The sequence below is a fragment of the Sminthopsis crassicaudata genome, chromosome 3 (genome assembly GCF_048593235.1).
Source record: "Sminthopsis crassicaudata isolate SCR6 chromosome 3, ASM4859323v1, whole genome shotgun sequence".
Lineage (NCBI taxonomy): Eukaryota > Metazoa > Chordata > Mammalia > Dasyuromorphia > Dasyuridae > Sminthopsis > Sminthopsis crassicaudata.
Window position 1 is genome coordinate 447,113,214 of NC_133619.1, and position 134,330 is coordinate 447,247,543.

Here is a 134,330-nt window from a genome sequence, read left to right on the forward strand (position 1 = left end):
AGAAAGTCAGCTAGAGAGTATGGGATTTCCATACTAAGTTCTCCATACCTGAATTATCATTAGACTACTTAACTCAGATGGTTAAGTACAATGGAAAATTAATGGTAGTGAAATCATGATATGATCATATTGAGATAAAGAGAACTCAAAAGTTCTCTTTTCATTCCCAAGGGAAATATGAATGTCAGGTCATAAGAGTAAGGAAGAGCAATAAAAATTTTTGAGAAATAATGGTAAACTAAAAGGTAAACAAAAGAAGTAAACATGAGGAGAAAAACTAGCAAAACACCAGATGTAAAAGAAAATATAATTCAGGGACAAAAGGCAATCTTAAAACATGGATGAACAGTAATAATAAAGCAGTGTCTTATAGAGCTAGACAAATACTGTAACAACAAAATTCATTTTGAAGAACATAGTAAGAAACTCACAAAGGAAAAAAAAGTGAATGTGTCATGTAAATATCAGGTTTTAAATTAGATTACAAAGCAACAGTCATCAACAATTGCTTAGCACTGAACAAAACAGAAAAACAATAAGCAGACAAGACCTACAAGTAAATAAACACAGTAGGGTTCGGTAAATTCAAGAGCACAATCTACATCTGCTTTAAAGAAATCTTGTTCAGAAATCTAGAAAGTGATTCAATAGAAAGCAGCTTTGGAGAAGTATCTGAAATCATTTACAACAATAGTGTCAAATAACAAGCATTTTCAACTTCAAATGGATATGTAAAATGTAAATAAAATAGCTAAAATAATTCAAAATAAGAAGTTGGAAATGAAAATAAGAGGAAAATCACAATGTTCAAGGATAAAAAAAATCAGCTGACTTAATCCTAGATGCCACATTTTAAGAGAATTTAGATGATCAACCTCTTTGTAGTTAATTATGGAGTCTAAAAGCAGTAGAACAAATTGAAAATATTTTCCACATTATATGGTCGTTTTTTACCCTTGCTTTTGTCCATCCCTTCTCCATCAGAGGAATGAAATTGAATTCCTTGTCTATTGGGAACAATGCATCTTCAACTTTAATAGTTTCATGACCTCAGATAGTTTTTATTTCTCCTAGAACTAATTTAATTACTTCATGTGGCCTGCAACTAAGTGGTTAGAGGACTGACTCAGGGAAGAGAGAACCGAGGACAAATAAAGAATTGGATAAATGTTAATGGAATAAATTTCTTCATTAAAAGAAATTATCTTTATAGTTAGGTCTTTTTAATCCTTTTGAGAAGCTGGAGTGCATGGACCAGTTGGGATGCTAAAAAGATAAGATGAATCTAAAGATCCTGAGACCATCCCAGTTCACTTTATGTAAAAACCAGGAAAAATCAAAGCAAATCAGCAACAACAAAAACCAATGTCTGATTATTGTTTAATAATATTTATTGGCTGATCAGTCTCACAAACATTCTATACTAGGTGTCCCCATCATCTGAATGAAATAGATTCTGACAGTAAAGGTGTCTCATGCTGCTTTTGAAGCCACAGTTCCTCTAAATGGGGTGCCCTCCCAGCCTTCCACAACTATTTAGAGGGTCTTGAGTATTACCAAGAACTATTAAGAAGTATTACTATCCTCTTTACAGCCACTCTCCTGAAGACAGGAATGGGAAAAAGATCTTGAAATTCAGGGACTATTTGAAAGGTGGACAAGGAATTAGAAAAGTTGCTGCCCACAGGAGGGCGGGGCTCTATTAGAAAGGCTAAGCTCTCAGGCTGCTGAGCAGCCTGCACCAGCTGTTGTTTCATACTCAGCAAAGCAGAGTTGGCTTCTTTTGATTACCAGCTGGATGGCTGCATCTCTCAGCCCCCAGACCCAAGCGCCTGCCAAGCAATCACAGCAGAGAGAAAGAAAGAGAGGGAACAGTGGGGAAAGAGACCCAAAAGGAGGAAGAATCTAACCCAGTGTCTTCCCAAACTACATTTATTCATTTGGAAGTAGCTAACTGTTATGCAGAGCATTATAGCAAGTAAGTGCTTTATCTCTTACTCTTTTAGTTCTGAATGGGAAGAATTTTCAGGATTGAATGTGGATAAAAATGAATAAGATGAATCTCGAGAGGCATAAATATTAGCATTTTTTTGTAGAAAGAATTTAGCAAATTTAGCTGATTACAAGTCTAATGTAAATAAATAGTTTGATGGGCCAGGAAAAAACACTAATTCAATAGAATAGAAAAGAACAGAATAATGTAAAAAACACAACAATTCAATATTAGGCTACATCAAGAGAAGTAGAGTTTGAATTCATTTGAGGTTTTGTCTTCAGTCCTGGCATCGCTATATTTTAAGATGCCATTGATAAGTTGAATCCATGTAATGAAATAAACCTTTTCCAGTTTTAGTTGAATTTGACTCTATTATTGGTACCCATTAAAGATACTGCAATAAAGTAATGTTATCAAATAGTATTCTAGGGGAAACCTACTTCCTTTATGGGATGGAAACACAAATCATAGTAATGAGATTATGGGCAAAATTCCAAGAGAGGGAACCATTATCATCCAGAGAGAGGACTTATGGGGACTGAATATGGATCACAATGCAGTATTTTCACCTTTTATTGTTGTTGTTTGCTTGGGTTTTTTTTCTTATTTTTTCACTTTTAATCTGATTTTGATTTTTCAGAATGATAAATAGGTAAATATGCTTAGAAGAATTGTACATGTTTAACTTATGTTGAATTACTTATTGTCTAGGGGAGGGGGAGGAGAAGGGAATGAGAAAAATTTAGAACAGAAGTTTTTGCAAGAATGAATGATGAGGGGCAGCTAGGTGGTGCAGTGGATAGAGCACCAGCCCTGAGGTCAGGAGAACCTGAGTTCAAATGTGACCTCAAATACTTAACACTTCCTAACTGTACAATCCTGGACAAGTCACTTAACCCCAATAGTCTCAGCAAAAAAAAAAAAAAAAAAAAAAAAAAAAAAGAAAAGAAAAGAAAAAGAAAAAGAAAAGAGAATGATGAAAATTATCTTTGCATGTATTTTGAAAAATAAAAAGCTATTATAAAAAAGAGACTATGAGCAGACAGAAAAACCCAAACATAGAAAAAAATGAAATGCTGATTTAATAGGTTTAGAGAAAGTATTGGGATCATTCTAAACTTTTTCATGTTCCATGTGCTACCAGAACTAATGACTTCAGGACAGTCTCATTTCTAGAAAGAACTTTATAGATATCCTAAATTGCATCAATAGCAACTTCATTTGGACTGAATTTGAAATAATTTTGCATACAGACCTTTAAAGAGAATTTTCTGAAGTGAGCTAGGAAACACAGTCTGATTCCTTGGTAAGAGTTTTGGGGGGGGTGGGGGGGAACAGAACACTAAAGCTAGAAAATAAAATTAGCCCCAAAACAACATGAGTGGGAGTCTAAGCCACAGCATCATTATAAACTAATCATTAAGATTAATTGATGAGTCCTAGATAAGGCATAGGTGTAAGCCAGAAATAGAAAAGATGAAGAAATAATGATCTAGAAAGAGTTCCAAGCTACTGGTCCAGAAATAGAAATGGGTCAAAAATTAGAGGAAAGTTTCTAGAGTGAGAAAGCTTAAAAAATTTCTCTGGTGAAAATCCCCATGCCTTTTTAAACTTCACTGGTTTTGAAGAATCCTAAACTTAGAACTAAATGAGACTATACATTTCAATCCCTTCATTTTACAGATGTGAGAAATTGAGACTCAGGGAGAATAAGTGACTAACTCAATGGGTTATTTGGTATAACTTATATAATGTACCATATGCATTGGTATAAGTGGAAATGATATAAGTGGAAAATGGTATAAGTGGGAAACATCAGAAGCAGAATCTTTTGATGACAGAGTCAGAACCCTTTTCACTGTACCACTTGCCTCCTTTATCCTATTAATGAATCAGCAAGCATTTATTATGTGTTTAGTACTGAAATAGACAATATGCTAGTTGATGAGAAGACAAAAACAAAGAATGAAAAAATACTCTCATTCATTTTGATGTTAAAACTTTTCTCCCTGTCTGTGGTTTTCCTAGTTTTTTGTTTTTGTTTTGTTTTGTTTTTTTTGTTAAGTAATCCAGGAATGTGTTTGTGTGTGTGAATCATGTTTAGAGCAGGAGTTTTCTAGGAGACTTCTGGGGGGAGACTAAAAGTAGAAATATCCTTTAGGGTTAGAATGTGGAAGTTCATTGATAGAAGCTGTTTTCAGTTCCCTAGAGTGTGTCTAGAAAAGCTAGGTGGCTGCTGGACAGTGTTGCCTGGAGTCAGGAAAACTCATCTTCCCGAATTCAAATCTGACTTAAGTCAATTCTTTCAGATTCTTTCATCTGTTCTATCTCTAGATAGAGAGTTGTGCCTGACTTAGGGGTTATTCATTTGGAACTTAATGACTAGCTTACATTGAAACTATGAATGACCCTTCCACTCATGTTGTTCTTGGACTAAATTTTTTTTTCTAGTTTCAGTGTTCTGATCTTTTTGGAGTAGGTGTGTGGGGGCAAATCTCAACAAGCAATCATACTGATGATTGTCCAGATAGTCCTCTGTCATTTACTAACTGTGTGACCCTGGATTGGTCACTTAATCTGCCTCAATTCCTTATCTGAAATGTGAACTGAAGAAAGAAGTGGCAAATCACTCCAGTATCTTTAGCTATAAAAAGATCATGAAGAGTCAGATATAACTATAAAATAAGAAAAGGATAATCATGGTGGGAAAACTTTATATAGATCCATATGAGAATTTGATGAAGTCATTATCTATGTTTAGTGGAGAGAAATTAATATTTGGAAATAAGTCAGCTATCTTAAAATATATGACGATATATAGTCAGACAGAAATGTGAGATTAAATAAGTGTCTTTCCAAAAGACAGAACTATGTTAGTGGAAATCATCTGGAGCTAAGTGTTAACTTGGGAGAAATAGCATGGTGCTGTTTTTCAATCATGTTGGATTCTTCATGTTATCTTTTTGTGCTTTTGGTTTGCTATTTCCTTCTCTACTTCAATTTACAAATGAGGAAACTGAGGCAAAAAGTATTAAATGACTTTTCCAGGGACACACAATTAATATGCTCTGTTGCCATATTTGAACTCATGAAAATGAGCCTAACTTCACACCTGCCACACTATCCATCCAGACAACTGTCCCATAGTGTGGTGGTTAAAAAAAAAAATTGGGTTGTGAGTCAGAAAAACCTGATTTCAAGTTCTGATATCTCTCCTGGCTTTGTGACTATATAAATTATGTACCCTCTTAACTCTCTAGGCTATTCTCTAAACCTTTTGGTTTTATGTGAAATCCTAAGCACCAACAACTCTTATAGAGAAGAAAAGCTCCAATAAAAAAGAACCATCTAAGAGAATTCTCTCAAAAGGGATTGTCTTATAAGATGTGAATCCTTTATCAGTGGAGGTGTTCAAACAGATATTGGTGAATCGCCCATTCAGATTTATGTGAGTGGTTGGAGAAAATGGCTTCAAAGAGCCCTTCCAAATTTCTTTTTGATATTATCATTTCTAAATGGTAAGAACAAAAGATCTAAGTTAGAAGGGGTCTTAGAGATCACTTAGTTCAGTGACCTCATTTTGTAATTGAGGAACTATGCACATAAGATTTGGTGACCTGTTAGAGGTTACATATGCAATACATGTCAGAGATTAGAATTTTAACCAAAGCTTCAGTGCCTCCAATTACAATTTTGCTTTGTTACAATATGAAGAACTAGAAAGATCTTATTTCAGTCTGAAAAACTTTTCCATATTTCCATATTCTGATTGATGGAAAAAATTTTGGCCATTGATTTGAGTATCCTTTTATGTATCAGCCCTGTTCTCATTCTGTACACAATGGTGTTAATATCTGTGGGAAAACATGGAGAAGTCCAAGTCACCAAGCACAAAAACACAAGTAATCCCTCCCCCCCCCCAAAAAAAAAGCTATTATGATCCACATTACTCAGCCAACAAGCATTTATTAATTACTTAAAGTTTAGCAAGCACCATACTACCAAATCAAAAATTAACCCACAAGGAATTTATATTCTGAAATGTTGAACAAATACATGAGGACATATATGCAGAAAAAAAAATATTGGTTATTTTGGAAGGAAAGAACTAATGATCAGGAGGATCAGGAATGGTCTAGGTGGTAATGTTTGAGCTAGACTTTGAAGAAAATTATTGATTTTAAGAAGTGGAGGTGTGGGGAGTTAAGGGATAAGGAGAAGAGACTATATTCCAGAAAAACTTGACAGTTTGTACAAAAGCATGGAGACAGAAAATGAAGAATTTTGTGGGAGTTACAATAAGAAAACCAGGTTTGCCTGACCTATTATAAACAAGAAGGTTAGTAATATATAATAAAACTATTAAATAGTTTGGAGAGAGAATGTGAAGGGCTTTGAATATCTAAAGAGTAGTTTATGCTTGATTCCTGAAGGAATAGATACACACTAACATTGGAAAAAGGGAATGAAATGATAAAATCTAAATCTAAGAAATACTCCTATAGCAGCTGAGCAGAGGATAGATTAAGGAGGGGAGAGTCTGGAGGCAAGGAAGCAGACTGGACAGTCTTAATTTTATGAATTAAGAGAAGGAAACTCATGCAAGAGATATTGTGGAGCAGAACTGGTAATTGATTGAATATGTGAGATGAGGAAGAGTAAGGAATCAATGATGAAGGATTTAAAATCTGGGCAACTAGAAGGGTGATACTTTCCTTAAGGGAGATAGAGAAATTTAGGAAAAAAAGTAATCTGGAAGAAAACATGAATTATGTTTTATATATAGTGAATTTGAGATTACTAGATATCCAGTTTAAAAAGTCTAATCACTGACATTAGACTGAAACTCAGAAAAAAGACCAGGAAGGAAAATGTGTCATCTTCATAGAAATGATAAGTAAATCCATGGAGTCCATGAGCGTGATAAGAGAGTTTAAATGTAGAAATGAGAATCCATAGGAGTACTTTGGAGTACACCCACAGTGTAGGGACATGATATGGATGATGAACCAGCAAAGAAGACTTAAAAGGATTAGTACAACAGGTATCAGGAGAACCAATAGAAACTAGCAAAGAGCAGATATAGCTAGTAGAGATATATAGAATATATAGCAGAGAATATAGAATAAAACTGAAGATTGAGAAAAAAATGGCTTTGGAAATTTAGGATCTCAATTTAAGAGAGAGCAGATTTAATTAAATGATGAAGTCCAAACTCAGAGTCCAAAAACTTGAAGAGAAAAGAAGTGAAAGATATGAGAAGAGAAAATAAGAGTCAGATTTTTCTAATTGTTTGACTTAAAAAAAATGAGGAAAGATATGGAAAATAGCTTGTAGTAATCATAGCATCAATTGAGGTTTGTTTTTGTTTATTTTAAGAATGGGAAAGAATTGATATGCTTATGTAGACAGAAGAGATTAAGTTAGAAAGACAAAAGGTTAGAAAGAGAAATCTAGGAAGATTTGCCAAATGAAATGGGAGAGAACAAGACCCAGGATATAATTATAGAGTTTAGCTTTTGCAAAACAAGTCAAAAAAAAAAAAAACTGAAGTAAAAGAGGAGAGAAAAGGGATGGCATTAAAAATTTTTGAGATGAAAAGTTCAAGAGAAGTATCTCATAGTAAATATTTTCTCAGTAAAGAAAAGGCAAGATCTTTTGAATGAGAATACGGGAAAATCTTAGGGTATGCTATATGAGAGGAACTATTGAACAGCTTCTATATGGCGTTCTAAAGAACAATGATTAAGGAGGAGTAAAATGATTGTCTTGAAGCAATGAAGACCCTTTAGAAATTTTGAGAGTCAGTGTGGTACAGTAGAACTAGCACTGGCTTGAATCTAGGTTCAAATACTATTTTAGATAATGCCTAACAAATCTTCAGTAAGGTTTTTAATTTTCAGAAGCGGCATTGAAAGGATTGAAGTAGATGGTCTCTGGTATCCTTTCAATCTCAAAATCTGTGATACTATGATCATAATATTATTTGGCTTACTTCAGAATCTCGGAGGGAAAACATTGTCTGGAGAAATATATTTTCAGATGTGGTTGTTCACAGAATAAACTTCATAGCCTAGAAATATATATATATATGTATGTATGTATGTAATACATATGAACATGTATAGAGGCACATACGTATACATATGTATATACACATCACTGAATCATATTTATATATATGTAGTATATTTATCTTTACATATATATACACACATACATACATACAAAAATACACACAATCTAATGTATGTAATATATAATTTAAAATCTAATACCTATATTTGTTTTTATCTATCTAGAATGTGAGGAGAATTTAGAGACAATCCAGTCGAAACTCTATTCATTTTATAGTTGAGGAAGTAGCTCCCAAGAGATTAAGTGATTTTCCCTGTGTTATACAGAGATAATGAACAACTTGATATTTGATTTCAAATACCCTTACTCCCTCACTTTTTATCTTAGATTCATTGCAATTGAGCCTATATGTTTGGACTTCTAAGTCAAAGATGTTTTACATCTTTTGTTATTTGTCTCAAGATAATTTTGTCACAGAAATAGAAGAAAATTATCTCATTTCAGAGAGTTCTGCTATAACTTTCATTCATTGTAGTAAGACAGTTTACATGATTAAAGAAAATTTAACAGAAAATGTGTTTCTCTGATGAAGAAACAATGCATTGTGTATATCATTCATATTCATATTAGTGATTTTAATATATGAAATCTAAAAAATAAACATGGTGGACTATTTATTTGTTTTTCAGGATGATGAGACTGATCTTATTAAATTTACTTGAAAACAAGAGACCAAACCTGAGATTTTATATGGGAAAAAGAGAGAATTTCTGACATCTACCATGGAATATTGGCAGTCATTAAATATTTATTGAAATTTTACTATGTGAAAGACATGCAAGGATATTCAAGGAAAAATAAGTTACATAGTAAACACTATTTTAAAACACCCTTTTATTTCCACTACCAATTAATATCTTCCTTGAATGAACTTAAAAGTTTTAAATGAGCTTTATATTTGACTCTTAAAGAAAATATTTCCTCAAACAGTCTAAAAGTTGAGATAGTTTTTCCATTTAAAGGACCCTTACAGACATGGATTAAAAGTGTCTGATATAGATTTTTGTCAATTCCTCCAAATCCAAATCTGGTGCTCTTTTCGTAATATCTACTCTTTGATGACCTTTGGATGATAGCTATACCATCATCTTTTTTTTTTCTTCCAAGCACCCCAGGAAGACTATGTTTTTGTTTTTATTTTAGTCATTTTTCAGTCATAATCAATTTTTGTGACCTCATTTGAAGTTTTCCTGACAGGGATACTGAAATGATTTGCCATTTCTCTCTCCAGTTCATTTTACCAATGAGGAAAGTGAGGCAAACATGTTTAAGTAACTTGTCTAGGGTCTGAGTAAGTGTCTGAGGTTGAAATCTGACCTCAAGATGAATCTTTTTGACTCCACTTAAGACATTCTAACCACTGTGCCACATAACAGCCCTAATAAACTTAGCTTGGAATAAACTGGCTGATTTTCTATGCATTGTCACTACCTATTGACTCAAATCAGAGTTTTTTTTAATCTTCTCTGGCCCACTACGAAACTGAAAACCATATTTATTTTTTCAGTCTCCCAGATCCATGAAGAAGTGTTATCTTTAGGTAAAGGAATAATGAGATATAACCAAAGAGTTAAAAATCTTTTACAATGCTGCTTCTCATAACAATTATTCTCTCTCTCTTGCTTTTTTTCTTTTTTTCTTCCCCCCCCCATTACATAGACTCCATGAAGTTGTCCATAGATGCTAAATGGGGCCTTTGGGAAAGATTTATCTATGTTTCTAAGAAAAAGGAGAATGAGGGTCAGAACATATTGTGAAATCTGCAGCACCCCCCCCTTAACTCCCATAGGATGTGGTAGGGATTCTGGGAGAAAAATTAGAGGTTGGAGAAGGAGATACCAGACTAGGGTCATAACCAGAAGAGAACAAATCTGTGTCTGAAAGGAAGGGGAACTATAAGAAGTAGCCCTGGGGATTTGACCCAACCTCCTCCCTCTGAGATACAAGTTTATATGTACCTTACAGTACCCCAGATGTAATACAGTGAGATGGGAAAAAAGGAGTGGTAGACAGTTCAAGGCAGCAGTTCAGGAATAGGAGGAGAAGGAAATTCCAAGATGATAGGGTCTCAAGAGAGCTCTTTTGGTCCCTGGCTGTGTGACAGTTGTTTTGTAAGAAGCAAAAGAAACATTCTTTTCTCTCTTTCTTCATTTCCCAGCCTGTCTGTTTCTAGAATCTGTCTCCTTGACCTGCTTTGAATGCCATTCTACTGAGGCCATTTGTTTTGCAGCTGGTGTTTACATGATGGATCTGGTTTGTCCAGAGCCTGCTGGAATCCAGCATGTAAGCAATCAGAAGTATGTTTAATACTATTAAATTCTGCATTTTAATGTCTGAATTATAATTTCTGTTGCTATCATAAATCTTACTAGATGTTAAGTTAGATAAGGATAGGGAGTGATTGCCATAGATAGATAGATAGATAGATAGATATAGATATAGATAGATAGATAGATTCTATACCTTCCAAACATTCATACAACACTCCTCTGAGGGAACTGAAGAGATTAGAGAAGACAGTGGTACTGGGATTTGCTTGAACCATAAGGACTCCTTCTTGTGATTCAATTCTGAGTTAGTTGCTCTTTTTATTCAATTATGGGTCAAATCCAATATCTGTCCTGTAAGACAACTATTCAATTATGAGAATTGTGAGAAAACTTTATTGTATTCTTTGACTAATACCTGCATGTCTGGAAATCTGGACCTCCTCTATCTCTTGCTTAGACACCCTTAACTAAGGACCTAGGTTGTACTGGCCAAAAATCCAGTCACAACTGAAAATTAATGAAAGGTGTTTTCTCACAATCAAACATTATCACAAATAAGCCATAGGTATCATTTGAAGACCAGCCCCAAGTGGTCTAATCACATGTAGTTCCCAATGCTCCTTTATTTACAGATGCATGGGGGGAGTGGGACACCTCTTATTCTGATTCCAGAGAATTGTACCTGTTCATGCTTCTCTTCCCAACTTGGAAAGTCCTTAATCTTTCCTCCTATTAGAAGTAAGATTACCTAAAATTGTATACTAGTTAATTGTTTGCTTTAATTAATTGGTCTTATTTGAAAAGTGATTTTGATGCGTAAAAGTGTCACCCCAGTATTCTGCATCCAACATCAAAGCTGTCCCAGTATTCTATATCCAATGTCAAAGCTGAGAAAGATTACTGGTCCCCGTTTGTTAGCATTAATTAATATGCTTGAAGTTCAATTTTTTTCTTTCCTCAGTCATTTCATCTTTCTCCTACCACACCACTCCAAAGATACTTAATAGTTTGTCATGAGTCTGTTTTAGTTATCCTGTGTTCCTTGGACTGTGATATATTTTACCTGAAATTATCTTCTATCCTCTCTATGTATATTGTGTAGGTGTAATTGTCTCCTCCATTAGATTGTGCATTTGACACTATTTGTATCAGAGATTGGCACATTGCCTGGTTTGTAGAAAACATTTATTAAATGCTGACAATTACTGTGCAGAGTTGGTATATGTGTGTGTATGTATATATATATATATATATATATATATAATAAAAAGATTTGCTTCAACCTGTTATCTAACTTTCATTACCAATAAGTAGCATTTATGCCATGTCTATTGTGTGTCAGTCATTGTGCTAAGCATTTTGCAAATATTATTTTATTTTGTATTATAGCTTTTTATTGACAGAACATATACATGGGTAATTTTTCAACACTGACCCTTGCAAATACTTCTGTTCCAACTTTTCCCTTCCCTCCCTCCATCCCCTCCCCTATATGGCATGCAGTCTCATACATATAAACATGTTAAAGTATATCTTAAATACAATATATGTGTGGTCTACCTGCCATCTGGAGGAGGGAGTGGGGGGAAGGAGGGGAAAAATTGGAACAAAAGGTTTTGCAATTGTCAATGCTGAAAAATTACCCATGCATATATCTTGTAAATAAAAAGCTATTAAAAAATACAATATATGTGTATAGATCCGTACAGTTCTCTTTTTATACAAGAAAAATTAGATTCAGAAGGTAAAAATAATCTGGGAAGAAAAACAAAAATGCAAGTAGTCTACATTCATTTCCCAGTGTTTTTCTCTGGGTGTAGCTGTATCAATTGGAACTGAATTAGATCTTCTCGTTGTTGAAGATATCCATTTCCATCAGAATATATCCTCATATAGTATTGTTGTTGAAGTGTATAATGATCTCCTGGTTCTGCTCATTTCACTCAGCATCAGTTCATGTAAGTCTCTCCAAGCCTCTCTGTATTCCTCCTGCTGGTCATTTCTTACAGAACAAGAATATTCCATAACATTCATATACCACAATTTACCCAACCATTCTCCAATTGATGGACATCCATTCAATTTCTAGCCACTACCAAAAGGGCTGCCACAAACATTTTGGCACATACAGGTTCCTTTCCCTTCTTTAATATCTATTTGGGATATAAGCCCTGTAGTAACACTACTGGATCAAAGAGTATGCACAGTTTGATAAATATTATTTCATTTAATCCTCACAATAACCCTTGAAAATAAGTGCTATTATTATCTTCATTTAATTATTGAGTAAAACTGTATGTTGGAAATGAAAGTTCAGTAACTCATACAGCCAACCAGCAAAGCATAATATTCCGACCAGTCTCCCAAACACTATTCTGAATCCTTACCACCAACCTTATCACACTCACCTGAATCGGCAGCCAACCAGTAGAACCACCATTCAATATTATTGGCCAACTAATCACAGTATCTGAGGCCAGAGTAAAAATAAGATATTCTTGACAAAATTTTAAATTCTTTGTTTAAAATGCTTATAATTCTCCCATAACTAACCCTATCTATGGCTTCTGCTTCCCTTCCTTCCTTCCTTCCTTCCTTCCTTCCTTCCTTCCTTCCTTCCTTCCTTTATTCCTTCCTTCCTTCCTTCCTTCCTTCCTTCCTTCCTTCCTTTTTTTCTGTCTTTTTTTGCTTTACTTTTGCTTCTTTGCTTTATTTTTCTCTATTTTTCTCTCTATCTCTTTGTTACTTCTTTTTTTTCTTTCTCTCTTTTTCTTCAAAACAAGGATTCATTAACATGTGAGCTACCTTTCATTTCACAGATGAAAACTCTTTTATGCTTCAATAGGTAAAAAACAATCTTCCAATGATCTAAGCTAGGCAGACATCAAAATAGACATCAAATCCTTTTAGCTTAGTAGTATATGTCACAACAATAGCATTCTATGCCTTGAGTATTGAGCACCTATTTATCTCAATGCCAGAGACATTGGCATCAAACTAGAATGGTTAATACTCTCCTGTTAATTGGAAAACTATTTTAGATGATTAATATATCAATATATCTCTCAGATTGGCTAAGATGACAGGAAAAGATAAAGATGAATGTTGGAAAAACTGGGACACTAATACATTGTTGGTGGAGTTGTAAACTGATTTAACCATTCTGGAGAACAATTTAGAACTATGCCCAAAGGGCTATCAAACTGTGCATATCCTTTTATCCAGGAGTGTCTATACTGGGCCTGTAAAAAGAGATCATAAAAAAGGGAAAGAGGCCCACCCATGCAAAAATGTTTATAGCAGCCCTTTTTGTAGTGGCAAGGAACTGGAAAACTGAGTGGATGTCCATAGTTGGTAAGTGGCTTAATAAGTTATGGTATATGAATATTATGGAACATCATTGTTCTGTAAGAAATGATCAGTGTGATGATTTTAGAGAGGCTAGAGGAGACCTAGAGGAACTGACTGAGTAAAGTGAGTAGAACCTGAAGAACATTGTACACAGCAGCAGCAAGATTATATGATGATCAATTGTGACAGATGTGGCTCTTTTAACAGTAGAGGTGATTCAGGCCAGTTCCAATGGTCTTATGATGGAGAGAGCCATCTGTATCCAGAAAGAGGACTGTGGGAATTGAGTGTGGATCACAACATATTATTTTCACTTTTTTGTTTTACTTTGCTTGCAATTTGTTTTCTTTCTCATTTTCTTTCTCTTTTTGATCTGATTTTTCTTGAGCAGAATGATATGTTTAACATATATGGAATTACTTGCCATCAAGAGGAGGAGTGTAAGGGAGGGAGGGAAAAAAATAGAAACACAAAGATTTGCAAGGGTGAATATTGAAAATTATCTATGAATATGTTTTGAAAATAAAAAAGCTTTTAAAAAGGAAAAAAAGTTTATTTTGTGAACAAATGTAAATATTCTTTGTCTCTCCCCACCTTATCAAATTGGCCAGAAAACAGAAACATAAAAATAATCCACATGTAAAGTCTTAGTGGGATTCATTGGGGAAAAAATTTATTTTATCTAATTATGGTTACAAAGCACAAACATGCAAGTTACTTCAGTTTTTCCTAGTGCTTCTGCAATGTTTGCATGCTATCCTAGGCCTATAATAAGGTCTCATCCCTCATAAGTGTGTTAAATAAGTGATCTCCAAAGTATCTATCCAAATTATCTATTTCTATCAAAAGTATTTTGGCAGCTAGGTGGCATAGAAGCTAGAACATTCAGCTTGTAGTCAAGAAAACAAAAATTCCTGAAATCAAATCACTCTTAAGACTAGTGATAATTATGTGACTCTGGGCAAGTTACTTAACCTATTGGTCCTAGTTTCCTCATCTATAAAATGATCTGGAGAAGGAAATGGTAAACCACTTCAATATCTTTGCCAAGGAAACCCCAAATGGGATCACAAAGAGGTGGATGTGACTGAAGAAATGAATAAACAACAATTTCTATCAGAAAAAAAGTTTGAAATTTTCCCTTCAATATCAATATGCTTACTTATAAATAACATATAGTACAATATTAATATTTTCCTCATTACAAAATGAATGTAAATAGACTTATAAATAATATATATTTTTTGTTTTTTCTAAACAGATTTATTTTTGCAGTGAGAACAATGTTTTTGAGTAGGCCTCATTATTTTTGCAACACTTGCATCAACACTTTGTAACTCAATAATTCAAAAGATTGGTCCCAGATTCATTGCTGATAAACCAGATGTCTGACGGGAATGGACTTTTAGTCAGCCAAATTTGCCCATGAGGTGGATAGAATCACTCTGTCAGCATGTTGATGACATTTCCATCCTACTGAGATCCAGGTGTCTCTTATATTACTTGGGCTTGGCAAAAAACTAGTGAAATAAATATATAAACAGATATCCGGAGAAAGATATTCTTTATTTAAATTATATATACTTATAAATATATGGTACGTGTGTATATTTGTTTATGTATACACATACACTCTTCTATTCTTGATACAGCTGAGATAATAGAGGAAGACCTTAGATCAATGCTGTTGACTATGCTTAGCCAACTTCACTGTGGGGGCTGAATCATTCTGTCACTGCTATTTACATATTTCTGAACATGTCCACTCCATACATCCTCTTCATGGGGTTCTAATGGCAGTCTGATAGTTGTGCAAATCTCCTTTTGGTCAGAGGCACAGGTTTTTTGTGAAAGAATTCACAAACTTGAAGAGTTTTAGGTGCTAAAAATGGAAGTTTATTGTTGGATGAGAAGTCAGCTTTGCTAGAAAAACTGACTTCTTCAGTGGCAAAGTTCTACTAGGGAAATGAGAAGAGAATGTCTTCTCATTGGGCAGGGTCCTTGTAGCTATACCGGTACTTTTGACCTTCTGCAAAGAAGTGAGTTTAGAAATATCCTTTAATAGGGACTCTTGAGGCTCCAGTTTCAGGTTGAAAAGAAAGCCAAAGTCCCCATGTCTAGATTTCCAATTGAATGGAAATCATTTTTTGAAGGCTTCTGGAATTTTGAATTTCCTGAAAAGGGTCTGCATCCCCAAAAGATCAATGGAGTGATTTGCCTTAGAAAAGGCCAGCTTGAGAAACACAGACTCCATGGAGCCTGGGAGACCCTGATCTCTCAGATCAAAAGGGGACACAATTTCAGAGTCATCATTTTACAGATTAAAGAGAATACAATTTCACACCCCTGTCACTCTCACTCACCTGTCTTATTATTACTATTACTTTAAATTTTTTTTACTCTGCCTTATTGGCTCAGGACTGAAACAGCTGTCTTTGGGGATTTACTTATTCCTAGTATTTTCTGAAACACACTGCCCAAGGAAGGAATTGTAACTTTGGGCAATTCATTTCAAACTGCATTTGCATTCAATTGAATTGAATTGAAATGATTTCCTGTAATCATCCCTTCATTCCTAACCCTTAGGTCTGAGACCAGAATAGAGCTTTGTTCTTTCTCTAGATTTTTTTTTTAATGGTTCCTGCTTCCCGGAAAAAACAGTAGAGCCTTTGATAAGTGGATTGTAGCCTCTTTTAAAGTTTTTGCCCACTAGTATAGTTTGTATTTGAAGACAGACTTCAGAAACATAAATATTGGAAGAGAAAGCTGTACAAATTGAAATACTGTACAAACATTCTAAAGTTGGGGACATGGCTATATTTATTTATCTGTTTGTTTGTTTTGTTTATTTATTTATTTTCATATATAGTTATATACATTTTCTAATAGCAACATGTTAATATTTTCCCATTCAAAAAGGATGCAGAGCATTTTCACATATAAAAAATATTAATTAGCAAACACATCTTTACATGTAGTAGGTCCCAAAAGTCTTAGTTCAGTTTTATGCTCAGAGATTAAAGCTGTCTTGAAAGTTATAAGACACATTCTACATGAAGGAATATGTTATGGGAACCAGAAACCAATATTAAGTGTTAAATTGTGCAAACTAAACAGGAAAAACATTCTACTGAAGTGATGACCATTATTATTATCAGTACTAGTAGTAGTAGCAGTAGTTGTTGTAGCAGTAGCAGCAGCAACAGCAGCAGCAATAGCAGCAGTTGGAGTAAGAGTTGATATAATAGCAGTAGCAGTAGCAGCAACATTTTTACTAGGAGTGGTGATACTATGAATTCCCTATGTGGAAATTCTCTCCACTAATGATGAGTTGATTATCAATTCTTGTGTCATAGCCTTTTTTTTTAATTATAAGTAGTATTTATTTAAAACCATCAACAAGCATTATCAATAATGGAGATAACATTGAAGTTTTCCCAGTATGATCAGGGATGAAGCACTATTATTCAATATAGTACTAGAAATGTTACCTTTAGCAATAAGAGAAGAAAAAAATTAAATGATTAGAATACCAGATCTCAATCATATTATAGAGTAGTACTCATTAAAATTATTTGCTACTGGTTAAGAAATAGAATGCTAGATCAGTGGCTAGATCAGTGGAATAAACTTGATACTTAAATTGTGTCATAGCCTTAGTGAGTTGCCTGAGGACAGTTTAATAAGTTGCCATTTTCCTGATTTAACTAATGTGTTTAGGTTTTGAAAAGAGACAGGACTTGAACCCACATTATTCCAAATTTCTAGGACATTATGTGCTACTGGTCAATTATTATTCACATGTTTGAATAGAATTAATGGTCACTTAAAAAGGGGAAGAATTAACTGATGAAGAATATATTTCAGCTCCATTACTTTCTGTACTATACTGTACTATATCAAGCAAACAGGACTTCTTCCTTAGTGTTGCTTCTTTATTGCAAATTTACGGGAGCACATCAAAAGGAGAGTTGGGGAAAACACAGTGATACATAACACCAAAGGCACCTAATCTGATTGTAGCTTCATTGTTTTAGAACTGGAAGGATCTTTAGAAGGCATTAAATTTAACTCACTTCATTTTACAAAATGAGTTGAGACACAGAGAATATTCAGGATGCATTTTAGCAAATTTCTGAAATAGGTTTCAAATCTAAGTCTTCAAAGCTCTAGTTCTAATGTTTTCTCTATTGTCCCATACTATTCCATATTCTACAAATTATAGAGCTTTTCAATATGGGATCTTGTTATCTTTTATATATTGATTCTTTTTGACCTTCAGTTTGGAGGACAGAATGTGCTAACTTTCATTGAAAAGCCAGAAAAACTAAGGCAAGATAGAGATGAGAAAGTATTTAATAATTTATTTAAAAGGGAGAGATTTACTGGGACCAAATGGATCCATGGTTTGGTCCCAGGGCTGAATGAGACAATAGTCTTCAAGAATCCAGCAAACAATGTGAGTTCTCAATGACATATACAAGTAGCTCAGACTCAGGGGGTAGACTGAAGCAGGGATGCAGTCAGAATACTGAGAGGAGGAAAGTGACTCTCACAAGGTGAGGGAATGACTTAATGGGGGGAGGCATCCCACAGATGGGGAGAGGCATCTTGATAAGATTGTATCTGACATTATGGTAGCTTGGGATGGGGAGAGACATTCTGATATTCCAAAATATAAGATTTTTTATCCTTATCAAGTATTCTGATAAAGAGGGAGGGATGATTTTGCAGGAATGAGCAGAACAATTATAAACTGAGGCAGAACAATTAGAGAAACTTAGTCAGGATAATTAGGGAAATTAAATCAGGACAATAAAAGAAAGTGTGCCATAACATCATAAGCTTTTTGGTAACCCTATTCCTAAACTTATTCATTGAGAGGGGAGAAAAGGATAATGAATCTAATGGATATACTTGAACTATAAATCTAAAAAATGTGATCCCTATCTCTGAGCTCCAATTTGCATAAAAATTATCTGATCAAATATGATTTGATATAGTTTATCTGTTTATTAAGGACAGCTGCTGTATCATTGATGCCAATAATTGGAGTTTGTTGCTATTTATTATTTTGTCTGTATCATTGTATTGTTTATGTGACCAAAGTATAAGATTTGTGCTTAGAAAACTTTTGCTCCATAGATACATTGAATCCACTCAATTTTCAAAATTCTATTTCTTCAAGTAATATTATGTAAATCAAATTTAATTTCCACGAGTTACAACTGGTAAAAATAACTTAACATTTTAATTCATACTTCTTCAGACTTATATTTCTTACTTTGAGTGTGAAGTCCAAGTTAGCCCCCTGGAGGCCCTAGCATCAGACGGAGTCAGGATAAACAAATGTCTTTGGTCTTTAGGGGAAGAAGTGAAGGGGATCGCTCACGTTCTCCATTGATCAACCTCTCTTCTCGTTGTCCTCCTCCAAAGTGACTCTGGCCTGTCTTACTCCACCACCTAATCCCTCCTACAATTATCTATAGACACCAAAAGATTCAGCCAGCACAGAATAGTGGGAATGGCCATTTTTCCAAGCATACCCCAATAGAGTATTGTCCAATAAGTAATTAGCCTTAAGTGCTCAGTTGTCTAATTGCAGTGTACCTATTCAGAGTTTCAGCCCTTTACATTTGAGATAGAAAGATCTAATGTCAATTTAAGATCCTTTAGAATTTTTAATGTATTCAAAAATAGGTAGCTTCACAATATTTTCAAATGATCATATAAATGCATGTATTGTTTTAAATGGACTAAATAAGCTAAGAACACCATATAATAAAATTATAGTTTGCTATTGTGACTAGGTCACCAAGCAAGATTTGTGATTTGCTTGATACTTAAATAATAACAACAAATTTATATAGTGCTTACTATGTACCAGATGCTCTACTAAGTGCTTTATAAATATAATATTTAAATGTGAAAATAAATCATGGAGGGAAATTTTATTATTATCTCCATTTTATAGTCAGGAAACAGATGAACAACATTAGTGCTTGTCAAAGATCACACATCTAGTAAATGTTTCAAGCTAGATTTGAACTTAGATCTTCCTACAGCCACATCAGTGCTCTATCTGCTAAACTATCTAGCTGCCTTAGGTTTAAAATAATTATTCAAATAAATGTTTCTGTGTTCCATGTATGTCTAAAAATATGCATTAATACACTTGAAACTGTTCTCATCCAAGAGGCTTTTTTGATGGAATATTTATTATTTAAATGAATTTCAAAATATTTTCACACATCTTATACAATAATTTAATTCATCAATTAGTATTCTCCTATACAGAGTTCTGCTTTGATGGCTATAACTATAAACTGCAAAGGCTTTAGATACATGACTCACAACATACAAGTCTATGTTCAACTTAGTTAAATTTAAAGATAAGAATCATCATCATCACCAATTATATTGGCTGTGATGTGACAAATTTTCTTAGTCATAGCAAGTCATAAATGCTCATGCATGCATTGGTGGAGAGACTAAAAGCTTAAATTGAACCAAAACATTTATGAAGCCCTGAAGAAAAGAGGAAATTAACAAAGACAGGTTTGTTTGGAGGTTTTTTTTGTTTATTTGTTTGTTTTCCAAATCTTGCCTGTTTACCCAAGTAATAGATGTTTCCCAAATAGTTACTTTTAAAATATAGAGTTGAAGAAAGAGTCCTTAAATTTTGTGTCATGGAGCCAGTTGGCAGGAAGGCAAAACTGATGGATCCTTTCTTAGAATAATGTTTTTAAAAGCCAAAAGTAAAATGTATATCATGTCAACAGAACTCAGTGATTAATGAAATTAAATATCTATAATTTTACCTTGTGCAAGTTCGTAGCCTCTTAAAATCTTATCCATCGGCTCCAGGTAAAGAATCACTACATAGAGACTGGAAGGAGAGTAAAATAAATCACGGTCAGAAGATCTATGTTCAAATGCTGTTTTTTGATGCTTACTACCTATATAACCTTAGACAAGATACTTAATGTACTAATTTTCCTATTTATGCATTGAGTTGGAGTAGATCAGGGATTGTTAGTAAACTTATTTTAAAATAATTGGATTCCTATATATTTTACTTTATATATTTTTAAAATTGATTCTGAGAAGAGGTCAATAGAGTTCACTAGATTGCCTAAAGACATTTTTTAAAAATTGGTTATTAACAATTGGCCATGATAAACTTTTAGATATCTTCAGCTTTAATCTGGAAATCTTTGTCCTAAAATTCGTATGATATCACCATCTTGTGGTGAATATGGATAACACACCTTTCCTAACCAACTAATCAAAAAGAAAGCCCCCCCCCAAAATAATAATTACTACTTTTCTCTCATAACTGAAGTTGTGCTGTTTGGGGAATCCTCAATTTGATTTTTGGAAGTTCAAACTTCTCAGATCTTGCAAGTAAATTATAAAATAACAGGTTGCATGCAAATAAGCATACTAAAATATGTAAAAAGTTATTTTAGAGAACTTAAACTTGTATGCAATATATTTAAACCATGTTCTCACTCCTACAGTGATAAAAAGTCAAATGCTTTTGCCACTGAATTTAAACTGCAAAGAAGGAGTACTTAAAAAGATTAAGATATGCTATAGTTTGGTTGTCAATGATACATGATTTGAAGTGAAACATGATTTCTTTGAGGTCAAAGAAGTTAAGAATACTGTCATGGTATTGTGTTATATTGGAAATAATAGGGTTCCATTTAGAACCAGTGAGACTTTGATTGAATACTGCTGTACATTTTTGATCATAGTGTAAAATGTTGGGTTCTATGCCCTTAATGGATCTTTCCAGTCTAAATCTCTGACTCATTTATAAGATTTTGGACAAATAAATTTTTTTGCTCAACCTTTGCCTTCTTAATTGCAAAATAATGGTGTTACTCTAAGTGATCATTAAAGATTGCTCCAACTCTAAATCTATAAGATGGTTTAAAAAATAGGTGAAAAAAAGGAAAATGGTGAAGAGAATAACAATAATAGCAGTGAAGAGATATAAAAAGGCATGCAAAGAAAATAACCTCAAGAATTGTGACTGAAAAGAGAATTTTGTATTTAATTTTTTAAAGGAGGAAATATGATAAAAATCAAGGTCTCAACTTTCAAGTTAATATAGTTGTTCAAAGGTGGGAATAGGGACTTTCTAAAAAACACAAAAAAGACTTCATCTGATTAATACCCAGCTGCCTGGGTGACCTAACAGTGGTACCCTTTGTTACTTTTAACTATTAGGAAAAGGAAAAGGAAAAGAGGAAAGGAAAAGTTTGAGCTACTTAGTGCTTTGGGATATTTGCTTCCAAAACCATTTTATTGCTTTGAACTTTGAACATCTCCTTCAACTTTGCTTTGGAGAGTTTAGCTAACATTTTGAAAAGCAGTTTGTTTCCCCAATAAAAAAATTTTCTTTCAAATTAAAACATTTGTCAATGTTTCCGTGTGACTGCTATCAGCTTGATAAAATAGTTGGTTCATGTTGATACATTTCTGAACATCATGAAATAAGTTACTTTTTTATTAAGACAAAATGCTATACATTAGGTCCAAGATAAGCATATCACCCTCCTACTTTTTGAAGTTAGAATGATATGAGTGAAGAAAAAAAACATGAACATTTGTACATTAGAATGCACAAAATTGGTTAGCAAGCATTTATTTGAATGGTTACAAGGTTATGTTTGCTTTGTCAGGCTTACTTTATGAACTTAAAAAGAAGAAAGGGAAAAAAATTAAATTTTGTTCCCTGATTTAAATCTGTAATATGGTCAGAATGAAGTAACAAAATTTCACCCTCTCCATGAACATGAAATGTTTTCTTCCTAAAGTAAGTAAGTGCAATTTTCTCTCCTCAATTTATGACAGCCTTGTTACTTTCTTTGCCCTTAGAAAATTTCACCTTGTGCCAACCATCTACTACAGTGTTTAGAATGGAACAGACACTTAAATATGAATTATTTAAAAATGAATTATTTCATTTTAATTTACAGTTTGGCATAATGTATAAATATATGACCTAGCTGTTCAATTAACATTCCTAAAATTTAGGTTTAACCTTGGAAATGCTCTCTTTAAAAAGTTCCCTATTAAGTGGGATAAAATAGACACTCTTCTATTTGACTTTTCAAGCCCTTGGCATTCTGGCCCCAACCTTTCTTTCCAAGTTCTATGTTTTAACCAAATTATATGTGTTGGTGTTCCTCTAAAATAACTTACCATCTCCCACTTCCATACCTTTGCACAGGCCCACATCTACCATGCCATTATTATGATTCATTGTCTTTTTTCCTCTGCCTCTTGAAATCCTAAGTAGAGCTTATTTTACTTCCTACATTAAACCTATCTAAGTATTCAGTTAATAGTAGTAACACTATAGTATTATTAGTAATAGTAGTAATTCAGTAATTTAGCTCAGTGCCAATGTAGTTAACCTTGCATTGGCTATGTATACCTATTTTTTTCTATTTCATAAAATAAATCATTTGAAGGTAGAAGCAGTATTAGTTTGATTTTTGATGCCTAGTGACTAACACGTAGTAAGTACTTAACAAATGCTTACTAATAGATTTTTAAAAATATTATAATGATTATTTGAAGATTATGCAACATAAGAAACATTTATGTTATAATTATTCCACTATTAAAAAATTAGATTACTTCTATGGATTTCACTTTGATAGCCTTCCCTTGTCTGGTGCTGATCATAGCTTACACGTGTGTTAACTCTGTGTCTTTCTTGAGTCTTTTTTGTTTATTTTTTTCTTTCATTCTTTTCATGAGGAAATTCAAATATTTCTACTATAGACAATGGTTTATTTTTAAGATCCCAACTAATCTCCGAGAGTAGTTTAAACTGGAAAATTAATCAGTCTTTCAACATATGATATGGAGAAATTTTCCATCAATTTGCAAATTTGTGCTTTTTTCTGAATACCAACTTTCCCCAGCAAACTAGCTTGACAGTGAATTTGGGTATTCTCCCACTGTTTCTATTAGAGATCTTCTCAGCTGAACCTATCATTAGTTGAGAGGATTTCCTGAGGTCTGAGCTGAATGATTTAAAAGTTACGAGTATATTTACCTTCTCCATTCTGAGATTCCAAAGCATAAGCTGTCAATAAATTTGGGTCCAATTCAAAAATCAATAACAATAGTGTATTACTTAAGCATCATTTTTGGTGGATTGTCAGCTAAATTCTGATATACGATATGTTAATGTATGATATGTCAATATATATTATGATTTTATAATGTGTATTGAGGTATGAGTTCTTAACATGTTCCTTAGTGTGCAATTAACATGTTTGAGTTGTGTTTCTTTAGGGATAGAAATATATAATTCATAATTCTTTTATATTCTTATATTTCCCTAAGTAACTTATTGTCAATTTCTGCCTTTATCAGAATAATATTTATTATGGAATTTATACACTGAGAATTACTTCTGCCACTGTACTTTAACAATAATGGTTGGTTTTTGGTTGAATATACTTGTACATACTTAGTGAAATAATCAATTGCCACTAAGATATAATTGATATTTTTCTTATCTTCTTCAGTTATTAAAATCCAATCAATGTAGATAAATTACAGAGTTTTACTAGCTTTTGTATTCTCTAAATAAGTATTATGAGATATCACTTTTCCATGAATACCTCATAAACAAATTGTATATGCAAGAATGACATATGGTATCACATTAGGCTCATTATCAGCTCCAGTCGACTCTTTCCATATACCTATATCCTTTCTTTCATCTTCCAGCCTGTATATCTGGAAATCACAAATCAAAATGAGCTTCACTATATGTCTTCCAAGACCTCAATTCTTCAATTCTAGAATGATGCTCCATAATCTCTATAATCCATAGAGATCTTCCTAATCCTTCTTGGAACTCACCAACCTAGGACACCTTGTTATATAGAACTTATATATAAATACTGGCTTAAAACTTTTGGAACTTGGGTTTCTAAAATTAAGCTGAAGTATTACATTTTTTGCTACTTTATTTTTGGGAAGCCATTAAAAGAGACATATACAGAGGAAAACTCATATATTTGCTTATGATATATTTGGTAATTTCACATAAGGATATTAATGCCATTATATTTATCTATTGCTATATTTAACTTTTGAAGAATAAGAATAACCAATGAAGAAAATTTAGCAGAAGTCGTACCATGGTACAATGAACAGCATGTTGAATTATTAGGATCAGGATTAAGTTCCTAAATTTCACATTTTTTACCTAGGTGACCCTGGTTGACAACAACCTGGATCTCAATTTACTCTTTAATCTAATGAGGTGATGGTACTCCATGATCTCTAAGGTCCCTTCTAGCAATATGTATGTATATGTGTTTGTAATCCTGTGACACATTGATGAGTTTATCAGGATTGAGGAAATTTATGTGTATATTTTCCCACGGATCCAGATATGTGCCACTTTGTTTTTCTATGTATCCAGATGTTACAGTTTACTTTCTTACTAGGTAAATTATTCAAGTTTTGTAGAGAATTGTTACCAAGTTACATCATGATAGCTTTCATTTGGCTTTGTTTTGCTGTGTGATAATATGGTAAACCCACATGATACAACATAAGATCTACAAAAGATACTTTGACCTTCTGTGACATAACATTTTCCTACATGAATGTTTCCCACTTTACCCCATCAAATACCAAAGGCTATTTAATAATGTTACCCATTGATGGCTAATCTTTTAATTGTGGGAAGAAAACTGTGCTAATAATATTGGAATGTTGTTTTGATTCATTCAAAAAGAATGAAATAAAGAAAGGGGGGAAAGGCAGCTATTCAGAAATGTGAAAAGAACCAGACTTGGGAAAAACTGCAAAAATCAAATAGACATTTTTGCTTGCCTTGACATAAGGAGCTTAGTTGTAAAGGAGGCAGATGGGAGTGGATGGGAATATCAGAAGAAAAATTCTGAATGCACATAAATCACAAATGCATTTTTTAAATTATTATTATTAAAGCTTTTTATTTATAAAGTATATGCATGGATAATTTTTCAAACATTGACTGTTACATAACCTTTTGTTCCAAATTTCCCTCTCCTTCCCTCCACTCCCTCCCCTAGCTGGCAGGTAGTTCAATACATGTTAAATATGTTGAAATGCATGTTAGATCCAATGTATGTATATATTATATATATATATGTGTGTGTATATATATGTGCATATATATATATATATATATACACACACACATCTATAGTTATCTTGTTGCACAAGAAAAATCAGATCAAGAAGAAAGAAAAAAAAAACTGAGAAAGAAAACAAAATGCAAACAAATAAGAGAGAGAGTTAGAATGCTATGTTGTATTCCATACTCTTCCCATGGTTCTTTCTCTGGATGTAGATTACTCTCTTCATCACTGCACAAGTGGAACTGGCTTGAATCATCTCAGTATTGAAGAGAGCCGCATCCATCAGAATTGATCATCGTATAGTCTTATTATTGCCATGTACAATGATTTCCTTGTTCTGTTCATTTCACTTAGCATCAGTTCATGTAGTCTATGATTTGCTGTTTCCCCATTCATTCTTTAGGATGAGATTATTTAGTTTCCAATTTCTGTTTGGCTTATTTCCCCCTAGCCCTTTATTGAATGTAATTTTTATTTCATCGTTATCTGGAAATATGCATTTCCTATTTCTGCCTTTCTGCATTTGATTTTTAAGTCTTTATTCCTAATATGTGGTCAATTTTTGTATAGGTTCCATGAACTGCCAAGAAGAAAGTATATTCCTTTAGTGAATCCTAAAAGTCTCCATTCAATTTTCTCCAAAAATCTATCATTTCTAGCTTTTCTAGCACTCTACTTATCTCTTTAACTTCTTTCTTATTTATTTTGTGGTTTGATTTATCTAGTTCTGAGAGAGCAAGATTGCAATCTCCCACTATTATAGTTTTGCTGTCTATTTCTTCTTGCAACTCTCTTAATTTCTCGTTTAGGAATTTAGATGCTACACTATTTGGTGCTTATATGTTTAATATTAATATTGCTTCTTTATCTATAGTACCCTTTAGCAAGATATAGTTTCTTTCCTTATCTCTTTTAATTAGATCAATTTTTGCTTTTGCTTTATCTGAGATCAGGATGGCTATACCTGTTTGTTTGGTTTTTTTTAACTTCACCTGAAGCATATTAGATTCTGCTCCAGTCTTTTACCTTTACTCTGAGTGTATTACTCTGCTTTAAATGTGTTTCTCATTAAAAAAAAAATATATATATATATATACATATATATATATATATATATATATATATATATATATATATATAGAGATATATATATATATATATATATATATATATATATATATATATATATATATATATATGTATGTATATAGTAGGAATCAAGTCTGCTATCCGCTTACATTTTATGGGAGACTTCACCCGATTCACATTTATAGTTAAAACTACTAAATCTGTATTTCCTGCCATATTATTAACCCCAAATTATACTTTTCTCTTTCCTTTTCCCCTTTCTCCCCTCCCCAGTATTTTACTTATGAGCACAATTGCCTCAAGCAGTCCTTCCCCTTTAGAGACCCTCCCCCTTTCTTATAGCTTTTCCCTACTATTTCTATTCTCCCTTCTATTTAGCCTATCCCTTCCCTTTTCCCCTTTCCCCTCCCACTTTTCTATAAGAGGCCAAATCTGAAGAGAGTAACATTCACCCAATATTCATCACTCTCCCTTCTTTCCCTCAATTATAATGTTTTCTTTGCCTCTTCCTGAAATACAATTTCCCTCATTTTATCTTCACTTTCCCCTTTTTTTCTGTTACAATTCTCTTTCTACCTCGTTTCTTTTTTAAATTATAATAGTAAAATCAGAGTACATGTACTCTCAATGTATACCTATAACAGAAATACAGTTCTCAATAGTTTTTTTTTTCTTTTTACCTTTTTATGCTTGAGTTCTATATTTAGAAGTCAATTTTTTTTTTTTTTTTTTTTTTTTTTTTTTGTTTAGCTCTGGTTTTTTCATCAAAAATAAATGGAATTCAGGGCAGCTAGGTGGCGCAGTGGATAGAGCACTAGCCATGAATTCAAGAGGACTGGAGTGCAAATCTGATCTCAGACACTTAACACTTCCTAGCTGTGTGACCCTGGGCAAGTCACTTAACCCCAGCCTCAGGGAAAAAATAAATAAATAAATAAATAAATAAATAAATGGAATTCACCAGTTTCAGTGAATGTCCATCTTCTTCCCCAATAGAAAATGCTCAGTTTAACAGAGTAACTTATTATTGGCTTCATTCCAAGTTCCTTTGCCTTTTGGAATATCAGATTCAGAATATCAGATTGCCCTTAGATCCTTTAAAGTGGAAGCTGGGGACAGCTAGGTGGCACAGTGGATAGAGCACCAGCCCTGAATTCAGGAGGACATGAGTTCAAATCTGGTCTCAGACACTTAACACTTCCTAGCTGTGTGACCCTGGGCAAGTCACTTAACCCCAGCCTAAAAAAAATATATATAAATTAAAATTTAAAAAAATTTAAAAATTAAAAAAATAAAATAAAATAAAATACAGTGGAAGCTGTTAGGTCCTGAGTAATCCTTATTGTGGCTCCTCAGTATTTGATTTTTCTTTCTGGCTGCTTGTAATATTTTTCCTTGGTCTGATAGTTCTGAAATTTACCTATGATATTCCTTGGGGTTTTAATTCTGGAATCTCTTTCAGGAGATGTTCAGGGAATTCTTTCAATGGTTATTTTACCTTCTGATTCTATGATATCCAGGAAGTTCTATTTAATGATTTCCTGAAAGATAGTGTCTAAGTTCTTTTTCTCATACGTATTTCAGGCAGTCTAATAATCTTTAGAATGTCTCTTCTAGATCTATTTTTCAGGTTGGTTGTTTTCCAATTAGGCATTTTACATTTTTTTTTTCTTTTTTTTGGTTTTGCTTGACTGATTCTTTTGCCTCATTGAGTTGTTCATTTCCATTTGTTCAGTTCGTTCTGAATTTTAGTGAATTATTTTCTTCATTTGCTTTTTTAACTTCTTTTTTATTTGTCCAACTGAATTTTTAAATGAGTTGTTTTGTTCTGTGGAATTTATTTTCCATTTCACAAATTCTGATTTTTAAGGAGCTATTTTCTTTTTCTGTTTCACAGATTCTGTTTTTTGAGGAGTTGTTTTCTTTTTTCCATTTCATCAAATCTATCTTTTAATGAGTTATATGCTTTTTCCATTTCACTAAGTAGTCTATTTTGTAGTGAATTTTCTTCAGATAGTTTCTGTTACCTTTTGCAAACACTCTTATAAGTTTTTCATTTCCTTTCCCCATTTTTCTTCTAGCTCTCTTTTAAGATCCTTTTTAATTTCTTCTAGAAGAGCCTTGAGTGATAGGGACCAAGTTATATCACCTTTTGGGGCTTTATCTCGAGACCATCTGCCTCTAGTCTCCTCAGGGTTTGAAACCTGTTCTTCTCTTTTGCCATAAAAACTATCTTCAGAGTTCTCTTTACTTTTTTACTCATTTTTTTTAAAGTTAAGGCCTGCCTTTGGTTTCCAAGTGGCCACAGCTGTTCTGGGTTAGTGCTGATTCACTCCCCATGCTTGGTGGGCCTGGCCAGGTCCCAGGAGATTCTAGCATTTCAGGGTTCACTATTGATCTTTTGTGTTTATGTTGGATATTTTATAACTTCTCTGCTGATCTACTGGCTTGCAACCAGGGCAGAGTGGCCAACACTGCTGCAGATTCCTGTAGCTTCTTCCCTGTAGATTTTCTGCCATGCGGAGTCTGCACCACTTGGGGGAACCAACAACAATGTGGACTCAGCAATGCCCTGGGACTCAGTGCTGTCTGCACTAGTGTTTGTATTCAGCTATTTGTGCTTTGCTACCTCCCTCCCATTTTTGATTGAAACATACCTTTTATGATCTGTTTCGTCCCCAGAGAGTCTCCACCACATGGAATCTGCACTGTCTGCAGAGACTGCACCACCCCAGGACTTAGTGCTGTTTGCGCTGGTATTTGTACTCAACTGCTCGAACTGGCTGCCTCCCTCCCATTTCCAATTGAGATGGCCTTTTCTGGCAATCTTCAAAATTATTTTAAGCTGATAATTTGTTGCATTCCCAATATTTGTGGGTTCTGCTGGTCCAGAGCTAATTCAGAGGCTGGATTTTGTAATTAGTATGAGAGTTGTAGAGTGTGCAGTCCAGGCTAGCTCCCTGAAGTGCCCAGAATCAGCCAGAGTCAGGATAAGCAAAAGTCCTTGCCCCATGTTGGGTGCCAAGCTGTAATGTTCTGTTGTCTCTAAATTGTGATCATTCTCTGGTGTCCTTCAAAGTCTTGAATCTTTTCCTGTCAGAATGTCTCCAGCCAGCTTCAGTCTCTAGCTCCCTCTGAATCCAAACCCTCCAGCCAGCATACAGGTAGATGTGGGAATGAAATCTTGACTCTGAATCTCCTAAAGTGTGGGAATCAGACTCTGCCTCCAAGAATGTGGGATTGTTGGTTTTCCAGAATTCAATCCTAGTTTTAAATCTCCCAGAAGTCCATGAGCAGGCTTTTCCTTTAGACTTGTGAATCTTCTGGACTTGCAAATCCACTGAACCCTAGTTCTGAATCTCCTCAAGCTTCCCTGAAGTTCTCTCTGTGACTCAATCCAGACTCTCAGAGAGTGGGCTTTTATATCCTCCCAAAGAATGGACTTGTGGGTACTCCCTGGGCTTGTGGGAGTTCCTTTAAAAGTATGCTCTCTTAAAGGTGTGAAGTCTGATGTGTGAACCAATGAGTGAGCTTCTTGAAAGGTGTATAAGTACCTTGTAAGTTATAAGTACCTAACAGCAGAGATCAGAAAAACTTGTGTTGTCTCCACCATCTTGGCTCCATCCCTGAAGTCCATCACAAATGCATTTGATTAAATGATGAAAGTGCTTTTCAACTAATAGAAGAGTACAGATATAATCTGTATCCATTGGCTAAACTGAGCACAGTGCTTACTTTAAAAATGCAATGAGGAATATTCTAAATTATAGTAGCAGACTATTTTGCAATTATTATGATGACATACATATACATAAAACAGTCTATGGCCCTTTTATAAGTTTTTGGTTGGCAGGAAGGTAAACAGGTTACCTAGAGATCGAGACTGAAAGAAAATGGGGCATCTTACAAATATAACACATTGATTAAGAGAAAGACTTTAGGAGAGAGTCTTTTTCCCATTAAGATTTAAAGTCTTTGAAGGTAGGTTTGTTTCTCCATCACCTAGTACAATTCTAGCACAGAACAGGTCATTAATAAGTGTTTTTGAAAACTCTGGGAAGATACTCAATGAAAGTAAACATGGGAAAATAATAGAGTATCAATAAAAATTTATGATACATCACATATATGTGTATATATGTACATGTTTATATGTATGTATATATTATCAGAAAAAGCTAGATTTTCAGATAAATTATCAGTATTATTTTTGAAAATATTTTATTTTTTATGCAAGAAAGACTTGAGATCTATGATAGTGGATATTCCCACCTGTTGAATATAGAGTAAGAGATTAATAGAAATAATGGTATTTTGAATGTCTATAAATTAAAGGACATAAAATTTTACAATCTTAATCTTACTCTACAAATTAACATGATACACTGAAAATAATAGGACCTTTATAGTTAGTGAGTTTATAGTAGTATAGTAATCAGAGTTTCATAAGATTCTCTGATAAGTGAAAAGATCTCTTGTTTATTTACTTATTTATATTATTTCTTTTTAAAATTTATTTATTTATTTGTTGATTTCAAGTCCAAGAATGTTACAAAGCTAATAAATGAACTCTATCACTCAATAGACTGCCATATCTATCTGATAACCACAGTCAAGTAGAGCAAACATGTCTGTTTTCTTGTTTGCTAAGCAGATGAGTAGCCAACCTATAGAGCTCATTAATGTTTATACATATCTTGCACAGAAAACTCAGATCAACAGTATTCTAGGGCCAAGAATTGAACAGGAGAACTAGAAGACTATGAATTTAGAAGAACTAATTTATCTTTGGAGAATTGCACACTGACCTCAAATGTTTTCCTGAAACAAAGCTCCATTTTTAACACTATTATACTTCCAGTAATGATATTTGGCTGTGAGGCATGGAATACTTCAGTCCCAAAATAGTGAAGGGTTGAGAGTCACCCAAAAGGCAATGAGGAGCTGTGCACATTTCAGGCACAAACACACTATAGCATATAAAAAACACAGAATTTCATGGAAAAAAAACATTGCATTGAACCTATTTCAAACAACATATGAAGCAATTTAAATACTTTTCTTGCTTACTTCTCGCAGAAGTAAATTAGAATACATTCATCTCCCTGGAAGTTGATGAATTTTTGTCAACAATGACAACATAAGGAGGAGCCTTATGAAGCTCATGTAGCAGATGAGTCTGTTAGCTAATTGTGTTGTTTAATATCTTATTAATACCTTTTGTTTTTTTTTATCTATGAAATAAAACAAACATTTCCATAACATAGTATAATGAAAACATGATTTCACATGAAACTATATATCTACATCTTGCTAATTATTTTAAACATGCAACAAAATAATTATATAAATTTCTTTTTTCCCATTTTCCTTTCTGATGCTCCCCTACCATATGCCCGAGATGACCATCATTAGACAAAAATAGACATATAAATATGCATGTGAAATCATTTTAAAAATACTTCTATTTATCAGTTCTTTCTTTGGTTTCAGATGGCAACTTTCTTCATATGTCCTTAGATTTAATATGGGTATTTATAATAGTCAAAATAACTTTTTCATTCAAAGTTCTCCTTAAAATAATATTGATATTATTGTGTGCAATTCTTGGTTCTGCTCATTTTATTCTTCATTATTCTGTGAAAATCTTTCCATGTTTTTCTAAGACCACTGAACTCTTAATTTCTTATAAGACAGTAGTATTCCATCACAATCATATACTACAAGTTGTTCAGCCATTCCCTAATTGATGAACATCCCTGAAATTCCTAGTTCATTATCACTAAGAAAAGAGGTATAAAGATAATTGAAAACAAGGTTATTTTCCTTTTCCCCTAATTATCTTTGAAAGTTGATCTAGTAATCTTATTCCTGGATCAAAAAGTATAGATAATTTAGTAACTGTCTTTTGGTGTAATTCCCATTGTTCTCCAAAATGGTTGGATTCATTCACAGTTAACCCAGGAACTATATGAACAAAATCATAATAAATCATTTTATGCAAATAATTTCAGATTTCAATAATTGGCCATTCATAGGCAGGGCCAGTATAATTTTAAAAATCACAACTTTGCCCAAACTAATTTATGTATTCATTGTCATACCAATTAAATTATTAAAAAATACTGAATTGCAAAATTTAATAATAATCGAATTCATTGGAAGAACAAAAAGTAAAAAACATTAAAGCAAATAATGGGGGGAAATGTAAAAGAAAGTCAATTACTAGTACCAGATCTTAAATTATAAGGTAATGTCAAAACTATCTATTACTGGCTAAGAAATGTAAAGGCATATCAGTGAAATAGACTATACATAAAATTTATGGCAGAAAATAAGTACAATAATTTTGTATTAAATAAATGTAAAGATTTAAGATTTGAGGAAAAGAATTATTATTTGGGAAAAAATGTTGGGAAAACTGGAAAGGAATATGGCAGAATTTGATACAGACCAAAATGCTATGCCATTTACCTGGATAAAGTCAAAATAAATATTACAAGAAAATTAGAAAGATAAAAACATGTTACTTATCAGATTTATGAGTAATTTGTAAATAAACAAGAGCTAGAGATTTAAGTTAAGTGTAAAATGGATAGTTTTTTATTACATCAAATTAAAAAGTTTTTGTACACTCTCCCTCAAAATAATAACACAAATATAGTCAACATTAGAAGGAAAACACAAAATTGAGTGGGGGAAGATTTTATAGACAGTTTCTCAGAAAAATGTCTCATTTGAAATACTTAAAGAACTTTGGCAAATCTACTAAATTATAAATGGTCAAAGGATATGAATAGACGGTTTTACAATAAAAAAAACAAAATAATGTATAATCATATGAAAATTTATCTAAATTATTTATTGGAGAAAAGCAAATTAATAATTTTGTTTTATATATTATAATCATATCCTGAAATAATAATCTTCCTTCACTGAACTTGTCTTAGTAACAAAAACATCAGTGTAAAAGTGACCCATCAAATCTCAATTTCTGACAATTTGTGCAATAATCTATATATCATCATCCCCTTTCTTTCTGCAAAAAAGGGAAATGCATTTCATTGCCTATCCTCTGATAACAAAACTGATCAATGGGCCATTTATTCTTTAAGAAGTATTTAAGTATTGCTAAGTGAAATGAACAGAATCAGGACATTATTGTACATGGCAACAATAAGATTATTCAATGATCAATTCTGATGGATGTGGCTCTCTTCAACAATGACATGATTCATACCAGTTCCAATGATCTTGTGATGAAGAGAGCCATCTACAACCAGAGAGAGGAATGTAGGAACTGAGTGTAGCATTTTCACTCTTTTTGTTGTTATTTGCTTGCATTTTATTTTCTTTCTCATTTTTTCCTATTTGATCTAATTTTTCTTGTACAGCAAGATAATTGTGTAAATATGTATGCACATATTGGATTTAGCATATACTTCTACCATGTGTAACATATATTAGATTACTTGTCATCTAGGGAAGAGGGGAGAAGGTGAGGGAAAACAGAACACAAAGTTTTGCAAGAGTTAATGTTGAAAAATTATCCATGCATATGTTTTAAAAACAAAAGGCTTTAATAACAAAAAAGCCTTAATAAAAATTATTTTAAAAATAATAATAGTTATTTAATAAAATACTAAATTTAATAAAAATAATAATAATTTTAATTTAAAAAAATTTAAAGCAGCATTTAAGTATAAGCAATTTTAACAGAGCTAAAATAGTTGTATTTAGGAGGAACACGCCATAAATGATAAAACTTAAGTATTTAAAGTTAGCAAAATATTTAAGCTCAGATTTTAAGTAATCTTTTGTTGGCATGTTAGAAAGGGAAGTTTTGTTCAAACAAGAAACTAGATGGAAGATATCATCTTAACCTTATAGGAGACTGTGATTTGAGAGTATACTTTAGAACTAACTTACCTAAATGATTTCATCAAGATACACTTCTGCTTATAATGAGATGTTCTAAGTGAAATAACATATATAAATTGCCTGACCCTAATAAATGCTTATTCACATGCCCCACAGGGAGCATTTTAAGCATCCTTTTATGAACAAAGTGATTTGTTAATATTATCTGCCCTGATTTTTCTTTTCAGGAGGAGTTCCCTCTTATTTTCTGTAACAAAGAGACTTGACATTGCAAAACAATATTGTACAACAATTTAATGGGAATCCTAGAATATGTTTGAAGAATTTTTTTTGTAAAATATTATGGGATGCAGCAGATAAGAATACTGATTTCATCTTAAATATCTATTAGCTCTATAACTTTGGAAAATTCACTTAACCTTTCTAAGTTTCATTTTTCCTCATTTTAAAAATGGGGATAATTAACAGCATCTACCTCACAGAGTTGTTGTGAAGATCAAATAAGGTAACATTGAGCAACGTGCAAAACATAAAAATCTAATAAAAGGCAGTTAGGATGATGATAATGACAACTAGGTGATGTCTTTGTCTTGCCTTGTTGCCTGTGTTGGTAGTGAAATAGATTGATTCTGTCTGGGAGATACTCTTTAGCTTAATACAGAATTACCAGTTTGGTACCCCCACATTTGAGGATTCCAAAAAAAAATAGTGTTGTTTTTTCAGTCAACAACATAGAATATTGTATCATGGATCTGCTTAATTCTGGAAGTTGTTCTAAATCCCTTTCATGTATATACATTTAAAATAAAGCCTTTTATTTTGCCTATATTAATTATTGCCATTATATATAGGTAAAAGTCTCCATTCTGTTTCTTATGGATTCAATATTTAGGAAATTACATTATATATCTCTTGCTACTTTGGATCTAGAGTAATGAATTGAGGGCTACTCAGTGATTCAAATGCTTAGAATTCTATCTTATTCATATCTTTGTTATGGAATTAATCATTTTATTTTTTTAATCCTCTTTTTGTTGAACAATAAGAGGCAATGTAAATAACTGATAGAAAAAAAATTGTGAATCTTGATGGGGTTCAAGTCCCTCCTTTCTCATATTCTGGTTTTATGGCCATGCCCAAATCATTTAACTTCTTAGGGCCTTAAGCAATTTTCTACTGTTATACCTTTAAAAGACAGTGTGCCTTGCACAGGTTGAAGGAGTTTCCTCCTCAAGGAGTTCCCTACACCACTCAAGTCACAGGTTCAGTATCCTGTTGTATTTTAGAATAGCTTTTCCATGTCCATCCTCTCCTTTCTCTCTAAATACCCCCCCACCAACCACAAACACTTTTTATAATTCCTAATATGATTTTGTAAAGTGTACATTCAATTTAATCTGGACTGGCATAAAGAAAGTAATATTGAATGGTGTCTTACCATCCATGTTTTGAAGTATTAATAAATAAAACAGAGCCAAGTACAAAATCCTAAGGCACATAACTAAAGACTTCTTATCAAGTTGACATTTAACCACTATTTCTGAAAGTAGTCATTCAACTAAGCCTAAAAATTGAACAAAAATAATTCCATAAGACATGAATTAAAATGAAAGAAAATAATGAAAAAGTAGATCCTTACACATCCTTTGATCTGATTATTCAACTAATTTCTTGTCAATAGCTTTCAATTTTATTAGACTAAATGACAATTTACACAATTAATTGAAAGTAAGATTTATCACCAGTGATAATCTTGTTGTTTTGCTTAACTTTTTTCAGGGAATATATGTTTATTTATGTATTTAGTTTTGTAAAATAAATCAACTTTAATTACCAAAAAAAATAGCAATATAAAACACAATAATGAGACAAGGAGATAACAAGACAATCTGGTTACAATCTGAGAAGACTTTCTGGAAGTAATTAATTGAAATGAATTTTAAAGGGAACTGGATCCATGGATATGTATTAATAGAAGTGAGTAGAAAGGAATGAGTAAAAGAATACATTTTCTGTGAAATCTCACTGGTACCTCATAAGACTATTAATTTCAAAAGTAAAAGGGATCCCAAATGTCCAATCTTTTCACAGTCCTGGTAAGAAAATAAAGATCTATGGAAGCTAAGAGACTTCCTCAGGAGGTTTAAGGCTCTTACTCAAGGTCTCATAATTTGCAACAGAAATAAGAGGTGAACCATTAGACTGTAAGCTCCCTGAGAGCAAAAACTGCCTTTTGTCCTTTGCATGTTAGGTGCTTAACACAATGCTTGCTGTTTAATAAATGTTTATTGATTGACTAGTTATTGAATCCAGGTCCAGGCTCCTCTAGAACCAGTGTTAATTGTTTGAGAATGATTATTCTCACAGCTTTTGAAACATTGAACAACTTTGGTCCTGGTCCTCTCTCTCATTCTTTCATTCCATCAATGGCCATTTGACACAGAAGTCAAGGTATCCTTTGCCAGCACAGCGAATTTAAAACTAATTATATATGGATAGAGAAATATTCCTTTATTGAAGCATTAAAGAACACTGAATGATCACTGATTCTGACAAAGTTTGTACCTAATTGGAGAGATAAGAATCTGAATCAACAATTATATAGCAATTGCTAAATAAGAGGGGAAATGAGGACTCTAAATATGCATATATAGAGAGATATAGATATAGATATATGTAAAATATATTTCTGTACAATTAAGAAGATGTACAAGAAAGACAAGATTGAAGAGGTAATCCTGGGAAAAAGTGAGTGCTATGCTTCTAGAATGCTTGGCTGACCATTTAATATTATTTTCTGTAAAGGTTTTTAGATATGTATCAAATATACAAGTATATGCAAATAAAAATTCTGATTAAATATTTGATAATTTGAGTTCTGTGGTCACAACTGAAAACATATTAAGTTCTTGATATATTCCCTTCATCTCACAAGTGATTTTGTTTCCACTGTTTTTCTTGTATGTGTGTGTGTGATTTTTTTTTTTTTACTTCAGGGCTCTTTAACAATCTAAAAGAGATTTAAAACTGACCAAATAAAAAGATGGCGAGACCCAACAATTTCACCTACTTCACCAGAAAATCTCTTATTTTTGCTGAAGAATGCACTGCTACCAAGAAAAGGGAGGATGAGGAAGGAGTAGAGCCAAATAATGACTTGGAAGCTGGTAAACAGCTACCATTTTTTTATGGCAACATTCCTACAGGCATGATGTCAGAGCCCCTGGAAGACCTGGACCCATACTACCTGGATAAAAATGTGAGCATTTCTTATAAGCAATGGGAGAATGTTTCTATTTTACCCTCTACGGATGAAAAGATTTTCATCATCAGGACATAAAAAGGCTTGATGAATATAAAAAAACAGTAAAATTTTAAATGTTGAACTCTCAAGGTTATCTTCTTAGATTTAATTCAAGTTGATTCTGTCACTGACATCTTGGTTACTTTACTTTTTGAGTAATAAATAAATATGATGCAATTCCCAACAGAATGCAGATTTCAGGGGGCTGGGACTGTTTATTTTTTGGCTTTTTGTCCCTAGTCCATAACATAATACCCAATATATATCATACTTGTGCATATTCAGTAATTATATGATGTGTTGATCCAATACCAATGACCTACCATTTATCAATCAACCAATTAGCATGAATGTATTGAGTGTCTACTCTGTCTAAACAAATATTCTAAGGCATTTTTTTTAAAAAGTGGACATGACTTCTTCCATTAAGGAACTTTGTGAATTAGTTAAAACTGTGCTAAGAAAGAGGATTAGAATACAAGTTAGTATTCCATGATATGACAATATGAAATTTTGACATTTATATAGTGTTTTAAATTTTGACAGAACATTTTATGTACACTATTTAGGTGTACTGAAGTTCATGAAAATTCTTTGAGGTAGATACACTATTATGATTTGGTTACACCAAAATATTTAATCGTTGAGGCTTCAAAAAAAGCAAACATTGTATGCACAGATATTTGCATGAAAAAAAACTTCATTTATAATTTGAGCTTTAATTTTTTTGAACCCTTAATGCAAAACTTAGATTTATTCCTACGGGATTTTGTCATATTTGATTTAGTTCACTATTTAATCTTACTGAGATGTTTCTTGGATCAGGATATTATCATCTGATGAATTAACTCATTTAGTTTTACATCATCTGATAATTTTAGAAAACACAGACCCTTCACTTCAAGTATTTAGGTATGGCATGTTTAGATCAGAGCTTTCTTCTAGGCCCTATAAAATTTTTATCTGTCAATCTCACTTTCCTTATCTATTGACATGATTAAATGTTCTCTACTACTTCTAATTTTTTATAATGCTATATTTGCACAGTCATAAAATTAACAGAAATGCATATATAACTAGAAGACATATATTAAACATACTCTGTATAAACATAAGTGCAACACATATATAATATATGATTACTGTATGACATTTATAAATATGTAAGCCATAATATATGTGTATATATGTAATAGGTGTAATATATGTAATATTATTTACATATGAAATATCTATATATATATTTGTGTATATCTAAATATATATTATTTATCCTGAATAAGGAGTAATGTGAATCAATAACAACGAAAGTAAATTAAATAGCTGTTACATAAGAATGCTATCTTTTCACTGTATTCTTATTTCCTCTTGCAGACTTTCATTGTATTGAATAAAAGAAAAACCATTTTTCGATTCAATGCCTCTCCTGCTTTGTACATTTTAACTCCTTTCCATATGATTAGAAGAATATCCATAAAGATTTTGGTAAACTGATATCCTTTTCCAGTGATTCACTAAATGTTATATTCTTAAAAGCAAAGTGAAGCCAAAGGAATGCATTTGTATCAGCCTTCATATCTGACTTTTATTCCTTTCTCCACTTGAAAAGAATCTCTGATATTAGTCCATTGATTTCCTTTAAATTATGAAAAAAGCATACTTATTTGGAGAATAATCGTGATAGTAGTCTTCATTTGAAGATGGCATTTCAAATATTTGTTTCATTTTGCAAAACTATGCAAAGTAGAGGAACTAGCTTTGTGAAAGTAATTTGATAATCATTGTATAGTGAGAAGTTGTATATTGTCAACATTTTGATAACTGTCTTGATCACATACATAGAAAATTCCTAACATGATTTATCATCTTATATTCCTTGACTCTCACGTACTTTATTCAACATGATCCTTATGGGCACTTTCCTGTTCAACTGTGTTTTTCTGACAAACCTTAACCCTCCAAACTGGATATTTTATTTCGAGTAAGTTAACAAAATAACTTTAAAATAGATTTTAATGAGAATGTGTATTTTTCCATATTGAATCAAAAGCCCACTGATTTCTGTATCCATTTTGTGTAGTTTTCTTTCTCTGGGGGATATAGCTATAGTCATCCTCTCTTGGCCAATTTTAGCATTGGGACTATATTGGGTCTATGTTTTTAAAAAATATAGTCAGCTATTAAGAAAGCATTAGACTCTCCTACAGCTTTTTAGAAAAGGGAATTCCTAAGAAGCTTCTCTTTGCCCCTTGTTCTTAAATTATTGGTGACAGCTAGCCAATATTTGACTGGCTTAGCAGGTATTTCATCTTAGAAACTGTTTGGTTATTGAATGTTATGCATCTTTGCCAACTATTTTTTTTCAAGTCATGATTTTGGAAACCATTATGATAGCATCCAAGGCATTTTTTGTCTTTAAAAACCCTAACCCTGAAGTTCCATGACCTTTTTCTTGGGTTACAAGGTGGATTTATTCTAATGTTTGCTTTGGAGCAAGAATATGGCTAATATCTAGAAGAGTCATTTAAAAATTCTGCCTCTGATCTTATCTGGTATACAGATTTACAACAATTTTCAGATTTCTTTCATGATTATTCATGTGTCATTCTTCCATCTAATATACTTGTGGATACTTGTCTTCAGGTTATCTTTCATTGGATTATATACTTTTGAGATCTTTATAAAAATCCTCGCAAGAGGCTTCTGCATAGGACCATTTACACTGCTTCGTGATCCCTGGAACTGGTTTTATATCCATATTCTTGCGTATGCGTAAGTATTTTCATGTATTTTCCAGTAACATTTTTGCAAACAAATATTTTGCTGAGACAATTTAAACATAAAGGATATTTTGGGAATTACATCCATTGGTATTTGGATCTGGAATTGTACATATTGTAGATTTCTTTTAATGAACAACAAGTATGCATATTTGTTATGTCCTTTTCATCCTCAAAATTTGGTTAACAATTAGAAGTGTTTGATTTTATTTCCATTTTAAAGCTAGGGGAATTCATGTACAAATGACGTTGTGCTTTGTTCAAGTTGACTTAAAAATGGATAGAAATTAATTTAGGATCAACTGTGAAAGACTTGCTTCTTCTCAATGGTTCCGTGTTCAAAAGCAATTCCAATAATTAAATTCCAATAGTTAAATTTGTACAGAAAATGCCATCTGTAGTCAGAAAAAGAAAGAACTAAGGAGATTAAATGTAAATCAAAACATGCTATATTCACTTCATTTTTCTGTTTTTTTAATCTTTTTTCCATATTTTCCCTTTTGCTTTGATTTTTCCCTCCCAATATCATTCATAAAGCAATGTGTGTTAAAAATAAATTTTTAAAAAAGTAAAAAGAAATTAATAGAAGAATTGGAACAGAGCCCTTGATTATTAGACAAATGTTCCTTTTACTAGCTTACATTACTTTCAAATGTCTTAAAATAGGGACTAAGTCCTATAACAAAAAGTCTTATTTACTTCTATAACAAAATCTCTTAATGTGTCATTTGATACAAAAAAATTAAATAGAGGGTGTCCATTTTTTCTAAATATATTTATCCAAGCTAAAGCATGAAATGTAGACTCTCCTAGTTCTGAGTATATTTTCACAGACAATATTGCTTCCCCTAGATTATAACATCTCATAATTAATTTTATTAGTTTATAGAATTTGTAGTTGTAAGGAACTTTAAAGTTCATCAGGTTCATCCCTCTCATTTCAAATATGAGGAAAGTAAACTTCAGAGAATCAGTTACTTGTCCAAAATCATATAGATATTAAATGAGAGAAAGAGAATTTGAGCCTGGTGTATAACTAGAAATCCAGTTTTTTGCACTATCACATGATCATTTGAAAATGCCAAATTAATCTTAATTGTGTACTATGTGATTTAATTACTAAACTAAATTATGCCTAAAGATAGTGGAAGATGAGAGGAAAACATTGGTAAATGGAAAGAAAAATAGAGAAATGTGATAGTTGTCCACAAGTATTTGATGGATTCTCAAAGAAAAAAAAAGAATAAGACGGATTAAATTTATATATTTGATAACAAATTTGATTCATGCCAGAAAGAACAAGGGAAACACTAATAGTCATATGAAGGCATGTGTATCACTGTTCCAGTGATTTCCCCCTAAGACTTTATCAGTACTAATCAGAGATGGCATCAGGAATTCTTGTTTCATTGAACAAGATGATCTCTGAAATCCTTTCTAATTTTCATATTTTTGAATTTTTTCTCTTAAAATCATTTTCTTATTGATAAAAGGTAGAAAGTAATACCTGACTATCATTTTTCCTAAGTTAAAAAAGCATTAAAAACTGATAATGTCCTTAGATTTCTTTGGAATCTGTCTAAATTTTTAATAATTCTAATTTAATTCTACAGGTATCTGAGAATATTTGTAAACCTAGAAAGTATCCCAGCTCTTGGAATTTTCTCATTGTTAAGAATTTTGAAAGCTATTTCTCTAACCACAGGTAAACATGATTTGCATAATCTTTAGAATCATTGTCCTTCCATTCTTGTGGATATTTGGGATGGAGGTGGGAGTTGGAAAGAATTTAGTACGGTTGTATATGAACTTTCTGATTATAGTTATCTAATAGTACATATGTAAGGTGAAACAATGTTTCAATGTTGAGAAATTTTAGAATTGTTTCACTCCTAGGATCCCAGATTTAGATTTAGAAGAGACAAGTGTTCAAGAGAATATTTTTCTATGTGTATTGTGACCCAGCATCTTTTATACTAGCACCACTACATACATGTTAATATTGAGCTCTTGGCAACTTTAGCCTTTTAATGAAAACTACTTATCTTATGGACATCTAAATGGGGCAGTTGAAAAAGCACTAGGCCTGGTGACAAGAAGATTCATCTTCTTTAGCTCAAATATGTACTCAAGCACTTAACCAGCTCTGTGATTCTGAACAAGTCATTGAACCCTCTTTGCCTATTTCCTTATGGTTAAAGTGAATTGGAGAAAGAAATAGCAAACCACTCCAGCATCCTTGCCAAGAAAACCCCAAATGTAGTCACAAAGAGATGGCACGATTAAACAACAACAAAAACAGGGTCACTTTTGGCATATGATCCTTGGTTCAATGTATTACATATGTTTTGCAACAACAAAAAATGTAATAATGTATTGTCAGATGTTTCATTTCATTGTTATGATGCCGCTTCCCCCCTCCTTCTTTTCAGGTACAAGAATTATCATTGGAACCCTGACTCGTTCAGCAAAGATGTTTTGTCATACGGTGATCCTAACTATGTTTTGTTTGAGTGTTTTTGCTGTCATGGGAATGCAGCTATTCATGGGCAGCTTGAAACATAAATGTTTACCATGGCCTCAAGAAGAAGGAAATATGACTGAAATTATGTTGGACAATGAAAGTAAGCATCATAACTCCAAAAGTGTGCTCCAAAAATGGGCTTTAAATCACTCAATCAACAAACATGCATTAGTATGTCAATCAACAAGCATGTTTTGGTGTCTATTCTGTTCCACAAATTCTACACACTGAGATTACAAAGACAAAAACAAAATAGTAACTATACTAAAGGAGCTTACATTCTTCATTCTATCCAGGGATATTTAGCAAGCTCTTCTCTTTTTGCCTATTAAATGAAATATTTTAAGGCTATTTTTGGAAAGATATTTCTATTAAAATCATTTTATTGATGAGATTTTTGTTATATATAAAACATATTATCATTGGTCTTAGCTTTGCTATCTTGGACAAATCCAAATAAGGATAATTTTACTTTTACTCAATCTGTAATTATTTTCTTATTAAGGAAATTCATTAAGTTATCAAATATTTATAGATGACAGTGAACATGTCTGAAAGTGGGAGACAATGCGTGGCTGATCATGTCACTTTTTCTGCTCATTAAAATCAAGTGGTTCCCAATTACCTCCAAGATCAAATAAAAAATACTCTGTTTGGCATTCAAAGCCCTTCATCACCTGCCTCCCCACCTATTTAGTCTTCTTCCTTCCACCTTTCCATGTACTCCACCATGGAGTCACATTGACCTCTTTGCTATTTCTAAAACCCAACACTCAATCTCCTGACTCTGAGTATTTCCACAGATTATCTTCCATGTATGGGTTTCCCTTCTCATCTCTTCCTCCTACTTTTTATGTTATTGTGAATCCTCTAAGAGATTATCTCCAATTTTCATATATATATATACATATGTATATATATATATATGTATATATGTATATATACATACATATATATGTATATACATATACATAAACATATATATATAGCTTGTTTTGACACAACTCTTCATAACATGTTGTCTATCCCCTTAAAGTATACACTTCTTGAGAGCAAGGTTGACTTTTTTCCCTTTTTGTGTCTCTAGCACTTAATATAGTTACTAGCACAAAGTAGGTACTTAATAAATGTTTATTAGCTGTGAAGTAGTCACTATGAAATAGTGGAAAGAGAAGTGGATTTTGGGGTCTTAAACTGATGTCACACTTGTGACCTTGAACCTGTCCCATAAACTATCTAGGCTTCATTTTTTTTTCATCTGTACAATGTGAAATTTGGACTAGGTGATCTCTTATGTTTGTTCCATATTTAAATCTATGGTTTTACAAAATATAAGAAGTATAGACAAAGGCAAATATCACCCATTGTACAATTTTGCATGATACATGATATAGCTATCCTGGTCTTGTAAAATCTGGAGTTATAGTGAAAGTTTAATAAATTTTCTCATTCACATTTTCAGGATTTGACAGTTTTCTTCTGGAAAGAGGAATGAATGCTTTCCTTTGTGGCAACAGTACATTTGCTGGGTAAGAAGTCTTGGGTTGTATTGTATTGTGTTTTTCTTGATAGGTTGTATCAGATAAGATACTAATCTACCAACAAATATTCAGTGAGAATTTATCATATGCAAGGAATTTAGAGATACAAAGGGATTTAAAATAATATCCCTGTGACTCAAGTTTATATAATCCTTTGCAGTTTGTAAAGCTCTGTCTTCAGAATGAATATTGTATTTCACATAGTTCAAATATTCTTATTCCCATATTATAGATAAATGAGGCTGAAAGGATAAATCCTCCTTTACAAGTAGTAGCAAAATCTGAAAGGATGAAGGGTCCTTTCAGCCCATTAAGTTCATTCTGTATAAACAAGAACCTATTTTAGTCTCCTCAACTTACTCAAATAACCCTAGTTTTTACTTAAAGAAGGGGTGTCTATTACACATCTTGGAGGAGCTGAGTCAACTTTCAGATATCTGAGTGTGAATAAAAGACATAAAATTCATCTTAATGAAAGGATATTCTTGAAATTTTTTCCAGAAATTACTTGAAATATGATGTAAATTAGCCTTCTTCCTACCATTTAGTTGGGAAATATTCAATTCAGCAAGTGTCTACCACGCACCATACACTATATTAAGTTTTGTAGGTTATAAAAAGATGAATATGATGTATCTGTACACATAAGGAATTTATCCAATGGTAAGAAGTAGAGCAGAATTTTGTTACCCAAGTTTATTATAGAAGAAGGAGGAGAAGGAGCAAAAGGAGGAGGAAAAAAGGAAGAGAAAGAGCAAGAAGGAAGAGGAGAAGGAGGAGAGGAAAGAGGTGGAGAAAGAGGAAGAAGAAGATGATGATGATGGTATGATGACTGTTAGGCCCTCATAAAAGACATAGGCTGATTCTAACTTGCTATATAAGGGAAAGTAGAATATTTGGCATTCTGTTTCATATTTGGATGAGAGTAAATTAGTTTATAACTTGGTATTCATTACTTGTTCCCTAAACAGATAAAAAATTAACTGAAATTAATTAATTCTTTCTCTTTTTATGTATAGTCAATGTCCAGAAGGATACCTATGTGTGAAAACTGGTATAAATCCTGATTATGGCTACACGAATTTTGATAATTTTGGCTGGGCTTTCTTGTCTCTATTCAGATTAATGACCTTGGATTTTTGGGAAAGCCTTTACCAACAGGTGAGAATGAGCAATGTAAATTTAGATGGTAAAACTAGTTAAACACAAATGAATCGTTGCTTCGAAGAAAGACTGAGAAATATATAACCAGAGAACTAATGAAATCTCCAAACTTACTTTGTCAATAGGATTTATTTTATAGTAAATGATGTCAACTCACATTTACTTTGAATTACACAAATTATAAAGCATTTTCCTCAAAACTCTATGAGTTAGATTATACCACATTGCTGGATCCATTTTGCAAAAAAAAAGAAACTAAGGCTGAAAGGACCTTACTCACCGTCACTTTCTTGTAGGTATACCAGGATTTCTAATCTTCATAACCCTCCTGCTTCCCCTTCAACACCACTTTTGTTTCAATACTATTAATTTAAGACAGGGATGAAACCCTATAGGGCAATGGCAGGGTGAGAGTTTGCTCCTAGGTGCCAACTTTGGTCTGTCACTTGTATTATTTTCTGCAGGGTTTCTCAGAAAAAAGATACTTAGTCTTGCAATTCATTCAACTCCTTCCACTCTGCTGATGGGATAACTTGTTTGCCCATTGCAGCTTGAGTCTGGCATAGTCTAGGATAAATCATGTAGAGCTATGATGACTATATTGGAACAAGCCAACAGGAAATAGAATTTGTTGTAGGAAACAGACCATCAACCAAAATTAGATTAAACTGGAAAGTAAGATGAAATCACCCTATTATAATGAGAATAAAGAGATTTGGTTCCACTCCCAGACAACTTTGTACATGTTTTCTTTGAGTGGCCGCTTGCTAGAATATCTTGGTAAATTATATTCATTCAACTGCTTCCCTTGAACTTTTTCCTCATGAGCAATAATGTTGACCAGTGTGAGAATAAGAATGAATTTAAATGGAAAAAATAATTTCCTTGTAGTTTTGCTATTTGGAAGCTTCTTTACATCTAATTTACTAGATCTTAATAAACTATGTGGATATTTAAATTGCCTGTAAATACCTTTTTATTAATTCAAATTAAAAAGTTTCCCAAAGTCTAGGTGGGAGATCAGGCTAGGAGGCAGCTCAGGAACATAAAAAAAACCCTTTTTCTGGTCCTTGAACCTGATCAGTTTAAACCAGTTTCTAGCCTTGACATCTTTATCAAAAGTTTGGAATGAAGTGAGTTTCTTCTGAAGGCTCACTGGTCAAAGATACTTATTATCTTACATTATCTTGAAGCTTACAACATTCTGTTTGTCTTTTCAATTTCTCATTGTCTGCAAAAGGTTTCTGAAGAAATTGAATTTTAATTGTTCTGTGGAAACTTAAGCCTAGTTCGTCTCTCACATAGGTTCATAGCTTTTGAGATAGAAAGGTCCTTTGGCACTATCTAGTATAATCATCTCATTTCCCAAATAGGGAAACTAAGGCTTAGAGGGGTGACATGACCTGCCCAAGAAGACCAGATAGAAATTTGACCCCAGGTGCTCTAAATCCAAGTCCCTCACTGCATATGACATTTTAAAAATATATAACTCAGGTTTTCAAAGGTCATATTACATGAGATTAATTAAACTCTGTTTACTCTAGTGAATTCTTAACCAGGAAATTAAAATAATGAAAGAATAAAAGTAATAGTAATAGTCAGTCTTTATGTAGCACTTTTAGTTTGAAAAAACTTTACAACACTTAAAAAATATGATTTATTTGATCTTCACTCACAGTAACCCTGGAAATTGGGCATTGTTATTTCTGTTTTGCACATGCAAAGTAATTGACAGAGATTAAATGGCTTGCTCAGGGTCACACAAATAGTAAGAATCTCAGGACACACTTGACCTGAGGTCTCCCTAATCCCAGGATCAGGGATTTCCCCACTGGAGCATATAACTGCATAATGACAGCTTTCATAACTTTTTTGGTCTTAAAACATTAAAAAAATGTTTTTCTTTGTTTCTCTTTCTATCCCATTTAGACCCTACGAGCCGTTGGAAAGACCTATATAATATTTTTTGTAATTGTCATTTTCTTTTGCTCCTTTTATCTGGTAACCTTGAAACTGGCTGTAGTTGCCATGGGTTATGAAAAACAGAATCGGGCAACCATTAGAGCAGCAAAGCGGAGACAGGTGAAATATCAAGCTATGTTGTACCAACGTGAAAGAGAACAAGAAGCAACTGAGGTATTGTCGTTGTGACTTTAAAATACTTAATAGAAATAAAGGAATCAAATGCAACTCCAGACACCTGACTGTTTAACATCCTGATTCCAATTTAATGTTCTCTCATCAAGTCTTTCTAAGTTAACTTATACCTATTTTTTTTATTTGAAATATACTAAAAGGAGTTTAATAGTTTTGCAACAATAGTACAACTAATTATTTGTATTAGGGAACAGGATAGATTAAAATGTCCAGGAGCTTTAGTCTCAATATAAAGTCCTTTGCCATTCAGTGTCACATCTAGCTATACTAGTTCTACTCTAAGCTTAGAACCTTATTACTGAGGATGACCACTTCTACTTTAGTTTGAGAAATCTTTTAAATTTCTATAATATACTATAATACATAGACACCATTGCTCTGAAAAACCAAATTTCTTTAGTCAGAAAATTCATTTGCATTATATTGATCAAACTTAATAATGAGATATTTTGAAAATGTATAGTTAATTTTCAACTAGTTATGTGTGTATATTATATATATACATGTACATGTATATATATATAATTTGAAGCTTTATTTCTTATTTTTATGTGATAGCTAAGGAAAGACACTTTTCTGTCTTACAAATTAGACTTAAAATTAAAGTGATAATGTTTTTATAAGTAACACAACAGTTACATACTAAAATACAATAAAAATCTAAAACATTTCCAGAGTTTGGGATAAGAGCAATATCTACTTCATGGTCTTTCTTAGTGAAGAAAGAAAAAAAAAAACCAAACAATAGTTCTCTTTGTATATACAGCTTGAATTTGAGCTACAAATTAAGTATGTATTGAATTGACTTACAACATATTACCTTGCTGATTGTGAGGTTTTTTTAGAGGAAATTTCTTGATGTTGTGACTAAAGGCATAATTAAACTCTGATCTAACAGGCAACATCAGCTTTTGGAGAAGATGAAAAGAAAAAGGTTGCCAAAGATCAAAGTTATTCTGAAACATCCAATGGGATTTCAGATCTTACTGATGAGAGGATAGAACAAAGGAAGAAAGGGAACCAGAAGAAGCAGGCTGATGGAGAAGAAAAGGAAATTGATGCAAAATTGCATCAATTTGAATCAGAAGACTACATCAGGAAAAAAATTTCTCATCATATTAAAAATTCTCAGAAAAAATTGCATGAAAAAAAGTCATTTACACAGGAGGTAACAATTTTTTTAAATGACCAATGATCAGATAAGCAAATGTTTAAGGACAACCAGTCCTAATTACACAGTCTTTTTGTTTAATGTGAATGGGGATATAGTAATATGTGGGAGAGGGAAAGGAGGGGTAACTTTGTGAAGAAAAGATAAATATATGTCTTTCTCCTTAGATCCGGTGTTTTTGCAATGATTTTGTGATTTTAAAAAGTCCAGACTCTGCATTGTGCTTTGAAAGTGACAAATATTTTAAAGCAAATTTACTTTTTGAATATATATAAAAATGAATCATGTTGAAGTTATTGAATATTGTTTTAAACTATGTTAATTTGCGAAATGTGATGAAATGACAGGAAACATGATGAATGGATAATTGTTATTCTTTTATGAATTAATATTTTATTATCATGTTATTTGACTACAAAAGAGGAATCAGAGGGATTCGTGTAACATCTAAATGAATGGTTAAAAGAATGCAAATAATGTCATTGTTAGAATTAAATCTCCATGCTTTCATCATGTCTTCTCTCAAATCCAAATTTCACGGCATTGTCAAACTAATGTTTAATATAATCCAATATCAACAACTAGTTATCATTTTCATAGTGCTTAAAAGTTTGCAAAATCCTTTTCAAATATTATGTTATCTTCACAACAAACATAGGAAAGAGATATTATTATTATCCCCATTTTACCTTTGAATAAACTGAGATAAACAGAGGCTTTGACTGGCTCAGAGTCACATAGCTAACAAGAATCTTAGACCACATTTAAACTCAGAGTTTCCTATATCCGGATCCAATATGTTATCTAATTGTCTACTAGTGAAAAGAATACTAGATTTGGGAGTATAGGGACCTGAGTTAATATACTTAACCCATCAATTTCCACTGTCTGTATATTCTTATTTAAGTCTCTTCACTTGTTTCTGGTTGTTTCCTCCTTTTATAACAAGTTGGACTATGCTATATAGTATGTGAGCAGCAAATTATATATCTCTGTACCAGCAAAAAAACAACAAAAACACTTTTGTTCTACCATTACACTGTACCCTTTTTATTTGTTTTCTTTTTAAGTCTAGACATGACTTTTTAATAGTGTAAAGGCAAAATTTAATCATCTGTTCAGTGGCTCTCACATAATTTGTGCTATTAATAGAAGAAACTCACATTTTATATGAACTTAGGATGTACACGTAAATTCATCCAATGCCTGTGAGGTAGGCAGTTTGTTATCTCTATTGTATAAATTGGATAGAAAAATATAGAGAGGATTAATTGATTTGCTTTTTGTAAGATATATATCTAGCAAAAGACAGAGCTGGAATTTAAAAGAGATCTTTCTGTTTGACATTAGGTCCTTTTCATCATGAAACCCTGATGTTTTTCTTAATCACTCAGGCATGAATATTAAATTATTTTCTGATTATACATGAAGCTATGAATAATTTTCTACATAAATTAGAAATATATGAATCATATATTAAGTACTAACTGTATATCAACCACTATACTAATTACAGTGAATTTGTCAATACAAATAAAAGATAAATCAAAGAGTATCACCACTTGGCCTCAAAGAGCTGAAATTCAAATAAAGAAAGATAGCACAGAAAGGGAAACCAAAGGTGTAAGTGAAGGTGAGGACATAAGAAAGCATGGAGCAAAGCCAGGAAACAGTGAAGAGGTTCAGGAGCTGAACCGGGTAAGAGATAAGTATGGTTGTCATGAATGATAACTCAAATGGAGAGTCCAAAAAGGGATCACCAATGAGAAAGAGAATATAGGAACAAAAGCAGTTTTATCTTGTGAAGAGGAGTGATTTGGAGGTAGAAAAATAATACAAGGAATCAGGAACTGAATTGGGTGAGGATCATTAACAGTGCCTTTGCACAGACTATGTCATATGCCTAAAATGATCTCCCTCCTTAACTTGCCTGTTGGAATCTCTGGCTTACTTCAAGATTCACGACAATTGATACCTCAAACATTAGGTTTTTTTCCTGATTTTCCTCCTTCAATGTTAGTACTTTCCCTCTTGGTTTACTTTTTCTATATTTTGTATTGACTTCATCTGTGCACATAGTCCTAGTAAAATGTAAGTGTTGACATTTTTAAAGAAAGATTGTCATTTCATTGATATGGGAAACATTCCATGAGGAAGTTACTTTTGTCAATACAAGCAAATCACATAATAAAGCATTTGTCATTTTAGAGAGTCATCTATGGATTTTAGAAGGTTAAATAATTTGCCAAAAGTTTCATAGTCAATGTGTTAAAGATGGAATTTAAATCTAAGGCCTCCTGGAGATTCTGAGACCAGCTGTCTTTCCACAATGCCGCTGGTCACCTACCATTAATGCATTTCTAAACTAAAACTATTATTTGTTTGGGTTTTTTGACCATCTCCCCAGCAGCTAGCATTATTCAGAACAATGGTATAAGGGCATAAGTTTAATGATTTGGAGCTATATTATATTCTGTTCATATTCTAAACAGAAATGAAGTCTCCAACTTTGGTGGAATCCCATCTAAGATTCAGGATCATGTTCCTAGAGGATTTGGGCAATCTTATCTATCAGTCTTGTCCTTCAGATACTGACTTTCAGGGGATGATCCCTGATTGGGAAAATAAGAAAAACCTGCATCCCAATTTAAAAACTGGATATTAACATAGTAGAAAAAAGATTACTTCTCTCAGTTCTGTTTAAACATATTGAGTTTGATATGACTACTGGATCACCAACTGAAATACCTAATAAACAGTTGGTAGAAATAAAATTTAGGAGAGAGACAAGGTATATAGAACTGTAAGCCATTTCCATAGAAATGATCATTGCACTGGTGGAAACTGAGGAAAAATGAAATAAGAAAAAGAGAGAAAATAGAATATGGGCTAAATAGAGCTCAGATACACTCTTTTTTATTGTAATAAGTTTATTTATTTTTAATACACATTGCTTTATGAATCATGGTGGGAGAGAAAAATCAGAGTAAAAGGGAAAACCCAAGGAGAGATTAAAAAATAGAAAAAAGAGTTGAACATAGCATATGTTGATTTACAATCTACTTAGTTCTTTTTCAAGATATAAATGACATTTTCTGTCCAAAGCCTATTTGGGATTGTTTTGAATCACTGAACTATTGAGAAGAACCAAGCCTTTCACAGTTGATCATCACACATCCTAGCTGTAATTGTGTACAATATATTCCTTTTTGTTTCACTCAGCATCAGTTCATATAAATCTTTCTAGGCTTTTCTTATAGAAAGGCTTGCTCATCATGTTTATAAAAGAATAATATCCCATTACCTTCATGTACCATATCCTGTTCAGTCATTTCCCAATAGATGGGCATCCATTCCTTTTCCAATTCTTTGCTACCACCAAAATTAAATAAATAAATAAGTAAATAAATAAATAAATAAATAAATAAATAAATAAATAAATAAACAAGCAAACAAACAAACAAATAAATAAATAAATAAGCAGATAAATAAATAAATAAGCTGCAGCAAACATTTTTTCACAGGTGGATCCTTTTCCCTCTTTTATGATTTCCTTGGGATACAGACCCAGTATTTACACTGCAAAGTGTAAGTCAAAGGGTATGCATAGTTTTATAACATATATATTGGGCATAATTACAGATTATGCCTGGACCATTTCATAATACTACCAACATTGCATTAGTGTCCTAGTTTTTCCACATCCTCTCCAACATTTATCATTATTTTTCCTGTCATTTTAGCCAATCTGAGAGGTGTAAAGTGAAACTCCAGAGTTGCTTTAAATTGCATTTTTTTAATCAATAGTGATTTAGAGTATTTTTCATATAACTATAAATGGCTTTAATTTCTTCATCCTAACATTGCTTATTCTTATACTTTACCCATTTATCATTGGGGGAATGATTTGTATTCTTATAAATTTGATACAGTTTTTTATATATTTTAGAAATGAGACCTTTATCAGATATGTTGCTATAAAGATTTTTTTCCCCAGCTTTGTACTTCCATTTTAATCTTGTTTATGTTAATTTTGTCTGTGCACAATTCATTTATTCCTATTGGCCCCAGTTTCATCTATTTTTTTTCCCTCATCTCATTTCTCAATCTGGAGAAGGAAATGGCAAACATTTATGGTATCTTCATCAAGAAAACCCCAAATAGGATCATAAAGAATCACAACTGAAATGACTCAACATTAGGAAGACTCAAACCTTTTTTAATGTAATCAAAGTTGTCCATTTTGCCTTTCATAATATTCTCTAGCTTTACATTGGTCATAAATTCCTCCTTTCTCCAAAGATCTGATAGGTAAATTATCCCTTTTTCTCTTAATTTATGATATCATCCTTTATACCCAAATCATCTATCTATTTTGACCTTATTTTGGTACAAAATGTAGGTATATGCTGTTTCTCACATATTATTTTCCAATTTTCTCAGCATTTTTTGTCAAATACTGAGCTTTTATTCCAGAAGCTGGAGTTTGGGGGTTTATCAAATATTAGATTGCTATAGGCCTTGATTATTTTGTCATGTGTATCTCATCTAATCCACTGATCCACCACTCTATTTCTTAGCCAGTACCAAATGATTTTGATGACTGCTGCTTTAGAATTTAGGTTTAATACTGTTTACCTACCATCCTTTATACTTTTTTCATTAATTCCCTTAATATTCTTGACCTTTTGTTCTTTCAGATGTATTTTGTTATTCTTTTTTCTAGTTCTATAAAATAATGTTTTGGCAGTTTGATTGGTTTGCCACAATTAATTTAGACAGAATTGAAATTATTATATCAGTTCAGTCCACCCATCACACAATTGATATTTTTACAATTGTTTATATCTGATTTTATTTGTGTGAGAAGTGTTTTGTAATTGTGTTCATAGAAGTGGGTAGACCCTCAAGTAATTCATTTTGTGTACAGTAATTTTAAATGGAATTTCTCTTTCTATTTCTTGGTGATGGGCTTTGTCAGTGATATATAGAAATGCTGATAAAATTTGAGGGTTTGTTTTATATTGTGCAATTTTGCTAAAGCTATGAATAACTTTCTGTAGGTTTTTGGATGATTTTCTAGGATTCTCTAAGTATATCATATCATCTGCAAAAAGTGATAGTTTATTTCTTCATTGCCTAGTTTAATTCCTTTATTTATTTTTCTTTTCTCACCTTTTAATGTCTTTGTCTTTGATGTTATCCTATCAGGGACCAATCACAACCACACCCTCAGTCCATGTGATGGCTCCCTCTGTCTGCCCCAGTAACAGATACAGTTTTCAAGAATTACAGATGCTGTTTTCCTATTTAGGGATGTAAATAGTTTAACCTTTAAATATATATTTTCCCATTTACCTTTTTATGGTTCTCTTGCATCCTGTGTTTGTTGATTAAATTTTATGTTTAGTTCTGTTTTGTTTTTTTCAATAGAAATGATTGAAAATCTCTTTCCTCATTGAAGCTCCTCTTCTGAAAGATGATGCTGAATTAACCAAGTTAATTCTTGGTTGTAACTCCAGGTCCAATACTTTCTGGAATATGGTGTTCCAGGCCCTCTGAACCCTTTTTGTAGAAGCTGCCATATCCTTTGTAATTCTGACTGTTGCTCCTTGATATCTGAATTGTTTTTGGTTGCTAGCTTGTAGTAGTTTTTCCTTTAAATTATAGTTCTGGAGTCTTGCAACAGTGTTTCTTAGGATTTTCCATGTTGGATCTCTTTCCAGAGGTGATAGAGGAATTCCTTCAATGAATATTTTCCCCTCTGTTTCTAGAATATTGAATATTATGGCAGTTTTCCTTAATGACCTCTTGTAAAATGCTATCTAGGCTCTTTTTTTAGTCATGGCTTTCAGGTAAAACAATAATTTTTAAATTGTCTCTTCTGGATCTATTTTCCAGGTTGGCTCTTTTGCTAATGAGGCATTTCATATTTTCTTCCACTTTTTCATATTTTTAGTTTTGCTGTCTCACAAAGTTATTAGCTTCCAATTGCCCTGTTCCAGTCTTTACTTCGTGACTTTCTTCAGTTATCTTTTGTATCTCTTTTTGCATTTGGTTTAATCTACTGTTTAAGGAGTTGTTTTCTTCAAACATTTTTTTTTCCTTCTTCTAAACTGTTGACTTTCTCATGCATATCTTTCATTTCCTTTCTCATTTTCTACCTCTCTTACTTGTCTTTTGGAGTCTTTTAGAAGCATTTCCAGGAAACCTCTTTGGGCTTAAGACCAATTTATATCACTCTTAGAGATTTCTTCTGTGGACATTCTGTCCTCATCTGAGATTGTGTTTTGATCTGCCCTGTCACCATGGTAGCTTTCTATGTTCAAGATTCTTTTCTGTTTCTTGTTCATTTTCTTTCCTTTTCATATGTCGTCTTTTTATATTTTTTTTTATTTTTAAGGTTGAAATCTGCTCCTAGGGTAAAGGGGGCATTGTCCCAAGCTTCCTGTGCAACTCTGAGACTTGGCTTTGGGAACAAAAGCCCTTGTGTTTATAGGAGGTAGCTTTGCCTGCTCTGTTCAGGAAACAGCCTGGTTTCTTAGAATTTACCTTCTGAGCTGGGATTAAAAACTGTTTTACTGATTTATTCTTCTACTGAAACAGAACTGAGGGCCTTAGTTGCTGATTTGCTGTGATTAAGACCCTCTCACTGGCTTTCCCAAGTCTATCTGACCTACCTCAACACTCTTTTCACCCCAAGGAGACTGATCTTTCTTGAAGTTTGTCCAGTCTATCTTGAACTGGAGAGAGGTTTCATTCCATCAGACTCTGTTCAGAGGCTTGATTTCATGTACTTTTTGAGTGAAACTGGGAGAACTCAAGCAGCTTTCTGGTTTACTCTGCTATCTTAGCTCCACACCTGGAACTATTCTTGGGTATACCCTTACAGTTAAAGGGGAAGATTTAAATCATAACCTAGGAAGGGAGAATGAGAAAATTTGGTTAGACTGGTAAGAGGAAAACCAAGAAATTTCAGTGTCAGCAAAACCTAGAGAAAAGAGAATGTCCAGAAGGAAGAGGTTTTTAATAGTGCCAAATACAACAAACGAAGCTGAGAAAAAAGAGTTTAGGAATGGCTATTAGGTTTGATAATTAAGAGAACATGAATAACTTTGAGAGAACAGTTTCAGTTGGCCATTGAGATTGAAAGACAAATTGGAGGAGGGGAAGAATAGTGATAGGAGAGGAAGTGAAGTAATGGAGTATAAATTGCTTTGACTGGAAGAAAAGAGGAGAGTTACAGAATAAGTTTAAAATGGTAGTAATATATTTTTAAATATGGTGAAAATTTTGTAATGTTTGTGTTACACAAGAGGAAGAAATATAGATTGTGAAAATTGGAAGATTAGAAAAAAGAGATGAGGATCAATGCCCCAAACTGATTTTAAGATTTCACTCCATGTTAATTTCTGTGTGAAGGTTTCAACTTCATGTTTTTTTTAATAGAGAAACACTATGCAAGTTGACAAGAAGGAAAGACAAATAAAAACTTGCCAGGTTTCCGTAGATATTCTGGAAGATCCCACGGTTAGAAAAAGAACAATAAGCAGAACTATGAAAGGTATGTTATACTTTTTCCCTCTGAATTCCAACTGAATTATGACCTAATTAAAAAATAATAGTAATAATAATAATAACATGAGTGACTTAGGATGGCTTGAGAAAAATAATTTGTTTCATGACAATTTTATCTTTAGAAAGTATCACCAAAGAAGGTCATGGAACCATCTACTCTACTTATATCTATACTTTGGGGATTTAAAGACAAAGACTGGATGAGAAAATCTCTCCAAGGTGTTATAAAATTTTCACATATAAGCCACCAGTTTTATCATAAGAGAATAAAATGCTATTATCTCATAAAGTTGAAAACTCTAATAAAATTTTCTTTTTAAAGAAATCATTAATTCTAATGTCTGCTGTCAATTGTTTTCAGTTTAATCTTTCTCACATTTACCTTCCTCAGTATTTAGTCTCCTTAGATTGAAAATATATGTATTTTCTTGTGTTTTAATCTTGTATTCTATGTATGTATATGTGTGGAATATATTGTATTTTTATCTGTAGTTTTGCATTCCATTTGCAAAATTTAAAGCCCCAAACTGACTTATAGTTATCTTAGAAAAACTAAGAAGTTTAAGTTTTATTCCTTCATTTGGAATTAAAAAGAAATAAAATAACTGAATTTCTTTATATTTTACATTATTTCCCCCTAGAATTTAATAAGTGCAGACCAAGAAGTTGGTGGAAGAGATTTGCTAAAATGTTTCTGATCTGGAATTGCTGTCCATTTTGGATAAAATGCAAAGATTTTGTCCATAACATTGTCATGGATCCATTTTTTGACTTGGGCATTGTTATTTGTGTCATTATAAACCTAATATTTTTAGCCATGGATCACTACCCTATGACTGAAGAATTTCTTTATGTTCTCTTTGTGGGACACCAGGTAAGTTTGATACTTAATGCTTTATGACTTTTACCTAAAGTGTTATTCTCTATAGTATCAAATAATCCAATAAACAACCCTTCATATAGAGCCATAGTTCATGATAGTTTCCATGCAAAATAATAAAATATGTGTCAAAACCACTTAAGAAATCATTTTAATTTCTTTATATTTCACTTGGTCTTTTTTTTTCAAATTACTTGAAAATGGATGTAATTTCATAGATTGTCTGGAACAATAAAAATAAATTTGTGACAAAATAGGAAAGCATAATTTGGAAAGGTTCAGATTGGAATTAATGTATTCCCCACTTTTAACAGTCAACTCTCTATTACTTAAATGAGCCATCTTTAGAGTTATAGCTAAAGAAATGTAAGATAAATGTATGATGCCATGACTTTTTACAGTAGGTGTATTGGAATCATGTTTACAATTATCTTTAATTAGTATTGACTTTTAAGCACCTTTATAAGAACACTTGTGAGTAAATTGTTAATCCTGTGCAAATTTAAATGTTTGTTTAAGGTACAAAGGAAAAAAAAAAAAACCTATGGGGCATCTAGTTGGTATAGTGGACAGAGCACCAGCCCTGAAGTCAGGAGGACTTAAATTCAAATCTGATCTCAGACACTTACCACTTAACACTTGGCTGTGTGATCCTCAGCAAGTCAATTAATTCCTATTGCCTGAGCAAAAAAAAATTCCAGATTTCTTTTTAAAATGCCAACTACTAAACTGTTCAGAGACTAAATCTTGTCAGGAAAGGAAAGTGCTATTTTGGTCACTTTTCAACTCTCTTATCTTTATTAAGCATACAATGTTGATGCATATTTGGCAATCACAATGAAAATACAAAATTTTCAAAATCCCATTTCAAAATTTGGAAAAATAAATAAACAATTTTTCAGAAGTCAGGGTTATACTACAAAATAGTCTTTTACATTGGCCATGTAAAAAAAAAATAGATATCATTTTACACCCTTTATCAGGAGTTGGGTAGCATGTTTCATTACCAATCCTATGTAAATGTAATTGAATGTTAGAATAAACAGAATTCCTAATTCTTTCAAAAGTTGTTTGTCTTTACTATATTATCTTTGTATGAATTGTTCTCTGTTCAATTACTTCACATTAATTTATATAAATCTTCCCAAGTATTTTTCTAAAAACATCCAATTCATTGTATCTTATTATCTTATATCAGAGTAGTATACTGTTACAATTATATGCCATAATTGATGTGCATTCCCTTAGTTTCCAATTCTTTGCCACCACAAAAAGAGCTGCTATAAATAATTTTGTGCATTTGAATCTTTTTCTTTTTTCTTCAATCTCTTTGTGATGTAGATATAGTAATTATTTTCTGAGTCAAAGGGTATGCCTTTGTGAATGGTTCCAAAATGATCTCTAGATCAATGGTTAGATTAATTCACAATTCCACCAGCCATACATTAGTATATTGGCTTAACCTACCCATAAGCAATTACTATTTCTACAGTTATTTAAATCTAATTATTTGTAGGGGAAATGTTTTCAATTGTGTTTATATAGTTCCTATGTGTGTCTTGACAGATGCTTCCCCTAGTATTTTATACTTTCAGAGATTATTTGAAATGAAATTCCTCTTTCTATCTCTTCCTGCATGGTTTTGTTGGTAATATATTAAAGAGTTGATGAATTTTGTGGGTTTATTTTACATCCAGAATTTTTTCTGAAGTTATTCATTGTTTCCACTATTTTTTAAAATTCTCTATGATTTTCTAAGTATACCATTATATCACCTACAAAGAGTGATAATTTTGATTCCTTGTTACCTTTTCTTATTCCTTCAATGTCTTTTTCTTGTCATTGCTGTAGCTAGCATTTAGGATATAATTATGAATAATAATAGCCCTAAAGGACATTCTGACTTTGCCATTGACCCTATTGGAAAGGCTTCTAATTAATCCTCATTATAGATAACTCTTCCTCTTGGTTTTAGATAGACTGTATCTTAACAAAATTTCTCTTTCTTCTTATGTTTCTAATATGTTAACAAGAATTCTTTGTGGTTTGTCCATAACTTTTTCCACATCTATTTAAATAATCATGAATTTGTGCTTTTGTATTAATATGGTTTATTATGCTAAGAGTTTTCCTAATATTTTTTTTTAATTTTGTTGTTGTTGTTGTTATTGTTATGGTTGTAATAAGGCATTTGGGATTAAGTGATTTACCCAGGGCACAGCTAAGAATTAAGTGTCTGAGGTCAGATTTAAATCTGAATCCTCCTGACTTCAGGGCTGGTGGTCTATCCACTGCATCATCTAGCTGCCCTAATTTAACTAATTTTAAGTCAACCCTGCATTCTTACTACAAAGCCAGCTGATCCTATTCTATGATCTTTGTGACATATTACTTTCATCTCTTTGCTAATATTTTATTTAAAACTTTTGCTTCAATATTTTTGAGGGAAATTGATCTGCAGTTTTCCTTCCGTTTTTTTTTTCTCTTCTTGATTTAGGTATTTAAAATCATGTATATTAGACTAGTTGATCAGTTGAATAGGTTAGTTTCACAGAACAAAATAGTCAATAACTATAGCAATCTAGTGTTTGACAAACCCAAAGACCCAGCTTTTGAGTTAAGAATTCACTGTTTGACAAAAACTTTTGGGAAAATTGGAAACTAGTATGGCAGAAACTAGGTATTGACCCACACTTAACACTGTATACCAAGATAAAGTCATAATAGGTTCAGGATCTAGATATAAAGAATGATATAAATAATGAAGAGAGTCATCTACTCCCAGAGAGAGAACTATGGGAAATGAGTGTGGACCACAACATCTTATTTTCACTCTTTCTGTTATTGTTTGCTTTTCATTTTTATTTTCTTCTCAGGTTTTTCTTTCTAGATCTGATTTTTCTTCAGCAGCAAACAATTCTATAAATATGTATACATATATTGGATTTAACATATATTTCAACATATTTAACATGCATAGGACTACCTGCCATCTAGGGTGGGGGGGGGGAGGAAAAAATTTAGAACAATAAGTTTTGCAGTGGTCAATGTTGAAAAATTACCCATGCATATATTCTGTAAATAAAAAGCTATAATAATAATAAAAAAAAACAATCATATTGGTGTTGTAAAAGGATTTGGTAAGATTTTTTCTTTCATAATTTTTCAAGTTTTGTTATATCATTTTTAGTCATGAACGATTTTTCTTGACTCCATTTGGGATTTCTTGGTAAATATATTGGAGTAGTTGTTATTTCCTTCTCCAGTTCATTCCATAGACAAGGAGACTGAAACAAATATGTCAAGTGACTTTCTCAGGGTCACACATCTAGTAAGTGTCTGAAGCTGGATTTGAACTCCAGGAGTTATTTTTGGTCATTTTCTTCTTTTTCCAGCCTACTTCTTGACTTTGAACTCTATGTCAGAGTTGAGCTCTGTTCACCTAAGTTGAAGGTGGAGAGGTCCCTGTCCCAAGTTTCATAATTTTCTGGAGGCCCATAAATTGTCCATGCTTCCAAAGTGGTATGATCCCAGAAGAGGTGTAATCAGTCCTCTCCTGTTCTGCACTTTGGTCCTTGCAGTTAGTGGCTGAAAAAATGCCTTGTCCCAACCTTTAGTTGATTATCTTATGTGCTACTTTAAAGTTTAAAATTGGGAGTATTCAGCTATAAATTCTCCCTTTACTCACTTATCTTGGCTCCTGAGCTTCAATTTTTGTAGCTTGATGTGAAAGTCCTGAATTAATCATGTATTTCATGTCAGAATTTCAGTAGTCTTACCTTGACTCCCACTATGTTACTCATCTAATCATCCTTTTTCCCTTCTAATAAATCATTAGGCAGCTTGTCAACTGATTCTTTGTTGCTCATAGAATATTCAGACTAGGAGAGACAAATGTCTTAAAATGTCATGACTTATTCCTATAGTTCTTATTTTATTCTCAGCCAGAATGACTTTTACCTGTATATTTTAAAATCTATCATTCAATGTGAGCTCATTGCAGAAAAATATGTCATCAGATGTTATGATCTATTTCTTCTAAATTAATAAATGACGATAATAAGTCATATTTGCAAAGTACTTTACAGTTTGTAACTTGCTTTATATACATCATCTTACTTGATCCAGGTAAGATTCCTATAAGGCAAGTGGGACCTGGAGTATTATTCCCCATTTTATAGAAGAAATCAAGGCTCAGAATGATTGTAATTCAACCAGTTACAATGTATGTGAAAAAAATTAAAACTTAAGTTGTTTTGACTCATTCTTAATGAGAAATGACTACAATTTTAAATTCACCTTACATAATTTGTAGTATTTTTCAATCATTTTTCAATTGTATCCAACTCTTTATGACATCTTTTAGGATTTTCTTAGCAAAAATACTAGATAGTTTTGCCATATCCTTCTCCAGCTCATTTTATAGATAAGGAACTGAGTCAGACGGGGTTTGGTGACTTGAGACATCTAAAAAGATATAGTTCAATTGCTTTTTAACTTGATATATACATATATATGCATAATCTCACTGGATATGGTACCAGTATGAAGTTTAGAAGAACTAACTTTAAATCTAACTCAGATATTTACTATCTCTGTAATTCTAGGCATATCAATTAATCTCGTTTACCTCACTTTCCACTTTTGTCAAATGATCTGGCAAAGGAAATGGCAAACCACTCCAGTATCTTTGCCCAAAAACAAACCAAATGGGGGTGGCAAAGAGGCAGACATGACTGAAACAATTGAATTAACAAAAAAAACTTATTTGTAAGTCTTTTATTCTAAAATATTTTTCTTTACTTAGGTATTCACTGGAATTTATGTATTGGAAATGATTTTGAAAATTATTGCATTGCATCCATATAATTATTTCCAAGAGAAGTGGAATATATTTGATACTTTTATTGTGATTCTTGCTTTAGGGGAACTTGTAATTAGTTCCTTTTGGATAACAGATACAGTACACATTTCCCTTTTACAATTTCTCTTCTTACTCAGAGGGGTAAGTATACTTCTAGCACTATTATGGGCAATGATAAGTCATAGACATAGGAAGAAGAACTGGAATATAGTTAGTTTCAAACATCAGAGGGGAAAATAAATAGAGATAGAATCAGGAAAGGCCCACTTGCCTTTCAAAAGAAATGTTCAAGGTGGGCCAAAGAGCTGGAATAAAATAAAACATCTGGAGATTATAGATATGTAGAAATTAAAATAAACAATTATATATGTCATAACTAAGAGATGAATCATAATGTAATACTTAATCCCTAAAAATGCCAAAAACCATGATGATCCCTGAGAATATATAAAATAGTCATAAAAAATAAGAAGTCATAAATGATTTATGATATGTAAGTTGAAGGGAATATTCACAATGATCAGATAATATCTTTTGAAACCTCAAAAAGAATATTAAGAAAGCATAAAAGATCAAGGACTATATAATTTCCTATTTCTCAGCATCTTTAATCAGAAAAGTAAGGTCATTGAAGAACTAATGTTCATTAATTTCCAAATTTATGTTTGATGAATATTAATTCTTCAATGACCTTACTTTTCTGCCTATGTTTGAGTTTTCATAATTAATATAATAACAATTTCAGTCTAAATCAAGTTACGCAAAGCACTAAGAAAAGTAAGAGAGTTTTTTTGGTTTTTTTTTTTACACAAATAGCAAGCAAAAAAAGAAGATAGAGATCCAGGTTTTTTTTGTTGTTGTTGGGTTTTTTTTGTTGTTGTTTTTTTTAAACAATCATTGTAAAGAGCTCCTTTTAAGTAGGTTGTATTCATCAACCAAGATCTTAATTTTACCTAAGCTTTAACATTTTCATAAATAACTATTCTGAAGACCATTGCCTATTATTATGAAACTATAATCATAGCTAGCATAAAAAATATAGTTTCTTCTTTATTTTTAGCTCCGTGTTTTCAAATTGACAAAGTATTGGCCAATGATGAAAATGATGATCAAGATCATTGGGTACTCTGTGAAAACCCTTAGAAGCTTGACATTAGTGTTGGTCATCACAATTTTTATTTTTGCGGTGGTTGGCTTGCAATTCTTTGGTCACAGTTACAAAAACAATGCCTGCAAGATTGATACTGACTGTTTACTTCCACGTTGGCATATGCATCATATCTTCAACTCCTTTCTTATTGTGATCCGGGCACTATATGGAGAATGGATAGAGACCATGTGGGACTGTATGGAAGTGGCAGGGCAATCCATGTGCCTTGTTTTTTATATGGGGATTATTGTCATTGGAAATCTTCTAGTAAGTACTCTGAAGATTTAAAATATTAATTAAGAATACAGTTATTGTCTGAAATTAATTATAATAAATTAGTGTTAATGAGATTTAGATGAACTGTGAAGTGTGATCTTAATGTTGAGATATAGTTATTATTTTTAATTCTAGTATTAGAGTCACACTCAATTCAAGATAATTTTCATTACTTTCATTGAAGGTAATGAGGGAGAACATATTCCTGCGACAAGGAATAGATTGTGAAAAGAAATGGATTAAAAGATAAACTGTCTAGTTTGAAGAGCAAATATTGGGACAGATTTTCTTGGACATAGGAAAAAATATGGATAAGGCAAGTATAGGCCAGAATACAGAGTATTTTAAAGGCCAACTAGTTTGTATTTCACCCTAGAAACAATAGAGGAAAAAATGAGTATTTTCCAAGTATGGGAGTGATCTGTCTCATAGAATGACTTAGGCAGCTTCATGATGAGACCACAGAATTATGATCATATGAGTGGAGAAATACGATGAAAATGCCAGAGATATTGGAGAATAACATCTATAACTTGGGAACTCATTTGATTTGAAAAGTGAGGTAAAGAATCAATAATGACTTATGTGGATGATTTGGGTGAATAAAAAATTGGTAATGATCCAAAAATAAATAATGAAATATGGAAGAGAAATATATTTGCCATGAAAAACAAGTTTTGGTTTTTTTTCCACTCATGTTGAGCTTAGAATGCCAATAGGAGGTCCAGGTAGCAGTGTCTAGTAGGCAGTGGGTAATGCAAGCTTTAATTTGGCATTTGAACTCATAGTGAGTATGAGATAACTAAGAAACAAAATATCCAAAATGAGAGTCCAGATCAAAACTTTGAGTGAAACTAAAATTTAATTGGTTGATGAACCTCAAAATAGACTCAAAAAAAATTTAGAATAGAAAACCATGAAAGAACACTTTCATAGAAACCATAAGGTGAATGAGGATCTTGGAAGATAAGAATAGAGTAGGTGATTGCAGTGTTAAGACTTTCAGAGAGTCCCACAATAAGGAGTAGGAAGGATAGGGAGAGGGGGGGAGTCATTAAATTTAGTAGTGTAGTAGTAGTTCATTTAGTAGTAGTAGTTCATTTCAGTCAAGAGAGAAGATTGTCAGGTGATGATGTTAAAATATAGATTTCAATGAATTTACAAGTGAGATAATAAGTAGAGGTAACTTTTCCTAGGAATGTAGCCTCAGAAGGCAGGTTATATACAAGATAGCTATGAAGCTGATACTGTGGTAATGTCTCACTGGTGTGTAAGACTACCATTGATAGAAAAGTTGTCATGAGACTTCCAGAGAGAAAATTATTCAACCTCTGTTCACTAATAAGGAGATTCTAATTTTACTTGCTCTTTGAATTTCTTTTTTTTTTAACTAGTGATTTTGAACTAAAATTAAAAGTTGTATTTTTACCCTCTCCTTATTTTTTCTTTTCCTATTTAGGTACTTATTTTGTTTGTAGCTTTATTGAGCTCATTTATTTCAGAAAATTCTGCAGTGAGTGATGTGAAAGCAGATTCACAAAATCTCTATCTTGCAATGACAAGGATTAAAAAGAGGGTCCAATATGTGAAACGAACCTTATTTGACCTCATTGCAGAAACTTTTACTAAGAACCAAACTACTTCAAAAGAGACCAAAAGAATAGAAAATCTAAGTATGGAGAAAAAGAATGATACATCCAGTCAGTCAGTTAATAAAATAAGCAACGATCAAGATTTCCAGAATGGAAAACAGGGAACCATAGCCTCTGGTAGCAGCATGGAGAAATATATGAAGGATAATAGTTCTTCTCAGTCATCAATTTGCAATCCTAATCTTCCAATGACTGCACCTATTGCTCTTACAGAATTTGATTCTGATAATGTAAACACCAAAGAGTTTAGCAATGAATTCAATGTTGATGACAGTAATGAGGTAAGCTATTTTATATATTTATAATAATAATATATGCTATATATGATATAATATAGAATATGTATAATATATTTATATGATTATAATATTATATATAGATTATATTATTGTGGCATTTAATATAGAAGCAATGGATTAGTTTGGTAGTTCCCAACCTTGTTTAGGATGAGATCTTCAACATCAGAAAATTTCGTGGAATCCCCTTCTATTTGATAGCAGTGGCATTGTGTTTTTATTATCTATGTGTTGAAAAGCACATGACAACATGCTAATATACATTCAGCAAAACTTCAAATGTATTATTATTTTGTTAATAATTTGTCAATAATCATTTCCTGAATTACCACTTCTATACTAAGGACTACCTCTCTCTCATATTGTTATGTTCTAGGAGGAAATACTTTTTGGTTTTTTTCTTCTCTAATTTTTCATCCAATAAGTGTTCTTTATCTATAATTTATGTCCATAGGGGTGTTCTGAGCTTCCTGACCACTCTTTTCTCCTTTCTTATTCTGCTACCCCAGGGCTTAGGTCTAAATTTGAGTTCCATTTGCTCTTAGTTTATTCTTATTCTCTCAAAATACTCAAAAGATAAAAGGGAAAAGTTAGCATTATCTTATTTTAAAGTCTCTTAGAGGTCATGACTTCATAGTTTCTTAGTTTATTTTAATCTTATGATTACTGGATGACAACTATGGAAGAAGGGACATTATTCTCATCTACTATAGAATGAACATCTTCCTGGATATAGTCAGAATCCTAGAAATGCAAAATCATAAAAATGTATGCTGAGCAACTTTAGAGATCAACACATTTAATTCAATTTCTATGCAGAGTGTGAATTCAGTCTTAGAATAAGCATGTTATATATTTCATTGAAAGTCTCAACCAATTTCCAAATTAACAGGACTTTCCCCATGAAAATCCAAAATATTTGTTTAATAAAAGACATAGAAAGACAAGAAAATATTATCCAAAAATCAAACACAATACATAGACTAAGACATATGAATGAAATTATTTTAAAAGGGAATGAAAATATGGCTTTTCTAGTAAAATAAGAATATCAGTACAAACTTCCCTTATTTTTGTCTCTCTTCCTATTGTAATCCTTTCATCTGCCTGCAATCTAACTCCCTCAGGATGACATTTGATGGTTGGTAATATTCTCTAGAACAGATTTTTCCCTTTGTTATACTCACATGAACATTGGTCTCATTTTGGGAATCTGAATCCTCTTAGCTCCCTACTATTTATTACAGCATCTTCTTTTTCTGCTATCATTCAATCATCTTCTTTGAAGCCAAGTCTAATAAAAATGTTCATCTTATTTAAATCATGGTGGTCAATTTCAATTAGTCAACCAATATTTTTAAAATACTTGCTATGTACTGGGTGTACATGGTTCTCAAATTATTCACCTTTCTTTGTCAAGGAATTCAGTACCTAGATTACTTTTTTCCTCTCCTCACTAATTTACAACTTTATTGTAAATTACTACAACCTCCATGTTTTTGAAACTTTAAACACCCTAGATCGTCTCAAATCCTATGACTTATTCTTTTATTCTACCTCAACTATGCAAAAGGATAATGATGTCCTGCATTTTGCCATGGGCACAGCATATTACATTCAAAATTTAAGTAAAAAGCCTCTTATATTCATCTATCTTACCAAAACTTCCTATCATTCCATCTCTCTCTCTCTCTCTCTCTCTCTCTCTCTCTCTCTCTCTCTCTCTCTCTCTCTCTCTCTCTCTCTCTCTCTCTCAGCTCTGCAGAGCTATTCTTTGATGTCATCATATCCTCTCATTCTACTATCCCTTTATGTTTTGTTAGGCAATTATCTTTATTCTATTTTCTTTCTTTTTCAGTTTCAACTATGGAATTAAGCATTTCAACTTAATATCTCAAATCTTTTGTCTCCTTGCACTATTCCAATTTGTTCTTTGTTAAGCAGTAGAGCTTGTATTGCTCCAACCATTTTCTACTCATATACAACTTTTTTGAGCCAAGATAGAAGAAATCATATGACCCAGTTAATTGAGTCCAGTAAAAATTTATATTAATTTCAACTGAAATCACCTTAGCAAGGTTCCTCAATTAATAGATTCAGAAGCTATTCTAAATCTCTCCTCAAATCTTTCATGCTTTCCTGTCCTTCCATCTTTCTCATCTCAAACTCCTTTCTTTCACTCTCCAATTCTCTCTTCCTCTCCTCCGGTTTCTAATAATGAGGCAGGGCAGTATTCTACTTTTCCAAGATTAGCTTGTGTATATTTACTCTTGATCTCAACTTTCCTTCTCCAACAGATTTCCTACTTTCCCAATTGTTTTTATCCTCTAATTTTCATTTTACAACATTTACTGGTTACTTCCTTACTGTGTTAAAACATGTAGTCTCCTCTATCCTTAAAAATGATCATTAAACCCAACCATCTCTTAATCCCTTGTCCTATATCTCTCCTCCACACTGCTGCCAAAGTGATTTCCTAATATATAGATCTAACCATATCAATCTACTACTCAGTATATATTCTGGGATTATCTGATTGTTTCTAAGATAAAATATAAAGACTTAACTAGCTTGTAAAAGCCCTTCACAGACTGACCCTACTTATCTTTCCAGATTGACTATACCATACTGCCTTTCCCTCTGATTCTCACACACCATACTCTTATCTACTATCTCTGTGTTTTTGCAGTGGTCATTCACCATGCCTGGAATTCACTCCATTCTTGACTCTACCTTAGGGAATCCTTCCCTTCCTTCAAAAAATAACTTAAGTACTACTTTCATTGTGAAGACTTTCCCAATTCCCATCACCCCCAATGATACTGCCCCCCTCCAATACTACTTTATATTTAACTATTTTAATTTGTAAGTATTTTCATTATGTATGTACTTTTCTCTTCATTAAAAAATAAGTTCCTTAAAAGGAGAAGCATCCCCATTCTTTGTATTTATATCTCTCATGTCTATCCTCCTGACAGGCACATAGTAGGGATTTAATAAATTTTCTAACTATAGGATATCCCTGTTCCCTAGCTCTGAAAGATACATTATGACATTAATCTTAAGCCTCCATGATGAATTCCAATTATTCCTTACCCTGCCCCGGATTGAGGATGAACTGAGTACTAAAACATTCTTTGTTTAGTTTATTTATGGGACTACATTTTCCAACTTTATTGAGAATTGTCATTTTTTTTCAACTTATAGGACTTACTTCCAAAATAGTCAGACAATGGATACTTCTTGCACTAGAAGCAAACAAACTTAGCTGAATGGGTCCTCCTGGATTGTGTATCTAAGAGTAATCAGGAAGCTATCAGTGTATCTCTTTATCCTTCCTCAAAAATGAATCTTGAAAAGCTGCTACAATCTCAGCTCCCATGTATATTTGCTAGTTTCAACCATAATTTTTCTGAGGCCTTGTCTAAAACTTATGCACTGATATCAGAATTTTACTTCCTCCCAACATGCATATTTATGTGAGGTTCAAACCTTTGGTCATTTAATCCTGGCAAAGCTACCTTATTTACATATTTACTCATTTTCTTAAATATTTATTTATAATCTTTGTTTCTATATCATCTTTATTTCTAAATGTATTTCCCCTTACCCTTCAAGAAACCCCTTTTCTTATTGTTTTTAATCGCCATGTTTCCTCTTTTATTAAATTGCATAAAAAATACTTAATTATATTTCCATTTGGTGGGATCAGACATTTATGTAACCTGTAAAGACAAGTTAATATCCAGGTTACAAAAATACTTGTCACCTTTTATTGTAAGCACTCAAAAGTTTTAAAGCCCAAACCCATTTTTTAAATTATCATATTCAGAGGGCCTCTAAATGTTCATTCAGCTTTTAAAATTCAATTTCATTTTATTTTCAGTTCCAACTTCCACTATCTTTTCCTCACCCATTGAAAAGGGAAGGAAAATAAAGGCCGTTAAATATGTAATGTGTTGCTACATTTTCTCACACAAAATAAATTTCCATATTAACCATGTCCAACAAAAACATTTTCTTCCAATTCAATAATATGAAAAGCACCTAACCTGCATTTCTTAGAGTTATTTCATCAAATAAACTTTATTATTCAGGTCATCCACATTTTAAAGTTATTGCAGGTACAATATAGAATACTGATTCAAATTTAATTTCTGCCAAGACACTTCTCAATTTTTGCAGCAATTCAAATAAAATAGGGAGAATTTCCTCAAGTAATGTTCTAATGTTTATTTTTTTAATTGAAATGTTGATTGCAATTAACTGTTTCCTTATTTAGACAATTCCAATAATCTACTTAAGTATTTATAAACATTACCAAATACTTTTAATAATTATGAGTTTATAGTATAAACGGAGGTTTATAAATGCTATTCATTTCTATTCTTTATTTTTTATAACTGCTCTTGGGATCCTTGTTTTTTGTTCCTCCAAATAAATATTTCTTTTAATATTTTTCTGCCTCTATAATGTGTCTCTTAAGTCATTTCATTGTTACAGCACAATATCTATTGAGTAATTTGACTAATATCACGTTGCTTTTACTAGCATGACCAAGACATGACTCAGTATTTATGTAATAATTTATTTCATTCTCCATTTCTTGAAGGAGTTTTACAATAAATCCAAATACATATTGTATGTTCCTTGATAAGTCATCTCCTATACATCTTATGCATTTTATTGTTATTTTGAATGGTAATTACCTTATTATTTTGTCCTGTATTTTGTTATTGATATATGGACATTCTGTTTATTTCTCTAGGATTTTAAGTCTATCATATTATTAGGATATATGGATAATTTTATCTTCCTACCATGTGTGTAGATTTATCTTTTATTGCTATTGTTAGGATTTCTAAAATTGTGTAAAGAAAGTAAGGAAAAGGGACATCTTTGCTTTTTACTCCTATACTTATCTAGAAAGTTTCTAATGTCTCCCCATTACATATATTGCTAGCTTGTGATATGACATATATATATACATATATATGTATATATATGTGTATATATATATATGTATATATATGTCAGATTATATACCTATTACCACAAATATGTAAACATAGATACTTGTATATATCAACTTTTAAAATCATTAGGATCATAAAAATTAGATCACGAGCTAACAGGAATATCAGATACTCTCTAGTCTAATGTTCTTCACTTTATAAATGAAGAAATTGAGACTCAAGGAATTTAAGTGATGTGCCAATGCAACATATATAGAAATATTTTATGTGAGATTTGAAAATATGTTTTCTGCCCCCTAAACCAAGATTGTTTGCTTTTTATGACAATGCCTATCAATTATCACATTTAAACTTTGTAATTGAGATATTTCATGAAGTGCTTGAAACAATTTAGACTATAAATGCTTGCCCCATTCCCTTTACTTTTTACATACGTGTTATATAGTGCCAAAGATATTTTTATTCCTGCATCTATTCAAATGAAATTGCTTGGGAATTTCTTGTTTTTATCATTAGTATGATAAATTCTATTGCTTTTATTTTGATGCTATACAACTTTGCACCTCTACAATTAATCCAATTTGGTTTTAGTGATTATTTTTTGTATGTGGCATAATAGTTTTCTAGAATACACAATCTTTTTCTAATTTGTATCACAGATAAGTATATGTTTCATTATCCTCTACTTCTCTGACTACCTTATAAATCTCTTGTGGGCATATTCTCTAGATTTATTTATTCTTATATTTTTCCCACACATGTACATATATTTATATGAAATGTAATGAACATTCATAAATGTTTAATATAACTGAATTGCTATTTATATTTTTTTCTATTTGCAGTAGAAGGTCCCCTCACAGGTGGGTAGCCCCTGAGTAATCAATTTTAAGGCATGTTTTTCAGTCAGCATCTACTCAGAATCTTAATTCATGAGCCCACATCAAGGTTTCTGTTATTAGATAAACCAGAAAACATACTAGTTTAAAGTAAAGACATATATTTATATAGAAAAGGAAAAAAGTAATGACACAGTAATCCCCACCTTATGAAAGAGTACTCTCTCCCAGGAGTTTCCATATTACCCATCCCAAAGGGCACATGCATGGCAAAAAAATGGGAGAAGACTACCCCTTGTGATATGTCCCAACTGCAACTTTTTTCTGCTTCAATCACTACCACTGAATAGACTTCCTCGGGGTGAAATAAATTGTCTCTAGGACTCCTGTGATTGTGTCTGGGGCTGCTACCCCCATAATTTAGTCTTCCATTTAATTTAGAGTACAAAAAATTGTTTCAGTTCTTTTGTGCTCAGACTGTGCAAATATGTTGCTAGAATCAAGACTGAAAAGAGATCAAGTATAACTACTGCCTTTTTTGTAAATTATCCTGCCAGGGATGAAATTATTTTTCCCTTTTTATTATATTAATTTTGATGAATAAAAGTTCCTGATTTTTAATTCAATTAGTGTATTTTTAAAATGCTCTTCAATAAAACTATAATAAGAACATTAGTTCCCATTTATATAGTGATGGTAAAGGTTTTCAAAATGTTTTACATGCCTTATCTCATTTGATCCTAACATTAATCTTGTGAGGTCATTAAAATTTTATTATTATTATTTTATAGACAAAGAACTGAGAAAGAAAAAGTACTGTCGAGTCTTAGGACCTCTGAGATAATAAATATCTGACACAGGATATGAACTTAAGTCTTTCAGACTCCAAGTCTATGTTCATATTCTGTCACAACTTACAGCAAACTAGAATGCTTGGAAACAAGAATCTAATACAGACATAACAGTAGATTACTTAACCCTAATGTGTACCTCTATATTTTTATATCACAACATTTTTATTGATTTTCCCAGGTGTCTTGCTTTTGAATATCATTTAATTTAATATTTAGTCATTGAATTTAGTATAATTTGAGGTTAAAACTTTCTTTTGGGGTTGGGATATATAGAAGCTCAGCCAAGCTATCTCCCCTGAAGACAGCATGGCTCCAATTCTTGGCCTTCAGGAAGAACAAAGCATGGCTGAACATGTAAAATCAAAGGAACCAGAACCCTGTTTTTCAAATAGTAAGTGAAAATTTGATAACTGTATTTTGTGATCTTTTGCTATTATTTTGAGTTTTTTTTCAATGATTAACATTATTTGAAATATGATTTTATTTAAAACATGCATTACTGTTCCAGCATCATAGCTATATACATTATACACTGGGGCAAATTAATAATAATTGACGGTTATAATTATTATGACTAGAACATGCATACTGCTCTATGCTTTATAAAACAATTTACATCTGTTAGTCCATTTGATCCTTATAACAAACCTTTAAAGTAAATGCTATTATTATCCCCATTTCACTGTTGAAAAAACTGAGGTATGGATAGTTTTAGTTCTTTGCCAAAGTCACAGAGATATGTGTTTTAGGCAAATTTAAACTACTTTCATAATTCTCCTATTCTAACTTCTAATTATCTACTGTTCTACCTAGTAGATGATTCCTTCTTTTTGGATACTAATGCTTCTAACCCAGTGTTTGGATGGCAAATGCTGCACATACTATTTCTGCATAATTACTTTGCATTGTTTTCCTTGGGTATCCTTACTTGGATCCCTCTTTTGATTTTTAGCATAAGAGTAACATACCCGAATATAGTTTAAAGATGACTGTGAAAAATAAAGGAGCTAACTGAAACAAGCAAGAACTTTTCAATTTTTGTCATGTGGTGCTAACTATTGAGCCAGCCAGTCATATATTAGAGTCATAATTATGAATTTTTATAAAAGGGACAAATTCACTTGAGAGGTTAATGTGGAGTAGTGAAGCTGTAAGAAAGAATACTGTCTCCCAAAGAGCCTGACCTCTTCTACCACAATGCTTAGGAAGAAAGATACAGAGATAATCTCCACTGTGGCAGAACCCAGGGGATGGTTATAGCATAATGTATGGGACAGATTTATTTGTTTGGTGGTGGTAATGAAGGTTTTTTTGTTGTTGTTTTTTGTTTTTCCTGACACTGTAATTTTTGCTAGGTTGCAGGCAAATGTTCCCTTTCTGTGGAGCCAGCAAAAAGTCTAAGGTAGGAAAGATATGGTGGAACCTGAGGAAAACTTGCTACTGGATAGTAAAACATCATTGGTTTGAAATGTTCATGCTTCTTATCATCTTGCTCAACTGTGCTTCTCTGGTAAGTGAAATAGAAAGTGAGCATGATACTGATGGAGTCATTTGCTTTTAAAATCTACCTTAATGAAAAAATGATAATGGCACATCATCTTCTCAAAAAGTTAATTGTGATTCTAACTAGAGTATCATCATGGCAAGGTTTTACTTTTGTTTTTTTCCTTAACAAGCAAACTCATCTTTTTCTTGTGATAAAGAGATATGGACTAAATAATTGGATGAATTCAGGTCTGCAACATGAGATCCCAAGTATCTGTGTTTAGCCCTGTGCTGTTTAACATTTTTATTCATTATTGGATAAGATGCCATGCATATAAAAGGGAGAGATAACACAATGGATGTTGCATTTAGTAGCTAAATAAGATACTGACAAGACAAAGCACTGAGAAAACAAAGGGGTATATTTAATAAAATACAATCTGATAAGATTAAATGTAAAGTGTATACTTTAATCCAAAAAATCAATTCCCAAATAAAAAATAAAGAAGCATGTTTAGGTAACAGTTTGTGTGGGGTGGGGATGAGGGAAGGCCTAGGAGTTTTATTATACTGAAAGGTCAATATGAGAAGCCAAAAAGTTATATTTGCACTACAATAAGAAATCATGGCTTCCAGGAACAGGGAAGTCATAATTCCTTGTATTCCTTTCATTATTAGACTTTATTTGGAATATTATGTTCAGGTAGGTATAATCATATTCAATAAGTACATTGTTAGCTTAAATAGCATTTAGAAAAGGGTAGCCAAGATGATTGAAAGGCATTTATTCCATATCATGTGAGGGAGAGAAGAATTAATGCTATTTAATCTTGAGGATTTGCTGGTGAAAGAGGAGGAGATGGTAAAGTGCATTGAGTGCCCAGCTTGAAGTCAGAAGACTCATCTTCTTGAGTTCAAATCTGACCTCAGATTCTAAGCAAGTCACTTTACCCTCAGTTCTTCATTTAAAAAATGAGTTGGAGAAGAAAATGGCACCCACTCCAATATCTTGCCAAGAAAATCCCAGATGTGTTTACAACTGAAACAACTCAGAAATAGCAATATCTGGAGGAGAGAAAACTCAAAGGTGACATGAAAGCTGCCTTCAATAGTTAAGGACTGTCTTAAGGAAGAGGAATTATATTTATTCTATGTTGCTCCACAGGCAAAACTAGGAACTTACCCAGTTTTTATGAGATCATAGATTTATAGCCAAAGGAACTATAGAGTCCATGTACTCAACCTCTCTTATTTTATAGATACAGAAGCTAAGGGTCAGAGATGTAAGGGATTTGCCTCAGTTCATACAAGAAATAGATGATTTTGAGTTCAGGTTGAGTTCAAGTCTTCAATCTCTAAAGACGTGTTCTTTCCACTGCTTTATTTATTTCATAATTATATCCTTTAAGTACCCTATAATTCACCCAAATTGACTGACCAAACATTTGAGTTTCCATGTCTTTTATAACCTATCCCTAAGGCATCCTAGATTGTACTCCCTTGCTTTAAGCTACCACAATGACTCATTGTGGATATTATTGTCTATTCAGTACCTCTTCTCTTCCCCCTACTTGACAGGATCTTTCCCTCCTCAAATAAGTTTTTATTTATTTATTTGTGAACAACAGGTCATAAGTTCATATGTTAAGAACTAGATGAGATGTTAAAGACATCTAATCCAGTATCTTCATTTTACAAATGAATTTGAGGACCAAAGAGGATAAAATATTTGCCCTCATTTACATAGAAAGTAAATAATTGGGCTAAGATCTGATCTCAAATTTTGAAATATGTTTTAATCTCTTAGTAAAACATAGAAAACTCCTGAATAGCAGAAAATTTGTTTTTCTTTTTCTATTCCCAGAGCTTAGCACTATGCTATCTGTCTATTTGTCTGTCTATCTATCTATCTATCTACGTGGATTTGTCCATGTTCATTTGTAAATACTTGTTGAAAGGAATAGAACTAGACAAATTTGTAGTCACTCATCAACACTTTTTTTTGTCCATGTCTCTGGTTATTCAGGGCAAATAGGTACAAGATTTCTGGCTGAAGTATTATCTCGAATTCTGGAGCTGGAGACAACAAAATGGTTGATTGATCCCATGATCTTTTAAGCTTATTACCACCATTACCATCAAAAATTCATATTTGTTTTCTACTGTACTATCAACCATGAATTTCAAATACATTGAAATTTTTATTGTATTTTATTTTGTTATTTCACAGACTTTTGAAGATATAAATCTTCAAAAGAGAAAGACCATCATGATTACACTTGAATATGCTGACAAGATTTTCACTTACCTATTCATTGCGGAGATGCTTCTCAAATGGATGGCATGTGGTTGTAAAACATATTTCAGTAATCCCTGGTGTTGGCTAGAATTCTTGGTTGTTAATGTATGTATCTTTTTTGTTGTTATTATTTAATATTTTATTTTTTCCCAATTACATATAGAACATTTTTAACATTTTCAAATAATAAGTGAAAACTTGACAACTTGTTTTGTGATCTTTTGCTATTATTTTGAGTTTTTTCAATGATTAACATTATTTGAAATATGTTTTAAATTTAAAACATTCATTATCATTCTAGTACCATAGCTATAAACATTATACACTGGAGCCAATTAATAAAAGTTAATAATAGTAATTATGACTAAAATATGCATAGTGCTCTATAGTTTATAAAACAATGTTTATTAGCTCATATGATCCTTATAACAAATCTTTAAAATAGATGCTATTATGATTCCCATTTCACTGTTGAAAAAACTGAGGGATGGATAGTTTTAGGTGTTTGCTAAGGTCACACAGATATGCGTTTAAGGCATATGTTATATGTTTTGTGTAAGCTCTGGGATTTTAATCACAAAAACCTTTGGGTTTATTAATTCAACCTTATTCTTAACTCTGCTGAGTAAATTACCCTTGGTCATAACCCCAGCTCTTTTGCTCTATGAAATATAATATTCCAAGCCTTGTGATCTGCCAGTGGGGCATCTTGCCAGGTATCATATAACTTTTTTTTTTTTAACATTCCATGATATTTTTGTAGTTGTTGTTGCTTCTAATATTTTCTCCTTAATAAAAGAGCTTTGAAACTTGTCTATGATATTCCTATTAGTTTTCTTACTGGGCTCCCTTCAGATGGTAATTGGTAGATTTTTTTTTCTATTTCTACTTTGCTTAGTTGTTCTAGAACTTCAAGGCAAATTTCCTTAATGATTTTTATTCTATTGTATCAAGTATTTTTTAATCATAATATTCAGGTAACCTGACCATTCTTATATTATTTCTCCTCAATCTGTTTTCCAGATCAGTTGTTTTTTTCTGATGACGTTTTACTCGCTCTTCTATTTTTTTCATTCTTTTGATTTTGTTTTATGATTTCCTGATTTCTTAAGAGTATAATTACCTTCCCCTTGCCCGGTTATAGTTTTCATGTAATTATTTTCTTTCTTAAGTTTTTGATTCTCTACTTCTAATTGGTTAACTTTCTTTTAAAAACTATTGATTTTCTTGGATTTCTCTTTTTTTGTTGTTTCTAATTTTTCTTAATCTCTCCGATTTGATTTTTAAACTGCTTTTCAAATTCTCCCAAGAACTCTTTTATGCTTGGGACCACTTGGCATTTCTCACTGAAAAAGGACTATGTTATTTTTAACTCCATTATCTTCTTCTGAATATGAACCCAGATTTTCTATCTCCACAGTAATTCTCTATGGTTAGGTTCTTTCTCTTTTGCTTATTCATTTTTATTTGTTTTGTTTTTAACTTCTATTACAGTAATCAAGTTGTAGCCCTGAGATATGGGAGAGGATGTCCCAAGCCTCAGGTTCTTCTTACTGTTATTTTCTGAGTCTGTCTCAGGGTCCAATCTTGGGTTCTTCTTTCAACTCCTAAAACCATAGTTATGGACCCAACAAAATGTCCCATAAATAATCTTGTTCCCTGTGTTGCCTATGATAGCTGACTCTCTGCTTCAGAACTGAAACCAGAGATTCTATTTTCCTGAAAATGCCCACAACCAACAAGGTCCCAAACTCTCACTATTGCATGCATCAGGTATGTTCTAGCTCTTTTTCCTCAGCAGTCATAACCTGGACCTGTCTGATCAATACAACTGTGCCTGATGTACTTCCACAGAGGAAGGTCCTGCAATATTTTCCTACTTAGCTGTCAAATCCCCACCCTGTCTAGGAGATAAAGTTTCTAAGGTGAAGGCTGTCTCTCAATCCTTCTAGATTCATTTATTTATGTAGTTTTTATGTTTGTTTGTTTGTTTGTTTGTTTTTGGACTAGACAAAAGGGGAGATTGTTTGCAACCTAGCCTTAATCACTGAAATGGGTGCAGCCTTCAGTTGAAGATCTTAGTTTAAAAAGGCCAAGATCTCCCATTTCATCCAAGGCCATTTCTAGTTGTCTTGATCTATATCTTTCTACTGGACCCAGATTCTCTGAAGGGGGGAAGTAAAATAGGTAACCTTGCACAGCCCTCCTCTACTTAAATCCAATTAATTTTCATGCCACAACTTCACTGCTTAGAGAAGATAGGATAAACAACAATCTCTCCATCTAGATACCCCTAAGACTGGTTATTTGTTGACTCGACAGAATTGGCCTGGAAGTTGCCATTATTTTAGGAGGAGAGACACTTTTCTTTATGTTTATTTCTGCTGCTCTGAGATAATGTTCTGATTTTTTTGGTAGAGGAAATTTCGAGATACAAAAGTTATCTGACCTATATAACCATCTTCCCAGAATCATTTCCCCCATTCTTTAATTTTTGAAGACAAATTCTTCCTCTAAGAAACTGATATTCTTTCCAAGGTTTCTTAATTACCAATCTTTTCTCCGCTCCTATTTTCCACGGTCTTTCAAAAAATACTAAACACTTCTCCTTTTTGAAACTTTCTTCCATTGATTTCCCTGACACTACACTATTACTATTTCCTTTTTAATTTTTTGGTTGTTCCTTTCCTTTTGTTGAGGTGTGAGAATGAGGGTTGAGAGATCCCTTGACAGCCATGGGGTTCTCTTGCTAGTATCAAGGCTTTGCAAAAGAATTTGCAATCCCAAATGGTGAGGTTTGTGGCAAAAATGGGTTTATTACAGTGAGAAAACAACTTTCTCAACAGGCAAAATCCTATTAGGATCTTTTGCAAAGGTTTGGGCACACAGTCTTTGATTAAATTGGGTTTTTTTGTCCTAATGAATTTGATGGGCAATAAAAGAGGACGATTATGTTCCAGGCCAAGATCTCCAATTGAATTGTTTGTTGGTGGAAATCACTATGGGATTTTTCCCTATGAACAGGAGGGTGAGGTCCCTTTCAGATTCTGGGAGGGTTTGAGATCCAGGATCATCACCCTTCCCTCAAAGATCAAAGGGGACACAGTTTACATCACTTTCTCTTATTGACCATATTTCCCTCCTCACGAGATAACATGTAATTTACTCTTTGTTTTTTGGCTCTTTGCTCTTCCCAATCACATCCTTGAAAACATAATTCATCTTCATGGTTGTACAATGTTCATTTCATTTAAGTTTACCTAGCACTCTAATCTGATCTTTGTTTTGAACTGAAGTAGCACACAGAGCCTGTTTTGTCATTTGTAGATCCCATTGCTACCTTACATCCACTGTGCACAAAATAGAATTCAACCTCTTTCTTCCAAGCATTGCTACTTCTATATTTCTCCTGCTCACCCAAGTTCAAAAACTTGGAGTTACGCTCACATTGTTTTGTTTTCTATTATTTCATGGCCAGTATTAGCCGACTTTTCTCTAATCTTCTTTCTTAAAATTTTTTGGTGCTTATCCCATTTTCATCTTACTCTAGAAGCTCTTTCCCTAAAATCTGTACTATTGCAACAGCCTTTTAACTGGTTTTCTGTTTCTACTATCTCTTCACTCCTGTCCATCCTTGACACAATAATCTTAAATACATTGTCTTTCATGGGTTAATCTTCTCAAAACTCTTCAATGGACTCTCTATTATCTAAAGGAAAGGTCTTTTATCCTATTATTCAGAGCTCTTCCCTTATCTGTTTGGTATTGACTTCTCCAGTCTTTTCTACCACTAACTTTCTTCTCTCATTAAATTAATCAAATTATTCATTGTTGTCCCAATACAACACACACATTCCTGACCCCAGCTTTATGGATACCATTATCCTTACTTCAAATATTTCTGCCCCTCTATGAGGATCCTTTTCAAATAAAATTCTTTTATAACACTCAATTTTTCTTCCCTTTTCTGAATATTCATGAAGCTTATCTTCTATATAATTTATCTGCCACTTCGTATATGCTGTTTTATATGCCATTGGGCATATGTCCAATGACCAGGCTTTAAGCTCTGTAAAAGACAGAGATGAGAATTTTTAGTGTCTTTCCAGCTTTAAACCTATGATCCTGAGAGTCCAGCCAAAAGACTCACTTATATAATATGCTTATAAAATGGTTATTTTTAGAAATGTCATATTTTGTTATATTATCAAATTATGTCATATTTTGCTTAGATTTTCATTGGTGTGTCTATGAATGTTATCATTCACATGGATGACTTCATGCAACAATACTAAAAGTTTCATTTTGACTATTATTACAATGTTGTGAGTTAACTTTAAAAATTAGAACTTGGTATCAGTTTCAAACTCTCCCAACTGGCATAACTTAAGCACTGATTAATTTTTAAAGTTGTAAAAATCAATTTAATCTACTTAATTTAACAAATAATATTTGCTATCACCATTATTTATTTTCACTTTTTATCAGCTTAATTCCTTATGATACAATATGAGAGAACTCTTCCTATTATTAATTTTTGGTGATTACAGTGTTTACTTGAATTGTATTCTTAACTTCTTAATAATAGCTTTTTTCTTTTTTTACAGATAAGTGTGATATTTTGTTTATTTTTTTCATATAGGTATGTTTTATTAATTTACTAACCAATTATCTAGGATATGCAGGATTTGTTTCTCTGAAATCCCTCCGGTCACTAAGAATTTTATCTGCATTTGAAAGAGTAAGGGTAAGAAAAATAACTTACAATAATCTATCTGTGGCCCAAAAAAAGTACACAAAACCAGTCTTTCTAGAAGTGATAGATTCAATCAATAAACCTTCATTAAATGCCTATTATGTGCTTAGTGTAATAAGCACTTGAGAAACAAAGAAAGACAAAAAATAGTGCCTGTCCTGGTAGAGCTCACATTCCAATATTGAAAACAACATTCAAACAAAAAAAATGTATGAACAAGCTATGTACAGCATAAATAGGAAATAAACAATAGAATTAAGAGGAACTAGAAAAAGCCTTTCTATAGAAGGTAGAGGCAAAATGTATCCTACTTTCTGTATATTTAGGACTAAAACATCCAGCCTCTTGTTTTATTGCTTAACCAAAAGGTTAACATAATAATTTTTGTTATTGAAATTTCATGTTTTACTTTTCATTAGACGTGGTCTAATGTAGTCAAAAGAAGGATCTGATCCCTTAAGGAGGTATTTGAAAAATAAGAAGAAATTCTGGTTTTGCAATTCAATCTATTAACAAGGATTTTTATTAACTGCTATATGCCAAGAATTATATCAAGTGATAGGGAAACAAAAACAGTTTGGTTTGGTTTGGTTTGTTTCAGTGAATAAGGCTCTCTTTCCCAGAAATATTTGGTTTGAAAATTAAAACTGATCAATTAAATATTTTCTTCTACATATAATCCCACATCTATTTTGGCCAAATTTTTCACTGAATTGACCAATATAAATTTTTTTTCTGCTCATTATATAGTCTAAGATGTTTAACTGAATTAACTGTATTTGTAGTAGTGAAATTTACTGTGATTACAACAAAGAAACTTAAAAATTTAAATTCAGATAACATGATAGTGAAGTAAATTTTTTCAAGTTCAAAATGAGATGAATGATTATGTTAACATCTAAAAACAAGATAAGAGTAAATAATAACTAAATAAGGTAGAATTATTAGCATAATGCAGGGCATTAATATAGAGGTGGGTTAAAAATAAATAACAGAATAAACTTCTAATGTAAAGATTTCACCTTTTGTGAATGATTTGGTCTTTTGCTTATATAAATTGTATATGAACATAAAAATATAAGTTAGGTTATTAAGACTTTGGAACCCCCTAGGTCTTTTTCAAAATTTATTGTTGTTAACCTACAAAATGGGGTTATTAGAAGTATGAGTTTATTATATATATATATATATATATATATATATATATATATATATATATATATATATATATATATATATATCTTACATTCTTAAAGGACTATGATTTAGCTAGTACAAGTGCTCAGTTCTTAGACCCCAACTTCAGTCCTACATATTCTCTGAATGTAAGACTTTGTTTATATGTTACACTGAACTGCAGGAAATAAATAATTCATGCTATGAGAAGATGAAAAATGTTACCAAATTACAAATCTTATGTAATTTTAGTTTACTTTATGGTTCAAAAGCTACAATTTCTAAGATTTTTTAGGTTTCCCAATAAATTAGATTTCATATATTTTTCTTCTATTTTTAAAATACAAAGATTTAATGGCTGCATCTTTCCAATATATTTTCTTCTTTTTTTTTTATTTAAATGTTTCATTAACATGATCTAAAAATTGGATTTATTTACTTAATATTAGGATTTTAAATGTCTAAAAGATTGCCCTTCCTAGTTCTTACAATACAATTGACATTAATAATTTTCAAATAATCAAATTCAAGAATTATTTAGTATTTTTTCATAAGTTGTATTTCTGTTCTTTTATTTCTTTTCTAGGTAGTTGTGACTACATTACTAAAAGAAATTCCATCCATCCTGAAAGTACTTCTTGTTTGCCTTACCTTTTGGCTAATTTTTAGCATTATTGGAGTAAATCTGTTTGCTGGAAAGTTCTCAGAATGTGTTAATACTACAGATTTTTCAAGGTTTCCTGAAACTATTGTCCAAAATAAGTCTGAATGTGAGATGCTTATGTACACTAGCAAAGATATGATACTTGGAAAAATTAATGAAGATGTACAGTGGAAAAATGCAAAAATGAACTTTGATAATGTTGGAAATGGTTATTTTTCTCTTTTTCAAGTGGTAAGTTACTCAGAGTTTTGAAATTTTATATATTCTATAATGATTGAATGAATAAAAGGCAAAGTATCCATTTTCTGTGTTTAGTTTTGTACTTTTAACTAAATATGAAATCAGAAATATTTGATAAATTATCTCATGAAATCTTTATGAGACACATGGAAAAATGTGATTTTTATGATTAAAAAAAAAAAGGTTCATATAGTTACATATGATTGTATGTCCATACCCAAAGTATATATCTTTTCATAGATCCAACTTGCAATAACCTTGGTGACTTCAGTGAAGTAACCTTTTTAATTTAAAAAAATGAGGTTTAGAATTATAATTTCTTTGGCATATAAACTTTTGGGATAGAAAATCCTTTCACTATGCAGAAGAGTAACTTTTCCAAATTTAACAGTATTATGATAGGTTACACAGTTATTATGTGGCAGACACATAGCTTGAGTCAGGTCTTCCTAATAACAAGGTAGTTCTTTATCAAATAGTTTAGGCTGCTGTCTTAATCGACATCTTATTTTAACTAACTACTTAGTAAAAGATATAGCATGCATACTTATTATATTTGTGGAGTAAAAAATAACTTGTAAAGATAGCTGATATGTCAGAAGGTAGAATCAGTATTCAAAACCATGAATACATGTCTACAATTATGGGACAAAATAAAGAAAATTAAATCTTTTAGAAGAATAAAAGTATAATCTATTTTAGTTTAAAATAAAAATGATTGCACAACTATAGGACAAGTGATAACCTAACATCAAGTGAGCTCAATTAAAAGACCAGTATGTTTTAGTTGGATATACATTTAATAAGAACCATCATTGTGACAAGAATGCTACAAAATACCACATAATCTTAAAAATATACAAGATACTAATAATTATTGATAATGTCCTAATCAATTAAAATAACAATTTAATGACTGATCAAGACCGTATCATAAATATTATTTCCAATTTCAGAATGGCACATTTTGAGAAAAATAATAATACCAGTGAGTAATCCAAATAGTGAGAAAATTTTAAGTAATATCATAGGAAACAATTTCTGGCAAATAGATACAAAAGCTGGTTTCTATGGACTTCATAACCCTTCCCCTTCTATCTCCAACCCAAATCTACTCTTACTGCAAGATCAACATAAAATCTTCTTTTTTAATATCATTGAAATTTCAGAGTTATACATGGCATAACACATTTGGTATATATACATTTGTCTGTGAGTGTGATGTGTTAGGATTACTAAGTGAGAACTGAGGTTTTCTGGACAATTACAAGGTGAGAACTCAGGTTGACTTGATAGAAGGAGCAAGCCCATTGGCTGAAGTGGTTCTTCCCAGAAGCCCTTGCATTATTCCACGCCCATTCTCTGGGAGGATAAAAAGAGACAGCACTGGGCGCAGAGAGCAGATCGGCCTGGAGAAGGATAAGAGCTGGAGGAGATTCAGAGCCAGGATTCAAGAAGAAAGACTCTGCATTGCATCAGGCTTGACGGGGCTCTCTGCAGGAAGGGAAGTCACTTCTAAGGACAAGAGTTAACAGCAACTGCCTGGAGACAACGGTTCGTTACAGGAAGAAGAGTCTGAGAGATTTGAGTAGACACAGCAGATCTCTTCCCAGAGAGCGATCCAGCAGCTTCTAGAGACGACAGCTCGCTACATTTGGCGCCCAACGTGGGGCAAGGACTTTTGCTTATCCTGACAAGAGGAGCTAGACCAGACCTTTGCAATTTGGCGCCTGAACAGGGAAAAAGGTTGTACCCTTTATGGGGCTACATCAGCTTATGTTAAAATGTTACTAGATGGTTTGTCTTATGAAGTCCTAACCCCAAATGATTGGAAATCCATAGCAAGGATATGCCTGGAACCTGGAGAAAATTTATTATGGCTTTCGGAATTTCATGAATTATGTAAAATTCAAGTCAGATGCAATTTGGAAATAGGAGTTAACACACAATTCACTTTTGAGCACTTGGCTGGTGAAGGTCGGTATGGAGAGAATTCAGAACAGACTGATTATACCATGACAATATATGAACAAATTGCTAAGGCTGCAATAAAAGCTTGGGGTGTCCTTCCTGGACAGAAAGATCGCGGAGAGGCTTTCACTAAAATACAGCAAGGTCCCAATGAACCTTTTGCAGATTTTGTGGGACGTTTGCAAACTGCTGTCAAAAGAACTATTGGAGAAAATTCAGCTACAGAAATAATGACCAGACATCTGGCTAAGGAAAATGCCAACGAGATTTGCAAAAGAATTATATGGGGATTAGACAAAGATGCTCCTTTAGAGGAGATCATAAGACGCTGTGCTACAGTGGGAACAAATGCTTTTTACACCCGGATGATGATGAACATGGAAAGACAGGGTCCCTCCTGGCAAGGGCCTTCTAGAGAAACTCGGCGATGTTTTCAATGTGGAAAAATTGGGCATCTAAGAGCTCAGTGTAGGTATGGAGATACAGTGAGAAGACAGGGTGAAAGAAGACCTAAAACCCCATGTCCAAAATGCAATAGAGGACTCCATTGGGCATCAGAGTGTAGAATAATTCAGGGAAATAGGATGAGGGGCCCAAGTCCAGGGCCCCAGGCAAAAAAGACTTGGGGCATGATGGCAGCTGATGTTACACCCAAAGAACCTTTAGAAGGCCAGGACTCTGATTTAATCAATCAGCAGAGAAGCAATCACATGGCAGAAAGGGATTACCTGATAAGTCAGTCAAAAGGCAATCAGATTGCAAAAATGGATTACACTTGGGGAGAATACAGGCCTTTTAAACCAACAGGGCTGTGCCCAGTGCAAACAACTCCAATGTAATTGTCAGATGATGAGAAGAGATTTAGAAAGTGGTAAATAGAAGGAAATTAGATAGATTAACTGCCTGGGAGAGAGGGTTTGCTTGTATTTCTTCAGCAGGAGAAGGAATCAGATGGGTGCCAACGAGTCATATTCGCCTTGTCCATCAGAGAGAGACAGAAAAAGAGAAAGGCCTCAAAATAAAGGAGAAGATCTAAGAAACATCTGACACTGAAAGAGCATGGATAATAAGAAGACTGTTAAAGAACTTTAAAACCAGCAGGAATCATTGGACTTCCTCACACAAGATGAGACTAATGGACAATGGACTTATGGACATTTATAAATTTTCAATTTATGATTATTTGATTATGATTATGTTATATACTTCTAGCATGTGTTATGTTACTATGTTACTATGTGCTTATGTAATTTATGTAATTATATGTAATACTTCCCATATTGATGGATTTATGTTTCAAGGTCATGACTGTCCTATGTTCTAAATCAAAAGAAAGGGGGAGATGTTAGGATTACTAAGTGAGAACTGAGGTTTTCTGGACAATTACAAGGTGAGAACTCAGGTTGACTTGATAGAAGGAGCAAGCCCATTGGCTGAAGTGGTTCTTCCCAGAAGCCCTTGCATTATTCCACGCCCATTCTCTGGGAGGATAAAAAGAGACAGCACTGGGCGCAGAGAGCAGATCGGCCTGGAGAAGGATAAGAGCTGGAGGAGATTCAGAGCCAGGATTCAAGAAGAAAGACTCTGCATTGCATCAGGCTTGACGGGGCTCTCTGCAGGAAGGGAAGTCACTTCTAAGGACAAGAGTTAACAGCAACTGCCTGGAGACAACGGTTCGTTACAGGAAGAAGAGTCTGAGAGATTTGAGTAGACACAGCAGATCTCTTCCCAGAGAGCGATCCAGCAGCTTCTAGAGACGACAGCTCGCTACAGTGATGAAGAGACATCTAAACAAAGGGCCATATATTGCAAACTGAAAGTTAGGAATATTATATTTACTACTTACTTCATCATGCAGTCTAGTTTTCCTGGCAGATATAGGTGGAATTAGAGTAGTAGAAATAGAACTGAAATGGGGTATCAAAAGAAGGTTCTCATTTCATTTGTCTTTTTTATTCAATAGATTATTTTCTATCTTTAGTCATATAAAACTACACTTATTGAAGAAGAATCTAGCTTCTATAATAGTCAAAATTCATTAAAAGCTTAGTAAGAATAATGGAAGATTCTAATCTCAAGGATGAAGGGTGAAAGATACTTGCAAAACAATATTCTGAGATCATTCCCAAAGTCATTAGAGTAGGATTTTCATGGAGAAACGAAAATGAAATAAGATCTCCTTTTATTTTTTTAAGGAATAAATTTGTAATTGTGGAATCAGAAAAGCAAAAAAGCAAAACCTTTTAGCTTTACTGTGCTCTTCCCAAGAATCTGAAATCATATCATTAGGGAGCCATAGGATATAAAGTTACACTATCAACTGATGATAAAGTAATAATAGAGGATTTTGGGAACTTTTGTGGATTATAAATAGAATCTTGTTGATTGCTCAAATCAAACTGTTAATATATCCTTTTACTGAAGATCTTGTCCTACCAAACCCTAATTTTGAATTGCTTGCATCATTCTCTCTCTCTCTCTCTCTCTCTCTCTCTCTCTCTCTCTCTCTCTCTCTCTCTCTCTCTCTCTCTTTATTCCTACTCATATGCTATTAAACAATCCTGGAGAACATTGTGAAAACCATGTTAACTGGATCTATTATAACTTTGTGTTATGTAATTTGAACCAGGCAATCACTGCAACAGACAATCATTTTATACTTCTCTAATTTTATAATTCTCTAATATTTTTCTAATTGACTCACTATTCCACTCACCACAATGACTTTTCTTAACACTTTCATTCCTCAAACTTCTATAGCTCTCCAATTTTCATTTTCCTAGCTAAGAACATTGCTTCATATTTCAGGGGAGAGAGAGAGAGAGAGAGAGAGAGAGAGAGAGAGAGAGAGAGAGAAGGAGAGAAGAGAGAGAGAGAGAGAGAGAAAGAAGAAGAAGAAGAAGAAGAAGAAGAAGAAGAAGAAGAAGAAGAAGAAGAAGAAGAAGAAGAAGAAGAAGAAGAAGAAGAAGAAGAAGAAGAAGAAGAAGAAGAAGAAGAAGAAGAAGAAGAAGAAGAAGAAGAAGAAGAAGAAGAAGAAGAAGGAAGAGGAGGAGGAGGAGGAGGAGGAGGAGAAAGGAGGAGGAGGAGGAGGAGGAGAGAGGGACAAAGGGAGGGAGATATTGATCATTGAATGATGAAGAAAATTTTTTTCTTCATCTCCATCTCCTGGCTTCTCTGACTTCCTTCAGGTTCCATCTAAAACCCCATGTTCTATAAATAGCTAGTTGACTTGACTTTTCATAAAAGTTGACTTCTATCTTGTTCTTAACAATAAGATAAATTTAACAAATGTCATATTTACAGGCCACATTTATAAAGGATGTATTCAGCTGTTGATTCAAGTGATGTAAGGTATGAAAAATTGTTTCACTTAATAATAATTAATCACATTCATACAGCATATTATGATTAACAAAATAACTCCAGAAGAAAGATAGTGCAATAAGTTTTAATCCCATTTTAATGATGAAAAAATAGAGGCTCAGAAGTAGTATTTTGGCTAAGGTCACAAAGTTAGGAATCAGCAAAGGCAAAATCAGGGCCTTCTGATCTTAAGTTCAGTGCTCTTGCCACTATTACAAGCATGTCCCTCTGCTCTCTAGAGTTAGCTGTCCAAATCAAATAACATATTTTAAAATGTGTAGCACATTGCGTGGCACATAGTAGATATTTAATAAATATTTATTGAAAGTTTGATTATTGATTAAGTAGCTATTCAATAAATGTTTATTCCTTTCCCTTTTCAAAGGAAACTAATAATTCACAAATATATAACACTTTAAATGTCCAGGCCACTTTTTTAGATTGAGTCTTTGAGTAAAATGGTATAAGTTAGCCCTATTTGAAAATAAGCAAAGATAAGGTGTTGGGATTCTTACAAGGTGTTAAGTCACTGGAATGGATATAATTATCTAATTTAGCATGGTACTTAACACTTCTCTAGTTCGGAGTTCACACCTTTAAGAGAGCATACTTTTAAGGAGCTCCTACAAGTCCAGAGAGTACCCACAAGCCCATTCTCTGGGAGGATATAAGGAGCCAGGATTCAGGGAGGAGGAGTCAAGATTTCATTCCCACATCTACCTTCATGATGGCTGGAGACATTAGGGAAGATGAGAGGCTGGAGACATTTGGACAAGAACTGTTGGGAACCAAAGAGAGAAAAAGGCCTCCAGAAAGCTAGCCGAGCCCCAGTTGAAGGAGACAAGGCTTGAAAGAGAAAATGAAGGATCTGGAGATAAGATTTGGAAAGAGACAGAAAGGATCTGGACTTTAACCCCTGGATGTATTTTGGGATTATTGAACTGGAACTAAAACTAAGGCTGCCTCCAGAAACTCCCCAAGAGACCTGCCCCCAGAGAATGATTACATTTTAGAGAAACAGATAATCACAATAAGGAAACTTAGCATTAGAGAAATAACATGAATGACTCCTGGTTACAGAATAAGTCTGTGTTACAATCAGGATAAAGACTATGTTTTCATGATGTAAACTCATCATTCTTAACTTCTGAGTTGTTCTTAACACTGAGCTGTACCTTTTACATAAAGTAAGAGTTCTTAATCTTAGGTGTGCATTTCTGTTTGCATGTGTTTTGTCTCTCTGTGTGTGTTTGTGTGTGAAAGAGGAGAAGGAGGAGGAGGAGGAGGAGGAGGAGGAGGAGGAGAGAGAGAGAGAGAGAGAGAGAGAGAGAGAGAGAGAGAGAGAGACAGAGAGAGAGAGAGAGAGAGAGAGAGAGAGAGAGAGAGAGAGAGAGAGAGAGAGAGAGAGAGAGAGAGAATATGACAAAGTGATTGGCTCCTTCAACAATCTGGGCAAAACCTATGAATTCCCTCTAAGAATAATATTTTTAAATAATTGGGGAAAATAAATTTCAGGCAGAGTTTAGTGAGAAAGTTTTTGATTTTTTAAAGTTCATGGACTTTCTAAAAGTTATCACTAGACTTCCAAGGGGTTTGTGGACTCCCGGTTAAAAACTTCTGTTCTAGATTATGACCCTTTAAAAGTAAATCAAAGCAAAATAGTGACTCCCAGATGATGATGCAAAAATATAACATCCAGGATAAGTATATTCATTTGCTTGTACGAAATGAAAGATTCTACCTAATCATTGTCAATATATTAATAACATTTCCTAATTTTACAGGTAGGGAGCCAGCCTAAGTATAACAGCAAACCCTACATGCATCTTTACTTTGTCAGCTTCATCATCTTTGGAGTATTCTTTCCACTGGTCCTCTTCATTGGTGTTATCATTGATCATTTCAAACAACAAAAAAAGATAAGTATTCTTGTCTTCATTATATAATGATTGGGCTTTATCAACATTAGCAAAGGAAATAGATTGTATAAGATACCATTTTAAAGGAGGAAAATCAACTAAAGAATTCAGTCCTTTGAGTAGTTTTTATTTCATGTGAGACAAACTACATGTACACAAATGAGGATAATATAAGGAAGAGAATAATGGAGTAAAAAAAAAAAAGATTCAAAGTTCTTTGGGAAGATGTGAGAAAAGAATGATCAGTTGCATATCTGCAAGAGCAGAAGCAGTTTCATTGAAGAGGTAGCATCTCATCTAAACCTTAAAAGAAAAGATAAATCTTTAAAATGAGGATTTTGAAGAATTCACCTTGTTCTTTTTAAACATTGGACCTTTGCCCATTTGCAGTCCTGTGGCATCTTTCACATTTATAATTGATCAAAAGTCTCCAGCACTAATTCAATTCTCTTGTCCATAAAGACTCTCAATATCTTTGTTGTAATTGATGCAACTGATGATGCAACTGATCCTGAACCTAAGGATATATGCTTGTTGAGAACAGCTAAGTGGTGATATCTTATAATCTTCTCCCAAGGGTTAGATTTGAATTCTATACCAAATATTTTTGTTGTTGTTATTTTAGCATATAATCTGAAAATAATTATTCTAGATAGAAGAATTAGAAGCCAACTAGGAGATGAATGGTTCTGCAATCCCTCTGAAAGATTAGTGAACACCAACTGAAAATAGGAAGGGTGATATTTTAAAAATAGCAAAATCTACAGAGATTTTTAAGTCCTAGAGAATTAAAAGGAACACATTTAATGATTTTGTAGATCACTGCAAACTTTTGAAAGAAGTATTAGTTGAATGTTTGAGGGGAAAGAAGATGACAATAACTTTGGCATCTTTGAAAACAGTTTGGTCAGAATGCAGAAACTTTTATAGAAGCCCTAAATTTCAAAACAAAATTAAACTATAGAGTTTCTTCATTCATAAAATTAGTTGGAAGAAGAAATGGCAAATTTTCCAGTATCTTTGCCAACAAAACACTAAAAGGGGTCACAAAGAGTTGGATACAACTGAAATGACTGAACAACAATAAAATGTCTAAGTTACATATAGGTAAACCTACAACCAGGACATCACTGAGCCGTATAGTCTATTCAATTGATGTATTTGCTTGTGTGCATAGAGTGGTATACAAAGAGAGCCTATAGAGGTTTTATTTACTCCTACAATTCACATTATTAAATTCAATTTTAAGGGGTCAAATTCCACACAGTACTCTGGTTCTAAAAATTTGTGTTAATGATTTGGAGAAAACTAGTGATAAATATGATTTTAAAATGTTTTCTTTCTTTTTTTTTACATTAGAGGTCACTCAACCTTTATGACAGAGAAGCAGAATAAATACTACAATTCAATGAAACAGTTAAGGTATAAGAAACCAATACCTCGCCCAGGGGTAAGCAAAATTTCTATCACTTACACAGATTTTCAAAAGGTGCTTTTTATTATATCTGTTAAAAGTATTTTTTCAAAATATGTTTTTTATTTCTCAGCAAATATAAATCCTTTGATTTTAAAATAGAAATTATTTGGATATCACAATATCCTTTATTTACCTCTTTTTACTATCTATAGTAATGATGATATAATAATTTATGTCTAAAATTCTTACCCAGGACTATATTGTCATTTACCATCTTGCATTATATACAAATTACATATATATATATATATATATATATATATATATATATATATATATATATATATATATATATATATATATATATATATATATTCTAACATTTATCTGATTCCTTTTACTATATCTATTTGATTAAAATAACTCCTTACCCTTAAATAGGTAGTTTCAGAAATTTCTGTGATCATACATATTCATTAATAAGAAGACAATTATCCTATAATAAACCATTCTGAACTTATCAAGACTAGGCTTTGGATGACATTTTATCAGTGAGCAATATTTAAAGCCTTTCAACTTGGGAAAATCTAGTAAAGCTTGTATTATATTGGCTTAGTCTACGACAGAACAGAATAACTACTGCCACCTAATAAGAAAGCAAATTGGTTCATTAGATGAGCAGGTGAAATGATATACTAAATGATATAATACCTTTTCCAAGAATCACCATTCATTCAACACATTTATTGAGCTCCTTGAATCTTTGGATTTAGAGATGTGCAACTCATTAAATTCACCTCTTTAATTTTATAGATGAAGAAAAAACTGAAAACAAGAGAAATTAAGTGATTTGAAAATCACAATGATACAATTATAAAGTGTTAGAACTGGGAATGGGACATCTCTTCATTTCAGGACTAATGTTCTTTCTACTAGAATCATAGGATCTTAGATTGAGAATTGGAAAAAGTGATGTTAGACATTGTATTATTCATCTGCCTCACTTTATATATGAGGAAACTTATGGCCAGAGAGGCATTAGTGATTTGTCCAAGGTCATGTGAAGAGTGTGTGGAAGTTAAAATTCAAATTGAAATCTTCTGACTCAACATTAAACACTCTTTCGACTGTACTAACTATACTCACTGATCTAGTTCTACCTTCCTTCAGATATTTAAAAAAAGTCACCAAGATTTAAATTTTCCAGTTTTAATAATTGCAGACACTCTAGTGGGGCCTTGCATGTCATAGTCAGGACACACTTTCAATTTTTCATTGTGCTCCTTTGTTAATGCTGTGGTTTTCCAAGGCCCTTCCTAAAATACCACTTATAGACATGAATGTATTATTCTACGGTTGGTTTCTCCAGTGCCAAGGATACAGAATTATAACCTTGTTGCTTCTGAGCCATGTAGTCTATCAATGCAACCCAGTTCTGATTAAACTTCTCCAGGGACCACATTATACATTGCTAAATTAATGAGTTTGCAATCCTCTAAAACTTTCAAGTCCTATTTTACTACTGTCTTTTCTTCTAGTCTACAAAAAAAATGGCACTTGAATTTTTAAAAATGAAGTATAGGATGCTATATCTACTCTATTAAAGGTGTTCTTTTGAGTAATAAATTGGACTTCTTGGATGAGTCTATCATAGAGTAAGATCCCAACTATGTTATGAAAGATCTCAATCAGAAGGGACAAGTCAAACCTCTCCTTTTCCCACAAAATCAAGATACAATTTAACCCTTGACTTTGTTGGCTTTGCTATTCCCATTTCTCCCAAGATTTCAGGACTGCTTGTTTACCAGAGAAGAAAATGGCTATATGTCTTGTCTCATTCACTGTTAATTTTAGATTTATATTGCCTCTGGGAAACCTCATTAAAATATGCACATGTACAAATGCTTTCAATGTAAACATTTTAAAGAAATTGATATTAAAAAAAACTTTCTAGCCAATCAAAATTGCAAATTCAAGGTTATTTTTTTTTGTTGTTGTTGTTGTTGTTGTTGTTTTTTGGGGGGATTTCCCCCTTAGAGTCAAGGTATTCCTTGAACTTCATTCTGTTTTTTAAAGTAATAGTTAATAGAATTACAGAATTGAGAGTGTGATGATACCTTAGAGAGAACCTAATACATCTCCCACATTTTACAGATGAAATAACTGAGTCTGGGATAGGTTAAGTGAGAATTGAGAAACTAGAGAACATTGAATCAATTCATAGATGATGACTAAAGGTAGTTTTACAATGAAAGCTTAGAGTCATATCACTTTTCTGGCTCATAGGTAGAAAGAAATATTTAACAAAGATACAAGACCCAGAGACCAGGAAACATTATTCAAAAAAACATAATTTAGTCTGTAGGTAATAGGCTACAGAAAGTAGTCCTACTTTATGAACCAGAAAACTTAGTGATTAAAACAAGGCCTCTACTTTACTTTTGAAGACAGGGCCTTGTCTAGCTTATACATTCAAAGGAATTGAAAAATTGTTCTTTATGGTAAGGGAAAAAATAACAGGGGAGAAATTACTGATTTTTTCCCAAGGAAGTTTTTTTTTGTTTGTTTTTGGTTTTGATTTTGGTTTTTTTTGTTTTTTTAAACTTAATCCAATGGCTGAATATATCGAGCACACCTCAACATTGTGTTCTAGAACAATGTGTTCTAGCCATAAAGCAAGGTTTAGGGTTTAAACTAAAAAAAGCATGGCAGATCTCACTCACTATATGAAGAAAAGGCAGCATCTCAGGTAGAAACTATAACTGGAGCAAGGAGTAGGAAGCAGAAAGAAGCTGCATAACCTGATACCATGTAAAGTTGTACCTGGAAAAAGTATCAGAAACCAAAGAATGTGGGAACCAGAAATAAACAATAACCTACCTAGTAGAGACTACATACAACACAAAATCAGTGGAGACCAAGTTTAATGATGGTTTCACAGTGATTTAAGGAGAAAACATCACCAATCCTTTTATTTTGGAAGATATAGTTGCCCCTCTATGTCTTGCCCAGCTCTATATGTCTTCTGTTTGTGGACCCATCCATGTGTTGACTTGAAAGCATTTGTTTCCCATGTTTTTACTTCACCATGTTTATTTTTAAAATTTGTTTTTCCCATTGATGTTATGAGTATTTGTGAGACAATATGCATATATAGGTTTATGAAGAGATGTTTTATTGTAACTTTTCTTACTCTTCTATTTTACTAAATGCCTTTGATTTACTATGAAAGGAAAAGAAATTAATATGAGGTTATGAAATAGAGTTCAGAGTAGATATATCTCCCCAGAGGATGCCAAAGCTGGAACGTTCATCTCTGAGAGATCCATATATAAGTATACAAGTTCCTACAGGTGCTACATCTATATTTTGTCCATAAGTATACTAGAAAGAACTTTGTCACATGTCTCTTTATTATGTCTAGACATTCTCCTGATCTGTCATTCTGATAACTCTATCCAAAATAATGGCATTAGTCTGACAACCAAGATAATAACTTTTAATAATCATAGCTTCCTTTTCTAAGTGCTTGAAAATATACATTTAACAATGTATTATAAAATTATGACAGAAAACAAAGTTGAATTTTATTGACTGAGAAAATAGATTTTATGAGTCTAATGATTTTTAATATCATTTGCAAGACTCCTATACATTTAACATTATTTTCATTATTATAGAATAAATTCCAAGGATATGTATTTGACCTTGTAACAAAGGACGCTTTTGAGATAACCATCCTAGTACTTATCTGTGTCAATATGATTATCATGATGGTGGAAACAGATACAGAGAGTGTCCATAAGGCTGGAATTTTGTACTACATCAATCTAGTGTTCATTGGCCTGTTTGCTGGAGAATGTGTGCTGAAGCTCATCGGCCTCCGCCATTACTATTTTACTGTAGGCTGGAACATCTTTGATTTTGTGGTGGTCCATATATCAATTGCAGGTAAGGATGTTTCTTTTCAAGTATCCATACTGACTTGAAATCTAGGAGGCAAGAGCTTTCACATTTACTAAGCCTATCATTTGAGAAACATTCAGTTTTCTAGGATGAGGAAGCTATTTTTATTTTTGTCACCAGTTCAAATGTGCCCTCAAAAAATTTATTAGTTGTGTGACTTTGAACAAGTTTCTTACCAAAAAAGAAATAAACAAAGAAATCAGTGAAGGCCACACTCACTCTATAGCCATAGGCAATGAGGACTGTTGTCATTATGGAAATAGAGAGGCTGTATAACACAGGACATTCTCATGCACTGCCTCCCTTGAAAGTATTTAATAACATCAGATTGAACATTGAAGCATTTCATCTGTTTCATCTGAGCCATTTGCCTTGGCATATTTAGGGCAAATTTTTACAGCAAAATCACCTTAAAAAGTTCATCTATGAGTTTTGAGCAAGACCAAAGACTTAGAAAATTTTACCCACAATTGATACAGGATTCTGTCAAATAACTTGAGCTTTAATAGCAATAATTATAAAGAACATTTTTTTATTCTAAAAAAAAATAGTAGAAATTTGGCTTAATTATAATCCATAGGGAAAAGATGTCAGGGTTTAGTGGACTCAAAGCTGAATATTAATCATCAGCACAAAGTTGGTAGTTTTGCATCCATAATAAAGGAAACATAGTCCTGCTATATCCCACTTTGGTCATGTCACAATTGTGTTCTACTTTAGATACTAAATTTTAAAAATATAAACAAGTCAGAGAATAATCAGCATCTAGAGATCATAGAGCCACTTAAAAGAACCAATATGGATTGAAAATATGATAGCACTTTTCAGATATATAAAGGGATATGTCTATCAGTCAATCAACATACATTTATTAAGCACTTACTATATGTAAGATACTATTCTGAACTCTGGGGATACTCCCCAAAAGGGTTTGGTTTGGTTTGGTTTTTTAAGTAGTCCCTGCTCTGAATAAGCTCACTGTCTAAAAGAGGAGAGAATATGGACACAAGGATATCTCAAAAATTAACTATACAGAATATATTGGAGAAAGTAAAAATAAAAAAGAAGGAACTAGCAATATGAGGCATCAGAAAGGTTTCTTGTAGAATCTGGGATTTTAGCTGGTACTTGCAAGAACTCAGGAAAACTAGGATATAAGAGATGGGGAGGGTTAAAGTTCAAGCCATAAGGGACAGCCAGTGGAAATGCCCAAATTTGGGAAGTGGGGTGCCTTAATTGAGGAACAAGGAGACAATGTGACTGGATTTCACAATATCTATATGCAATGATGTAAAACACATCTAGAGATGTAGTAAAAGTTTATGAATGTCAGATTTTGTATCTGATCCCAAAGGTGATAGGAATTTTATTGAATGGTCAGACTTGCACATTAAGGAAATGAAATTATTAGCTTCCTGGAGTATGGATTAGAGTTTGGAGTGGCTTAACAATCCAGGTGTGAGTTAATGAGGACCTAGGTCAGGATGGTAGTAGTGTCAGAGAAGGGAATGGAATATATATATAACAGATAGGTAAGATTGGATATGAGAAATCAGAGAAAATGAGAAGTTGAGAATGATATCTAGGTTGAGAACCTGGGTGACAGAGAATAGCAACAATATTAATAATAATAGGAATGTTAAGAAGAGGAGAGTGTTTAAGAGGATAATAATGACCTTGATTTCATTAAGTTTAAGATGCCATCAATACATTCAATTGAAACTCACTAATATAAAATTAGACAAGTGAAACATAAGGGTGAAGGGTAGTAGTTCTGGTCTTGGACAATCAATAAGAAGTTTCTATTCACCAAATATCTTAGATCTTTACAGTAATAATATTAATATGAAATCAGTTCGCCACAGAAGTATGTCAAGTAAACATAACATAGAGGATTGAGGGCTAGACTCAGTCAGAAAATATGAATTAAAGGTTGAGTCTGACTTATGTGATCATAAACAAGTCACGATCTATAAATGCTTCAATCATCTATTTTGTGATATTATAAATTAAAAGTAGGTTGCCGATGTAGATTTATGGAGGAATTCATACACTGAGAATTCTCCCCATTGGTAAAATAGCTCTAGATGTCTAGATTAAAAATAATTCAATTCACTAACATTCAGGAATTACCTAATAATAGCGCTGCCAAATATTTTATAATCTTGGTGCTTTTTGAAGTACAGTTATTATATTTGTTATATATGGAATAACTTTATGTTATAATCTTCAATTCAGTAGAATTATTTGGAGTGAGTAACTCCGGAGAGGAAAGTTAAACCATGAGTTTAATCTAAGGAGGCAAATGTAAAGAAAAGGTAAAGAAATTTCTCTTTAAAAGAATGCAAATAGTCTAGATATATTTTAAGGACCTTTCACTAATTCATTTCTTTCCATTTTCACAAAATCTAAGAACTTCATTCAATATCTTATCTTCTGTCAAGACGGTCCATTAAGCTTTAAAATATAAATGGCATTTATTTACTAAATAATGAATAAAGAAGGGATTTCCTACCATGAATCAAGCATATCCCTTGCCTTTCCCATTGGATCTCAATTTCCATGCCTAACACTATTAATATGGGTGGGATTCTAAGGAGGAGGGAGCAGTCAGGTAGTGATTCTCTCACTATTGTAGCTCCCAGGGGCATAAACCACTCAAATCTGAAATTTGTAAATTCACAATATATTTAAATATTTTCCCTTTTATGTTTTTTTCTTCCCAAAGTTATCCTACTAAGTCATTGGCATACATATTTCCTGACCTATGGCCAGATGCAAGCAATCCGTCTCATGAGGTGTGGAAGAGTCCTGAATTTCATTAAAGGAACCAAGGGCATAGGAACACTGATCTCTGCAATGATATTGTCCTTGCCTGCTTTGTTGAACATTGTGCTTCTGTTCTTTTTGATCATGATTATCTATGCTATCATTGGAATGTCCCAATTTGCCTATGTTAAAAAAGATGCTGGAATTAATGATATGTTCAATTTTGAAACTTTTGGCAATAGCATTTTTTGCCTTTTCCAAATCACCACATTTGCTGGCTGGGATGGTTTAATAGCACCAATTCTTAACACAGGACCACCAGACTGTGACCCCGAAAAGCTTCGCCCAGGAATATCTTTGAAAGGAGATTGTGGAAGTCCCATTTTTGGAATTTTCTATTTTGTGAGTTTCCTTATCATATCCTTTCTGCTACTTGTAAACATGTTCATTATTGTTATTCTTGAGATTTTCAATGCTGTGAAAGAAGAAAATGCTAAATCCCTGAGTGAAGAAGCCTTTGACAATTTCTATGAGGTTTGGCAAAAATTTGATCCTGACACAACTCATTTCATAGACTACAATCAGCTTTCTAATTTTGTTGCTTCTTTGGATCCTCCTCTTCATGTAGCAAAGCCCAACAAAAGCCATCTCATGGCCATGGATCTGCCTATAGCAAGAGGTGATAGAGTTTTCTGTCCTGATGTTCTCTTTGCTCTTGCAAAACATGTTGTTGGTGAAAGTGAAGAGTTTGATCATCTCCATTTACCAATGCGTGAGCAATTTCTGTCATCATGTCTTTTCCAAATTTCCTATGAACCAGTTACTACTATAAAACAAAAACAAGAGGAGATATCAGTTCCCGTCATTCAGAATGCTTTAGGGGGAAACATATCAGGTACTAATAATAGGAAAGATGGGGATAGAGAGGATCCAATTATTAAAGACAACATAATCTTAGATTGAGTTAATGAGAGATGAGAACTCTGCACCAGAGAAAGCCAGTGTCATTCTTCCACTTCAATAATTTCATTGGATAGTATAACAGAACAAGAGAGAGAGAAATATGAAACAGACCAGATAGTAAAGGAAGACAAAAGCAAAGCTGACAGGGAAATGGAAAAGAAGTAGAGATTCTGTTTTGTGAATAGTTGGTTAAAACTTTTAAAAAATGACTAAATTTGAAGACAGATTTATTATAGTAAAATCTGTGCCATCTTTATTTTTTAACCAACATAAGCTTAAAGTTATTACTTCTAATAGTAATTATAGTTTATTGACTAACTGAGATTCCCATATCAAAGCAACTTTGACACGGGAGCATTATTTCCACTGTTTCTCCTGCAAAAGATGAATGACCAAAAAACAACTTAGAAAGATGGATTAAGAAAAGCAAAATCAATTTTTTTTATTTCATACAACATAGGAGTAGAATGTTTCATATCTGTCTGTCCTCCTTTTGTAATGTCCATGCCATTCATTCCCCATTCACCTACCTCCACATTGTTTGTCATGCTTTCTCAAAGAAGATCATGACATCAGGGAGGTGATGCCATGACATGCAAATGAATTGGATTTAAGTGCAAGTTTCCTTCTTTATTCTTCCTCAAAAATATTTTTATTGAAGAGATCTTCTGCTGATAAAACAAAGAAAGTAAATTGTTTCACTCATTCCCGGGCAATGCACTAATAAAAGTAGTGCATCTGCTAAGGTTTTAGCTCATATGCAGGAAAAACATGTATCAGAATAATGTATCTTTCATAGAAAAGTTTTGACAACTAAAATGTATTTTATGTTGCATCTGAATTAAAATTTTTTATGCCTTAAAGTCTCATGGGATTTCCCAAATATGTAAGTTGCTGACTTTTAATAATATTTTAACCATTTATTCTCAAAAGTGTAGAAATCACTTCCAAAGAATTTGTATTTAGCCTTTGTCCCATTTTATTAGTTTCTTCTGACCAATACTCATTAATTAAGAGTGTGTGTGTGAAGTCTATGAACTGCCTCTCAGAATGTTTGAAATTCATAAAATAAAAAATTTAGGATTACAAAGGAAATGGATTTTACTGAATTGCATACATGTGTAGATAAATGAATACAGTACATACACACACACACACACACACACACACACACACACACACACTCAGGTAGGTAAAGAACCAATATGTAACCTGCACATGATATGAGGAATTATACTAAGGCTACATTTTTCTTACTAAGACACAAGCATATAATGGAGTAAAAAAAGATGTCCCAAATATTTTCTTAACTGTTTTCAATAAAACATAGCACTGCATCTTATTATTCTAAAATACCTAGAATGGTGAGCATACACATATAGCTGCTCCCATCTGCAAATATTTATCCATCCTTCAACTCTCAGAAGAGCTTATATTTTAAGTTTCAGTGAAATGCTTGCTTATTTAGAAATAGATATAAGATATTATGATGCATGTCTGACCAAACATATGACAGCATAATATGTATCACATTACATATCTACCAGGACAATACAGTGTTAGTTGTATAATATACATGAGCTAGAAATGTCTGTCAATTATATCATTGGCAAGCTTTCAAAAGTTAACAGCAAATATCAGCAAATATAGATATATTTGTCTTAATTATCTTTATCTTTCTTCCCCACTTCCTAGAACAAAAGTGAGAGACATTATGCAACTATAACTCATTTTCTATAATAAAGTGTTATAATCATAGAGGGATTGTGATACAACATGATAAGCAACAGTAACTAAGTTGGAAATAGTCTTTTCTCTCCATCCCCACCCCCACCAAAAAAAAAGAGTAAAGAAAAGAAATTACTTAATTATTTTTATACATTTTGTATTCACTTACCTTTTCTATGTGCTTTTCTCTAGTAGAATGTAAGCTTCTTAAAGGCAGGGATCTTTTTTTGGCTTTGTTTTAATATTCCTCTATTCCATTCACAGTGCCTGAAATATATTAAATGCTTGATAAGTGCCTTTTGAATTTAATTGATTATGAAAACTATATTTATAATGCAACTATTAAATCATCAAACACTTGCAGCAGTATTTTTCTTCCTAAAGACAACACCTGATTGCCTAAGCATTCAAAAAATATTTTCAGCAAGGCTTTTGAAGATATTCTGCATTTAGTAACATAGTAAAGGGATTACCTATTTCATACTGAACAATGTTTTACTTGTTAAAGCCAATAGAAACTTTGTATTGATAAAAAATTAACACAATGAGATGTTCTTTAAAATGAATATGTTCTTTAAATGAATAAAAGTTAATCATGCACCATTAAAATATATGATTAAATTGTCCTTTATTTTCCTTTGCAACTCAATGTCTTATCATTATTCAGGTATTCTGGTCATTTAAATGTATTTCTCCTAGAATACTTATATAAGTATTTAATATCATACTTCTGGAGTGTATCAACCTTCAAAGCATCCCCCAAATTCATCTCTTTCTTTTCTCTTAAATTGCCACTGCCATTGGGCTCTGCCCTGTGACTTCCCAGACCAAAACTTCCTTCCTTGGTTAAGACTCTTAATTAAGAAATTTCCTCTACTAAGACAGAGAGTGATGTTTTATGACTTATAGTCCTAAAAAGTTGCCTAGGCATTCAGAAGATAGCAGTAGTTCATAGTCACAGTGTTTAATAAAATAATCGGAGTAAAAAAAAAAGTATCAACAAAATCACTGCCCTACCCTATAACTACGGCATTAATAAGAAGAATAGAAAGCCCTTCTAGGGATCATATATAGTTGAAGAAACTATGGAATGGAGGTTTCACTTCTAGTACTCCAATGTGACTTATATCTTCTAGTGATGTCTTCATAGTCATCTTTCCTAATACTGCACTTGTAGCCTCTGTTGCAACTGAATGGCTGTTGAGTGCTGCTCTTCTAGACTCTGCTACCTTCCACTTTGGGCTTAGCTGCTTAGTTTAAAACCTATATACAGAAAAATTATATAGGAAAATTCCTTATTCAAATTTTTACTTTAATTAATGAAACAAAACTCAGGGGGATAAGAGAATTGAAATCAATTTATTTTTAAAATTATGTCAAGAGAACCTTGGTGGGCTGATCATTAAAAATAAGAGGGATTCAAGATAGAGCTAGCTTTCATTGATAACGTTCATGAGATACAGTCAAATTGTATAAGTCTCTATCAGCAAAAGGGAATGGATGATTGCACTGCAGCTTCTACCTAATTTCTAAATCTTAAAAAATTAATTTATAGATATAGGGAATGGACTTCTAGTAGCTAGTTAGCAGATATGGAGTGACCTGCTATATGCTGAACAATAGGCAATATAAAAGCTGCAGACTGGGTGACATCTTCTTCAACAGAACCTCCCCCCAAGCTGATTAACAAGTGCCCTGAAAACAAATCAGTTTGGAGAAAATGGAGGCTAATACATAAATTTCAGTATCTACCCTTATCGACTTATGCACCACTCTCCAAATGCTAGTCTTCATGTAGTAATAATCAATAGGTAATAATGCTATATAATTCATAATTTTTGAAACTCTTTACTTAGCATTTTGCTAAGTAAATTTATAATTTAGAAATGGATGTTGAGATGGAAGTTATCTTAATGATCATCTAGTTTAATCCCTTCATTTTCTAGATGAGAAAACTGAAGTCCAAGGAGGTTGGAGTCCAAGGCAATTTACTTGTCTCATCAGACCCAGAATTTGGACCCATACCTTCTGACTTCAAGTTATATATATTTTTGGGGGGGCAGCTAAGTGGCGCAGTGGATAGAGCACCAGCCCTGAATTCAGGAGGACCCGAGTTCAAATTTGATCTCAAACAGTTGTGTGACCCTGGGCAAGTCACTTAACCCCAGCCTCAGCAAAAAAAAAAAAAAAAAAAAATGTTATATATTTTTCTTAGCCAAATAAAGCAGAACAGCACATTTGCCAAATATGAAAATGTGTGTTTCATTCTTCAATATATGTGGACATACAGAGAGGTGGGGAAGGAGATAGGGAGATAGAAGGAGGAAAGAGGGGGAATAGGGGAGGGGAAGAAGGGAGGGAAGGAGGAACAGAAAGGGAGGGATGAATGGTAGGAGAGGGATGGAGGGATAAAGGGAAGGAGAGAGAAAGAGAAGGAGGAGAAAGAGAATGGGGGAAAGGAAGAGAGAGGAGGGAAGGAAGAGAAACAGACGGAGAGAGAGAAAGAAAGGGAGACACAGAGACAGACAGAAACAGGCAGAGAAGAGATAGATAAGGGTGGTATTTGTATTCATGTGTATGTATATGTAGGCATGTTGTATATATACATATATGTATATATAAGGAAAACAAGGAAAACATTCAGAAGGGAATGCAAATAGGAAAATTTTGCTAATACTATATCAAATTTAATATATACTTCAAAACCCTATTTAATAGAACTTAGTTTTATATACATCCTTATTGTTCTTTGTGGTCTGAAATCTTCACATAGATTCACATTGATTATGTTAATAATAAAAATTTATATTAAAAAAAAAAAAAACAACTTTTGTTCTTGGAACAGCAGAAATTCTTCTTTAATGAAAAAGGTCATCTGCTTAGCCTGTACTTGATACTCCTCATCCTAGTCCCTATCTTGGAGGTTGTGCCCTAACTAATAGTTAGGATTCAATATATTTTCCAAATATTCGTCTTTCATGGCTGGCCTTTGAACCAGATAATAGTTCGTGTTTAATTACATCAAGAGTTTTGGTCTCCTCAATTTTACATACTTTATCTCTCCTATTTTCCTATGTTGAAGAAATAGAATAACACAAAGAGAAACACCAAATCTACAACTCAAGGTCATTTTCTGTGCTACCTGCTCAGTTATATTTCTCACACTTTCAAAAAGAAGATGTGGTCATATCAAAGCAGGAAAGTGTTTTTTCCTCAAACCTCATTCAAATTCTTTTTATATAGGTTGTTGAAATTTGGCTTCTTTTTGAGCAGAGAGATAATCGTCTTGCCTTCTTTCAGGTAAACTCTAACTCTAATCTTATCCATGATGCAGAGATCTAATCTAAGGAAAAATCTGAGTAATTTTGGACAGCAAAACTTTCTTTCATTCCTAGATGAAAGAAGGTAGAAGTGAGTGAAGGAAGATATGGTCTGGGACTAAGTGGTTAACTCTTTTCTTGGCCTTACCTACCAAACTTCTTCCCAGTCATTTCCTCTACCAATCAAACCAGGCTGAAACTTATATCTAAGAAATATAGGTATAGAGAAGAATTTTCTTTTCCCTGGGATATCCTTCATAAGAGCAGGCACAGGAATCCTGAAGTTAGCACTTTTATAGACTCATTCACTTTCAACTCAGATCTCCTTCCTACCCCAAAGGAAATTGAGAAGCTAGGAGGGGAAAATTTTCATAGAAAGGAAATATCTTACTTCTGCTAAAAATAGTGACAATATAAAATATCCTAACTGAGTCCAACTCTTGGAACAAATACCCCAGGAATGATGCAGATGAAAAAATAAGCAATACAACCAAAGAGAAACATTAGTCAACTCCTTCATCCAGTACATGATTGCCCAAGAGGGCTAGAAACCTCAAAGAACTGGTGTGATACAGGAAAAGGGAGTACTGAAAGGGGAATATAAAACTAGCCCAGGCCAGCAGAACATTTGCCTTGGCCTTTTGATATAGTGGAGCCTACCACTGGTTAGGGAGAAAATCTCAAGATTGTTCAAAAGACCTGAAGCTGAAGCTTCTGTCAGAGACACAGTCATTGGCTAACTGTCCAGGGAAGAAGATAGTTCAACACCCAAGACAGCCTTTTTCTGGTACTTCACCAAAAAGATCTAAGAAACAATAATCTCTGCCTCTGATTATTGCCTGTCAGGTCCACAAAAAAAGGAATGGTACCAACTTGTACTGAAACACAAATGTAGGAAGAGAAACTTAAAAGGGTTGAATAAAATGAAAAGGGCTAAGTGATCAAGTGTTTACATTATGATAGAAGAAAAGACAAATATCCCTTCAGAACGTATTTTCTTCAACTATAACAAAAAGATTAAAAACAACAACAACAACAACAATAACACAGGACCTGGATGTATTCTGTTCTGGGTTATTGGTTTTAAGAGAAGAAAAAGAAGTATGAAAATAGGATTATACCAGGAAAGATATGAGGGGAAAAAAGGAATCTACTATTTCTTATAATTGTAGCATGCTAAAAGAGTCTGCAACATGAAATAGATAATGGAAAGAGAAATTCAAGCTATCTGAACTAGGCAAAGACAATTGAATTCCCAAAAAATTAATAAAGTAAGCAAGCATATAATCAGAGAATAGGAAATAATAAAGGGACTTTTAAGAAAGGGGTGGAACTGGGAAGAAAATAGTAACAAGAAAATATATTATTATCTTGACTATAAAAAACAAAATGAACAATTTTGTCCATGATTATATAAAATCATCACAGCAAAATTAGAAGAGAAACAATTAGGTTGAAAAAAATATTTATAATAAAGCTACCTGACAAAGATCTGAAATTTAAGATACTTCATGAATTGATATAAATATATGAAAATTAGAGCAGTAGAAACAAAGATATTTCTTCAAAAGAAGAATTGTAGGGAGCCAAGATGGTGGAGAAGAAACACACGACTCAGTGAACGTCCTCACCCCCTCACAACCAATTAGATAAATTAAGTCTCAGAATTAGCTCAGGACTGATAGATACCATAAGGACTGGAAGCACGACTTACCAGCTGAAGAGAATCTGGAGTTTCAACAGGAAAGGTCAATTCTCAGGGGAGGAATAAGAGAGACCAGCACAGACGGTGGGGTAGTGGCACACTGCGCCCATTGCGCTGGGAAGGGCTCTGGGATCAGAGAAGCCACTGAGGTAAAGGAATCTGGCACAGGCTGTTAGCTCTTCTCTGCTAATTATTTAGCAGTTCAGAAGAGAAAGCCAAAATATTTTAAAACTCAAATTAGATTTTCCCCGATCCTGGGGGTGACTCAGCGGATCTCGGCACCAGGGGGTGTGGCCTCAGCTACCACCTGAGAATAGTTAAGAGATTGACAAGTGGGTGGATACGGCCCAAGGCAACACACACTACCTAGCTTAGCTGGAGGGAGTGGAACTCAGCTCCAGGAAGTCCCAGAGAAGCGGAACCTTTGAACTAGGGACCGCGGTTTCTGGCAGACACTTCCAGTTTGAGCGCAGGGGCTTTTCACGTCACCTGCTGCAGACATCCACGCCCCACCCGGACACATAGGCTGGGCTTTGTGCTGTCTTTACTATTCTACGCCCTCGAAGCACAGTAGTGCTAATCACCTCTGAGGCACTTCCAGGGAGGGGGTGGGGAACTCTCTCCCAGAGCTCTATCTTAGCTCAGGCGCAGGAGCCGCTGCATCCATCCGGTCTGGGAGGAAGCTGGTAAAGAAGTAAATAAATAATTTCCTACCCCAGGGACAGACCCCAAAAGATTTTTTAAGTATGAGCAAAAAAGCTAGAAAAACCATAGATTCCTTCTATACAGAGAAAGAGCGGGTATCCAACCCCGAGGAAGTTAACAGCAGAGAGACAGCAGATAACAACCTAAAGGGGAACGATTCCTGCCCCCCATCACATAACTCTCTCCTAGAAGAAACTCTTAAAAAATTGAGGGAGATTGAAGAAAAATGGGGAAAGGAAAGGGAAGCTATGATAGAGAATAACAACATCCTGAAATTGGAGTTGGAAAAAATAAAGAATTCACAGGAGATGCAGGGAAACAAAATTTATGAATTAGAAAAGGTTAAAAAAAACACAGGAAAGTAGGATTTCTGAATTGGAAAAGATAAAAAAGTCTCAAGAAAATAGAATTTCTGAATTGGAAAAAGAAAATAATTCTCAAAAAAAAAAATTAGGGAAATGGAAAAAAATTCAATAGAGCAAAATAATTCATTTAAAAACGAAATTGGGCATTTACAAAAAGAACTAAAAACTGTGAAAGAAGAAAATAACTCCTTAAAAGTCAGGATGGAACAAATAGAAATGAATGATTCACAGAGAACCCAAGAATCAGTCAAACAAAACAAAAAAAAATGAGAAGCTGGAGAACAACGTCAAATACTTACTGGGAAAATCTATAGACCTGGAAAATAGATCTAGGAGAGATAATCTGCGGATCATTGGACTTCCAGAAAACTATGACCAAAAAAAGAGCCTAGATTCTATTTTACAGGAAATTATCAAAGAGAACTGTCCAGAGATAATAGAAACAGAAGGGAAAGTAGATGTGGAAAGAATTCATCAAACTCCTTCTGAAATAGACCCTAAAAAAAGAACACCACGGAATATAGTGGCTAAGCTGCAGAATTACCACACAAAGGAGAAAATCCTGCAAGCAGCTAGAAAAAAACAATTTAAATACCAAGGTGCCACAATAAGGGTCACCCAAGATCTGGCTGCCTCCACATTAAAAGATAGAAGGGCCTGGAACCTGATATTCCGTAAGGCAAAAGATCAAGGACTGCAACCAAGAATGAACTACCCAGCTAAGTTTAGCCTCTTTTTCCATGGAAGAAGATGGTCATTCAATGAAACAGAGGAATTCTATATGTTTCTAAGAAAAAAACCAGACTTAAACAAAAAATTTGATCTACATCCACAAGACTGAAGAGAAACAGAAAAAGGTACACAGAACCCTTGAGAACTGTAACTCTGTTGTGGGTATATAAAAAATACTCAAGGATAATTTGATTTTACTGATATAAAAGAAAAAAAGGGGGGTGTAGTAAAGGGAAGGAGGTCGGTTCAGAAAAAGGGGAAGGAGTGATAAAAAGAGGGAAACTACATCCCAGGAAGAGGCATAGAAAATACACCATATCTGAGGGAACTTAGTGAGGGGGAGAATCATTGTGTGAATCTTACTCTCATCAGGAGAGGCTCAAAGAGTAAATAATTAACAAATTTGTTTTTCAGAGAATTTTCTCTCACCTCATTAAAAGGGGGGAGAGGAAAAGGGAAAAGGAAAAGGAGAATAAGTGAAGGGACTTGGAGGGAGGGGGGAGGGATCCTAAAAAAAAAAAAGAGGGAGGGTTGCGCGTCACAAGGGGGGTCTGTAAATTAAATATCGGGGAGGGGGATCAGGGGGGTCAAGGGAAAAAAGCATAATCTGGGGATAATACGATGGCAGGAAATACAGAATTAGTAATTTTAACTGTAAATGTAAATGGGATGAACGATCCCATCAAACGGAGACGGATAGCAGATTGGATCAAAAAGCAGAACCCTACAATATGTTGCCTACAGGAAACACACTTAAAGCAGGGAGATACATACAGAGTAAAGGTAAAAGGTTGGAACAGAGCCTATTATGCTTCAGGTAAAGCCAAAAAAGCAGGGGTAGCTATCCTTATCTCAGATCAAGCAAAAGCAGAAGTAGATCTCGTTAAAAAAGATAAGGAAGGAAACTATATCCTGCTGAAAGGTAGCATAAATAATGAAGCCATATCAATACTAAACATATATGCACCAAGTGGTATAGCATCTAACTTTCTAAAGGAAAAGTTAAGAGAACTGCAAGAAGAAATAGACAGTAAAACTATAATAGTGGGAGATCTCAACCTTGCACTCTCAGATTTAGACAAATCAAACCACAAAACAAACAAGAAAGAAATTAAAAAAGTAAATAGAATATTAGAAAAACTAGGTATGATAGACCTTTGGAGAAAACTGAATGGCAATAGAAAGGAATATACTTTCTTCTCAGCAGTTCATGGATCCTATACAAAAATTGACCATATATTAGGACATAAAGATCTCAAAATTAAATGTAGGAAGGCAGAAATAATAAATGCCTTCTTCTCAGATCACAATGCAATAAAAGCTACATTCAGTAAAAAGTTAGGGGTAAATAGACCAAAAAGTAATTGGAAACTGAATAATCTCATCTTAAAGAATGACTGGGTGAAAGAGCAAATTATAGAAACAATTAACAATTTCACCCAAGATAATGACAATGATGAGACATCATATCAAAATCTTTGGGATGCAGCTAAAGCAGTAATAAGGGGAAATTTTATATCTTTAGAGGCTTATTTGAAGAAAATTGAGAAAGAGAAGATTAACGAATTGGGCTTACAACTTAAAAGGCTAGAAAAAGACCAAATTATAAACCCCCAACCAAAAATTAAACTTGAAATACAAAAATTAAAAGGAGAAATCAATAAAATTGAAAGTAAAAAACTATTGTGTAAAGGGCTAGAACTGAGCAATGCACTTGGATGATGAAGCACGTGAGACTAATTGCCAATTGGACGGTTCCCTATTAACTTGTTTAAGGTTGACCCTCCCCAGCTGTTCTGTGCTGACTTGATTGGTGAGACAAAGAGAGGGAAGTGACTTGTGTGGGAGGAGCAAGAGAAAACTTGGGTGGTGGAACTCACTCTCACTTGCACTCGTGACCTGGCGTTGGAGGCGACGGTAAAGATCTAGAATAAAGACGTTTAGTGATCCTGACTCTTGCTGATTTCTGGAAAGATAGAGTTCCAGCACTATTGAATTAATAAATAAAACCAAGAGTTGGTTTTATGAAAAAGCCAATAAAATAGATAAACCTTTGGTAAATTTGATCAAAAAAAAGAAAGAGGAAAATCAAATTGATAGTCTTACAAATGAAAAGGGGGATCTTTCCACCAATGAAGAGGAAATTAGAGAAATAATAAGGAGTTACTTTGCCCAACTTTATGCCAATAAATTTGATAACTTAAGTGAAATGGATGACTTCCTCCAAAAATATAGGCTCCCTAGATTAACAGAGGAGGAGATAAATTGCTTAAATAGTCCCATTTCAGAAAAAGAAATAGAACAAGCTATTAATCAACTCCCCAGGAAAAAATCCCCAGGGCCAGATGGATTCACATGTGAATTCTACCAAACATTTAAAGAACAATTAGCCCCAATGTTATATAAATTATTTGAAAAAATAGGGGATGAAGGAGTCCTACCAAACTCCTTTTATGACACAGACATGGTACTGATACCTAAACCAGGTAGATCGAAAACTGAGAAAGAACATTATAGACCAATCTCCTTAATGAATATTGATGCTAAAATCTTAAATAAGATATTAGCAAAAAGACTTCAGAAAATCATCTCCAAGATAATACACTATGATCAAGTAGGATTTATTCCAGGAATGCAGGGCTGGTTTAATATTAGGAAAACTATTAATATAATTGACCATATTAATAATCAAATTAATAAGAACCATATGATCATCTCAATAGATGCAGAAAAAGCATTTGACAAAATCCAACATCCATTCCTACTAAAAACTCTTGAGAGTATAGGAATAAATGGACTATTCCTTAGAATAATCAGGAGCATATATTTAAGACCTTCAGTAAGCATAATATGCAATAGAAATAAACTGCAACCTTTCCCAGCAAGATCAGGAGTGAAACAAGGTTGCCCACTATCACCATTACTATTCAATATAGTACTAGAAACGCTAGCCTCGGCAATAAGAGCCGAGAAAGAGATTCAAGGAATTAGAGTAGGAAATGAGGAAATTAAACTATCACTTTTTGCAGATGACATGATGGTATACTTAGAGAACCCCAAAGACTCTGCTAAAAAGCTACTAGAAATAATTCAAAATTTCAGCAAAGTGGCAGGATACAAAATAAATCCACATAAATCCTCGGCATTTTTATATATCACTAACAAAATGCAACAGCAAGAGATACAAAGAGAAATTCCATTCCAAACAAATGTTGAGAGTATAAAATGTTTGGGAATCCATCTACCAAAGAAAAGTCAGGAATTATATGAGAAAAATTACAAAACACTTGCCACAAAAATAAAATCAGATTTAAATAATTGGAAAGACATTCAGTGCTCTTGGATAGGCCGAGCGAATATAATAAAGATGACAATACTCCCCAAACTAATCTATTTATTTAGTGCTATACCAATCAGACTCCCAAGAAACTATTTCAATGACCTAGAAAAAATAACAACAAAATTCATATGGAAGAATAAAAGGTCGAGAATTGCAAGGGAACTAATGAAAAAAAAACTCAGAGGAAGGTGGTCTAAGTGTACCTGATCTAAAGCTATATTATATAGCAGCAGTCACCAAAACCATTTGGTATTGGCTAAGAAATAGACCGGTAGATCAGTGGAACAGATTAGATACAAAGGACAAAAAAGGGTACATCTATAGCAATCTAATCTTTGACAAACCCAAAGATTCCAACATTAGGGATAAAAATTCATTATTCGGAAAAAAACTGTTGGGAAAACTGGAAATTAGTATGGCAGAAATTAGATATGGATACACACTTAACACCATATACCAAGATAAGATCAAAATGGATCCATGATTTAGGCATAAAGAGGGAGATAATAAATAGATTAGAGGAACAGAGGATAATCTACCTCTCAGACTTGTGGAGGAGGAAGGAATTTATGACCAGAGGAGAACTAGAGATCATTATTGATCACAAAATAGAAGATTTTGATTACATCAAACTAAAAAGTTTCTGTACAAATAATACTAATGCAAACAAGATTAGAAGGGAAGTAACAAATTGGGAAAATATTTTTAAAAACAAAGGTTCTGACAAAGGTCTCATTTCCAAAATATATAGAGAACTGACCATAATTTATAAGAAACAGAACCATTCTCCAATTGATAAATGGTCAAAGGATATGAACAGACAATTCTCAGAGGAAGAAATTGAAACTATATCCACTCACATGAAAGAGTGTTCCAAATCACTACTGATCAGAGAAATGCAAATTAAGACCACTCTGAGATACCACTACACACCTGTCAGATTGGCTAAGATGACAGGAACAAATAATGACAAATGTTGGAGGGGATGTGGGGAAATTGGGACACTAATACATTGCTGGTGGAGTTGCGAAAGAATCCAGCCATTCTGGAGAGCAATCTGGAATTATGCCCAAAAAGTTATCAAACTGTGCATACCCTTTGACCCAGCAGCGCTACTACTGGGATTATATCCCAAAGAAATACTAAAGAGCGGAAAGAGTCATATATGTGCCAAAATGTTTGTGGCAGCTCTTTTTGTTGTAGCTAGAAACTGGAAGATGAATGGATGTCCATCAGTTGGAGAATGGTTGGGTAAATTGTGGTATATGAAGGTTATGTAATATTATTGCTCTGTAAGAAATGACCAGCAGGAGGAATACAGAGAGGCCTGGAGAGACTTAAATCAACTGATGCTGAGTGAAATGAGCAGAACCAGAAGATCACTATACACTTCAACAACGATACTGTATGAGGATGTATTCTGATGGAAGTGGAAATCTTCAACATAAAGAAGATCCAACTCACTTCCAGTTGATCAATGATGGACAGAGGTAGCTACACCCAGAGAAGAAACACTGGGAAGTGAATGTAAATTGTTAGCACTAATATCTGTCTGCCCAGGTTTCATGTACCTTCGGATTCTAATGTTTATTGTGTAACAAGAAAATGATATTCACACACATGTATTGTACCTAGACTATATTGTAACACATGTAAAATGTATGGGATTGCCTGTCATCGGGGGGAGGGAATAGAGGGAGGGGGGGTAATTTGGAAAAATGAATACAAGGGATAATATTATAAAAAATATATATATATATATAATAAAAAATTAAAAAAAAAAAGAAGAAGAATTGTAAACTATCTTTATATTTAAAAAATACAAAACAAAATAACTGAGTTTCTACTAAATATACCTTTTTTGGTAAAGATGGGGGAAATAGAAAATGTCAATTGTTGGAATAGCTGTAGATGGGAAGCTATACAAATTCATGTTCTTTGAGCTATGAAATGGTTTGCGTAGTCTAAAACACAATTTAGAATAGTAGACCTCCAAAATAACTAACTTTATATATCTTTAGAATAGCAATACTACTATTATCCCAAAGAAATCAAAGAGGACAAGATGTCACATGTACAAAAAATATTTACAATACCATTTTTTGTTTATGAAATAATTGAAGGAAAAAAAGTGAACATCAATTGGAAAAGAAAGAAATTATTACATGTGAAATAATAAGATTAATGTTCTGAAAAATAATGAAAGAAAAGGAATATGAGAAATCTAGAAAGATTGTTAAAACTTTTGAAGAGTAAAGTGATTAGTTTTGGTGACTTTATACGATGACTGGAATAATGCAAAGAAACATAAATTTGAAAAGGTATGTAATGCGAACAAAGCAATGACCAATCATGACTTTAGAAGACTCCTAATGAAGTTTATTCCAACTTCTTGAGGAGAGCTTAAAATCAGGTCTTCCTGATTGCAGGGCTAGATTCCCCATCTAGTTTCCCCTTGAGAGTTTGCAAAGTGGTATGGAATGATAGAGCCAATATGTAGATTTGTTTTGTTTGCCTAAAATTATTTGTTTCAAGAGAGAGCTTATATCTTGGAAGTGTATAGTTAAAGGGTCGTTGCTCATTAATGGAAAAAAAGTCAACAATGAAACATTTAAAAATACATAATTGAGAGCAAGGGAAGCCTGAAGAAACCTCCTGATGAATTTAATATCTACTTCAAAATTTTTAAAAAAGGGAATAATAGAAGTTTATAATTTCATATGTGTTAGGATCTCCTTTTTAGATTTCAAAAAGGTAATGATTAGGGAAAGAAATATCAAAATATAAAGTGGAAGGTATGTAAGTAGTATCTGACTTTTCACGACCCCATATAGGATTTAGTTGGCAAAGATACTGGAGCAGTTTATACTTCCATCTCTAGCGCATTTTACAGATGAAAAGCTAAGGCAAACAGGGCTAAGTGATTTGTCAGAGCATAGCCCAGATTTGAACTCGGAAAGATAAGTCTTTCTAACTTCAATCTCACTGAAATCTCTATCCACTATATCACTAGCTGTCCAGAAAGCATTTCAGATGCAAAACAAGCATTCCACACTTTAGGAACTGTCTGAGATTTACACAGCTCTAATGAATATAAAGGGAAAATGTTCAGTGAGACAATGAACTTATGTCAGTTACAAACTGTTTGAATACTTTGATTCTCAGTCATTCCTCTGTATAAAACTCAATAGGTTCTGGGAAATGTGTATCCAAACTGATCCTATTTGTCCTAAGTAAACAGGAAATCCTTAACTGAGATTGATCTAGCAACTCCTGCCAAAATGGCTTCTTATTTCTCCCTTTTATATAGGGAAAGTTTCATTTTCCCATATTTCTCCTTGGGGATGAGCAGGAGGGCCTTCCAGCAAAGTGATTGATACAGAACAATGTGTTTCATCTGCCACCTCCATTTCTAGATTTATGCTCTGGGTTTTTTCTTTTGTTTTGTTTTGTTTTGTTTTGTTTGTTTGTTTTTGAGATCAGTAATTGATTGAAGGGAATGAGAATATAAGACTAAAACTGTTTGATGATTTACTCAAAATAAATTAAGATGATATATATGATCTTATCTAGGACTTCAAATTATCTTGAGTCATTTGAACTTAGATAGACACTTATACATTAGTTTATTATAGCAGTGTTAAAGGGATGGTATGGGTCATGAGGTCCTGAATAGCTGGGTATGGTTGACAGAGAAAGAATGAAATATTGATGGAATTGTTCCCTGGGGCAGGCAAGAAAGGGCACTGATAGGCATCAGTTTAGCTCTCTATGGAGGTCCTGAGCAGCTCCTCCTTATTCTGTCCAGTCAGAAATCTGAGTTATGTCAAGCCTCGAGGTTACATTTCCTCAATAAATCTGTCTACATGCCACACCATCTTTGCTGAATTCCTTTTGGGTCAGTCCAACACTACAGTCTGCCTCATAGTGTCTTTGCCCTCCCCCCTTCCCCATGCCACATGGTATCTCTCCTCTCATCCCCTCACCCCCAATGCCATATGGTGTTTTTCTCCTTCTTATAGCTAACTAACTCTTTTAGGATGCTAAACTCCTCTATAGATTTATCCTGTCAGCTAAAAGCATACTCCAACCTCATAAGGTGTTTCCTTTCTCCTGGTTAATTGTGAGTTTCATATTAGGGAACTTGATTTAAAACCTCTTTTCCTTCTATGTGTTCTCTCAATTCTATTTCATATTTACCATTCCTATTGTCTTTTGTGATTCTTCATGTTCTCTATAACCTCTTCTTCTAAATAAACCTACCTGTTGCTAAAGAGAATGGCTATTGTGAATTCTTCACATGACAGAACACCAACATTGATGCCTCAATATGCAATGCCTGAACCTCAATCTAACTAGCAATTGTTCTCCTAAACCACATCATTTGGTGCCTACATCAAGCACATCATGGTGATGAGTTGTTCAACTTCATGTTTGCCACATACCCCATTACTGTATCATTGCCGAGAAAAGTTGTTGGCAAGAATGAACCCTCAAATCTGAATTAGTTTTAGAAAGAAATGTATTCTTTATTCAAGGAAATTTTCAAAATTAATTTCTTCTATCTTCAAGCATTTAAAAAATTTATTTAAAACTAATTACAAAATAAGAAAAAATAGAAAAGGAAGATAGAAAAGGAAAAATAAAAACCAAAAAAAAAAAAATGTCTTGTACCCAACAGAACATCTGGGAGGATTCAAAATATGTAACAATAAAATTTTCATTCAAGAAAGCATATATAATAATAGAAGAGATTATATTTGTGACCATTTGTCTTTTCTTTGCTTCCTTAGAGGTTATCCTTTTGTTCTATGCTGTGAACTTTTTGTGTTATTCTTTTTTTTCCCCCCTTTCATTCCACCTGCTTCCCTCGAGTTAAGCAGAGGCATATGTGTGTGTGTGTGTATATGTGTGTGTATGTAAACATACACCCAAATACACACATACACATATCATACATATATACATACACATTTACACATATATAAACATGCATCTAAAACAGTATTTATGTGGCTTACTATAGATTTCTCTCTTGATTGAATCCTTAAATTTGACTTTGAGATCAATGATTAATAGTCCTTTATTTTTCCCAATAAATTCTAATATCATCCTTGTTGAAGTGTTTGTATATATCTCTTATTTCCTATCCTTGCTAAATCTTCTACTTTAATTCTATTCTTTACCTTGCCTCTCTATTACATTACTTCCCCCACCCATGGATCCCTCCCTTATCTTCTGCTTCCCACATTTTCCCTCCCTTTTTCTATTCCTATTAATTTATTCACTTTATTCCACTTTAATCTAAATATCTATAACCCACTTTATTCTTTATCCCTTTCCCATTAATCTTCACACCTTGTCTCATTGCCATAAATCTACATACTCTTCTATACCCAACCTTATCTTATTCCCTCCCTCCTTAACTCTTTTTAGATTTTGGTTACTACTTTATCCTTCACTTACATCCACACCCACCCACATACCCATGTACACAATTCCCTATTTTATCTGCTCCTGATGTGAATAGGTTTTCAGAACAACCAGCCCTCCTCTGCCATCTAATGTCCTAGTAATGATCCTGCCTCTGTACTGCATTCAAATAGCCTAAATGCCATTTTTGGCTTTTCCTAGGAAGTTTTGCTTTTTAGAGTCAGATAATAATCAGCTCTGCTCCAGTCTTTCTTTTGAACTTGTTAGTGGCCCCTTGTTTGTGGTGGCTGGGATCTAATTCTGACCAGCAAAACAGATCATGTCATGTGAGAAGATATGAATGATACAAGGAGAGGAGAGGCAATTGAATGTCAGTAAATACCTCAGATTTATTCTCATATGTTCAAAGCAAAGCATAATTATTATCAATTAAAGAAAAACATACATTTCTTTCCTAGTAAGACCTGCTTCTAGTAACTATGTTTTATGACTTCCAGACATTTTTGTCAGATTGCCAGGGTCCTGTTGATTACAACCTGTCTGCTGCTAGCTCAACTTGAAAGTGAGATAACAGTAGAGACTGATTTGCAACTCCTTAACTCTGTTAATACACAACCACAGATTTGTGAGAACTGATTTCCTCTCTTAACTCTCAAAGTGTGCTGTAATACACAGCTGCAAGTCTAAGAGAACCTATGCACCTTGATGTGCAAGTCCCCATTTAATCTTTTACTAGCTCTCTAGATTTCACACTATGTATAGTCCTCAACATAACTACTCAATTACTGATGTCACTTTTAAACATGTGGTATACATTTCCATATTAAAAACATAAACACTTTGTCCTTGTTGAGTCCTTTGAAATTAATCTTGACATTGACTTTTATGTGCTCAATTTTCTATTAAATTCAGGTTTAGTTGAGACAAAATTCTGAAAATCTACAAGTTCATTGAGTGTCCATTTTTTTCCATTCAATAACATGGTTAGTTTTGGTAAGTATGATATTTTTGGCTGCAGACCTATTTATATTGATTATCAATATATATTATTCCAGGAATGGTGGTCTTTTATTTAATCTGCTAATAAATCCTATACACTTCTAATTATATTTCCAGCATATATGAATTGTTTTTGTTTGTTTCCTGTAAAAGTTTTTCTTTGATCTGAGGATTTCAAAAATTGGCAGTAATTTTCCTATATGCTTTCCATGTAGGATTTCTTTGAAGTGATGATCAGTGGATTTTTTTTATTATTATTATTTCAACTTTCTTCTTGTGTTCTATCACTCCAAGAAAATTTCCTTTGATTATGTCTTGCATATTATAACAAGGGTTTTTTTGTTTGTTTGTTTGTTTTTGTTTTTTGTTTTGAGGGGGGAGAGGTGGTCACAGATTTCAGATATTCCAAATTTTCTTCTATTTTCTCTTGTTAGTTTGTTCTTGAGAGTTGTTATTTTTCTTATAAGATACTTCATATACTGCAATATTCTTTCATTCTTTATATTTTGTTTTGTCATTTTTTTGGTATCTTATGGCTTCACTGGTTTTCCATTGCTCAATTCTATTTTTAAAAATTTTCTCTAATATTTCTCATCTTTCTTATTTATTTATCCTTTTTGATTTTGATTTATTTTATTTGAAAAACAGGGTGAGAAAAAAGAAAAACAGAAATTAAATACAAAACAAAATAAATCAAAACAAAAGAGACTATTTTCATGTGGCCAGCAGAACATCAGGGAGGATTCAAAGTATACAACACCAAATTATCAGATCAAGAATATATGTGTGTGTGTGTGTGTGTGTGTGTGTGTGTGTGTGTGTGTGTATGTAGAATAAATTTTATTCATGAATGTTCATATTTTCTTTACTTCCATGTAAATTGTGCTTGGGTTCTTTGCTGCACATCTTATTTAATCTATTTTTTCCCTCCTTCATCTCTGCCACTACTCCCAAGCAAGTGACAGTTAAGAAAAGATATGTTTATATATACATAAGTAGATATATACATACATACACAAACTCATACCCACACACACTCCACATACACAAAAGTCTTTTCTATTCCTGCTGACTCTTTTCTTTAATTTTGCTCTATTACTTGCCTTAACTTCACCCCAACCAAGAATTTCTCCTTTGTCTTCTTTCCTTACCCTTCTCAACCCCGTCCAACCATCCCTCCCCATTTATTTCTTTATAGATTTTGGAGGTTGCTATACCCTTTGTGGTATATATGTAGGGTTGCCTATTGAATCAATTCCTGATGTGTGGAGGTTTTCAGAACACTGAGCCCTCCTCCTCCTCACTCTAATGCCTCTATGTCTATTCTTCCTCTGCAACTCATTTGTCTGACATGATTACTGTTTTTACTTTAACTTTGCCAATCTTTCTTTTAAGCTACCCTTTTATTCATGTGAAACTTAAACATATGTTATATAACTATACATATATAAAAACAAATAATTTGTTCATGTTTAAACAGTTTGTTCATGTTAAGTCCATTAAAATTGATTTTTCATATTGCCTCTTAGATATTAAATTTCTGTTAAGTTTGGTTTTGGTTGATATAAAGTCCTGAAAATCTGCAAATTCCTTGAATGTCTTTTTTCTTTTTTTATTGAAGAATTTTATTTTCAAAATATATGCATAGATAATTTTTTAACATTCACCCTTGCAAAACCCTGTGTTGCATATTTTCCCGTTCTTTTTCCCCATCCTCTCCCTCAGATGGCAAGTAATCCAATATGTCAAACATGTGCCATTCCTCTATACATATTTCCACACTTATCATGGTACATAAGAAAAATCCAATCAAAAAGGGAAAAATAAGAAAGAAAACAAAATGCAAGCAAACAACAAAAAAGCTTAAAATATTATGTTGTACTCACACTGTCCCCACCATCCTCTCTCTGGATACAGATGGCTCTCAATGTCACAAGACCATGGGAATTGGCCTGAATCACTTCTCTGTTGAAAAGAGCTGTGTCCATCAGAATTAATCATTGTATAATCCTGTTACTATGTTACTATGTACAATGATCTACTCACTTCACTTAGCACCAGTTCATGGAAGTCTCTCTAGATTTCTCCGACATCATCCTCCTGATCATTTCTTATACAAAAATAATATTCCATAACATTCATGTACCAAAACTTATTCAGCCATTCTCCAAATGAGAATATACATTTTTCTCCTTCAAAATTATATATTATTTTGCTGGATATATTTTTGGATGCAACCATAGCTGTTTTGGTTGACAATAGACATGATTCCAGGATCTGCAGTCTTTTATTGTAGCTGTTAAGTCTGGTACAATTCTATTTGTAGTTCCAGCATATTTGAATTGCTTTTTCTTGTTTCTTGCAAAATTTTCTCTGATTTGGGAATTTCAAAATTTGACAATTATATTTCTGTGTGTTTTCCACAAAGGATCTTTTTGAGGTGGTGACCAGTGGATTTTTTTTTTCCCTTACATTATTTCGTGCATTATTGTGTGAAGGTTCTTTTTTTGGTCACAACTTTCTGGCAGTTCAATTATTTTTATATTTTCTCTTCTTGATCTGTTGTCCAGATCTGTGGTTTTTCTCATGTTTTGCATTCTGTTCTATATTCTAATTCTTTACTATCTGTTTTGTTATTACTTGGTCTCTCATAGCTTCACTGGCTTCCTTTTGCCCATATCTATAATTTTCAAAGTGTTATTTTCATAAATCAATCTTCTTGGTTGTCTTGGATGCTTTTAATTTTTTCTTTAGTTTTTTTTGGTTAATTGTCTCTCATTTGATTTTTAAATTCTTTTTTGAGTTCTTCTATAAATTCTCTCAGTACAGGGAGCCATTTCACATTATTCTTTGGAGTAGAAGCTTTTTTTTTTTTTTTTTTTTTTTTAAATTTCAGTATGCTTCTCTGAAGATGAACCCTGTTCCAGTTCATTTTTTAAAAATAAGAAGTATTGGTGTAAAAAGCTTTAATTGTGGGGTAGGGATTGTTCCTCAAGCTTCCCTTCAACTCTCCACTCTGATCAGGAACCCCAAATCAAGATCTCCACTCTCCTGCAAATGTCCGCAGCCAGTAGCATCTCTGCCCCACTGCCTTTGCACTCAGCAGTTGCTGATTCCTTCTCACCCAGGGCCATGCCTAAGCAAAACAACTGGGCAGAGGTTCACTCAGTCTTCCCAGACTCAAACCCTAACTCTACAAACAGTCCAGGAAGTGAATGTATCTGTGACTAGCCTGAGGGGTCCCCACTTGATGTTTCTTTGAAGATAGCCCCGAAGTGTTTGCACTTCAGAATCTCTGCCCAACATCTTTCCTTAAATCTTCTCAGGTTGTATCAGGAGGACCCCTGTTTTGTCCCAATTTTTCTTGATTTAATCTCTGTCTTATTTTCCTCAAATATAATCCTAGGTTCTATGATTCCCTCCCTGACTTTATCAGCCATTCTACACAAATAGCTTAAAGAAAGGGTACTTATTAAGAAGCCAATATAAAAACAATAGACACAAAACATTCTCTCCATAAATCTGTGACACTTCCAAATGGCAGTGGGAAGCCTGAGCATACACATAAACATGCACTGAGAGTCAAGCATATGAAGAGTGTAAGAAGTTCACAACTCCAGCAATGCAAGCGTCTGATATCCCATCTCTTCTTGGGGAATCTTTAAGTTGTTCATCCTTGGGCCTAGCATCTTTTTTGGAATAAGTGGCTCAGCTATGCTTTTGTGGGTTTGTTTCTCCCTGAAGCTTTATTTCTAATTGTCAGGGCTAATTATTACTTGAATTCTTACCTGGCTTTTCTCTGTTGCTGCTGCTGCTTAAGAGTCACTGTCCTTGGAGTTGCCTTCACTATTTATATCCTTGACTTTGTGGACTGTACATGGTATCTCCTATTGTTTGAGTAGTCCTGCTGTAAGGTACAATGGTTGGTAAGTGTTGACATGAAAATGGTACATACATCCTTTTTTAAAAACTTTATCTATATTTTATTGTATACTGTATTTATTTTATTAATTATTTCCCAGTTATATTTCTAAGCATTTTTTTTCCTTAAATTTTGAGTTTCAAATTCTCTGCCTTCTTCTTATCAACCTCCTTCCCTCACAGAGAAGATAAGTACAAAGACATCAGTTATCATTCCAGTGAAATAAAATGATAAGAGAAGAGTAAACTTGAGAGATATTTTGGATCCAGGAAAGAAATGGGCATCTGGTTTGTGAGATAATCTTCATTTTTAGCTTTGAGGTAGAAACATGTGATCTACCAATAAATTTCCTACTTGGCTTGCTTACAGATATACTTCTTTGCCATATTTTTACCAGTGGGTGTATCCCAGGAGGAAATAGAATATCATGCAGAATAAGTCAATTTCCCAGTTAAGGAAATGTTTCTCAGTGTGTTGGAGGTGAACATTAATCTAATCTAATTAACCTAAATTAATGATAAAGAGATTACCTTCAGCCTATAGGCTAAGATTACAAGAAGTTCTATCTATTTCACATAATTCAGATAGGTCCTTATACTCTCTTTTCTTCTTTGGCTTACCCTCCTCCAAGAAAACATATGGAGTTCTACAGGTGAACTATGGAGTATGCCATTTATCTTTCACATTTTGACTAAATGATAACTGTTTCCAAAATGATTAAAATAGATTTCAACCTCTTCTCCATTTCTATTTAGCTTCTAATGACACAGGTACACTCATTTTCTAATGTCTTATCATGTCAAAGGAGGGGACACCCAGATTCCTGAAGGCTGTGATTGCAACCAAATGATAACAGCTGAGACCAGATGACAAAATTCTTCAATCATCTGAGGACCACTCCAACTAGCTTAAAGAGCCTTGTTTGCAGATTTCTTTTCTTGTCTTCCTCCCTCCTTCTCTTTCCCTTCTTCATTCCTTCTCTCTCTCTCTCTCTCTCTCTCTCTCTCTCTCTCTCTCTCTCTCTCTCTCTCTCTCTCTCTCTCTCTCTCTCTCTCTCTCTCTCCTCTCTCTCTCTCTCTCTCTCTCTCTCTCTCTCTTCTCTCTCTCTCTCTCTCTCTCTCTCTCTCTCTCTCTCTCTCTCTCTCTCTCTCTCTCTCTCTCTCTCTCTCTCTCTCTCTCTCTCTCTCTCTCTCTCTCTCTCTCTCTCTCTCTCTCTTTCTCTCTCTCTCTCTCTCTCTCTCTCTCTCTCTCTCTCTCTCTCTCTCTCTCTCTCTCTCTCTCCTCTCTCTCCCCCCTCTCTCTCTCTTTCTCTGTCTCTGTCTCTCTTCTCTCTCCCTTTCTCTCTTTTTCTTATGTTTATCTTTCTTTTCCCACAACAACTATTTAAGAGCATCAATGAGAGCCAAGGATAAGTGGCACTAATGGGTCAAAAGAGTACTCACTAACAAAATGATAATACCTTGGAAATATTGAAGGATTTGTGTATAGAACATTACAACATACTATATGAGAAAATGCAGCAAGCCTGATGAAAATCTTATGATATAGAACTTACAGATTGCTTTCATTGCTTTTAAAATAAGCTTCCTTCCTGTACAGCTGAATTGCTAATGTAGATCTCCAATTATTCCACTTTTAGGGCATTAGGGAATATAGTTAAGTGTGGGGGTTTTTGATATAGCTGCTTGTTTATAACTACATTATTCATATCTCCAATGTGCATTTGATGCCATTGCAGTAGAGATTATGTGCCCTGTACCTTGCCCATGATTTACTCTGTGTCCTTAGCAATGATATGACATATGCTGCCATTAATTTTCTTTGGGTTATACTGAACTAAAATCGGTTTGTTGGGCTTTTTGATGAAAAGATTTAGTGTATTATTCAATAGGAATTAAGGCTAAGAAGTATATGACCAAGAGTTAGAGAAACATATGAACTGAGTTGCAGAAATGAAGTCAACACTATAGAACTTAGTGTTATTTTGTTGTATGTGAAAACTCAATATAAGCAGAGCAGCACATACTCATTAAAAAAATCATGCTAAGAACGAAAGCCTTAAAGAACTGGTAATTGAGTAGATGCCCATCATTTGAAGAAAGATGAATAAGTTGTACTATATGAATGCAATGGAATATTATTGTTCTTTAAAAAATGATAATCAAGCTGATTTCAGAAAGGCCTGGAAAGACTTGTATGAACTGATACTAAGTGAAGGTGAGCAGAACCAAGAGAACACTGTTCATAGCAACAGCAAGATTGTGTTATGATGAACTGTGATGAATTTAGCTCTTTTTAACAATGAGGTGATTCAAGGCAATCCCAATAGACCTGTGATGGAAAGAGCCACCTGCATCCAGACAGAGAACTATGGAAGCTGAGTGTGGATCAGAGCATAGTATTTTTACTTGTTGTTTGTTTGCTTATGTTTTTTTTTTCTTCTTTCACCTTTTGATTTGATTCTTTTTGTGCAGCATGAAGAAAATGGAAAATATATCTAGAAGAATTGCACATGTTTAATAATATAGATTTTATTGCTTATTGTTTATAGGAAGGATAGGAAGAGAGAAAAATTTGGAACACAAAGTTTTACAAAGATGGAAGTTGAAAACTATCTTTGCATGTATTTGGAAAAATTATAGCTATTAATAAAAAGAGGAAAGAATGCTTATGGCCTATATTCCCTGGACAGCTTAGAATACATAGCTTTGAGTTAGGGTTTCTTCCAACCCCCAGGAGAATTCCTGCTAATCTGTCTTATATAGTTGACACAAGAAATACTGGACATAAAGTTCTAAATAAATATTATCAAACTCTTTATTATGTACATGTAGAGACTAATTTATGAGTGTTCATATGTTTAGGGTTGAAGAGACTTCAGAAATCATCTAATCCAATCCCCTCATTTTATATATGAGGAAGTCTGAGAGAGGTTAACTATTTGCCCAAAGTAACACAACTAGTATATATCAGAAATGAGATTTGAAACCAGATTTTTTTGACTCCACATACAAAATATTGCCTCTCTGTTGAATCATTCAATAATTTAGGCCGTAGATGCAATTAATGGCTTCCCTCAATATGCAACATGTGTGGGCTGTGCAGGCCTACAATGACACTTTAAGTTTTGCTGTAAACTCTACCTGAGGGGAAAAGCAGATTCCAGAGATTTGGGAAGGATAGTCAAAGTTGAGCCAAGGACATGAAAATGGGTTACTATCTCTGTGAACAGTCTTTTTCTGCAGTCAGCCATCTGGTGAGTCAGATTCCAACCCTACTTTTCTCTTCCTGTGTCCCTTCCATGTGTCCCTTCAGTGCACAAAATTCTTCACACATAGATCTGGAAGCAAAGGTAAAAGATAACAATACCTTCCTGCCTGGCACTATTAGAATATCCCTGGGAAATTATACCCAAAGATGTTATAGTTTAAATCTGACATGAGAGGTTACAAATATCTTGCTCCCTTCCCAGTCATTGCTCTAGAATTCCCAAGAAGCAAAGAAAACTGGTAAAATTTCATTGACAATCATAAAAATTGTGAATTTTCCTATATAAAAAGGAAACAAAGAAGCCATTTTGTCTGCCTCTCATCTCAATCCCTGGGGCTGATCTGAGTCTCTAGGCCATTATTTCTAGCTTTCCCCTTAGACTGCAGTCAACTTGAAGAATATCATCCCATAGAATTCAGTTATATTCCTACATGTTGTACATGGATTTTCTTTGTCCTTTCCTAACATATATACTGATTAAGCACAAAAGTCTATATTTAAGGGAAGATTTGCTGCTGAAACTGGTTAGTAATATGGATATTCTCTTCCTCTTTCCATTTCTGCAGATTTAAATAGTTTATCATCTTGATTTAAAACAACCTCCCCCCCCCCAAAAATAATATTGTTCCCCAAAGCATATCTTTGACAGAACAAATAGATTGGCTTCCAACAGAACTTTCCAGTTTAGCTGATTGAGATAGGTTCCTTTAATTAGCCATCTTGAGAAGGAGAGAAGTTAGATTTTCAACTGTCAGTTGCCTACATAAAAAGAGAGTAGAAATAGAATACATAATCAAAATATGACTTTTCTTTTTCTTCAACTAATTATTTTCTGTTTTCACTGCCTAGTTATCTTTCCAGTAGTTATTTTTTTTCTAAAGCTAATTTTAAAGATTTTTGTGCATTTATCTGCAAAGAGTAGAAGGGAAAAAAGATAAAGAGAGACATTTAGTTATACACCAGAACACCAGGGCCTACCCAGAACAAGCATCTTGATGTCTATCATGCTTTCTTTTGGACTTTTGCCCTGTTTTTCTGCTTCCAAATTCCCAGTTTGCAGCTACTGACTCCAGTTGTCTGCCTACTGCGGCCAGGTCACTATAATTTTGTGAGACTTCCACTTAGCTCAAAAAGTCTTAAACATTCATGCCAATATAATAAAAATAACAATACTATGCAAGTTAATTTGTACTTTAAAGGCATATCAATTAAATTAATAAGTGAGCATTCTTTAGAACTTGATAAAATAATGACAAAACTTATTGGAAAAAAATTTTTTAAGAATCTTGACTATCAAGAAATGAAAGAGATAGGAATAAATGGGAAATAGCCCTTTTACAAAGTAGCAGTCATCAAAATCATTATGCATTGGTTAAAAATAGAGAGGTAGATTAATGGAAGAAACTTGATAAAGGAGAATCAGAAACAATGAAATTCAATAATTCTGTGTTTAATAAATTGGAAAACAATTATTTAGAAAAGAATTGCCATTTGGATAAAATCTCTTCGGAAAAATAGAAAACATTTGGCATAATTGGACAGTAGACTATGTCCTGGGATGGAGCCAAGATGGCAGAGCAGCTAAGAACCTGCTCAAGCTCTCTGAGTTTGCCTCAAAAATGACATGAAACCAAATCTCTGAGCAGTCTGACAGAAGGAAACCACTCTCCAGCTCAAGATATACTGAAAAAAAAACAGTTTTCTTTATTTTTAACACATGAATCATGTTGGGAAAGAAAAATCAGAGCAAAAGAGAAAAACCAAAGGAGAAGTAAAAAAAAAAAAAAAAAAAAAAGCAAAAAAACAGAAAAAAGAAGTAAACATAGCATGTATTGATTTACATTCACTGTGCTTGGATCTTTTTCTGGATGCAGATGGTATTTTCTGTCCAAAATCTATTAGGATTGCTTTGAATCACTGAACCACTGAGCAAAACAGTCTTTCATAGTTGATCATTGCACATTCTTGCTGTTATTGTGTACAATGTATTACTGGTTCTATTTGTTTTGTTCAGCATCACTTAATATAAATCTTTCCAGGCTGTTCCAAAATCACATCCTTCATCATTTTTATAGAGGAATAATATTCTATTACCTTTATATACAAAAACTTGTTCAGCCAATCCCCAATTGATGGGTATCTACTCACTTCGCAATTCTTTGCTACCACTAAAAGAATATTACAAACATTTTTGCACATGTGAGTCATTTTCCCTTCTTTATGATTTCTTTGGGATATAGACCCAGTAATGGCACTGTTGGCTCAAAAAATGCAAAATTTTATAGCCCTTTGGGCATAGTTCCAGATTGCTCTCCAGAATTGTTGGACCATTTCCCAAGTCCACCAACAATTCATTAGTGTCCCAGTTTTCCCATATCCCCTCTAACATTTATCGTTATCTTTTTCTGACATCTTATCCAACCTGAGAGATATGAAGTGGTACCTCAGAGTTGTTTTCATTGAAATTTTCTAATGATGACATTAATTTAATCACCCGAAAATTATCAATTGATGGAATGACTTGTATTCTTATAAATCTGACACAGTTCTTAATATATTTTTTCTTTTTATTAGTAGTTTTTTGTTTTCAAAACATATGCATAGATAATTTTTGACATTCACCCTTGCAAAACTTTGTGTGCCAATTTTTTTGCCTCCCTTCTCCCCACCCCATCCCCTAGATGGCTAGTAATCCAATATATGTTAAACATGTGCAATTCTTCTATACATATTTCCACATTATCATTCTTCAGAAGAAATACAAATTAAGACAACTCTGAGATGCCACTAAACACTTGTCAGATTGGCTAAGATGACAGGAACAAATAATGATGAATGTTGGAGGGATGTGGGAAAACTGGGACACTGATGCACTGTTGGTGGAGTTGTGAAAGAATCCAACAATTCTGGAGAGCAATGTGGAATTATGCCCAAAAAGTTATCAAACTGTGCATACCCTTTGATCCAGCATTGCTGCTATTGGGCTTATATCCCAAAGAAATACTGAGGAGGGGAAAGGGACCTGTATGTGCCAAAATGTTTGTAGCAGCTCTTTTCGTAGTGGGTAGAAACTGAAAGATGAATGGATGCCCATCAATTGGAGAATGGTTGGGTAAATTATGGTATATGAAGGTTATGGAATATTATTGCTCTGTAAGAAATGACCAGCAGGAGGAATACAGAGAGGCTTGGAGAGACTTACATCAACTGATGCTGAGTGAAATGAGCAGAACCAGAAGATCGTTGTATACTTCAATGCTGTATGAAGAGGTATTCTGATGGAAGTGCATATCTTCAACATAAAGAAGATCCAACTCACTTCCAGTTGATCAATGATGGACAGAAATAACTACACCCAGAGAAGGAACACTGGGAAGTGAATGTAAACTGTTAGAACTACTGTCTATCTATCCAGGTTACTTATACCTTCGGAATCCAATACTTAAAGTGCAACAAGAAAATTGGATTTACACACATATATTGTATCTAGGTTATACTGTAACACATGTAAAATGTATGGGATTACCTGTCTTCTAGGGGAGAGAGTAGAGGGAGGGAGGGAGGGGAAAATTTGGAAAAATGAATACAAGAGATAATGTTATAAAAAAATTACTCATGCATATATCCTGTCAAAAAATTTATAATTATAAAAATTAATAAAAAGGTCTTAATTGCTAATTTGCTGTAATTAAGATCTCACCCACTTTCTCAGAGACTATGTACCCTGGCTTAATACCCTTTTCAACCCCAGTGAGACTGATGATTTTTGAAGTTTTTTTCAGTCTATCTTGAGCTGGAGAGTGGCTTCATTCAGTAGATGCTGTTCAAAGGCTTGGTTTCATGTGGTTTTGGAGGAAACCTGGCAGACCTGGAGCAGCTCCCTCACTTTATTCCCAGCTCTTGGCTCCACCTTCACTATCTGAGTGATTATTTCAAAAAATATTTAAATATTTTGATTAAGGGAGCAGTTAAATGGCACAGTGAATAGACTACCAGCCATTAACTCGAGGACCTGAGTTCAAATCTACTCTGACACCTCTCTGTCTGTCTCTGTCTCTGTCTCTGTCTAGAATGTTACTGTACTGTGGAATTTGAGAAACATGGAAAAGCCAGGGCAAAATTGAGCAGACCTAGGAAAACAATATAAGTGATGGCAATAGGCATCTATATGAAAGTCACTCCAAAAGCCATTTGAATTCTGATTGTTTATAATTATCTCTTTACTGAGAGCAAAGTATATCTTATCAATACTCTAGGACCTAAATTTGAAAAAGACTTGCCATATTTGCTTTTCCTTTTGATTTATTTAAATGTTTTTCTTACAAGGAAAGCCTCAGAGTATAGAAGATATAGATATATATATATATATAGATAGATACATATAAAGAAATAGGTAGATTGATAATGGATATGTATGTGTGTATAACTATATTACAAACACCAAAGATAGCAATAAAACCAAAGAATGAACAAGGAAAAAGGATAAGAAATATTTACCTGAAATCTATTATTAATTTCATTGTAATCATATTCTTAATGAAATTGAATATGGACTTTTTATTGCAGAATATACATTATCAAAACTATTTTACTATTTTTGATAATGCATAAAATGCACTTAGAGTATGAAAAATGCTATAAGTAAACATTAGAACTGAAGAAAAAGCAGTATAATCAGTCTTGGCCAGTGTGTGTGTGTGTATGTGTGTGAGATGAGCACGAAAGTTCAAAGAATAACCAAGCACTAAATCACCATTGTTTGTTGTTTGTCCTTCATTCTCAAAAAGGAGTATGACATCAGGAAAGTGATGCCATAACATGAAAATGAATTTGATTTAAGTGTCACCAGCCTTACTTTCTCCTTTGGAACCATTTAAGTCCAGTAGCAAGATATAGAGCAAGAAAATTGGAGATGTCTCTATACTCAGTGGGAAACCATAGCCTTTTTAAATTAAAATGATTAACAAGTTTTATTTTGACTGAATCAATGAACAATCAGTGATTAAGGGTAAGTAAAAAATTAGACAAATAATAACATATTTTACCTAATGTTCTTTTCTTCCTTTTTTGCCTTCTTCCTTAATTTCCTCCTTCCCTTCCTCCCTCACTCTCTCCTTTCCCCCCCTCTTTCTTTCCTTTCATTTTTTCCTCACAAGTACTGACACTTATTCATCCTAATGTCAAAGAAGTAAGCCATAGTCATCATACAAATCAGCATACAATATCAAAAGGCAGTATTCATATATATTAAAGCATTACAAAGGGAAATAATTACTTTTCCTCAATGGTTTCACTTTAATGGTTTTGGATGTGTGTAGTTAGATGAGTTCATTCATTATATAAATATTTTGTTTTGATCTTAATACTTTAAGGAATTTTTTTTCCCACCAGAATTTCCAAATGAAATGTAGTTTCCTTTTGTTTTTGTTGTTGTTGTTCAGTTATTTCAGTCATGTACAGCTCTATGTGACCCATTTGGAGGGTTTGTTTGGGTTTTTTGTTTGTTTGTTTTTGCAATGATACTAAAATGGTTTTCCATTTTCCACATGGTGAAACTGAGGCAGAATTAAATGATTTGCCCAGTGTCTGAGACCAGATTTGAATTCAGGAAAACTCAGGTTACTTCTTGCTTCCAAACACAATCCTTAATCCACTGTGTCACCTAGATATCCTTTACATTTCTCAAAATGTCTATGACTTTATTAATAAGCTTTGTTTTGAAACTGTGTCCTTACCAAAGTTGCCTGGCCTGAAATCTGCAGGATATCCATTAACACTCTTTTTTTCTAAACTGTATTAAATGCCAGTACTTCTTACATCACACACACATACACATTTGTATGCATGTGTAGATATATATATATATATATATATATATATATAATGTGTGTGTGTGTTTATATATTTGTGTATATATATAGAAAGAAAGAGAAAAAGTTTTAAAAATTTGCTAAGTACTTTATATACAATAGTTGTTTGTTATTGTTGTTGTTGCTTTTGTTTTTAATCCTCAAGGCTCAATAAAGCAGGGTTTCTTTTTTTTTTTTTTTTTTTTTTTCCCCTGAGGCTGAGGTTAAGTGACTTGCCCAGGGTCACAGCTAGGAAGTGTTAAGTGTCTGAGATCAGATTTGAACTCTGGTCCTCCTGAATTCAAGGCTGGTGCTCTATCCACTGCGCCATCTAGCTGCCCCTAAAGCAAGGTTTTTTCCTATTCATGACCACTTTTCACCTGAGAAATTTTTACACAATTTGGGTATAAAACTGGAATACAAATCATTTATTGATAATAAGTAAATTTGCTATTAATAAAAAGTCATATCTTTTGTGACCCCTACATTCACTTACCTGACCTCAAAGGGGGTTATAACCCACAGGTTAAGAAGTTTGCATTAGAGGAATTTTACATCTCAGAAGAACTAAATAAAGGTATATATGAGTGTGCTTGTATGGAAGAGGAAGGGTGTGTGTGTGTGGGGGGGGGGGTTGTCTATAGAAGACAATGAGGTGACCAATAAAAGTTTATACTTTAAATTATGAAGTAAAGCTGCTGTAACAAGAAAGAAGAGGAATGTCTTGAAAAACACTCTAATTTATGAGGGTCTATGGACTGTCTTTTACTTGAAGTGTATCTGAAATCTGAACCCAAAGCTTTGTTTGACACAGATCTCTCAACACACACACACACACACACACACACACACACACACACACACACACACACACACACACACTAGCAACATTATGTGTATAATATACTATACTATATGCAGTTTAACCACCAGATGGCAGTAAGATATTGCTATATTTAAAATATGTACTTGCATATAATTTTTGCAAATTTGAAAAAAATTTTAATATGTAATATATTATTTTTACCATAATTGTTTATTGTGGTGATCTGGAATTGAAATCATGAGATTTTAATACATATTATTTTTTTTTATTACATTGACTATTAAACTTATCTTGTTAAGAGGCCATTTTTTCCCTGGGTCTAACACTGATTCTGGCCCATAGATTTTTAATAGTATTTAAATCAAAAGAATCCCCAAGATATTTAAGCACGTTTATCACCATTTCTTAGATACTTTTCTTAATCTTGAGGAAGATGTGGTATGGTATGGTAATATTCCAGGATTCCATCCCCAAGAGAGAATTTTAGGAATGTTCAGGAACATTTCAGGTTCTCAGTACATCATTTTATCACAGGCCACTTTGTTCTATGTTGTTCTCTATGAGAACAAAACTTCAAAGCCCACTGGAAGTAAATAAAATCATCGGGACACTTTTTAGGTGGATGTTTTACAAAACAGATGCTTTCATCAAGTAATCAATGATGTTTTATTAAGCATTCACTATGTACCAGCATTATGCTGAGCTCTGAGGATACCAGTATAAAGAAAGAAACAAAACTTACTGATAAGGAGCTTACTCTCTAATGAGGAAGACAACAAATGAACATATAATAATATATAGCATAAAAGTGAATAAATAAAATCAATGCAAAATAATTAAATACAAGGAGAAAAATACAAGCAATTGGGTTAGGACATCAAAAACTGCTTCATTTAGAAAACAGACAACTTAAAGTAGGAGGGGCAATCTTTGAAGCAGACATAAGTAAGGAATGTTTTCCAGTTATGTGGGATGGGCCACAGAAATGCACAGACAGGATATTGGAATATACATTCCAATGTATAAGGAAGAAAAAAGAAATCAATTTGAATGGGTGATAGAATGCCACAGGTAGGCTAATGTCCAACGAATCAGAAAGGATAGATAGCAGTGAGCATATGAATGGTTTTAAAAACTAAAGAGAAAAAGAAAATAAGAAGCCACTGGAATTGATTGAGTTGGAGTCACATGGCCAGCTCAGTGTTAAAGGAAAATTACTTTTTATTCTGTAGAGAATGAACTGAAGTTGGAGAGACTTGAAGTAGGGAGAGCAATCAGAGGGCTGTGGGAATAATCTAGTCTAGAGGTTGTGAGACCCTGAAGTGACTCCTATACGAGGAGAAAAAAGATATCAGATGCAAAAAATGTTTTGAAGACTAAAATGGCAAGATGATTAGATTTTTAAGACGTAAAAGAATAAGGAGATAAGAAAAAATGTCAAAGTAATGAAATTGAGATGGAAGGGATGGTTGTACCTTCAACTGAAATACTGAAAGTCTGGAAGAGAGAGATTAGTTAATGGAGAAATAGTTAATTTGGGACATGTTGAATTTGATGTATCTCTGAGACATCCATTTTGAAATAGCTAATAGGCAATTGGTAAATCAGGACAGAAGTTCAGGGGAGAAAATCTGACTGGAGATAGATATGTGTTTGTGTGTGTGTGTCTATACATATATACATACATACATATATATATATATATATATATATGTATGTGTGTATGTATATATAGAGACATATAAACATGTCCACTCAGATATTGATGTTTATGTGTGCAATTGCTTAAAGACATGAGAAGTAATGAGATTATGAGGAGAAAGAATATAAAAGAAGAAGAAAAGAATTAGGAAAATATGTGATAGAACAGTTAGGAGTGATAAAATGTGGATGTTGAGTCAGTAAAGGAGAAAATGAAGGAGAAATTTGACAAGAAAGAGAAGAGAACCATGATGTCTTCTTTCCTTTCTTCCTCTCTCCCTCCCCTCTCCCCTCCCCTCCCCTCCCCTCCCCTCCCCTCCCCTTCTTTCTTTCTTTCTTTCTTTCTTTCTTTCTTTTCTTTCTTTCTTTCTTTCTTTCTTCTTCTTTCTTTCTTTCTTTCTTTCTTTCTTTCTTTCTTTCTTTCTTTCTTTCTTTCTTCCTTCCTCTTCCTTCCTTCCTTCCTTCCTTCCTTTCTTTCTTCTTATTTCTTTCTTTCTTTCTTTTCTTCTTTTCTTTCTTTCTTTTCTTTCTTTCTTCTTT

General features: G+C 33.2%; 1 protein-coding gene across 1 annotated transcript; it reads left to right on the top strand.

The window, feature by feature from the left end:
• The first annotated feature begins 1,728 nt into the window (after nucleotides 1–1,728).
• LOC141562224 (sodium channel protein type 9 subunit alpha-like) lies at nucleotides 1,729–102,232 on the top strand. The gene is made up of 27 exons (XM_074302214.1): nucleotides 1,729–1,978; nucleotides 37,898–38,160; nucleotides 39,580–39,698; nucleotides 40,097–40,186; nucleotides 40,849–40,977; nucleotides 42,599–42,690; nucleotides 43,418–43,609; nucleotides 44,972–45,038; nucleotides 46,070–46,211; nucleotides 48,144–48,350; nucleotides 49,270–49,539; nucleotides 56,992–57,106; nucleotides 57,762–57,994; nucleotides 62,808–63,005; nucleotides 63,925–64,281; nucleotides 65,750–66,223; nucleotides 73,181–73,298; nucleotides 74,263–74,417; nucleotides 76,623–76,796; nucleotides 81,334–81,438; nucleotides 83,210–83,518; nucleotides 87,578–87,585; nucleotides 88,817–88,844; nucleotides 90,646–90,780; nucleotides 92,135–92,230; nucleotides 95,878–96,148; nucleotides 98,892–102,232. Exons 2-27 carry the CDS (start codon nucleotides 37,945–37,947, stop codon nucleotides 99,893–99,895), a joined length of 5,304 nt encoding a protein of 1,767 aa, XP_074158315.1. The 5' UTR covers nucleotides 1,729–1,978; nucleotides 37,898–37,944; the 3' UTR covers nucleotides 99,896–102,232.
• Nucleotides 102,233–134,330: the final 32,098 nt, after the last annotated feature.

Excerpts from the sequence above, each read along its gene's own strand:
- LOC141562224 (XM_074302214.1), top strand. The coding sequence starts at position 37,945 with ATGGCGAGACCCAACAATTTCACCTACTTCACCAGAAAATCTCTTATT. Across the intron at positions 43,610-44,971 it reads AATTATGTTGGACAATGAAA|GATTTGACAGTTTTCTTCTG; the intron begins GTAAGCATCATA and ends TCACATTTTCAG. Across the intron at positions 48,351-49,269 it reads GAGAACAAGAAGCAACTGAG|GCAACATCAGCTTTTGGAGA; the intron begins GTATTGTCGTTG and ends CTGATCTAACAG.